Here is a 144,179-nt window from a genome sequence, read left to right as displayed (position 1 = left end):
CAAGATGGGCAGGCACTCTGATGGGGTAATTCATCTTTACCATTTGCCAGTCTTTGATGGATTGTTTCAGAAAGGCTTTCCTTTCTGGGAACAGGAGGCAGACAGGAGCGCCCAGGAATCCCATAGTCTGCTGAAGATCAGCCCTCCGTTTGCAAGCTGCCGGTGCCTTGCATCCCAGTGCAAATATTTCAGTTTTACACTACTGGTTTTGTGTGTGTTCCCTCCCCCTTTCTTGTGTACTAACACAGTGCTCAGTGAAGAAACAGGCAGAGAGATGGTTTTCCTCCAGGTTGTATGTGCCCTTTCTCCTGTGAACCAATCTACTTAACAATTAAATTGTTTAGTTTGAACTTCATGTATAGTTTTTGCTTTTATTGCAGTCAACATTAAAGCTCGAATTCACCTACATGGGTTGTGAAGGCTTCTATGAAATGTGTGCAGAGTGATTTGGAAAGATAATTGCTCTCTTGGTTAAAGCTTGTGCTGCAGGACCATGCTCCAGGTAGGCAGCATTTGTTCTCGCTCCTCTTTAGCGAAAAGAAAGATAAGGAAAATCTGGCAGGTTTTGTCAGCTCTCGTGGAATAAAGCCATGGAGTGACGGTTGTCGTCTTGCCTACGCTGTTGTGCTGTCATATCCATTTCCCTGACCTTTTATCTCAGCCTTTTTCAACAGGAAAGCATTTTGAACCATGAGAAACCTTACAGTTGTGGGAAACCCATGAAGCTTTGCCAATAAATTATAATAGATGGTAGTTGGATCTTTTCAGTATTTTTAAATGCCGTGTTCATTTCTTGATTAGTGATTCAGAGCTGCATTCCAGTGTTCTTCATCCTGACGTGTGCTCATTTGTATTACTTTTCTTAGGTTGGCACTCTTGTCCTTCTCGTCTGCGTGGATGCTGGAGCAGCATTCAGACACCTTCCAACAGCATCGTTAAGCTCCTGGTTAAGTCAGAGCTCGTTTCAAAGCTGGGAGCGCAATGAATAAATATTTTAGAAATCTGAACGTGCACCTTCAGCAGTAGTTTATTTTCTTCAAATTTATATTGCCATCAGAGGGCACTTATCTGTAAAGTGATTTTGGATTTTTGCCATCAGTTGGATTGTTTGGGGCTTGGTCAGAATGGCCTTTGTTTACTGAGGGAGTGTTCCTTTGGGCTTGGAAATTGAATGGGAGTTACTGGCCCTTCTAAGTGGGTGGTGTTGCAAGGGTAAGATTTAACCGAAGGCCAGCCATTTTACATAATCTGGGCCCTTTCACCCTAAAATGACAGTCCTGCCAGCCCTGGTCCCCCGGGGAGCACGGCAGGGGTACCCCCATGTGGCGCTGGGCACCCAGCTGCAGCCTGTGCCAGGCGCCCTGCACTGAGCTGGCCCTGCCTCAGGGAAGCTGCTTTGCCCTTTCCCTGCTCTCTGCTATTAAAAATAATCATTTCTAATCGTGAAGATTTTACTCAAGTGACATTTTACCCTGACAAGATCCTCTTGAGAGATGAACTTAGCGTCTTTGGATCAGCAGATGAGGGGGAAAGTGAACCAAAATCAGCAGTGTAATATTTAAGCATACTTTAAATGTCATTTGTGGACTAATATAATTTACTAGTACAATTAAGATATCTGTAGCATTTGTAATAATGGTCTTCTTACAAACTTAAGTATTTGTTAATGTAAAGCATTTAAACAACTTGAAGAATAATCCTCAGCTGTCACAAGCATCTCTGCAAGACTTTATTGATTTTGATAATTGACAACAATACTTCTAGTTTAATGGTTTTAAAAAATATTCTTCCAAGTTTTGATAGAAGGAGACTTTCTCATGGGGAAAGTGAAATGCCACAAAACCCATTTTATTAAGTCCTCTGAGTAAATGAATTTAATTTCACTTGTTGCATTTGTTAAATGCAGCCATGCAAAGCAATTAATCTTCCTACTCACACATACAGTATTTATTTTAGTTGATGAATCTCCAAGGAAGAGGTCAGAGACATGTCCGCATCTTCTGTGGCTTTGTGAAAGCAAAATACATAAAGTTAAAAAGAATTACAGAAGGGAGGACATCAACAACGGTGTCCTTCATCTTTCTGTGTGAAAAGCACACTGACAGAGAAACTCTTCTTTAGGGGAAAGACTGTGATAATCAGCCCAAGGATGATATTTAAGCTTCTTTGAATATTCCTATTCACTTTCCTCTCAAGCTAAGTGGATGTGTCTTATCTGCCGTACAGTCGCAATTAATGAGAAACCTATAGCCCTGTTCAGCACATCTGAGCATTTTTCACTGCTTTTAATTGACTTATCCAGCATCTAGTGTGACTTGATGGACTTGGATGATTTCCTTCAGTCCCTGCCCTTTGAACATTTCTTTTTCTGCTAACATTTCACATTTGAGGTTTAATCTCTTGAAACTTTATTAGGAAGAAATTAGCTTCCACAAGAACTGAGCTGAGGAAAATGGATATTTGGATCTCATCCTAATTCGGGAGAACATTGTTGTTGCGGCTGACGCTTTGGAGTGTGGGTCTCATTAATATACCCCGCACAGCACGGATCACGAGAGCATCCTCCTCCTGTAGAAGATCCATCTATCAGCTGCAGGGAGTGCAGACAGAACAGGCTGATGGTTTTACTCTAAACTGTATATTCTGTTTTTATCCCAAACATTATAATACCCCAAACATATATTGCTGTCCTCTGTCCCAGACTTACAGTGCAACACAGTGGTCCAGGCAGCAGCAGGGACTCCTCTCTTTGACTTCCTTTGCTGTCTTTTACTAAGTTATGCTGCTCCCTCACTTTCCTTAAACTGTAGAGAGCAATTCTCTATAGGTCGCACCCCTTCCACATGCCGTACTGCCTCCAGTATGCACCCAAGATATTGTGGACCTGGCTGAGGGAGAATGCTGATCTCTCAGTGACCCTTGTAGGTTCCACAGATCTCTGGGATCACAACTTCCATCTAAGGTCCCGATTTCTTTAATGCACTGTATCTTACAATTTTAGTCTGTAATACAGAAGAGTCGTTTACTGTCAGTCATCTTTTCCCCATTTTTATTGCATTCTAATTTTGATCAAGTCTCTGGAAAGATTCCTTGTTGATAAGATGAACAGTCTTTTCTACTAGAAAGCTTATTTCCAGTCCCTTGATTAGTCTCCTGTCAATTCTCTGAACATCATTCATGTTTTCAATGTTTTCTTTAATTGTGGGCACAAAACCCAGAGCTAATAGAACCTCTGTATTCCAATAGAGTGTTGCCTTATTTACATTTCTAAAGATTGCAGTAGTTCATTTTACCATGTTATTGCACTGTGATTTTCTGTAACTCCAGCCTGTTCTCCCAGAGCTGTTAAAACTCACATTTTTCCATGCTGGAGCCCTTTACTCTGACAGATCCAGTTGGATACTGGTATTTTTTTGCCCACCGATAGGACAATGTTTGGCTATGGTGTAGCATATGCTGTTTGCTTATTCCCTCTTGTCCAACCAAGGACAGTCACCTGCTCTCTTAGTTATTTTCAGCTCAGCTATTTTTAATCCACTTGCACAGTAATGATTTCACATCTTAAGTCACCGGAGAAGAGGTGAAGTGACAAAAGGCCAAAACCTGGGACCTGGACTGAACACAGCCTCCTCCTCTGCTGGTTCTCCATTTACAATTAGTCTTCTTTTCTAAAGTTTTCTTTTGTCACTTTCATGTCATTTAGAGTAATATACTGATTTTATAACATTCTGACATAGTCAAAACTCGTACAGTAGCAAATCCAATGCCTGCTGAGCTGTTTTGCATTACCACTGGTTAACCCCCACACCTGTAATCCCATCAGAATAAATTTGCCGTGCTAGGTTGACACTGCATTTTTTATACACACATGTACTGGCATTTACTTTACTTTATTAAGCGTCTGTACTTTATAAATAATGTTACATATTGCTTATTCCATTGCATTGTGCAGGATCGGTGTCAGGCTGGCAGACCTGTAACTATCCAGATTATCTCATTTTCTCTATTACTCATTTGATACAGTAGTTGTCTGGTTCATTCTGATTCTTCTTGCCAAGGACTTGCAGTATGTCACAAAAAAAAGATTATTGTAATTATATCTTTAAAACTCAGCAGTAAAGGAAGGGTTAATATCTATTAAACTATCATTTTATTCTTAATACTTTGGTTGCTAGTATATTTTTCAGGGAAATGTTACAGCAAAATGTATTTTTTCTGAATATGAACTGCTGTATAGTGAAATGTTTTTTTTGGCTGGTTCTATACTCTGGCCTTGTACTGCAGGGAAATTTGTACCTTCTCAGTTTATGTTTATGGCTCCCTTTCTTATCTAGTAAGCCATTGCCAGATTTGCAAAATAAGAAAATCTATTTTAAGAACGGAAGAGAAGTCCCCATGGCTCTTTAGAGACTATGAAAATACCTTCCAGCTACTGCTAGACTGCGTCGAGGTGTTCTTGATTCACAGGGCAAGATCTTCCCTGTCTTCTTCCGATGTTTGGTGAAATTGAGAAGGAAAATGATGCAAAGTTGATGCTCTGGGTTGGTCTACTGGAATAATTTAATTTTGGATTCCTCTCTCATGCCACCTGCTTTGGTTCCAAAAAGCCTTTCAGGCAGCAGGAGACTATCTTAACAAAGAACTGTGTTATTTAGGAATGAGGCTGGAGTTCAGCAAAGCTGTCCTCCCAGCTCTCTGACCTCTGTGGTAGAAATGTCCCAGCCCTCTGACTGCACCACCGGCTCAGAAAATGCATCTGCATGGAGGTCCTTCTGCGTGCTGTGCTGGAGAAGGCTTTGTGGCTGCCTTACAGCTCTAGGTTATGTATCTGCAGACTCTTCCATCGTGCATACAAACCTTGCCAGGTCTGAATGCTGGTGTGAGAGCTGCAATGTGGCTTGTTCTGAGCAGCTATGAGGTAGTCTGGTGGTGGGTGTAGGTTGTGCGGGCTGGCAGCTCGCGGTGCACCACGTCTCTGCTGCAGCCTCCGGCTGGAAGGACTTGCAGTGCTGTGCCTCTGCTCACAGCTTGCACGCGGCCATGTAGTATCACTGCGGTGCAGGCTTGATAAATGGGATGCTTCCCAAAGAACGATGCCTCTCAACAGACGTTTGATGAAGGATGAACTATTTAAACTTTAAAAAGCTGGTGGAGTAGGGACTAGTGCAGGGAAAGTGGAGGTAGAGAAATAACTAAATTCTAGAGCTGTCATCTACAGCTGTCATCACAGGTGAAGTCGTGAGGGACTAGAGATTAGAAGTTTATGAAACTGTGTTTGAGGGTTCTCACTGCTTGTTTCTGTAGTGCTCTGAGAATGCTCTACTGCTGAGGGTGGCAAGAACACAATTTAAGCCACAGAAAACTTCGGTAGTTAAAGAATATGATAGAAATGTAATTTCAGAGAAGCTCTAGGGGAAGAGGATGTGTGTGTATGGTTTTTTGTTTGTCTGTTTGTTTGTTTTTTAACCTTTGCATTTTGTAACTGTACTGCTGAGAGGAAGGGAAAGGGGAAGAAACTCAATTTCAGACATCACACGAGAAAAACAGTCAGTTATTGCCATCCTCTTTGCAAGCAAAAGCTCATTGCTGGCGTTCCTGTAAGATAAAAGAGGGAAGAGATTCCTAGCAGAAGCTAAGTAAGAGAAAAAAAAAATATTTATATATATATAAATATATATATAAAATATAGTATATATATATAAAATATATATAGATATATATAAGAAGTGTAATTTCAGAACACCCTCAGAATGCCCTGCAAGTTACACAGCCCTGGGGCTAAGGGCTGGGTCTTTGGTTTCCAGGTCCCCAGAGGTGATTAATTGGAATAATTAAGAATAAATATTTTGGCTACATACAATCTATATGGCCATTTTGTCTGGGTTATTTTTATCTTTTCATCCTTTGTTTCAGGTTTTGCTTTTCACCTTTGCTTAAATAAACAGTAGTCAAGCTGAATGTGAATGAAGTTTTAAGTGGAATTATGATTTATTGAACATATCTGGGATACTCAGACCCTGTTTTTGTGCCAGGCACTTTGAGGTGTAAGGATGAACTGGTGAGTCGTTACCTCATTTCTGGGTGTCCTGATTACCATAACCACGCAATAGCTTTCATTTAAAAGACCCAATACCTATTCCCAACTTTTTAGTACTTTTAGTACTTTTTCCTGCTTGTAGGGAAATGTCCCCCAAAATCCACGCTCACAAAGCGTGTGCTCAGCAGCAGTCCCCTGTCTGCTGGGAGGAGAGGGGCAGGTTTTCTCCACACCTGTAACTGCTGCATTTTGAGTTCTTCTCAGAGTGCAGGTTCCTCCTCAAGAAGAGCTTAGAGTGCTAGTTTTGTGTCTGGCTTGCAGTCTGTTTCCCTTTCTGCCAGACGGCGTGTAAACCACAAGCCTCAGGAGTCCTGTAGCGTTCCTGTCTGCACTAGTATTTACACAGGTACCACCCAGCGCAAGTTAATTCACCATAAACAACTTTATATTTAAAAATGCAGCAACCTCTCTGTGCAGCAGGGAGAGAACCAAGGCGGCACGGTGACCAGGGTGATTTGGAGCTGCCGTAGGCCTCTGGTGCCGAGGATAGTGGCCGTGCCAGGTGCCTGGAGTGTGGCAGCTCCGCAGTGCCAGGCTGGCAGCCTGGGCTTTCTCCACAGGGCCTGGAGAGCTCGGAGAGCTCTGCCTGCAGCAGCGGCTCAGACATGCAGGCCAGCGCTGCCTGCCTCGGGGCTGCGGACAACACGCTCTCTAGGAACCGTGTCTGAGGCTGGAAGGCTGAGACGAGCTCTTTCGAAGAAGTCCTGGTTCTTCAGACCAGCCCCACACTGGTCACCCCTCCTTCCCTATGTCTTTTGCACGGGCTGTCCTCCTCGTGCTGTACCAGGAGCATCCTCTGCAGATCCAGTGAGTGCTTAATTATTGCTAGCAGCCATGAATGTTAAATAACACTAGAAAGCATATGCGTCTGAGAGAGCACAGAAATCCGAGTGGTAAAGTAATTCCTTTTTTGGATCCGGCCCAAACATTCTAGCTGGTGCCTTGTGATGTGCATAAGGAGAATGTCAATAAGTTGGAGCAAAATCGGTTGTGACAGATACACATGCACATTACAGCCTTAGCGTGTTTAAAGTTGTGGAGGGCTCTGAAACAATCTTGAACTGCCGCTTTTTAGCTGTTCTGTAATGGAAACAAAATGAATCATTAATATTTAACGTAGAACCTGATTTTATTTTTTATTTTTTGGACTGTCAGTTGGAATTTAACACAAATGTTACATTTTTGTTTTATTGCCAGTTGGAGAATACTGGCCAACGCTTTTGTAATGAAGAAAAAGTATTTGCAGTTTTTCAGTTTTGTGAACTGTCACTGGGATGGAAGGAGAAAGGAGAAACCAAGGATGAGCACTTCCAGACTGAACGTGCCATTATTCTGTGTTGGAGGAGTGCCTGAATGAAGCCGATGAGCCGAAGCAGCGATGCAGACATGCGTAGCCATAGGCAGTTACTAACGTTCAGCTGGTATTTTACATCAGTGAATAAAAATGGACTGTGCCAAGTGATATAATACTCAGTAACTTCCTTTTGAAATTTGGACTATGCCACAGCATGTATAACATCTCTCTAGTGTTTGTCTTGGGGGTGACTTGCTCAGCCGGTTGAACTGACCATACTGTACAGCTCGCTTCTGTGAAATCTTGCCTTAAGGTGCTGGGCTGGAGGAGAGAAAATGAGAGCTGACAGTGTCACTCACGAGGGGAGAGGTGGGGACATACTGCAACATCTCAGGTCTCTGCTTATGGCTGTCGATCATGACATACGTTTGTAATGTAATTTAAATAGATGACAAGCGAATGGCATATTGAATGGGCTCTCTGGTGTCTCTCTGTGGTTTCCTGCGTGACAGAAAAAAGCCACAGTAGTTTTCTGAAATACTTTGTGTGGTACATTGCAATGCTGTTAAGCCTCATCATTCATTTCATTTTGCCTTGCATGTGATTGATACACCACAAAGCGTTTGTCCAGCTGGAGTGGTGCAGGTAGAACTGTGAACCTTGGCACAAGCAGCCAAACCCTCAGCTGCTGTGAATTGGAGGAGCTCTGTCTAACCCAAAGGAGTAACCTCACCCACACCAAGTAACGTGTGACCTTGAATACAAAAGATGTTTGGCTCTGACTTTCCTTTCCCTGCATTTTGTAAAATACAGATCTTCTTTTTAATGTGAGCTATTATCCACAGGTCTCCCCAGGGGCTAAAAACCACCGAGTAAACCCAAAGGTTTTAAAGCTAAAAGGTTCATTCTGTTGTTTAAAAACGGCTCATAGGATTCCCATTACTGTCACTTGGAGTTAGGTATAAAGAATGCACAGGAAAAAAAAATCTAGAGTGTAATAACATTTTTAATGTCAAAATGAATGTAAAGTTATTGATGTCTTTTAATTCTTAAGCAACAGATATTGCATGTAGTTACAGAAATTATTTTTGTTTTCTCCAGTGTTTCTTCAGTTTCAATGTGAAATCCTTTAGGTCTTTATGTATAAATATAAATACGTAAGTATATAAGCACACAATATATAAGTGTATAAATAGCTAAATTTATGAATATAAATGCATAAATATAAACTCAGAAATATATAGACATCTAAACATTCAAACATAAATATAAAAAAATATAAATGAGGACATAAAAGCATGCAAACATGCAAGACATAAATATAGGTCTTTTGCTTATATTATGTAGGGAGCTTTCATTCCAAGTACTTGCCTAGTGTCTGATACCGTGATGCATGCAGATCTCTTGGTACACTGGAAACACGGGGTAGAGATGATGGACAAATGGAGCTCTGCAGTTCCAACTGACCTGAAAAATAAACTTCTGTGGTCACTATTGACTGCAGATAGTCCGAGAAGGGCAGAGGGCTGTTGCAGCAGCGTGGTCCGGGTGTGACACAGTCATGGTGCCTCCAAAGAGACCTCTTTCCAAGGGAATTAGCTGCACAAAGCTGGAATAGAATTCCACCACCATGGTGCGTTTTATTTTATAGCATTTCCTGAAGCACTGCTTGCAGCTTGCCTAGTTCCTGCGCTAGGACACCGTGGGCTGGCTTACGGATGTGTCACGTCGTCGGTGGTGAGAGGCTCTGTCCTTCCTGACAGCTCTGGTGCTGCTGCCTGCATGCAAACTCGCATGGCGTGGGCCCCAGTGGGAAACTTGCGTGGCGTGGGCCCGGTGTGCGAAACTTGCACGGTGTGGCCCCGACTTACATCAGGCTTGACTAAAAAAGAATGCAAACCTCATTTCTTCCGTCAGCATTTTTAAAGCAATTTGTTGTGTTTTAGTAGATGTGACTCATGACTTTTTTTTTTTTTTAAGCTCACTTTTTAGAGTTTAATGTAATTTATTTATTTATATAGGTTTATTTTTATATATTTTATAGTCTGACTATCTAGAACTCCTCCCAATGGCATGAGAAGAGCTCTCCATGAAACTAAAACACATTGTTTGGAAATTATTGAAATCCAAGTCATTGTGAGGGTGAAATTAGGCTTCTGTTTGCCCCCTTGTTATGATGGCTGATGCCAAAAAGTGCCGGTGAAGTACTGCGAGTGTTACCTGGGACGTAGGAGCTGCTGCCTGTCCCAGATTTTGTGCCGACGGGGCTGTGTCCCACTGGCTGCCACAGGGCTCCTCCAGCCCGGTGGGGCAGGTGGCTCATGGTTTTTGCAACCTCTGTGCTGATCTGCTGCTGTTTTGATTTCATAAAATGGAAAACTGCTCATCAAAATTAGATTTTTTTTTCTAAGAATATCCATATATGATAGTGTTCAGTCACACTGATAGCCCTAGCTGTTAATGAGTAGTATGCACTGAATTACAAGTCAATTTCAGTTCATTTTTTAATTAAATAGAAGCCAAATATAAATTCTGATAATCAGTTAATATGCAGTTTGATTAATAACTGGTAACACGCAGCATCAGAAATTAATTTTAAAAGTTTGGAATTTCAGGTGGGAAGAAATTGGTGGGAAGAGGCTGGGGAGGGTGGTTATCTTGCTTGTAAAGCACTTTCGTTTCTGTGGAAAGGGGAGTCCTGGAGGTCAGACCCAGAGGCTCAGCAAAGAGTTGTCTGAGAGTCCTTGTGGTCATGCAAGTCCTGTCTCCCTGGGCTTCTCACTCTCAGCACCTTAGTTATTTGCCAGTAATTTTAGCATGGAGTTGTTCCGGGCACCGAGGCAATACAGAAGTATTTCAGTGAAGGACATTCACCTGGTAAAGCTGCAAAACCTGCAGCGAGGGTGGGCCCACGCTCAGCACCCTGCGGCTGAAGCAGTGCAGCTGCAGCCAGGAGCACTTGTAAGAGAAAATGAGCAGCCCAAGGAGTACCTGGAAAGCAGCTATCCCCTACAGCTGGTGCAGAAGCTGGCAGCCTGCAGGTGGATCTTTATGCCAGTAGGGGAGGCGTCTGCACTCTAAGAATGTGTAGCTTATAGCTAAGATTTATAGCTTATTGCTTAGATTTAATGCATTTCGTTCATGCCCAGCCTGGCCCCAGAGATGTCCTATCTTCTTAGGCTGCATGGTGGTGCTTGCACGCCACTACGAGGTGCCAGCTGCTGACCATGGCTGTAATGGAAAGCCAAGTGTTGGGGTGATCTCTGCTGGCTTTCACTGTCTTGAAGTGTTTTTTCTGTACCAAAAATCAGTACAGGGCAAACCAAGCCAGCATGTTTCCAAAAGCCACATACCATGCAAAAAATGAAATAAATACCTGTCAGATTACCTAGTGGTAAAATTTTAATACAAATAGTGAAATTGAATCATGGATGAGCCTGGCTGTGTGCTCACATTAGTATTTCTGTGATGTGATGTAAAGGCATAGGGATCAAACCCCGAATTTTTTTTGTTTGGCAGTTCTCTGTGGTCAGATTGCCATGCGACCTGAGCCAGCCCAGAACTAACGAGGCTGTGAGTCGTTAAGGCAACAACATGCACCAATGTGCAGCTGCACTGGTGTACAAAGAGCAGCCCAAGCTCATGGAGAAACCCTTTGTGGGTGCTGGCAATGTGGGGTGCTGTGTGCTGTGCTGGGAGCACCAGCTGCCCGTCGTGCATCGTGTGCTGCAGCGCCAAGATGTGATGCAGATCTCCCAGTGCTCTGCTAGGTGCTTTAGCATGAGATAGTGTTTCCTTTCCTAATCTGATTTAAGCTATTCAGGTATGTTTTGCTTCAATAAATAACCTCTTAATATAAAAGGATTGCTACTTTGTCATTGTGTCAGGGATGAAAAGGGTCAGAAGATAATTCTACATGTGGGGAAAAAAAGGAAAAAAGGTAAAAAGGTAAGGGTGACTGTGTGATTATAAAGATAGGTGGTGTGTGTATTCTGCTAAAAACGTTTTACCTCTGAACTTCTGATAAAAAGGAAAGTATGGGCAGATTGTTTTAGTTATTCTACAGCAAAAATTTATTCTGACAGCTCTATACAACAAATTAACTGTATCATCCTGATCTGTGATCTTCTGACATGATCATATCAGCCCTCAGGCATCCCACCCAAGCCTTCGGGGTGCCCTTACTGGCATTTGCATGGCTGAAGGCAGGAGGCTGGTGGAAGGCTTTGGCGTAGAAGTCCTTCTCAGCAGTGTACAACTGCTGAAAAGACTGGGCTTCTACAACTCCTTTTGTCTTCTAGTCTGACTGGGTTTGTGAGGGAAGCGTGTGGCCAGATACATGCATGTATGCAATCCTATAAACACTGCAATCTCAGCAACCACTTTCACCTTGGGATGGGCATATTGTATCTAAGCATAAGGCTGTTCCATTGCTGGGCCCTACATTTATTCCCGAGCGAAGCCAGTAGGGGCATTGGCATTTCCAGTGAAGGAAACATTGGAGTCAAAACCTAATGGGCTGAACTGGAGGAATAAATCTGTACTTGGTTGGCTTCCAGCACAGAGACCCACAGGGCTTATTTGAATGTGTGAATATGACTGCCTGAACGTGTCTGCTTGTATGTCTGTATTTTTGTTCTAAATTGCTGTTTTATTCTGAGGAGAGAAAGAGCATCTGGTGCCTCAGAAGGACAGTGCTACGTGGAGCTTTAGTGCTGTAGGCTGTGAAGCAATGGATTGTGTGCTGAAAGGGTGAGTTGGGCCCTCCCTGTGGGAGCCCACAGGTTGATCCTCCCTTGCTGGGGAACCCTGAGTTGCAGACCCATGTTTTTCACCTTGCCACCAGACAGGACTAATGGCCTGGCCCTGGAATAAGAGTGCAAGCAAATTCCAGAGCCTCTCATGGGAAAGTCACAAAAGCACCGTTTATTCATTGTTTTTATGGGCAGTACCATATTATATTTAGGGTTAAAACAAAGAGCCCAGTGATTTCATGTACCTAAAGAACAGTTGGTAAATCAGTCAATTCCGTTTGAGCTAGTTACCCCCATTTTTGGACACAAGAAAGGAAGATTTTTATTTAATATCTTTTTTTAGTCTACTCTCTATGCTTTTTAAACCTAACTGTAAGTTTTAGCTGGATACACTAGTGGTTTCATAAGGTTTCATTATCACATAGGAGGGCTGGGTGGCAGGAACAATGAAGCGCTGTTAATCTTGGGGTGATATATTGCCTGTGTCGTTATGAACATCTGTACAGTGGGGAAAAAAATGTATGCGCGTTGGAAATGGAAGCTAATGAAGCGAAATTACCAGGATGAAACATGAGCGACTGCCCTGCATTCCAGCGAGAGCCACATCCATCGGAGCAGTGATGGATGCCTCCCCAGCAGGGTGAGCGCAAACCACGGCGGAGCGGCCGCGTGGTGCTCGCTGCTGCTGCTGTGGGTGGGACATTCACTGGGGAGCTGCTGAGTTTTTGTCTTGGGAGCAGCGCTTGAGGAATGAAAGCAAGCAGGCTGGTCATAGCAGAGGTGCATGTTTCTTTAGCTACAAACCCTTCATTGCTTTCTAGCAAATTTAAAAAAAAAAAAAAAAAAAAAAAAGTAAAGGAGTCACTGTCTAGTAATCACTCGTGCTCTGTATTTTCCCTTTCCTTTAACGTAGGGATATTTGCTGTTATAATTTTCTACAGACAATACAACTTTGAAGGTTTTTTCAATTAAGTTACCTAACAGGCCTGAGAGTATCTTGAGGTGAAGACAAAGAGAAATGTAGCATAGTGATATACCAACATAAAATAACTAAAATGCAAATACTACATTAATTTGGGGTTCTTCTAATATTATATGTACTTATTCTTTTCTTTTTATTCACTCCATACATAAAATAAAAAACCTAACTGGATATAGAATAAAAAGGCCAATTAGAGCTCCTTGTCCTCTTCCTGCCCTCACCCAGTCCCAGGTAGGAGCCACCGTGTGTGTATATGTATATACACACACTCAGGATGAAAAGTGTGCTGCCTTGCAATATGTATTCTTAACACATTCACATTTACCTTCATTGCAGCAGCCACAATCTTAATTTATTTCACTTGTAAAGATTAAAAAAAAAAAGTATTAAAAATTCTTTTTAAAGTATTTCTGTAACATAAAGTATTTTTAAAGTATTCCTTAACATAAAGCTGAAGACATAATTATGTTTGAAACTCCCACAAAACACAGCTTATTGTGGTGTTCTGCCTGGCCGAGTTTTGCAGGAAGCTCTTAGGGCATTCTTTTCTCTTGCCACACTGCTGGATCTTGAACCTCATTTCTTTAGCAGAAAGTTTGAACATGCAAGGCAGGCCAAGTGCCATTTTATTATAGGAACATAAAATTTTTCAGATTAACTTTGATGTAGTTGACAATGCCACAGCATTTATTTAAGGGGCTATTTACGCTTTAAAATAACTGGACATTGCTTCTTTGTTTTTACATCATTGTCCTTATACATCATCATCTGTTAGACAAAACATTTTATTTCCATCTTGTATTATTTTCAGTAAATATCCCAATATAACTTTCAGTGACTTCCCCATGTTCTAAAATTTATTGATGAATGTTATGACATCATGAAGGTGGCAAGATGGTTTTAAATATTTTTTTTGTCAATAATCATGAAATATATTTTTCTAATTCTGTGCTTTGCCTTTAATCACTGTTCAGATATGCAGGCACGATATTTTTTCCTTTCATTCATACGTATTTCCTTTGTCATGCCTTTATTATCAGACTTGAGAAATCAATTTTCATCTGGAAAAAATCACTGATTAATTTTTCTCAATACGTATTTCTCTAAGTTCTCTAATTTTCCACAGTAAGAGCCTGTCCTAGAGACTTAGGTTTGTTTTTTTTTTTCATCATCTCTCCTGTCTCCTTTTAATGTGGAGTGAATCATTATTGGATAGCATCTCTTCCACCTCAGCTTTTTGCAGTAATTTTCTCTCATGTTAGAGTTGTGCTTAACTGTTAATTTTTGGAAGAAGCTTTTTTCTTCATTTTTGATTTCCCTCATTACCACTAAAGAAAAATGCGGTGTTCCACCTCCCTTTTCGCATTCCTTGACCCTCTTTTGCTCTTTCTTTGTGATTTTTTTGTTTGTTTTTTTGATTATTTTTTTTCTTTTATGGCTGATTTCCAACTCTTTTTGAGTCAACTCTTGCTGCTACTGTATTCTCCTCCTTCCTGCAAGTTGATGGGAAGTGAAATAGAAGAAAACTTTGTCCAGTCACATATAGAAGGAATTTTACATCCTGGCAGTAAAGATGCCTATGTGGGTACATAGAGGCGGGCCTGCAGTATGTTTTACAAGAAGTTTATTTCTTTCTCAAATGAGCAAAGGCTCAGGAATATGTTCTGCAGAGTTGGCTGCAGTCTCTGTGAGGCAGTACTGCAGGGACAACAGAAAGAGCCGCCCTCCCTTCCTCAAAGCAAATAATTTGTTTTATGATGTTGCTTATCTCTACTCTCCAGGCACTTATCTATCTCTTTTTACTCTTATTATTTTCATCTGTATGGTGGGCAGTTCTCCCAGGGTCATTTTTAGCTTTTTTTCCTAGCTTTCACATGCACTACAGTTTTGTTTCATAAGGTCTTTTGTCTCTTTTATAGTCTTACACATAGGAAGTATTTGCTCCGGTTTCTACTTGGATTTAGTGTCCCCTAGTCATTTGCTTCTCTCATAGACATTTGTATGTACTCACACATTTCTATGCTGACTCAGGAACGTTTTTTCTTTTTAAATCTCAATTTACCTTCTTTTGTCCTGTCCGTGCAGTTCCATGAAGGATTCTACTAAATATACTTTTATAACCTATTAAAACATACTTCTTAAAATGTATCTTTCTACCTTTGCTTGTTGCAATTATCTTATTTGTTTGTTTGTTAATATTATTATTTAGCTGTTACTTTTGAGGACCCGAGTCTTCAGATGTTTAATATTAGACTAGTATTAGCTAAAGGCTGTTCCTCCTGTGAGTGCTTTGCAGAGGATATTTGCAGCACAGGGCTCTGGTGACCTCATCCTGTAGCGTGTTTCTTGCATTCTTTATGAGTAGACCTCGGTAGCTGTACAAAACTGCATTGATTTCAGTAGAACTCACATCTATCACATAAACGAGGTAATGGATTGTAACTAACATCACCGTTAGGAAAATATGAGCGGTGAAATCTACCTTGCTAAAGGGCGAGGCAGGAAACCAAGTAAGGGCAAATACATCTGAGCCTTTCCTCGGTGGGCGCTGCTGCTGCTCGGTGCAGGGCATGTCTGTGGCAAAGCAGGAGGCTGCAGGTGGCAGCAACCACGAGGGAACATGCATGGAGGGATATCCTCCTAAAACCAAGAAGTTTTATGGCAGCTCTCAGGGAAGCTTTGTCTCTGTTGTACGAACAGTACAAGTAAGTCATTTCCTACCAGGACTTCTGATATTTCTCAGACTTCCCCTTTTCCTGACGTCCTTGCACAGCGGGTACTGTTTGCCTGGGCCTCAGCAAGGCCTTGGATGCTGTCCCCACAGGTTGTGTCCTGGAGGTGGTGCTGAGGCTCTGCTCCTGGTGGCCCTGCTGGAGCCAAGGTTGGAGCAGGTGGGCTCAGAGGCACCTCCAGCCTCAGCCGTGCCCTGGCTCTGTGTCCTGCCATTTTTCTGAAGAGGTCTGATGGCAGTGTGGTGTGTGGTTGGTAGGTTGCAGGTAAGCTGCTCATGGCAGGGAGAAGTAGAGACCTTCACTGAGGCATTCAAGAGCCTAGTATTATACACATACAATGCTTACAGAAATACTGCATGAGATCATCCTTCCCTGGCACACACTCCTATTAATGTGCAGCCCCTCAAGGACTTCCTGAATCAAACATTTTATCTGTATTATTTGTTTTTAGATTTTTTTTTTTCCCTTATGCATGTCTGAATGCTTTTTAAAATCCATTTAAAATTTTGGCTTGTATACCATTCTGTTACAAGCTGCTAAGGAGAAATTACTCATCTTGATTTCTTTCCCGTGCTGCCCTTATGCACAGGATAAAATCAGTGTGTTATCTTTGTAGGGGTTTTGAGCACTTGACATTAGCTGCACTGAAAAATAGATCTTTGAATGAGATACTAAATTATAGAAACCACACTTGGTGACACTTTGACTAATATCTATTATTAAAGATGTAACCATCTTTAACCATTACACTTTATTATTAGTCATAGATTTGGCTTTATTGAAGTTCTAAAAGGATAGCATGCAAGCATTTTTCTCACATATCCAACATTTGTGGATAGAATGTTCTTAAATGTATGGGAATATGGGAGTATTTACTGTATTTGACAGTAAATACTGTGTCAATGAACTACACAACATGCAAATCCTTTTTTTTTTTCTTTTTGAGTTCCTTTTATGAGATGTGCCACAATATAATTAGAATGATATAGAGCACAATTGCATTCACACTCACTAAAATTGTTTTCCCAAATGGAATCAAAACTATTTTAAGTGTTATCTTTACAGTGCACATAAACATGCCTCTCCTGCTAGCAGAGCTCTCCCATCGTTGCTGGGAGCCGAGGCCAGCTTGCCGGGAGCGGTGCCTGCTGCTGCAGCCTGACTGCAGCGTGCTGATGTTCCACGCTTGCTTGCAAAGGCAGAGGTGTGATGCACCTCACTGAGCATCCAGAGGGAGCCTCTGACATTGTATGAGTACGTGTGTGCACTTCTCCAAGTTTTTAGCAGCTTGGTAGTTACTGAATAGACACCAAGGGACATATTTTGAAACTGGGCTTTAACCTCTGTCTATAAAAAGCACATTTACTTCTACTGAAAGACACGTTTATGTGCAAGTTGGGTAATTAAGAATTTAATCACCCTTTCTGAAGTGAAAATAGTGCTTTCTGCACAGAAACAGAAGCGAAGTCTAGAGGCTTTATTCCAGAGAATTATTTGTAACCTCCATACAGAGTCTGAAATGACTTGTTTGTCTTAAAAATAACCGCATGGAAAATCCTTTAAAAATACATTTTGCCAAGTGTCTGGAAGAAAAGGAGCCAAGCCAGAGTAGATCACTGACCTGCAGAAATGACCTTGCTTTATCCACTAGTGCATACAGAACTGTCTAGCATTTGATGGGCATGTCTCAGCTAATCTGGTTTTTATTTCTGTGGAAATTATGTGCTGTTTTTAAGCTCTCAAAAACATAATTGAATTATTTCAGTTGCTGGAAGCATCAGTGGTATTAACTCCCCATTTTCTGATCTTGCTGGTGGAAGACTTGCTTGGTTTTGGGTGAATGGGAGTAATTCCAGAACTTAAACAACGGGCTGTGTCTCTGGGCACTTGTGAGCAACTTAGTTTCCTGATAGCTCATTGCAGTATTAATCATCTGAAAATATAGATGACACTGATTTGTGTTGAATCATTGTTCATTATTTCCAAACAATGGTATATGGGGCCTTGAAAGAGGTTGAAAGTTTTGCCTAAAAAGTGACAGCATTGTTTGGTTTGTAAGATTGCACATAAAACTTACAGGGACCTGATACTTGAAAAAGATCAGTCTAAATCATGTAACTTCATCATGCCTCAGGTTGCAGAAATACGTCCACTGGATAAAGACAGACATGCTAGGCTATGAACAGAAAGGTGCCAGTTTTCAATTATCCATCACCTTTCCTGCAGAGTTCCTGTGACCAGCTAAGACAATAGGATAAGCTTCATTTTCATCTAAAATATATTCCAGCCCTGGGATATATAATGTGTTTCTTTTTGTACATGTGCTGTTAAGAGTTTCCCTAGTCTCTAAACATGTCATTACATTCACCCAACTGTTGGTCCTATGCTTGGCTGCCCTTAAAGACAGTGGCTCCTGCATTTAAGGAAACCTTTATTCCTTTTTGTCAGCACAAAGATAATTTTGAAAGCCAGCTGAAAAAATGGAACGTGTACTGCTACGGAAGAAGTGTGCCCTGGAGGATTTTCCTATTGAAAAGAAAGGCTGCAAGAGTCAGTTGAGTTAGCTCTCAAGCTGATTTACAGTGTAGTGGATGACAGAATATAGCTCAGAATTATGCATATATCATTCATGTTTCATTCATTTTTTTCAAAACTGCTGTCTGTGACTTCAGAAGATGATGGATATTGCCATGTGCTTATATAACTCAGACTTCTGTGAAAATTAATTTAGAATTATGGTCTGACATTTCAGACCACTGTGTTATTACAAATGCTTGTTTTCTTTAATTTTGTTGGTGCTCACATGTAAGTCAGTACACCAACATATATTGCTATTATTTGCCTTAATTAAGAAGGGTCTAAAATTTTGTGGACTTTCATGTTTCTGGGTTTGCAGTTCTTTTGTTTTTGTTTATAAACACTTTTATTGCATGAGAAAATCTACCAAAAGCATGGCATAGGCAAGGTGTGGAGGAGCAGGAAAATCAGTACTTCTTCCATGCTTGCTACTTCAACCAAATGCACAGCTAATGCTGCAGAAGGTGCCAGCCCGGGTTCCTTCGCATGAAACTTGAGCTCCTGGTAGTAGTGAATGAGACAGGCTAGATGAGCTGGCTTCCAGTCCTCTTTTTATGGATATATAGTACTTGTTTGCATTTGCTTGAAATAAAATCATGCTGGTATGATTCATTTGAAATATACAGATAAATCGATTACTTACCATGATTCTGATTTTCCAGTGCTAATTGCCATGGATTCCTCTCAGGAAGAAATGCTCCTGAGCCTACTGTCCGAGGGCTGTAGCAAAGGCTATCTGAGGCTTCTGAAATCCACCCCCAGACATGGCACTGGCTCAGTTGTGTGTTTTTGCCCGGCTCCTCTGAGCGAGCTCAGGGCCTGGAGCTCTCCCTGGTGCTGTTGGTGGTGGCCTGGCTCCGGTGCTTGTGGGGTCACAGCTCTCCTCACAACAGCACCGCACATCGGCATCGGTGCCTCAGGATGGCAAACCTTAGTTGGCCTTAAGTTCTTGGAGCTGTGCACTGCACGTGTGTGTATTTCACTCTGTCCTTCTCTGTTAACTTTTGATCGTGTTGATTGATTTCAGCAAACTGGATAGAGTTACCCAGTGCAATTAAATATTGACACATTTGGGGACGGGAGAAAAAAAATTAAGTGGCCTCACAGGTGTCCCACCTAAGGACAAAGGTTGCTGAATAAACTCACACAGGAGGGAACCACAAAACAAAGAAAATTTGTAAATATCCCCATTGCAGAAAAAAAAGCTTCAATTGACTAGAAGGGGATTTAACAAAAAGCATATTTCTGTAGGAAAGCAGGCTTTGCTACTGCTGAGTGTCACAGAACTTGGTTTTCTGAGTCTGAATCCAGTGAAGAATGGGACATGCACAATGACAGGAAACTTGGTTTCACTTGCTCATTATACTTTGTATTTTCCTTAGTTGGCAGCTCCCATTTGAAATTTTTGAAAAGAATGACTATTTTCAGACTTCTTTTTTTTTAATGTGACAAGGAAAGCTGTTCATCTGAAAAAAGCTGTTCATCTGGGTTGGTTCTGCTGAAGTGTGTTATTACTTGATTGTTTTCAGATAAATTTCATTCTCTGTGTGTGACATAATTAGTTTCCAAACTCATTGTGTAAAAACCTGTAAGTAAACCTTCTGATAATGGAAGATAGCCCTTCAAATCAGAAGTTGCTAAGTTAGGTGTTCTCCCAGGCTAGAATCCTCATTAGGATACACTTCATAGATGCATCTGATTTTTCATCTTTGAGGTTAAACACTATATTAAACAAATTTATTCTCTTATAGACCAAATAGTAATGTTTGGTAGTGCTTCATTCTGTATTTATTGTTTGAGGGAAATTACACATTTCTCTCAAAATGTCTTGGAATTTTCATATCTGAAATGTAATATATCTATCCTGAGAATAGCTTCCCAATAGCTTGTATTTGGTTTGTTAGGAAACCCAAGGCTAGCAGTACCAGACTATTTTTTTGAACTCCATTATATTACATTATATACAATTTTCTGTCTCCTGATGGAAAGTCGTAACACCTAAAATAGAGCATTCATTAACTGATGCTTATAGGAAATAACGTTCTGTTCCTCTGCAAGATGGGCTGTCCTTGATAGTTTCTTTCCTAAAACAGCAGTGAAAGAATGAAAAATGGGTTTGCTGCTTCCTAAAACCATATTCAACTTTCCTTACTTTCTGAACACGTGTGGAAATATTATTGTAATTATTGTAATGCATTGATAAGTACAAATTCCTGGTTCCAGAGGGCAATTGTCATCAAGTTAGTTTTCTAAATGGGAGATGGGATGGGGGAAAAAAAAGAGGGACACTGTTGATAGCAAAAATATTCAAGGAGAGAGAAGAGAAACATTAAATACTGTACATGTAGAAGTCAGATTATTGTCTGATCTAAGACAACTTGAGTCTGGTGAGCTCCAGTATCTGGGGCATCCAGACCCTTCCCTAGTTTAGACAGGAATGTTTTGACAGCTTTCCTGATTAGAGATAACACTGATGCTGTGAAAGTGGAGCTCCCTGCACTGCACCTGGGACAGGGCATAGGCACTCACAGCTCATCAGGTACAAGCTTTTCCTCTGTGCTGCCTGCCTGTTCTATACAGGAGTGTGCCAAACACTGGTTTTGGCTGGAGCTTTGCTAGTCAGCCTGGTGGGTCGTGAGGGGCTGTCTCCACCAGTGCCAAATCCATGTTCTGAGTGCTTAGGGCAACAATCCTTGTGTTTCCTTACTGTACTTACATGGTCCTTGCTGTACTGCTGCTCCACGGGATTTACAAGCTGTGAGTAAACTGGATCATGAAGTGAGAAAAAAGTATTTCACATCTTTTAATAATCCAATTATATGTCGCAAGTACTTGACTATGAAAGGATGAAACCCTGCCACATTTACAAATCTGATATAATTTATGATGCTCTCAAGTGATACCCATCTGTATTTATCACTTAAGCTTAGGAGATGTTTTTGCAGCATAAAACATGTAAGTGCATCGGAAATCTTTGCATTTATAACAGTGATGTGCAAACAGAGCTGTTCTTATTCCATCCAGTCTGGGAAGGGCACAGCATCATCAGAAAATAATTGCTCTCATGCTCACAGTCTGGATCACTTCTCATTGTAAGGGCTGTAAATCAATGCTAGATACTAAAAAGCAAACAATTTATTCTGGAGGAAAAAATGGTTTTAAGTGGCTAAAGAATTTGTCCCTTTGGAATGGCATATTGAACAAATACCTGCTTTCTGTAAGACACTGACTGTTGGGTTCTGTGTTTCCAGGTTGTACATGCCTCCAGGTGTTGTGTGTTCTGAAGAAAATAAAACACTAGAAATATTTTCTCCAGATAAATGTTTATGATATCCAGAGGATGGATTCTATCTAAACAATGCAGGCCTAGTTCATCTCTGCCCAAAGTTTCTACGTGTAAATCAGTGAAGTACTCGTGTGAGCCAGGCACAGGCTGAGCTGGTAAGAGGAATAAGAAGCTGCATATTGGGAAAGCAGCAGTGGTGTGTCTTTGGCCATATTCAGGCATGTTTATAGCTGAGAATAGCTAGAAAGCAGGCTTTTATGTTGAGATATTCTTGCTACCTGCAGAAACAATTTCTCAGTCATGTATCCCACTATATCACTTCAGTGGACAAATTTATTAGACTTTTAATGTTTTCTTGTTTCTTATTGTTTTGCTCATTGAAATTTAATGAAAAAATAAATACAAAAGCAAGTTACAGTTATATTAGTCATATACAGTGGTGCTTCCTTTCTGGAGGCTGAATATCCAAGGCTAGATCTGTTCCTCTGATTTACAGACAGAACAGTGTCGCTGTGTGTAACTAAGCAGGCTGAGTATTGCCAGGTTAGTCACACCATCTAAGTTGCGTATATATTGGCTAGATGAAGCATTTTATTGACATTTTCCAGACTTGTTTCTGTCCTCTTTTCCTTTTTTTTTTTTTTTTTAAAAAAAAAAAAAAAAAAAGTTTTAATAACTATCAGAGAAGCTTCTGAGGACCAATGAAGGATAGCTTACTTTCTGATCTTAAAAATTATTGTAGGAGTTTTGAACATTCTGCTGCAGAATGTAGAAATTTGGCAGTGAGTAATTCTGAAATGAAATTATTCCTCTTTCCATGCTTATGAAAAGCAATTCAGAACTGTGTGACATACAGATCCTTGGCATTCTTGGTGGAGTTTATTACACGTTTGCTTTGATTTTCACAGTATTTTTGCCTCAAACAGAGCCCAAACCACATTGATCATACCATACAATTGAGGACTGTAGACATAAAAATGGGGTAAAATTAAGGTTCTAAGGGCAACCTATTTTAGGCATTTCTTAACTTTGAAGTGCCTGATTTTCCAGCTTATTTTGAAATAGTTTTTTTGTGGGAAACCTGAAAGAAGGTCATTATGCTATGCACAAAGGGAAAATAATGAAGGAGACTAGCCAAGTGCAATAAGGCTGGTTTTCAAAGGCTTTGAAATATTATTGTTACTGGGCCTATAAATATTGTTTAAAAGCCTTTCAGAAGACAGTTTCCCCCTAGGGGTGCTGTACAAAGCAACAGTGTTCTCCGCTAGAATGTCCTTAATACAAGGCTTTTAGGTATTGTTACTTTCGTTAACGTCTTTATTCTAAAAATACTGAATAAAAACATTTCTGATGTGTCCTCTTCTTCCCCTCTGAGATGTTTTCTTGTCCTGGATCATGCCTAGCGCTGGATGTGGGTGACTGGAGCTGGCTGGCTGTACCATGCACAAGCAATAAGATTAAATTGTGCTAGACAATAAATGAACAGGCTTCATTATTTACTGACTGGCTTAGTTTGATAGGGAGATTTCTGTATTTTCTTTCAATTCCATCTGTATGTTCAGTGTCAGAGCTGTCCAAAATCTCCCTGTGGCTGCTCAAGACACCTTCCCATTCCCATATGCCTCTTTTTTCTCCAAACAAGTGTGCTAAGTACACTGCATTTCTCTGGGGAAGTTGTGTTCAAGCCACAGCCTGCTTTAAGCATCCTCCTTCAGAGAGGGATTTGGTTGCCTGGAAACTGCAGCTGGTCAAACTGGGGGATTTCAGTTCCAGAGGATCTTTTTTTCCTTTTGGGTTGAAACAAAGACTACAGAACTTCTTCCAAAATCACTGTTTAAAAAATGGTCAGTTGAGCCTTTCATTCTGTTATAATCCAAAAGTTCGATTTTGAGTTTGTTAGAGGATAGAAAACATTTAAATTGAAAGTTATTTTGGTACTCTGCTCCAGAAAGTTTAAATTGGATCATCTTGAGTTCATCAGAACACTTTTGCAGCTTCTGTTTGGAAAACAAAGCTCTTGTAGGAACGTATTTGCACGACAAGTTTTGGTTTTGACAAAAGATTATTCTCAATTCAAAAATGTTAATTTGGAAATTTTTGCAGGGGGTGTACTTGTTTCTCTAAGTTTGAATTTGGGGTTTCTCTTCACGACAGTGACTTTTTAGTCCCTACCTATTATTTATTCAGCTTAGGAGCACTGCTGTATTTATTCTCTCTGTCTTTAAGGCCTGGCTGTGTTACCCAGCTTGGGGTAGTGTCCGGGTGGGCTGTTGGTGAGCGGCTGTGTGTGAGCATGTCTCCTTTCTGAACGGCTGGTCACGAGCATGCACAGGTGCAGCCCCTTTAGTCTGGGGTTACAGATGCTGTAGTTGTACACTTTTAATTCAACAGTCATTGGATCAAAGCAAGGAGCTGGATTAAAGAAAATAAAGTTGTGCTTTACTGAGCTCAAGGTGAAGCTGATGTAAGAGAGATTCTTTTTATATAATCTTTTTTTTTTTTTTTTCCTTGAGCTTCGTGATCTCCTTCTTTCCTACCTGCTTACAAGCCCGAGTGAAGAGGAAGTAGTGTGATGTTTGGCACTTCTTTGATATTCTGCTGGTACTGATATTAAATAATGCTGGAGCGTATAGATGGTAGTTTCTGTAAATACACAGAGTTTCTGTAAATTAACTGCTGGAGAACTTTCCATAAGATACAGGATGATTCCTCTTCTTCCCTTTACTCAGTCAGGTAGTTTCATTCTAAATTGTCCCATTGGTGCATTTGTTTATAGCAAGTTTTTTTTTTTTTTTTTTCTTTGTATTTCTATTACACCACTAAAAGGTTATCAATAAAATTTACCTTTCAGTCTCAAATGTCCATTATAATGACTTCTATCCATTGTGATTCATGGCAAGTGCCAAGATATCAGGATAGGTCTAGTATAAATTTGATTTTATGAGATTGTCAAACTTTCATAAAATGGTATGATCGTGTTAGCTGATTGACAGCAGGAAACTCACATTTTGGAGACATAACTTTGCTCTTCTTTTCATTTTTAAGTTATTTTCATTTCACTTTGGGCATTTTAAAGTTAACTGGTTTGGCTGGGCCTATGTTAAGAGTAGAATGTGTAAATTAAAAAGTAGGCAGCTTGGAGCACAAGCATTACTGTAATGACTTCATTCAAAGCAGTCTTTTCAAAGGAAGTGCTGACCTACTTGCTTTTAATGGGGCCTCTTTAATCATACATAATTAAAAATTCTTCTTCTTTTTTTTTATAGGAACTCACCACGTGAAAACTGTTGTGAATCAAAATGGTCACTACCTAGAAGTTACAAGAAGTTACGCAGCTACAAGAATAAATAGCAAGTAGATACTCCCTTTTTTCCTTAATAAATATTAATATTCTTGTAATCAGGGCTGTTTAATTGATGCACATGCATAGACTTCATTCTGAAAGGGTGCTAAGCAGCAGTCACTAGATTTTCATTCTAATGTCTAAACAAAAAAGAGGAAAAGAATCATTTGAATGAATTAACTGACAATGCACTACTTAGTAGTGTACAGTGTGTGTCTAGTCTGGAGAGTGCTAAATTGCAAGTTCTTTTAACGCTTACCCATTCATTTTAAAACAAATGTTGCTTTTAGAGTATTCCAGCTGAAATCTACCGAAATAAATGACTGTATTACAGATTTACACAAGTACAGCGGAGAGTAGGTTCCAGCTACACTGTGATTATCATCTGAGGGCTCAGATATTAGGGTATGCTCTCTTCATGAGAAAGAAATACAAGTGTCTTTATGGCCACCAGTCTACTGGGTCAGCTTTAAATTGTAAATGAAAACTTACTTTTCACTGAATTGTTTCCATCTTGAAATTGAACGTTTTGTCTTGTTTAATAAGCTTTCAATCTACTTGAAAAGGTTACGTTGCAATTAATTAAAATGCAAGTAAACAATGAACAGCAATCTAAATATGTCAGAAGGGTTTGCTGTATTTTTATTGTTATGTGAAGTAAAAGATTATTTGCAAAGTGGGCATTCAAATAAAAGTGATGTAGGAAGATACAAAATGAAAAATAAGCAGTATGCAGCACTATTGGAACAACCTCTCTAAAGTCTCTGTTGCTTACTTCTGGTAAGATTAGTGGGATTTTTAATGTAACTTCCTTCTTTAAAAATGTAACCTATTTACTGCTTATATATTAGTAAAATGTGGAGCCTCTCTTTGATATTTTTTTTTTAACCCCATTAAAAAGATTTTTTATTTTCCTAAGTTTTTACTATTTGTGAAAGTCAACCCAAATGTATTTGGTAATGTCTGGTTCATCTCCCAATTGCTTGATGAAAGGGATGATCTGAAAAAAATCCAGTCCGATATTATACTCGTGTAAAAACTTGATAAAGAACCAGTAACAGATGTCAAAATATGTCAAGGCGAGTGCAGTGGGAGTATCACTTGGAACACTGTGAACTTCTGCCTGTGCTTTGGTATGTGAGCAATGAATAAACGAAAATATCGTAACCAAAAGCAGACCTGGAATCTCTGTTAACAACGTTACATTGGCCATTGGGAATATGTAGTTGATTTTCCTCAAATTTTTCCTGAAGATTCAAGAACTGTTTCCTGAGATACATACGTGATATTCTTTGTAAAAATAAATCTAACAGCATAGATGTGTGTAAATATGTATATATTAAAGTAGCACACCAGATTCTCCAGAAGTGGAAATTAACGTCACCTTCAGTTAGGAATGTTTGCTTATTTACAGAAGAGAATAAACTTGTGTTATGTTCAAGAGATGTAATTAAGGCTGAGGCACATTATGTAGTATTTTAAAAGTAAAAAAGGTTTAGGCTGCCATGGTTGGATTTTTTTTTTTTTTTTTTTTTTTTTTTTTTTTTTGTGAATCATGCTGAGGAAGCAGATTTTTGCAATAGGTAGGGTGGGATATAAAAACCAATCTTCTCTGAGAGCAAGTCTGTTGTATTAATCAGGTTTTTTCTTAATCCTGCTTCCATGTTAGGAGGAATTCAGAGGCAAAACTGCTTGAATTTAGCAAAAGTAGGATTTCATCAACATCATGGATCTCACTTAAAATGTGTCAACATATTTTTTTGTAACAGTGCTTTTTGTTCTTCTACCAGCTCTCCTGAATTCAGAAAGATGAATGAATGCTAATCCTGGTGTACTTGTCTTGAAGTGAGAAGGGAATCTGGCCGTGCTGTGCACTGGCACGGGCTTTATGCTAATCTCAGATAGGGCTGGGCTTTTAGAGCGACATCATGGCAGGAAGCACATTGCCCCCTGTCCTGTGTCAGGTGCTTGATAGAGTAGTAAAAAATACTTTACCTATATGTACTTTATCACATGATGCTGTGATACCAGAACATCTGTCAAGGTGATCTGGACTGTAGAAGTTTTGGTATGAACTATTATATTATGCATACATTTCATTAGAAATATTATATTTGAAATCAAAATCAAATTGCATCAATATATTAAACATTTAACTGTATGTCCATGATTACTTTTCACAGTGCAGAATATAGTTTAATTGGTTTCAGTTAACTCATTTGTAATTTGGAAAACAAAAATGGGAGAAATTGCGTTGCAAAGTACAAAACACCTGTTCCAGAACTATTAAGGATTCTCTGTCCCAAAATCTTGTTTTATAATTATGAGGAAAGTGAACTGAAAATCGAGAGATTTTTTTAGCAGCTACCTCTTAGCTTCAATGATGCTACTTAATTAGTATAAACTTTTACCACTGGATATATAACACTCATCTTTACTGAGAATGTTTTCATGTTTACTCCTTCCAACTCAGTGGTTGCCTTTACTGCTGTCAAATTATGGAGCCATTATCTATCTAAATAGATCTGAATCCGCCCTGAAATCAATATAATGATGCCAATTTAGGCCAGCTAAGAGCCCTCTTATTCGTACTGCTTAGACACTGGCTGAATGCAGACACTGGTGCGTGTCTGGTGGAGGGCCACTGAATGATTAAGTGCCTGGAGCATCCTTCCTAGGAGGAGAGGCTGAGCAAGCTGAGCCTGGAGAAGGACAGGCTCAGGAGGGATACAAATAAATGTGCAGATACCTGAGGGCAGGGAGTGAAGAAGCTGGAGACAGACCCTTCTCAGTTGTGCCCAGAGAGGGGACAAGAGGTGATGAGCACAAACTGAAATGTGAAATCCGATCTGAACATAAGAAAACACATTTTTACTGTGAGGGTAATGAAACACTGGAACGGTCTGCCCAGAGAGATGTTGAAGTCTCATCTGCAAAGCCACACAAACCTGACTGCACCTGGTCTTGAGCAGCCTTCTCCAGCTGTCTCTGCTTGGTGCCATGCAGGGGTTGGACCAGGTCATCTTGGATGTCCCTTCCAGCCACAGCCATTCACTGACTCTGACTTCTGACATATTTTTCCTTCCTTGCAATTTGGCTACAAGGAATGAGTTCTACTTTCCTAACTTAAAAATGTGTAGGAAAGTTAGCTATAGTCAGGAGACATGAAACTGCTGAGGAATAAGATAGTATTCTGGCATGAGCTGCCACTGGCAGTATAACTCCAAGAGCTTCTATGTGAGTCAGTTTGAAAAATAGTCTAACAGCATTGCAGAGCTGATGCCATTTTAAAGGCAGCCCTCTCTGCTCATCTTATCTGATTTTCACAACTCTAGATATAAAAAAAAAGAAAAAAGTTCTATATTATTTAGGAGATTAGTCACAGATTCAAATTATATTTCTGATGTGGATTCATGTAGATTATCTGTCTCCATATAACTGATAATGCCTTCTAAGTAGTGGCATTAACTAAGTGATTTTGAGATGTTTCCTCAAACATCTGATAAGCAGTTCTCTCTCCAAGGAGCATTGTCTGTGTCTCATGCAACACATTCAGAAGAAAAAGCACAGAACTTTATTATTCATTTGCCATAGACCATGCTGGAAAACTAAAAACTTGGTGTTTGTGGCCTTTCAATAGCTAGAGCATTTTGAATTGAATCTGAGTGGTGGAGCTGACCACTGCTAGCACACTGAGTGATCACTGTTGGAAGATCCATAGTTAACATGCTGATGCTAACAAACCACACATTTGCTGGTTCATCCTTGTGATGAAATAATGTGTAAAGGCAGTAAAGAGCAAGGACATCATCTTTGGGTATGTTGTGCTTAATTTCATGGTTCTGCTAAGTTAAGGTATACCCTCGTTTAGGTTCCAGCTGCTTTATTCTCTCTGTTATAGACACAAGAAAGTCTTGCTAGGACAGGAAGGATTTGTCATCATAGAAATTAATGTGCAGGTGCTTAGGATTATGAAACATGTCAGTCAGGACTGTTTAAAAATACTCATATGTCTTTTTAGAAAATGTGAAGTGATTTCAGTTCTCTGCCTTTAGATCAGCATGCACAAACCCCATCTCCTGAAACGTTAGTTAGTAAGGGCAATTCCACCACAGGAAAGTGAATAATCAAACCCACTTTTCCTGCCTCACAGTTAGCAGTACTTTGATCCCTTCCTGACCAGGAACTTTCAGTCTGTTTCAAAGAGAAGAGTTCCATACATGCTTTCGAGGAAATTTTTGAAGCTGTCAAAATCTGAAGTTGGACAGCTAATTCTGAAATGCAAGTAATTTACCTAAATTATTTGGAAAATGTCAGATTTAAATTTTTTAAAATAGCTGTGAAATATATTAATTTTTGTTTCAATTACTTGGTTATTTGTCACTAAAAGTTCAAAATAACATTTGATGTCATTTGAGATTATTTGACATGGCATATGGATGTTATATACATGAAAGTCAAAATATTGTCTTTGTTTCATTTTATTTTATTTTTAAACCACTACAAACTGCTACATTTTGCCTTATTTTCTTGGTCAAAGTTTCTCTTGTTTGTGTTATAATGGAACATCTTGACAGTTTGAATCAGAAAATATTAGACACCTTGTGAGTAAATTGGAGGAGCAGCTATTTTCAGTAGTCTAGAAATGTTATCACAGTCTAACACATGGGTGTTAAAAACAGCTGCTCCTCTAATTAGTTCAGAGTGTTTCATTTTTCTACATGACTTGAAATGATAAGTCATGCCATACTGTGCACTGTTACAATTGGTACAACATGAATTAATATAAAATTTACTAAATACATTCTTAAACAAAAGCTTGTCTCCAAAGTTGGTCTTGAAACTTTGAAAATTGATTTTGAATCAGAAACACTGAGTTTCAGTGACCTCACGCAATGTCTTCGCAGAATTCAGACAAGAAATTTTGAATGGGGATAAATCTCATTCTGTGAGCTGACTTTCATGAAACTTAATGGCGTCAGGGATGCTAATTAATGCTCAGTCTGGATTTTTGGAGTATGGTATTCACATCTTACTTTTGCCTGTGTATGGGAACACAGACACTTGCACAGCAGTATTTTCTGTAATACACAAAGTTTGTAACACCATTGTTGAAATATTAATCGAATTTGGATTGGATAATGGAAAGCTTTACTTTTTGTTCTTCTTAATAATAAAAGATCAATTGCATTTAACCAGAAATGGAGCCAGCAGCGCCGGGGAGCTTTGTCTCAGACTCTTCTTTCCTTTTCCTCATGAAAGAAAGACTCGTGTTTTGTGTGACTTCTCACTTCTATCTCTTCAAAGATGAGGGAGCTTCTATGTACCCTTTCCATTTCCACTGGAAATCCACATGTCCAGGTTTAACTAGAAAATTTCATGGAACTGTAGGATCACAGAAGGGTGGAGGTTTGCAGCAGCCTCCTGGTAGTGTCTGGCCCAACCCGCTGCCAAAGCAGTCACCTAGGGCAGGCTGCAAAGCAACATGTCCCACAGTTTTTGCATAGCCCCACAGGTGGAGACTCCACAACCTCTCTGGGAACCAACACCAGTGCTCAGCTACCCTCATGTTAAAATAGCACTTTCATACGTTCAGGTGGAATTTCATGCCCAGTGTGTCAGGTGCTCTGGTCCGTTAATCATCGTAGTGGCCCTTCGCTGGGCTCGCTCCAGCAGGGCTGTGCCTGACTTGTGCTGGGCTGCTCAGGGCTGGGCACAGCACTCCGGGGGTGGCCTCGTAGTGCTGGGAGGGGGAATCGCCCCTCCTGACACGTGAAAAAGTTGTGAATTACTGACAATACAGATAAGGGTAGCAAACAATTTAAACATGACTAAACAAGAGAAAAACACATTTTTATGTAGAATGTTTGCATTTTAATGTTTATGGATGCATATTAGTATTAAAATGTACATTCAGAAGTATATGTTTATGCACTTCTGAAAGGAAATGTTTACATGCAAAATTCAAACCTTGATTTCATCTGAGAGTTAGGAGCTGAGATTTTGGTTGTGAGTCATCTTTAGTCATAGCAGAGTCTGACATTTCTATTTGTAAAGGGCAAATACTGTACACTTAGGCGGAGGAGTTTGGCCAATTTAAATTTTCTATTGACTGATGTAATGTTTCAGAAGTGGAGGAGAGGAAGAAGTGAACATCCTCTGTTTACCTACTCCTTTATTTTTGTTTAATATCATGAAATCATGAAGTAATATACAATGCCAGTCTGGTATGCTTTTTCTAGAATTAACTTCCCTTGTAAAACATGCACTTTGTATTTCAATGGGCCACTTGTATACATATGCAATATCTTTCAGGATCATAAAAGTGTGGGTTAGAATTTAGCTGCTGCCAATGTGCATGAAGTAGGAAAAATATTTGGTATGCTTTTCGCCATGAAAATGCCAGGGAGCCATGCTATATTAGTTATACCGTACTTCAGAATATTTTTCAACAAGCTTTCTAATTTCAGATGTGCGTCTGTAAGCTGATGGTTCTTCTTAGGAAAACTCCCTTCAAGAGAAAAAGTAACTCAAGAAAATTTTAAGAAACAACTTGTTCTAAACCAGAATGAACTTCTTTCTCAATCAGACTGACATCTATGATAATCATCTTCTAAATCCAGAAGACAGGTTCTTTGTCTGCTAAATAATATCTTCTTTCTATCATAGAAGATGACAACATGAAATCATTTTATTATAAAGGATTCTGTTATAAATTGATGCTCACAAATCTCAGTGCTAGTTCAGCAACTTCCATCCTGATCTCTCTAGAATTTTTCAAACTTTACAGGTTTCTCTGTTACTTGGGTACGTGCTTACATGTATATATTCTTGATTCAGCTTGCAACTAATCTGAACTGGAAATAGAGAGTAAGCCCCAAATAAGAAGGGAACAGCCCAGATTCACCACTGTGCTGCTCTGCTACCTGCTGACGGGCTTCCATCCTCTCAGTAGGGCTGGCAGAGCACAGGAGGAGAGTTGGCAGCTTCCTCTGGCTCATGAGCACGTTTCCCTCCATTCAGCGAGTGAATGGGGAGCAGCGGTGTTTAAAATACTGTGGGAAAGGAGCTCAAGTGAGATTTCACTTTACAGTGTCTGTCCCCCAACTTTTACTTAAGTGCTGTCACCCATGCTTATAGGCTAGCAACTTACACAGAATATTTTCTACGTATTGGTTTGTAAAACTGTTTTCACAGCATTTTTCCTCAAAATACCTTTCAGGCTCTTGTATTCAGAGTAAATAACCAATTACATGTGACTTCTCTGGTTTAAATAACTAAGGCAGTTATTTGTAAACCTTCCATACTGTTTGCCTAACGCCAGGAAGTGGACAGGTATGTAATGGGTTGTAGATTTTTGCTAATGAAAATAAATGTACCAGCATGTTACCAGAATACCTTGTTTCTACCAGCCCTGTCATTTCTGTTTCGTTTGTTTGTTTGCCCGTGCTGTGAAATCAGGTTGCAAAGTTTTTGGAATGGGGACTAAGCTCCATCGTTTTTGACTAGTCCAATTTGACTGCAGCCTCTGAGTGTTATGCAGAAGTACAGGGCACTTATAATAGATATGAGAAGTTTGATACTTGTCTTGTTCCTGAATGTTTGAACATCTGGACATAAAGTTAGGGAATTAATTAGTTTGTCTCTGTTTCCATCAGAAATTGATGTTACAACTGCAAACTTTCTCCTGTTATTTTTGTTATTTTTTTTAGATATCTCTATTTACATCAAACAAGTCAGTAAAAAAAAAAATCCTTTTAATTTTTTATGATACAGAAATAAGGCCAGGTGCATAAGCAGAAACGTCTATTTGTGAGAATTTAGCAATAGATTTCATCATATTAGAATGAACACTGTAACACTTGCTCTTTCATTTGTAATTGCCAATTTAAGGTAACCTAAGAGACTATTTGGAATTGGTCCTATGATACACTGAACATTTAGATCTGGATGTTGTCAACGTACAAGAGAGATAACAAAGGGAAAGACTTGTTGAAATTTATGTTGATCTGCAGCTTCATCACAGTAGTTAGTTTCAACCTGAAAACAGGACTAATTTTTGATTTGTGTCTGTTTTGACAGGATTAAAACAAATGAATAAATATGTTAGAGATTACTTGGAGCAAAAAGAGGCAAGACTGTAATTAAAAAATGTCAAAATTTCAGTTTTATTTAAATGTAAGCAATTTAATAGATTTCATCAAAACATCTCTCTACTGATAAGAAATGGTTATGCTGAGAACAGAGTAGAATGTGCATTTGAACACATTTAGCATAAATGGTATTTGGTGAAGACATTTAATGAAGTGAATGTCATTAAATATGTAGGAGAGGCACACATCTCAGATTCACATTTTCTTACTTAATTAAGGTTTTGTGAACTGAACAATATCAGCATACTTACCAATTATATTTCCTATTTTCAAAAGATTTTTAACATTGAAAAAGTTTTAAATTTAAAGTAATTTAAAGTAATTCCTGCATGCTTTTGGTAGCTGTCAATAACCAACTGTTTGAATCTCAAAACATTGTCTTAAAAAGTTAACAAGCAGATGAGCAGGCTGGAAGTTGTAAGCATCCAAACCACAAAATAGGAGCAATTTTAGGGAGTAAATTTCATAACTAGGAAGGAATTAATTGTAAAATATGTGTACAGTGTTTGGGGTTTTTAAGTTAAATTTGAAGAGTAAAGGGAGCAATTACACAATACGTTGTAAATAGCTATTTACAAATAAGATGTAAACCAACCAAACATTTAAAATTGCTAAGGTAGAGGTTTTCTGTCATTGAACAGGCAGCAAGCATGTTTAGGAGTATAGTTTATGTCTATTTACTATTCTACAAGACTCCATAACCATAGTTGCGAATGCCTTTTTTTTTTTTTTTTTTTTTTTTTTTTTTTTTTTTTGAGGATCATAACAATGCAGATATCTTAGAAGAAGCAGGATATGTTTCATCTCCACAAAATCTTTTCCCAGGCTTCTGCATTATGTAATGAAAGAGGACACCTGATAAAAAGGAGAGCTTTAAATGTCCTTTGTCTAAATTCTTTTCCCTAGTCTCATATACATGTATTTTCAGTGTACGAGTTGAACTTACCAAATCGTAGAACCTTAGAGTTACTGAAATTGAGAAGCAAAGAGTCTCTGGTCCGACTCCTTACTCAAAACAAGGCCAGCTTTGATGTTAAATTAGGCTGCTCATCCTCTTGAGTATCTTCAGAGACGAAGTTTCCTCAGACTCTGGCCCACCCATTGTAGTGCCATGCATTTGTTACGGAGACCTTTTTCCTTTATTTAGTCAAAATTTCCTGTTCTATTAATTGCATCTATTACCACTTGGCCTTTTCTTGTGCACCTCTGAAAAGAGCCTAGGTCTGTCCCCTCTGTTATCCCCCTGCCTGTAGTATGTAGAAGGCAGCGATTAAACTACCTTGCCCCTTCTGCTCTGGGGGCAGAGCATCCCCACCTCTCTCAGCTTCTCTGCTTATGCTGTGCTCCAGACACCTGGCCACACTGCTGTGCTAGGCTGGGGGAGCCCATGACAGCTATACGTGACTTCGTTTTGCTGATAGAGAAGCCATTTCATGCATTATTTTTTATTGCTGTATTTATGTTTTTATTATGGTAAAGGAAAAAAAATAAAGTCAGTTTAAATTACAGTGCTTTAGAAAATTTGTTTTATGCCTTAGATCATCAGATAATGTCAAAAAAAGATTCTGCAAGGATGAATGTTTTTGATGACTTCATAAGTTTCTTTTGCTTCTTCTGAATTTCCTTCTTCCGTTAGATCTGTGTCTATTCTATAAAGTTCATACCTATAAATGAGCCTCTTGGCAAAGGAGTAAGTAGGTATAAATAGCCTCTGAATAATTTTAGGTCAGTTATTAATGGGAGTATGAATCTTAGAAAAAATGAAGGTCTACAAGAACATTCCAGTAGGGCTCAGCAGGAGCAAGAAACCATTTGACTGGAGATGGAGTTGAAGAATTTAGGTAACAGATTAAAAGATAAGGTTGTAAGCCATAGTAGGATGTCATAATTCACCAGGAAAGTTCTTTTTATCCTATACTTCTCTGCCTCTCTGTTTTTATTCGTTAAGAACAGTAGCATGGACTGTTAGGATGTTGTTCATATTTCTGATGCCATCTGTTTTCCTTGGTGGGAGGGAGAAACGGGATTCATTCCAAGCTGTTCCAAATGTTTTTTCCTCATTCAGGCTGAAATTCAGATGTTCATGTTCAGTTTCTAATGCGGTTCAGTGGCACTTACAGTACTGTACTCTGGGCAGTCTTGATCCATATGTCACTTGACCCAGCAAAGCTGTAATCACCTCTTTATAGAGATAAAAAGGTCTGTGGCAGTTGCTATGAGATCAAAGTACAGTGGTTCATCAGTAAAGCTATCATTGCATCCCTTTGCTGGATTTGCAATTTACTCTTTCTTGTGTATTGACTAAATGCTTTCCTTCAGCCACATGTTCGGCTTTTGTTCCCATTCTCCACTACCTCTACCTGTTCCTGCTTGTCTTCTCTCTAATCATCGTGACTGCTGGTGATTTTTCATGCATTTCCAGATTCTTTCATGTCCCTCTCCAAATACTCTTATTTTCTCCCGCATTAAAATAATGGATACTGTCCCGATCTTGTTCTTGCAGCCATCATTTTGCCTGTCCTCATTTTCAGATCAATGTATTTTTTCCGACAGGTAGCTGACACTGAGCAGAGCGATACTCTTTTTCTATGATTTCAGTCTGCAGTTACGTGCCTTCAAATCAATGAACCTCTGAAGAGGCTGAGAAGCTGGCTCTAAAGCTTATGCCTTAAAGGTGCTCCCCAGTACTTTCTGCTGGCTTTTGCAATGTCTTCTGCAGAAGGGTTTTCTGCAAGTCCCTCTCTTGCATGACAACATGGTGTGAAACTGTCAAAACCAGCATAGCTGAGAGCTGGAAATAGTGGGTATACTGGAAGACCTGGAAGGTGGCAATTAGAGTTAAATGTTGTTCTTTATGTGTGTAGCCTCTCAAGCCATGAGCAGTAATGATTCTGTTGGTGGTGTCTTGTAGTCCATATCTTCTGCTATCGGTTAAAAGATAACCTTCCTTACCACTCAATAGATGGAGTTAAATACCTTGATAGTTATGAACATTATTTTAAGTCAATTCCTGAGGGAAATATTTTTTATTTTGGTATTATGAAACCCAAAGAAGAAATGTGCGTCATTGATCTTAGCAAAATCACCTCCAAGTTACAAGAGCTGATTACCTGTAGTATATTAGTAAATGCATGCTCTCTAACTTCTTTTCTTTATGTGCAGTGTTGTTCAGTGATCACTTAGAGCTAAGGACTGCACTTTCAGTGTATGGGTTGTTTATTTTTCATGTGGACATCTGTATCCATACAGCAGCCCTTTCTGTTGCCTTCCCTGAGTCACATAAAAATAAGCCATATAGAGACTGAAAAGCGATTAAGCATCTTTCAATTTGTGTGTATTACAAGCATGTTATAAATCTCTCAGTATAATTTAGCATTAAAGTCTTTCGGTGGGTCAGGCAATAGTAAAGAAAAATTGTCAAATACGAAAGGACACTTGAGTAGGTATTGTGGACCATGTCCTGCTGTGCTGTTCATGTAGAGAAAGTTATCAATTCAGGATTTTCAGTTACCAATAGAAGGCTGCAAGAATAACTTAACTTGGAATAAACTGCTGAAATCATGAACTGCCTAGATTAAATTTATAAAACTTTCAAGATAATCCTTGATTCTTTTGCTTACATTGTAAGAATGACAAATAGGGTTTATTCGGTTTGATTATGGAAACAGGCAAATCAAATACTACATTGACGCAGTTCAGGAGAACTTGCTAAATCCTCATAAAATGCAACTGCTTGAGCGTTGCATTGTGAAGTAGATTAAATGATATTATTGACTGCTTCTGTAGGAATTTAAAGAATTTAAAATGTTCCCGAACATTTAAAAATGTGATTAGGAGTATATTTGAACATCTCTGCAAATAGTGGTATGAATATTATGGCATCACTGTAAGTCAGTCAGGTCTGGGCATATCTTTTCAGTGCTGATTGGTGTTAACCTAGTACCTGCTTCAGTGGAGCTTTTGCCCTGGCTTCTAGTTGTCCAAATGATTTTACTAGCAGGTACCTAGTACAGAAAACATGCCCATTAAAATACCATAGTGTTGCTAATTCAGTCAAGGACAACAAATTCTGTGTTTCACTTTTCTCTAGCTTAAAGCCTCTAGGCCGTGTTTGTTCTCCTTTTTTTTTTTTTTTTTTTGTAGCCAGAGCAGATTGTACAATGGAAGTTGTATGGCTATTTATAAATTGCTGCCAAAAGGCCATCACTGTTTATATACAGCTAAGACTTAGTTGAGCAGGTAGGTGGATGCTAAAATTTTGCTTAGTGCTTTGTCCATATTTATTTTATCTTATTTCAGGCTGTGAGAAATTAATTTGGGCTTTTAGTATTCATTGTGTTTGCTCAGGGGAGGTATCTTAGCCCTTGAAGAGCGTCTGCTAAACTAAATGAGCTGAGACAAGGAGAGACCTTATGTTTTGTAAGAATGAATACTTAACAATTTAATTATGACCACCAGACAAAAGCATGAATAAGCAAGGGAAATACTAAGGAAAAAGCAAAACAAAACACAACACCACAAAACAAAGAAAATCATTGTTACTGCATGGAGAGAATGGGCCAAAGAGCTTGACTCTTCCGTTGGTATATTCACACCTCTAATTTCTGATGAAATCTGATGAACCCCTCCATTAATAATCAAGCCTCTGTATTCCTTGAGTGAAACAGTTTGGCACAGTTCTGATTGATGGTCCCAGTTTACAGTAAAAGCAATAAAATTCTCTTCAGAAAGTTATTGCTAAGATTGCATAATTGGGCATTAAACTTCTGATTATACTTTACAAACTCCAGGACTTTGTTAAAAACCTGACATTCCAATGTACTGAATTTCAGTGTTTGACAGCTCAGCTGTGAGAATTTTTTAGAGAACATTTGTACCATAAGAACAGCATGTTAATTGACTAAAAAAAACTGGGACAGATTAATCATGGGAGGGAGCACTATACCTAAGAGAATGTAGTTCTAGAGCCCTCTGCTGATGAAAACCTTTAGAAATACATTTATTTTTTTTCAAATGCCCTGTTTTGAATAGTCTGCATTATTTTTCCCATGGGTTGCCAGCCACTAACTTGAGGTGGAATAAATTTGCACACTAAGGTGCTGACCAGGAAGCGAGCCTATGGGACTAGCTTGCTCCAGACCCTGAACTTTCACATGGCAAAAGATGAGAGGAGGTGACCGCTTCTTGTTAGCAGGGGTGTCTCCTGGTGTAGCATTAGCATGTGGATTTGGCAAGGATGTCTGATTCAACAGTGGGCATGATGGTAATGGAAGTTGGGTATTCTGCAAAAAAAATAACCGGCAAATGGCTGGGTAAAATTGATTTGTCTGTTGGAAGAGTAGAGAGAATAGACATAAGCCAGAAAATTAGCTAACAGAATGTAAGCAGACAGTCCGTATCTGCCCCGAACGGCCTGCCCTCCTGTTCTGCTGGGCTCCCGAGGTCCCAGGTAGCAGCAGCCCCGCAGCTGGAGGCGGTGGTGTGGGGCAGGGCAATAGCATGGGTCCTGCAGGGGGCAGGAGCACAGGGACAGCCCCACACTGCCCAAAAAGAAGACATGAATTTGATGTGGCACAGGGTGCTTTTCTGAATTCAGTTCTGGATGATGGGGCAGTGGACAGTGGCAAAGCATGTATAAACAACAAACGGAGAAAACTGCAAAATGCATTCATGTGTCAAAAACTGGTCTGCAGAAAGTGAGAATGTGCCACCCACGGCTGTCCTTAGGAAAGTGAAAGCAAATTGTAAGAAAACATTTACCAGAAATTATTAATTCCAATTACTTGTGGTGTCTTTTCCTAGTCTTAAATATTCTTGGTGTGTGTTCAATGAACTGTGATACTTACTCATGAAATACCAGTAAATAAGTTTGCTCGTTTGCCATGGCATCATTAACTTTGTCCAAGAGTCATAAACCATTTTTGCATCAGTCTGCATCTTCTCTTCTCTTGTGGTGTTTCTTGTTAAGCCTTCCTTTAGGGTAGCTTCCCAAGATTCCTTCCTGCCACAGAATTTGAACTTTGCAAGATTTTAATGAGAAATCAGTATGGTTGGGCAGAAAAAGAATGCTCTGCGGAGATACTTCCAATGTATGCATTCATCTAAAAAAGTCATAATTCTGTAATTACATAATATAATATAGTCCTTACTGAAATAAAAGGAACTTTTCCTAGTATAAATATATTTTAAGCTCTGAAGATGAAATAAGCAATCCCCAAGTTCTGGAGGCCTTTATTTGAGGGTGTTTATACTTAGTACGTCACTGTTCAAGGGTAATGATGGGACTAATTAGTGTTGAAAGTTCAGATTTAATTACTTGATTCTACCTAAAATTATGCAAGAGGGAATTGTGGCAGCTACTATACACACTGAAATACAAAGGAGATGTACTCAGGTATTGGTAGGTAGTGAGGTATTTGTAGAGATGAATGCCTGTTTAGATGACAAATTGCACTCTTGTATTGGAGTAACCAATTTTCATGGGTAGTTTTGAGATTGCACTCGTGCTGGCATTTTGGTATACAGGCTTTTGCATTTTGATAATCCAATTTACGAACATACATATAAGCATATTACAGCATTAGTGGATATGGTGAAAGAAATGGGGAGCAATGAAAAAAAAAATTAATCTGTAGCTGGGAAGGGGGATAGAATGATGAAGGAAAGATAAACTGATGGCAGTGATGGATTTAATTTTTTTTTCTTCTCAAAATATGAGGTCTGTAGAGAGAAGGGGGAGAATAAGCAGAGGATGAGGTTTTAGTTGCATATGACCAATGGTAGAAAGGTATGTGGGAAACTGTCTCAAGGTGGTGCTTCAGTGATGGAGAAGGCTGGCAAAAAAAGGCTTGCACTTTTCTTTTTATGATTGACAATTTTCTATTTTTCAGAAAGCAAAAGTTTGTTTGTTTGTTTGTTTTTTTAAAAAAAGTTTGTAGACACATGTTGAACACTTACTATGGTGATCGAGCAACATGTATTTTCTGGGCAGTTGGTTACATGTTTTTCAAATGTATCCATGTTTTGGACATGTCAAAAATCAGCTTAATCTCCTTGTATTTTGGACTTTGGTAGTATCTGCTGCAATGTGATTGTATCTTACACTGAGCACGGTGGCAGTGAGGGGGAAGAAAGACAGCCCTTGTCCCAGCACACCTCTGCCTGGGCTCTTTCAGATCAGCTTTCGTTGTGAGTCATAGTTGGCCCTGTTAATTAAAACTTTCTTTTTCTAACTGCAGTTTGGAGTTGCACGTTATTACCTCTGGAACTTTCATTCTGCAAGCTCAGCAAAACGAATACAGTTTTCCTGTAGTAAGCTCCTGCTAAGCTGATTAATATGTCACAAATAATGCAGACAGATTGTGATGTAAAGCACTGGAAAGTAATTGGGTATTCTGTACGATCCCTTTCCTCTATGAGGAAGAAAACCAGACTTAATGAAAGTCATATTTAAATAGCAATTTGTTTAGTTAATGTATTTAGCAGGTAAATTATGTTTTCTATACTATTCCTTTGGATAGCAGTTCTGGCCTTGATATTGGCAGCAAAAACCATAAGGCAAGAAATAAAGCATATTTCATAATAAATTACATACCAAATCATCTTTTAAACTAAAGGATTACTTCAAGTAAAAGCTGAAATAAATCAAAGATCTAAGCTTAAATGTAAATTTCCCAGATTCCAGAAAGCACACTTCATAAATAAGGTTATTTCTCTTCTTAGCTTATTGGCATTTGCTCCTGCTTAAGTATCTGAACAGTGGGCCATCAAACTATTTGTAGTTTCTAGCAATTAAAAGCATTATTATTATTTTTCAACATTTGCTACTAGCATGCAATGAATTACTGAAATTCTGACAGTTCTTGTGTAATAGCAAACTGAACAAAACTGGAATTTTCCATAAGGTAATGGAAAAACTGTTTTTAAGGGGAATAGGATACAGTTTTGAAATGTAAAAAGAAACAAACAAACAAACAAACAAAAACTTTTTTGATTTCACTAAACTGTCTCTTCTAGGTGTCATCAGTGCCTAAGGTTAAGTGCTTCCATAAATATTTCCTCAGAAAAACTTGCTTAGGAATTTCAAGGCAAGACCAATAGTAAACTTTCACTGATACCAATGAATATCTTGGTAGAAAAGGTAAAGATTTGATCCTTTGTCACAGAGGGTTAAAGTTCTGGTTATTCAAATATTATTCATTGAAATTTTGCTAAATTCTGCCTTGATTTTTTTTTTTTTTTTTTTTTTTTTTTTTTAAATCTCCCAAATATCATCATGGTCAGTCAGAAATGAGGTCCCAGGCCTTGAAAGACTCCCTGCTTTGATTCTCGAATACTGTGTGACCTCCAGCCTTCAGGGTCAATGCAGGCACACTTGGTGTTGTGTGAGCACCTTCGAGACGTGCGTGGGTCTCCTCTGCTGGGACATCTGGAGGGCACTCACGGGAGGCTGGGAAGGAGCAGTGTGCCTACTGGGTGCCACTGGAGCACCCCAGCATGAATTTTGGATGAAACTCATGCTGAGTTTCCTACAAGACAAAGCTCAGATGTCTTACAGGTCTTTTCCATCCTGGATGGTTCTGTGGTTCTATGATGTGAACATAATAGAAGGGTGAGCAGCAGAGTTAAACACTAAGAGCTGAATGAAGAGGGCACAGCTTGTACACACAGATATAATCTTTCTGCAGTTTTTAAGAGATCTAAATTATTCATAGTGCTGTTTTTATAAATGAAAACTTGTACTGCAAATTAAGAGGACTATGAGTGCTTTGAAGTTCCCTAATTATTTCAATGATTTGGATTGAAAATGGACACAATGTAAATCCCCTACACAGCGCACATAATTAATTAAAGGAGAGAAGAGAAAAGTGAATGTCTGGCCGGTGCTAGAGGTGTTAGAGGAATATCAGTACGGAAAGGCTGAAGAAAAAGATATTTTTTTTAATTCCAACCATATTCTCAGCTTTGTTCCATTTCATATTCCTAGTCCCTATTATCAAATCTGTTTCAGCACAGAAAATATAACATGAAATTCTGACCTGTATGAATGGGAAAACTCCCAACAACCCCCTGGGGCCAGAGGAGTGCCTTCCGTACTGTCTGTGCCTTCAGCAGCTGTAGAATCAGAAATCAGGCTAAACACTTCTGTTTAGCAAAACAACTACTTTATGGGATTTGAAGAGAAAAGCAGTACTACCATCTGCTAGGCATGGTTGAAAGGAGGGAATGGCACCGGGAAAACAAATAGTGGCTGAGGAGTTTGGGCTCCAGCCTCCCCTTGCAATCAGCCAGCTGTGCTGTCAGGGTTTAAGCTGGCACTGTGAAGGTGAGGGGTGCAGGGGTGGTCCTCAATGGGTGGCCCCTGTGGGGTCGCAGGGGGGCTTGGCTCCCTGCCTTGGTAGCCCAGGTGGGATGGGGGTGCAGGGCTCCATGGGTATCGCAAGGAATTGTGCTCTGCTTCCATCTCCTCTGGTGGTGGTGACTTCTCGGAGAGCTAGAAGGGGGTGATGGAGACGGGGCCTGGTACAGGGGTTGACATATTTGTGATTTCTAAGCTTGACAGTGTAACGCACTGCAGAGAACCAACATATTAGCATATTACTGTTGTTGATTATGCTGATAATAAGGGAAAGAAAAGGAACAGAAAAATCATCACTTATCTGTGATGTATGACAAAGAATGCAGTGAAGCGAATTGTCTGCTGTTTGAATATAATTAATATTTTCTGAACCCTCTGGCAAATGTTACCGTTATTACTCATTTCAGCCTTGTAATGCTCTCATTCACACTTTTGTGTTCTTTATTCTCGGGATCTCTCGGTAACTTTCCAGCACTACCAGATTACTTACACTCTGCAATTTCTTGCGGAGTTTTCTGAATGAAATTTTAACAGCAGAGATAATTTTATGTTGATACCTTGTCAGGTAATGTGGGCTGGTCCTACAGTCCTTATTATCCAATGTTTTTCTTTTTGTTTGAATGTGGACTCGGATCACAGATCATGGCAGCACATTGGGAACTGAGACTTTCCTGTGAAAAGAAATACATGGAGGGAGTGTTACATCAAACACTTGTTTGGAAGTAAAATAAATTCATCCCCAATCTATATTGGAAAACACAAAAACAAAAATTGGCTTATACAACCAGTTATAGAGGCAAGTTCTGGAGTTCTTAACAGTAACACTTTACAACTTCTTTTTTCATATATCTACTTGAGGCTTTTGAAAAAGATATTAGGGAACGATTGTTTGCTTCTGAAAATTTAAATTTCCTTCAATGCTTTAAAATTATTCTTATTCATGAAGATGTTCAAGAGCTTGAAGAACCTGTGTGTGTGGAGCAGATGCCCTGCAGCAGCAGTGGTACTAACACACAGCAGTCCTGGGGAACTTGCTCTAGAAGAGCTGGCTTAAGGCTGGGTGAAGAGAATCAGTGCTGGCTGATATCAGGCAAACCTGTGAATCCCACAGCTTTTTAAAATTGTCCTACCAGTACTTTCTACCCTGTGTTTTTTTGTTTGTTTGTTTTAACATGCAAATAAATTTGAAGTTTTGTAGGTCTGTGATGATCAAGAAAGCGATCTTTATAATTGCAGTCAAATCTTTCAAATACTGAATTTGTATATTCTTGGCTTAAATGGACTATTAACAAGAGATCTGGTGGCTTCCAAAGGCAATTTGAAACTAGTTTTCACATTACAAGTCTTTCAAATTGCTTGCCCAGTAATTGCCACTGGCAAGGTTTTTTAATGCTGTTAATGGTGAAGTAAAACATATTGATGATACCATTTCGCACCACGTAGTGTATAACTAAACCAACTAGGTAAGAATATGTTCAGAGAAATTACTTTTACTTGATGTTTTTTTTTTTGTTTTTTTTTTTTGTTTTTTTTTTTTAAATGAACTTTGAATTGCTTTTTGAGCAAAAAAGGAAAAAGGCTGCATCTGAAGGTGTGTAGGCCCACTGTAGCAGGAAAGGTTTCTGAGGTGACGAACAAAATTCTTCTATACTGTATCTTGTGAAAAATTACTCTCTCTCCTACTCTTTCAAGAGAACTGAAGTTTTGTTGAGACAGTTTTTTCCATCTTTAAATCAAAGTTTTTTGAGCCATACAACAATTTTCTTTGTCTAAATAGGTAAGGAGAACTTTTCTCATGATTATCAAGAAACAGGGATTAGTGGGTTTACTGCACAAAAGATCCATTAATTAATAAGAGATTAGATTTTATTCTAATTAATTTCCATAAAATTTCTACTTTCCTTAGATTAGGAATTCGCTTTGTAAGAGAATAAAATGAAGAAAACGATAATGAGATGCTTGCTTAAGCTGATAAATAGCAGTTTATATTTATGCTTATTTCATAGTTTCTTTAATCTAATTCTAGAAAGGACGTATTTAAAAAAAAAAAAAAAAGTTTTTAGAAAATAGGCCAAAACATTTTTAAGCTTTTGTGGGGAAAAAAATGTTTGCTTTTTATTTTGTTATTCTGAAATGTTGAGTAATTGTGCATTATATTTTGTTATGTATGCAGTTGTTTAGAAATATTTATTAATTAAGAAGATAATGAATTTCCTTAAGCAGAATTCCAAATAAAAAAATAAAAATAAAAGATGTACATGTTATCCTAGTTCTGCTTTTGAAAAAAAATCCACCTGCTTGTACTGCCTTTGCAGAACAGACTTCATAGCTTTCCAAGTTGCTGAGGGTATCTACGTGCGGTCTGTTGAATATTTAGTTTTCTTACGTGTGCAACTGAATAGACGGCCTCATCTCTGAAATTCCTTGACTTTTGACTGTGATATAAATCTTCGATATTGTATATATATAATATATATTAATATATAGCATGTGACTCATGCTGAGGAATGACCTGTAATACTCAGCTATTGAGTATCACATTTTTTTCACTGGTTTAAATGGGGATAAGTACTAAGGACTAGTATTTCTATAAGGAAGTAGGAAGACTTTCTTTATCACTTACAAGCATTAGGTAATTTTATGAAGCAGCAGTATGTATGGTGGCAACCTCCCCAAACCAGGAGTTTGGCATCCTGTTGACTCTTCTAGACTTGGGTTGGGTTTCCAAAGACCTGAATAAGCAATCCTCTTGTAGTAACTATCGGAACAAAAAAAAAGCTTTGTGAAAATTATGAAGAACTAAAATGTAGGTAAGAAAAGTATAATTACCAAAGCTGGAATTAGTCTGGGGTAGAAATTAATGAAGGGTTTAAAAGCCATTAGTCCACAGGGCATGAAATTTTTCTTCTTTCAATTGTATCACAGGTCTTGTAATTCTATACTGATGCTTTCTGAAATGTCTGCAAAGAACAGTGTGAAAAGGACTTCCCAGGGGACTTTTAACAGGGTTTTCCAGCATTATTGTTTGTTCTAATTGCAGAGGGTATATAAAGGAGCAGACTATGGACACATGCAAAATCACTTCTCACCAAAATATATTAAATTTCATGATTTCCTATGGTCATTCTTCCAAAAAGTGTTCTATAAGCACAGGTTTCTTCAGTAAAGTAACTTTACACTAATTTTTGCAAGAAATTCTTAGCAATGCACTGTAATTCTGCTTCAAGTACCTTCCTTATTCTATTATTGATCTTTTCTTAAACAGTGATTACTAGAGATTGCTGGTCTATCCAAATAGCATTCTGTTTGTTTGTTTTCTGAAGATGACAGTTCCAACAGATAACCAAATAATCCCAACAAATTACTTTGACATAAAAACCATGTCTTATCCTAGCCTTTGAGGAAGACAGTGTAATTAAATCACTTGTTTATCCTTTGCATTTTTTTCCTAATTTTTAAAAACAATTTTCTATTGAATGAGAAATTACAGGTATTTTTATGTACTATAGGAATAGAAGTACTTTTGTTTGTATAAGCAAAAAAAAATATTTTTTTAATGTTTTTGCTGTTGTAATTGCTATTCTTAGTGCAGTTCTATCACTTCATCGCTATTTGTACATTTTCTAGCTGTTCCATTACACTGTTATTGTTCTGGGTTTCTATTAAAATGGAATGTGAGGTTTGTTTTATGCGTTTGCCTACAGTAGAGGAGAATAATGCAAAGCTAAGTGCTTTGTAATGCCTATGGGAAGAATGTTTTTCTGAATAGTTTTTGAAGTACATGTCACTGTTCAATTGTTCATTATCTTCGAATGCCTTGAAAAGCTACAAATAATTTGATATTCCAAGGGCATCTATTTGTATTGTGTCATGGTCTGAAATATGCAGTTGCAAATGCTGCTTCCTATGCTTGAATACAAAGAGGCTGTGCAGCTTGCTAGCTAATTTCTTTTTTCTTGTGAAAGACTTATTCTGTGGCCAATGCTTTTACAATTTTCATCTGTTTTGATCTTGTAATCTCAAGTGAGCCATTTGGGATGATTTCTGGAACTGAAGACACGTTGCTAATTGGTGTCAGTGGTCAAGCTGCATACCCTCTGTGGCCTGGCATGGATGCTGGCCATATGGCAAGGTGGAGAAGGTGGGAAGCTGTGAGGCCTCAGCGCTGCCTTCCCTGCATCCGTGACATCTGCCTGGTGCACAGAAATTGGTGAAAGCCCTGATCTGAGAGGGAACTGGGTTTGAGGGACAAGGGAGAGGGCAGGCACAACATGGGTGCCACCACTTGGGTGCAGCGTGTGTGCTGCCTCTCCCTCCTGGGAGCACTTCTGGGGTGGTGGGCTTTCTCCTCTGGGACTGGGTCTGGAGCAGGGATCTGGGAATTTTCCTCCCCAGTGTGTTTGAAATCACCCAACAGAGTTTAAGCTGAAATGGCAAATTAGGGGGAATACTAAAATAATTTATCACAGGAAATTATAAGTGCCAACCAAGAAACAGGATGTGCACGAAATGTGATAGGGGATCCAGTGTTCCTGGTGTGAGAAATTTAAATGAGGAATGTTTACAATTGAGGTTCACAGATAAAGTAAATTTGAGTGCCATGTTACATCCCCAGATTTTCACTGCGGTGGTGTTTGTGTTCTGCAATGGACTATCCCACTGCTAGAACTCAAATAAAAATTAATGATGATGTCATTTATTAGCTTGAAAATGAATAGCTTCTTTTTATGTTCCTATGAGTCTTCTACTTTTATTTTTTCAGAAGTTTATGTATGCTTTATTATGAAAATGTTTTAATTGCATCAGCTGACTGTAATTAAGCTAAGTTTTATGTTATACAAGCAAACCTGGCATCAGGTCAAGCTAAATTACAAAATTACCTTTTTCTGTGTTTAAAGCTTTACCCTTAAGCCAAAATCAGCCAGCAGAAACGTGTTGGCACTGCCCAGTGAATAACCAGCTGCACTCTGATTTCACTGCTGTTCTTCCAGCATCTTGGTCTCCTTGAGAACATGAAAAAACAGTATTTTTTCTGGCAGTATTTGTATGCCTATCTCCTTGGGATTGCTAGAGGCAGATTAAGAGCTAATAAAATTTAAACAAGGAAATATAACATTTGATTGTTTTACTTACCTCTGAAATAACAACATATTACACGGTATAAAATTCCTGCAGAACCACAAAAGGGGCATTATTTGACCAATGCTTTTTTTTCATGTTACATATCAGACAAATAATGGCTTAAGAAACAACATGAAGTATCTATACTTACTCATATACAAATACAGCTCAGCTCAGTGAACAAGGAGTGGTCCAGGATCAGAAATGACTTGTTTCCCTTCAGTTATACTTAAATGAAACTGGATTTCTTGCATTTGAGGAGCTGCTGTTCCTTGTAATGGATGAGAAGACAAAGGAGAGCACAAATTGACACTACGTGCTATAATTTGTGCTGTTTTAGCAAGAAATGTTGCATGACTGCATTGTTTATCTCTATGGATTATTATTTTTTTTTTTTTCATGAATACATGGTTGCTTTTTCACTGGCATTCCATGAAAGAGGATCCCGATGAGTTTTGCTTTGCTTGGACTGATTTTGTACATTCTTCTCATAAATGTAACTCAAAACCTTGTAAGTGGTTTAAAAAATAGAAGATGAGGGTTTAGACCTTCTTGGCTCTATGGTGATATGTTTCAGAACAGCCTGATTTATTTATAAACTGGTTAACATTACATCTCAAACAGATATTGACATTTTTAGAAGTTGAGACTGCTTGATGTGTAGAAAATCTACTTATTGAGTCTTCTCTCAATTCAAAAGAAGTTAGTTTTTTTTTTGTTTGTTTGTTTTTTGTTGTTTTTTTTTTAGCAAAATATTATAAGCTGAAACTTACTCATAAGAATTAGATGTGCTTGTATAAATTGTTTGTGCAAGGAAAATCTGTAGAACTGACATCTAGATTTGAAGTTAGGGAACAGACTGAGGTGAAATATCCCAGCAGTGTATTCTGCTGCAGAAAAATTAATGGGATTTCTGCTAAGTCACTTCCCTCAGTTTCCACAGCCTAAGATAGCAGGAGAGAAGCAGGAATGACAGGTAAACAAACTGTTGGCTTTCTGTTATTGTAGTTTCATAACCAATTAAGTTTCCATATTCTTTTCTTTATTTGTATGGTCAAAAAGACAAGGAATACATTCCACCAATAACTGTGGAAAGCCAAGGAATTCTGTTGATTTCAGAGAAATGAGGTACAATTGTGCATTTGTCACAGAGAATCAGAACCCAAACAACTATGACTGATTCACTTCACTGACTCATGGTCAAACCGAGCAAAGGATAAAAACACAGAGTGTGAAAGATGTCACTTTGTACTCTGTCTGGTGAATGTGATCACACGTGTAGCATTTCCACAGTTAATTTCCATCATTAAGGAAAGCAAGAATTGTGGATGGTCTTGACATCTTTTCTTCTATCCCAGTGTAGGGGAATAGACAAGATACTGAGATTGCTTCTTGTGGTTGCACTGACAAATCTCACTTTTCCGTGTTTTGTGGAAAAGTAGATTAAGACATGCAAATTACAGATACCCCTCAGGAAAATAAATAAATTAATTAATTAGACTCTTGATCTTGATAAAGAGGGAGTTCCAAACATGTTGATAGTTTCAGAAAAGTGTTTTTCCCCTTTCTTTTCAGTGCCCTGCTTGGAGATGACAACCAAAAGGAAAATTATTGGCCGCTTGGTGCCATGCCGGTGTTTTCGCGGTGAAGAGGAGATTGTTTCAGTGTTGGATTACTCTCACTGTGGCTTACAGCAGGTGCCAAAGGAGGTTTTTAACTTTGAACGGACGTTAGAGGAGCTTTATCTAGATGCCAATCAAATTGAAGAGCTACCCAAGGTAATCCGTGTTCTTCCTGTAATACAGATGTTAAAAGTTATGTTCTTGAATGCATATTCAACATGTGCTTCAACTCTCAAATAGTTCTTGTTCATGGACTGATTACCTGTTGCCATGGGCAGAGTCAGGGCTATTAACTCTAGAGATTCAGTCACATTTTTTACATTTTTTCTGCCCTCTCTGAAGAGTCCAAACCACTGTGACACCGTTCTTGCAGATGATGCTGCATGGAGAGGAGCAGAACCGCCTGCTTCTCTTTGCTTCATGAAATAATAACAGCTGGAAGCCAATGAAGTTTTAAACTGGGAAACTGATAGTCATTTAGAAGAGTTTCTCACACAACAAATAATGAATATGACATTTGGTACCTTGGGAGACCAAGATTACACTAATATATGGGGCAGATGGTCTCACATTTGGATCATCGGTAGTGCTGCTTTTAAAAGCAAACTCTTCGTCAGGATAAGCTGTTTATCCTTGTGGGAGAAAGGCTAGCACTTTCTGCCTAATATTTTTGTAACTGTAAATGAGGCCCTGCAATGAGGTTACTTCAGTTATCCTTTCTGTGTAGAACTTCTCTTACAGAATCTTTAAATTTGGTCTTCTATCGATTAATATTTACTGTAAGGAATTAAAAGTTAGTGTAACTTAAGTGTTCTGGAAACAAAAGAGGGCAAGGTAGTGGAAAAACCAATTAATAGTAGGTGCTAGCTACATAATGAAGCATGAAGTAATGTAATCCATTCCTTAATTGAATTTTTCTCAACAATAATGAAAGATGCTTACAAGTCTTTTAATTAAACATTGTTCCAATGTAATCCATTCTTCATCATCTCCCAACATGTTTCTTACTTACACTGCATAGAGATTTTATATAAATTCTATTTACAAATGTAGAAAATGTTCTTTTTCCATTACACAGAGTTCCTGTATTCAGATATGATAGTTCATTACTGAAGATTACTCAGTCAGTCAAGAAATTATTTAAAGATGATAAGGCAGGGTAGCTCCAATCTTCAGCTGTCACAGAAAAATGGTATGGAGAACTGCTTTATCTCTCCTCCTACTAGAAAAGACAACAGAGAAACAGATATTTTTTCTGTCCCCATAAATATAAAATGGTTGTGGTTGAGATCGTTTCACTGTTACTGAATACCGTCAAGGCTATTTTTCTCTTAATAAAAACATATGGTTAATCTTGTATATTTTAATTATGCTACTGAAGAATCATACTGAAGAATATTTAAAGTCTCTAATTTAGCCAGGGATTTTTGATATATTTGTCTTGGGTTTCTTGAAAGTATGCATCACCATGGTATTTAAAGAAAATTGCAGTGCAGAATGCAAGACAAATATATCAGGACATATAAAAAGAGCTATATGTCGTAATTGTATACGAATAAACTGAGGCCAAAGGTAAAGGGTCCAAAATCATGAAATTGGATTGAAGGTGGTAGTGTCAATCAGAGCTGAAATGCGCATGCTAATGAAACCTTTACATTGCATTGTGGTATCATCTATTCTGTATGTGTTATTTGTGAAACAAAACAGCAGATAAATACATACTTTGGAGAGATTTAAATGAATAGGACTCTATTTTTGCACCTCTTTTGTTTAAATTTTCTTTGTTTTTTAAATAATAACTTGAAGCAAATACCAGGTATTGAAAAAAATCCTTTTGATCAGCCTGGAGCTTGGGTAAATACATCATTAACAGTCTTGGTCTTGTACAAATATTAGAATATAAATGGGAGCATTAGTTTGCTTGCTTAATACCATTCACAATTTTTGTCTTAAGCCTTTATTAATCATTACCATAAATTAAACAGTCGAAATAATTTCTTTCTCAAATTTTGTGCTTCAAATACTTTTTGCAATGTATTTAAGCTCTTTCCACTGCTCAATTAATATTCTAGGTGACAAAATGCCATTTTTTTTTCTTAAAATGCCTCTATATTACCTAACATTAGTTTTTGTATTATATACTGTGATCTACTGTAACAGAACTTTCCTCTCCCTGTAAACGTGAATTCAAAAAACTGCTTCCAGGGAAAATTTACCTTGTCAGTTTTTTGTTATTTACCAAATGTTATATACCTCTGAAGTTACTCGCAGTGTACTTTTCAAGTTTTCTGTCATCAGAACACTTAATCTTGTTTAAAAGTTTCTTGAAATAAGCACAGGTAAAAACCCTATTAAATCGTTATATACCTTAGTTTACTTTCACTGTTACCTGATACTCTAGAAACCAATAAAAACAATAAATTCTTTAGCATTAAACACATGTATCAAAATAATTCTGGCTATCATTTTTTTGAAATTTTACCTTATGTTTTGTGCATTATAATTATGCTCGTTTTTCTTTTTTTTTTTCTTTTTTTTTTTTTTTTTTGCTATCCACTATAACTGGATTTCCAGCTCCTATTTTCTCTCTTCCTCTCTTCTCCTCTTTTTTTTTTTTTTTTTTTTCCTTCATGATTTGTTGTATTGTTCTGTAATCTTAATCTCTATTTTTCCCTAAACCTAGCTAAGACTTTTATTTTACTTCACTTTGACTTCATTATCATGAGCTGCTGCTGCAAGTGTGTCCCTATTTGCATGAGTCAAATGAATCAATGACTAATAAAAAAAAAACTGATTTTGATGCAGGTGGAGTCACTGGCATTCAGTATACAGAAAAGCACAAATTATATGAAAATTCTTCCCTGCATCTTTTCCCTATAGATATAAAGCAAAATCTTTACTAGCATTTAATGGACAAAATTAATGTAATTAAAATAAATGTAATGTGTTGGTAAAATAGGTATTAGTAATGCCGAATATGCTACTGAAGTTAGAGGCTGCAATTTGACGCTTAATTGTCTCACTGAGAACTTGAGATATGCAGGGTAATAGCCCATTGTTATAACTCAAATCACAGCAGTGTTAACACCGCTTGGTTTCCAGTCTAAAAGGAATAAAAAGTAGAACATGGGCATACAGTCTAATGATTACATCAAGCTATCCTGATGGCATGGCAAGGCCATAAAGCACTAGAAATTGACAAGGACATCTTTTGAATATCCACTAAAAAAAAAAAAAGTGAGGAACTGTGGGTCTGCATACCTGTATTCACACCCTTGTATTATTGCTGATACAATAGCACACCACCGAATTTCTCCAGAGGGAATATTTTTTTCCTAATGGAAACGAGTTTTATTGGATGTCTTTATTCACCTGTTCAAAAGCCTTGTGTCGGTTCAGTTATTGTCAAGTTCCAAGCCTTCCTTGTCTTTTAAGATAAGACTCCAGCACAATGGCTGGGATGGGCGCCGGGCATTTCATTCTGCAGGCCTAACAGCGCAGTGCTGTCTGTGTGTGTTCCCAAATTCGGCAGGTCCTCTGTGCTGCACATTGCTGGGGTCTACAGCAGTTCTAGTGCAGCAATCTGGCTAGAAACATCAAGAGCAAGCACTAGAGCCTACTGCTCACCCTACTTTTCAGTCCAAAATGCTTAAAGAAAGCTTAAAGAAAAAAATAGGTACTCTCAGATGTGCTGCAGAGGAACTCCTCATCCTCTAGCGGGAGGTTTCTCTTCATCAAGGCTGTCTGCAGGCAGCAATGTGTCACCCCGTTTTGCCTCCCAGGTGTGCAGTAATTGCTCAGGCTGCTCTGGCACATCAGATTGGGCAGCATGGAAGCGTGGAAGTGTTCCCCAGCGTAGAGGTAGCTCTCGTGTCGCCCCTCGGGGCTGTCACTGTGCGCTGCGTGGCCTGCTGCTGGCCCCAGCTGCGGGGCTGCAGGGAGCTGCAGCGCGGTTTCAGGAACAAACAAATGCATTTCGTGTGAGAAATCGTGGTTCTCACACGGATTTCGTGGGATCAGAAAAGCAGGACTGTCAATAAAAAGGCATGCCAAAGGTGCTATTCAGTCCAAAGGCCCTTTCATGCCCGGTGCCTGGTGGTGGTGGTTCTGGTGTTAGACTTCCTTTTGTGTGCATTAATTGTTCTCTTGGTTCCCCTTCATGTGGTTGCCCCTCGAATTTCTGAGAATAGATGGTCTTGAAGAAAAAGCAGGGCCTTTTCTTTTTAAAGGATTGCAATAGAAAGTTACTGCAGAAAAAAAGATGCCATTTCAAAATGATTTAGTATTTACTTAGAGTGAAGTACCAGGCTGGCATTTGCACACCATTTGTGTGTTAATTTTCTCCCCTCCAGATACTTGGCTGAGCCATATCTAGGTAATCAAATTGCTATACGTTCTCAGATAGCCTGTAGATGAGTACTTAGGATTTATTCTGATACAGAAGTCTGGAGGAAAGACTAAATCTCTTACAAACATAGCACTGCCATTTGAAGAACACTTCTGAGATGCCCGTTGGTGAGCTCGTCACCTCAGCGTGTCCTGGAGGAGTGCTGAGGAACTCAGCAGAGGCCGCTCCTGCAGCCGGCAGGCACGGAGAGGGCTCATTTGGCACCTCCTTGTGCAGCCCAGCCCGGAGTTTATTTCTGCTTCATCTAAAAAATACACCTTGCCCATTCCTTGTCTAAGACAGCAATAACCTTGAGGTGCGAAGCACCTAAATGTGAAATAGTTTTTCATGACTACTTTCACTTCATATGAGTTTTATTAATTTGTGCAAGTGTGTTATGCTGTGTGATAGTTTTTGAAGAAAGCAGATACGTTAAATAGGTGCTTTCAACACAACTTACTAATTACTTCAGGTTGAAAGGAAGATTTTTTTTGTCATAGTGGAAATTCTGACACTTTATAAAAATTGAATTAGCAATTAGCATTAAAAATCAGGATCATATCCTCAATTTGGGGTGGAGGCATGGGGATTTGCAGATTTACAGAACGTATTTTGATAATGACATTTTTTTTTCTTGAAGCTAGCAAATTTAGTCTGTGTGCACTCAAAATATTTTAAAATGTATCATGCAATTGTTTTTAAAACAAAACAAAACAAAACAACAATTTAGCACAAGCCACAAAAAAAAAAATATATATATATATATATCTTATTTTTTATCACACCTATGAAATAACATTTTCCTTCAAAATGTTAATTGCAATGACTGAACAGTTTTTTACAAAAAACTTCACAGGTTTTGAATATTTCTGCTTCCAAATACTATTCTGGTGATTCTTTTCAACCATGTGTAAGCTGTGTTTGTGATACTAAACAGTCTTTGGAATGTCTTCTCAAATAATTGCTTTTCAAAATATAATTACATTTTTGAATTCTTATGTAATAAAAGCAATTTTGTGATATTTGTTACTTTAGTATTTAAATATTGTTCCCAAGCTGATTTTTTTCATGAAACCCTGTAAAGTATCTTTTTATGTTACAGCAACTGTTCAACTGTCAAGCTTTACGCAAACTGAGTATACCTGACAATGACCTTTCCAGTCTGCCAACCACTATTGCTAGCTTAGTTAATCTCAGAGAACTTGATATCAGTAAAAATGGTAAGAGATCAACAAGATAAGTATTTTAAAGATTTGTAATGAATAAACAAACAACAATAAGGAAATTTCAGTTCCTATCAGCTTGTGTTCTAGAAAACTTGCTCTTTTTCTGGATCATGTTTTGTGTTCTTATCTGGCACTTGACAAGACCAGGCAGATATCTACCTTGTTTATTTTCCTTTAAAAAAAAAATAGAGGTCTCTCTGGAATAGTAAACCACAACAAGTTGTGACTGATAAGCATTAAAAATAGGAGTGTAGGACCATTTTCACTGCACTTAGGAACCATTCCACTTTCCAAAGTGGCTTGGTATTTAATGAACTCTTGTGGACCAGGTTTGCTAGTGTAAGTAAGCATATAAGGCTGCAGATGAACAACTGGATTTACATAGCCAGACCAATTTGCTGACATGCATTTCCAAAATAGATATTTACATATTTACACGGTTAAAACATTTGCATGTCTGAACTTAAGTGTTTTTGTTTTGAAAATTAGACTTAGGCACTCTTGGAAATTTTGTAGCGTTTATTATCAATATAATCCTAGAGACTCTCAGAATTATATACGTAGAGAAGGGGGGTAGGGTGGGGGGGAGAGCAAAAAAGGAAAAGATGAGCAGCTGGGACACAAATGGAAGGCACAAATATCAGCACAAATGATGTCACTCTAACTCCAGAAGATTACATAAACCAAGTATTAACAGACTATTTTTAGTACATGGTATATTGGCTGTTGCAGTACACTTATTTATAGCTTAAATATCTTTTAGAGTGTAATACTAGAAAATTTATTTTCCTGTTATAGCTTATGTCTGATTTGAAAATGTCAAATGAACTCATTTATGAAACAGTTTTCATGTGTGTATAATCATACTTTCAATATTTTTTTAGGAATTCAAGACTTTCCAGAAAATATTAAATGTTGTAAGTGTTTAACAATTATTGAAGCCAGTGTCAATCCAGTATCTAAGTGAGTATCAGTAGCTTGTGTTTGTATACTGCAAGTGCAGAAAATGTATGCAAAGTGAACTGAAATTTAAAGACCAGTATCAAGTTTATTTGCAAGATTAATCTACATTTCTTTTTAACTGTTTAAAATCCAAGATGATGTACCTATGAAAAGATCTCTGTGTTCTGTAACAAACATGGTGTTCCTCCACACGGTGGAGAAAGAAAAGCATTGGCAAAGCAGTCTGTTTAGTGCAGCCTTTAGACATGGGGCTGGCAATTGATGTGTTTGGGAAGCAAGCCGTGCTGCATCCTCGCTTCCCATAATTTCTTGGTTGGGACTTTAGCAATCCTTTTTCTTGCTGTATGTGATAGTAACCACCATCAATCTCTTTTGTAATCTCATGACTTACAAAATGGAGTGAAGGAAGTGAAAGGATGAAACTTTAAATATTTTAAAAAGCGAGAAAGAAAGAAAACACCTTTGTCTTAAAAGCCTCACCTAGGGATGTAGAAGAAGCTGATATAACTTGAATGTGCAAAGTATTTGAATTTGATGTGGTTATAGCAATGTGGAAAAGATGAGAACAGTCAAAAATGTCTGTAAAAAGTTGTTCAGTAAGTCCTTGATAATTTAGGTAGAAAAAGAAGGTGAGAGAGAAAGTCATCTTTCTCTTTCTAAATATATATTGTTATTGTTTCCATAGCAACTTCAGTGTGAGCACTAAGCTTCTAACTGTTTTTTAGGCTGCCAGATGGCTTTACACAACTTCTAAATTTGACCCAGCTCTATCTAAATGATGCCTTTTTGGAGTTTCTTCCTGCTAACTTTGGAAGGTAAGAATTAGTCATCAAAGCACATTGCTCTTTCATGAACTCACTTGAGGCTGATAGCATTTTAAAACTGTATTTATTTTATTTTTATTTTTATTTTTATTTTTTAAACAGCAGAAGGTATAGATTTTTGCTCTTCAGCCCTATTTTGATGAATGATTGTTGTTGGAGAAAATTTTATGTCAGCAAGAATTTTATGATGAAGTGAAGCACTTTGCTGGTTTAGGGAAAAAGTAGAGAGAAATAGAAATTGGAGAAAAGGCCTGTCCTTGATCAAATGTGTTATTAAATTGCGGGGAGGGCAGAAAATAACAATATGGTCTATACCTACTGAAAAATGAACAGAAAGAATGTCGTGAGTCAGAAAGGTAGATAAGGAATGACCGAGCATGGTGGAGCAAGCAGAGCAAAAATATTAAAGGAAGAACAAGGGAGAAGGTTCAAAAGACAGCAGAGCAGAAGGAATATGGAATGAGAGTAAAAATAAATACAGGAGAAACTGAGTCAAAAAGTGTTAGAAAAGGATGAAGCAAAGGGCAGAAAAAGCAAAGTTAAGACAATTTGTCCATTTAAAAGTGGATCCTTCCACTGCTCGAGTCTGGATGAAGCATGAAGTTTGACCCTCCTCTGTTACACTGCTAAGGGAACAGGAATGGGCAGCCTTTCTGCCCTCTGGCTGTCCAGCTGGGTAATGAAACTTCCAGTTTGGTAGACTACATGTATATTGTCCAGAAGACAGGATTAAGGGACAAAATATATATGTTTTAACAGAATTCATGCAGTATTAGTTTTTTCCTGGTCCACCTAGCTACCCACGTGTATTTCACTGTTCCCCTGGGAATATCATCACAGCACTCCAAAATTAACACTGAAGTGACGTATTTTGTCTTGTAAACAACATTGGTATGCTCAGGTGCTGGCCAATGGAATGTGCTACTTTATTGGCATTTGCTTGGTGAACCCATCACTGACCCAGGGCTCAGGCTAGGTGTTATACTGAGCAGAAAATGCCCAGCTGAAGATGAGTATTTGGAATATCAGAGTAAATCTGAAGACTGCTTTTGCAGTTCACAATCATACAACATGTACAAATGTCAAGGAAAAATAAATGCATGAAACACCCCTGCAATTTATCAGCTGTGCAGTGATTCTGTTCATGGTAAATTTATATTCATTATTCTCTTCTGAAGCTTTGCTGGTACTTTGTCTAGTAATCGTTGATGCTTAAGGACATTTCTAGTATTCTAAATCTCCTAGCACTTTTTTTTTACAAATGCAGATTTTATCTAAATGAAATGACGCTAGTTCCAGGTGTGGTTGTTACTCCATTATGATTATGCTGCTCCTATATCATTTTTCGGTATCCTGCCTTTACAAATCCTTGTCGTATTTCTGAAGCTTCCAACATTAGTGTACAGAAATTGCACTGTTTAGTTTTAGTTTTTGTTTTTAATAACCACATGTGGCTCTTTAACTGTATCTCTCTTATTGCTCTTCTCCAGATTTTAGTGCTTTCTTTATCTCTTCTGCTACAGAAAAAGTCAGTTAATCTCCTATAATCTCATTTAGCTATGTGAATAAAGTCAGGAATGGAGCCTTCCTGAGCATCACATAAACATCTCTCCACATTTCTCATTTAAAAGCATTCCCTTAAGCCCTGGTTAAGTGCAAATGTAGGATTGAGCGGGTGCAGAGAAGGGCGACGAAGCTGGTGAGGGGCCTGGAGAACAAGTCCTACGAGGAGCGGCTGAGGGAGCTGGGCTTGTTCAGCCTGGAGAAGAGGAGGCTCAGGGGTGACCTTATCGCTCTTTTTAGGTACCTCAAGGGAGGCTGTAGCGAGGTGGGGGTTGGCCTGTTCTCCCACGTGCCTGGTGACAGGACGAGGGGGAATGGGCTTAAGTTGAGCCAGGGGAGTTTTAGGTTAGATGTTAGGAAGAACTTCTTCACTGAAAGGGTTGTGAGGCACTGGAACAGGCTGCCCAGGGAAGTGGTGGAGTCACCATCCCTGGAAGTCTTCAAAAGACGTTTAGATGTAGAGCTTAGGGATATGGTTTAGTGGGGACTGTTAGTGTTAGGTCAGAGGTTGGACTCGATGACCTTGAGGTCTCTTCCAACCTAGAAAATTCTGTGATTCTGTGATTCTGTGATTTAAAAGTGTTTTCTGCTTTGTTTGGAAGGAAAAAGGGAAAATCATAGCTTTCTAGAAAAGCATATTATTGGGAAGACTGGGGTTTAAGAAAGAGAAAACCGGTATTGTGCTCGACAGAGAACTATTTAAGGCTTTGTTGTATTTTTTTTTTTTTTTTTAACTTTCCTCACATACAAATATATACTTATAGAAATGATGTTATGAGCCTAAAATCGTACATGGTGTGACTCTGATGTGACGTCTCTGTTTAAAAATGACACAGTTACAGACTAGTTTTGCAGAAGCAGTTGATTTCACACAGCTTAAATAATGCCAGTTAGAGTTTGCAAAATGACATGGGATTGTGAAGTACTGTTGTATATAGGTTCTAATTCATGCCAACACTTAGGCGTATGTCCTGCTTCTGCATAAAGTACAGTAAGTTAAATGGAGATCTGTTCTGTAGTATTAGTCTGCCTGTGTGGAGGTATAGAAGTCAAAGCTAAAAATGCATAAGACAGTTGTGAACTCAATAGCAGGTTTTTATCCTTTCACAGATTTGGAAGTGTTTGAGAGTAATTAACTTTTCCTCTGTTTGCCTCATTTGAATTGTTAGTAAAAATAGTTTAGAGTTGTTATGAAAAACTGAGGTATGTCAGTTTTTCAGAACAGTCCAGATAAGGACATAAAAGAAAAATTATGTACATATGAAGCTATTTGTTTCTGAATGCATTTTATTCGATATTCAATCCATCAATAGCTAGACGTCTTATTGTTATACATTAAGCAGATTCATTTTTTTGTTACTGTTGAAATGAGTAGTTTCAAATCATTCTTATGGATTTCTGAACTAATTCATAAAATGAACTAATTATTTTCTCTTATGTTCCTAGACTTGTCAAATTGAGAATTTTGGAGTTAAGGGAGAATCACTTGAAAACTCTACCAAAGTAAGTGATTGAATATTTAAGTAACTTTCAGTTGAAATTTCCAAAAGTGCAAAATAATTTCATTTGTAGCAATACAACTGTGCTGTTTGTGTTCAGTTATTTTTTTCTACTGTTAAAAGAAATTCTGCTGAAGGTTTTTAGCAAAAAGTAAGCATATAATGGAAGATGGACCCTGGCACAGTAGCTGACTGTAACTCCTTACCCCAAATCTACAGTGTAATGTTTAAAATATTAAATGTAAATAGAATTGAGAAACAAAACATGGGATAACCCTGGCCAGTGATTATGTGATAGTATTTTCCTCATCAAGAAGTAATCTGATGTGTTGGAAACATCTTCAGTATAACCTCAGTAGAACAATCTCCCCATATGATCCATGCAGATGTTAAGTGTATTTGGTCATTTACAATGCTATTTAGAAATTTGTATCATCAGAATATTGAAGAAATGTCCAGTTTGGCACCATTTCTTGAATTATTCACAAAAAAGAAAAAAAGGATTTACTGTCATTTGACCAACACTTAAATGGTATTTTGAAAAGGAAACAATAAAGAAATGAAAAATAAAATCTAGGGTTCCCACTCTGAATATAGGAACTACCACTGCATAAAGCAGGGAGTACATTTTTACAGTCAGACCAATATTATATAAATGTTTTATGTGACAGGGATCCTTACCAATGAAAAAATGTCCATGGATATGGGAATTGTTCTAAATGGAGGTCGTATGTCCCCATTATAAGTGAGAGTTATAATGATGGTGAATTGACTGTATTTATGCAACTTTGCTGATACAAAATTATTTGTTATTTAGTTTGTTTAAAAAGGGTACTTTGTTCAGCAACCATGTGTTTACTAAAATCTGATGTACAGGCATTTTACACCTATATGGGATATAATGATGTTTTCACTACTTCCTGTGGGCATTTACCTAAAGGCAAAACACTTTTATTTTTTATATGACAGCTATTTTTTAAGTTAAAAGGATATATTCCTGATATCATTGGAAACCCCCTTTTTTTTTTTTTTTTTTTTTTTTTTTTTCCCATCTGTGAAGCCCCTTCAGTCTGCTCCCAAAGGGTGTAGCTGCATTTAAAAATAAAACCTGCGGGGAGGGCACATCTGTAGACTTTGAGGCCTTTAACATCTGAAATGCCATTCATATGCTGCAGCGTGTGCATTTAATGGAGGCCAGCTCTTAAATATCGGTCTCTTTTAGAAGGGAAGTCTCTGCACGCAGAAGGTGCTTGTCAGAATAAATGGATTGTGTGTGCTAGCATTGAAGAATTGGAATTCCACAATAATTTTAATCAAATGGAATATTTTGATACTTCTGGTCTAATGGTAATCCCACTGAAGGTGATACATTTTTCACTGAGGTCAGTGGCAGCAAGGTTAGACTTGTGTGCCCTCGTTACTAATAAAAATGATCAGTGCTCTGTTACTGCTGTGATACATGGTGCTTACCAGGCAATTGTCAAGTTTGGCATGTGTTTGGAAGACCTCCTACCTAAGGGTAGCTTCTGGTTTTAGCAGCACTAGGTTTTCTAAAGTGGCCAAGCGTGACTTTTCCCCATGTGTAATTCTGACAATAAGGAAATTCTGTGACTCCAGTAACCAGGGGAAACGTTATTTGCAGGTGTTTGTTCTCTGCTCCATGCTGTGGCAGAAGGCGTTGCTGTATACTACTGAGAGTGGAAATAAAAGCTTTTGTGTGTGCAAATGCTGTCCTTAAAACTATTGGTAAAATAGCTGTATTAAAAAATAAAGTAAAAGTAAGAGGGAAGAAAGATGGCAAGGTCATTTTTGCATGAGATGAGACAAAAATGAGAGATCTATGTATTTCTGGACTTTTTTGTCCTCTGGAGCAGTTTTCTCTGCAAGAAAAAAAAAAAAAAAGGCTGAGTGCAAAGCCCTTCAGCAGCAGGCAGAGCTGGCACACCAGTGCCGATGTTTGGGCTGTATGGGGAAACCAGGAAGGCTTCCGAGTAATTGTGACCAGAGCTCTGTGCCTGTGAGAGAACAACCTGCCGTTAGGAACACAAATGCAGTGACGTAAATCAGAATGCATTTTTCACTCTAGTGATAAAACAGGTGATGGAGGTCTTTCAGCTAGGCGCTTAAAGGCTTTCATTCTTACCCTAAAGTTTATTTGATGTATTGTGGATAAGGTAACCTGATTATGCTGGTAGTTTGTTCAGTAATTCTGATGTAAGAGTAGACGTGAAAAGGAAGTTAAATAAAAATTTTAATACTGTACTTTGGCTTTTAAATAGTTTTGAAATGTACTGTAAGACCATTTCAAGTAACTTCTGCTCAGTACTGCTACCGTGCTCAGTGCAACTTAGAAGATGTGGAACAAAAAGTTATCAAAAAGCAGATCGTGCTCTTTCACCTGTTCTGTGCTGTCAAGATAGATGCATATAAAGAATTTTTGAAGGAAACATTTTGCATTTTGGCATAAATAGCAATTAAATGTGCTTCGTGTTTACCATAGCTCTATTTTTGCTTCTCAGTCAACAGGTCAAGACTGTTGTAAAATGTACCCATAGTAACCGAATGCAAAATGTTCAAAAATTATTTACAAAATCATCAGATTAAGCAAATACTAATGATCAGTGGCTGAAAGGTAGCTCTCTAACCAGAGCTTAGATCTCAAAAATGTCCCTCTTTAATACATCTTTTATTAAAAAATGAGAGCTCTCCTTTGACTGCTGAATTTGTCAACATAATTTTCCAGCACTTAAAACTGATCTAAACATATCGCTGTATTCCCCAGCAGTTCCCTGATAGGAAATTAGTGACGCATGGTTCATGAAGCGTTTTGAAGAGTTTTCTGATTTCTTCTGACAAGCATACCAAACATTTAAAACAACATTTCTTGCTGTACCGTCGTGGTCTGGAGATGTACCTTAGTTTTCAGATGAACATGCTGCAGGATGTTGCTGTTTTCTCTCAGCAGTACTTTCTCTTCAGAAAATCCTCTTAGGTTTACTGCTACTTTTGTATACTGAAAATAGTTTGATTAAAGATTGTTACAGATACCTATTTCCAAGAGCTTTGGGGAAATTAGAAATATTTGGAAATCTCTATCCAATATTACAAATGTTTTATTAAGCATTAATTTGTGCAACAAAACCAGAAAAATGTGTTTTCTTCTCTGTAATTTCTGTTAACTTTCTGGAGCATTTGTGAGATTCTGACTACGTTTCTTAAGCCTGAAATATGTTACTACCTTGATCACAAGGCCCTCTTTGGCTTGAAGAATCAAGCAATATAATTTATATTATTCTGTTTGGATAAAAGTGTACTTGATCTTTAGTCACTGCAGTGACATGTAATATCACTGTAATAGCTCAGGGCGATGTTTAATAGTCCGCAGCTCCCAATAGCTGTGTAGCATTCTGTTCTGGAATGCTACCCTACTGAATATGTATTTGGAGCTAGAGGCAAGGCTTTCAATTGCCAGTGATGTTTTCAGGCATTTTGCACCCAAACTGAAGCAATTATATTCAGTGGAGAGATTCCTGTTAGCTTCAATGGGTTTTGAATGAGGCAATTTGTGCTTCAGTGTTTAATTATTCTGTGTTTGAGTTATTTCTCAGAGTGGAGGGATGTAATTCCCAGTTTTCTATCCTGCTGAATAATGCTCTGGTCCAACCTGGATGGGAAGATACAGGAGAACAGGAGGCTGCCAAGGGAGAGCCACTTGGAGAACTGCAGTAGGAGACCTCCAGAGTCCCACAGGTGCCTACAAGGACCTGTCTTGCCCTCAGTCCTATCTGTGGCAGTGGTTGACCCTCACCTGGCAAGGCCTGAAAAACTTGATTTCTGAAAACCTCTTTTCATTAACATCCTTTCCAAGTCATTTACAAACAACTTGAGCAGCATGTGCCCCAGCCCAGAGCCTCCTCCTACACCCACTCATTTATTTATTTAGTTAGTTCCAATCTGCTGCCATTTATTTACCTACACAAAGACCTTCTCTCATCACAGAGATGCTTAGGTTAAGAATTTCCAGTTTGGTAGACTATATTGTCCAGATCTCTTGTACTCTTGACTCTTTCAAGTGGCTCCAGGAGGTTTCTGAGTCACCCCTTCTCATCAGAAAAACTGTAGATTTTTTTCCCAGTGTGTCATATTTATCTTTACTTTGTTATTTCCCTTACGTTATTGTTTAGAAGAGTTTCTGTTAATTTGTCTGGTACAGATGCCAGTCAGTGACATGTGGCTTCCTAGACTTATCCTGGAGTAATTTAAAAGCTGTTGTGCCAGTAGTTATACACTTCCCAGTCATCTAGCACTGAAGCACCGTTTGAGAGTCTTTGTGTGTCATACGTGCACATTGTTAGAGCTCTTTACCTGAGTACCATTTCATCTCAGCAATTTTGCGCTGTTCATTTGGTTTGCTTTATTGAGACTTCTGCTTAAGACAAATCCCCCAGTTGATTCTCTGTGGGTAAGCACTGCAGCATGGGAGCCTGCCCAAGCTCTGAATACAAATGTAGAAAATTAATTTAGTTTTTCTGCTATGACCTTCTTTTCTTTTTTCCTGAGCATTCCTTTTATATCCTTTCCATAGGCTCTGGCAGGTTTCCTGCTCCTGAGGTGCTTGAAGAAAGATTTATTATTACTTTTTATGCCTTTTTTTCAAATATTTCTGAAGATAGTTTCTAGCCTTTTATAGCTAACCATTCTGTTCTATTTTCCTTATTTGGATGTGTTTTCATCTCTTTGAAGGATGTCTTCTAAGTTTTTTTAGCAATGTTTGCTTTGGATTTTCTCAGGTCCTTTTCACAGGTAGTTTTGTATTGCTTTAATTCTTGCACATGTTGATCTTCTCACAGCAGCAATTTAGCTTCTTAGCTGGTAGGAAGGACTTCTTGCTGTGATTATTTTCCTCTTACCTGCCCAGAGCCATCCTGAAAAAAGCTGGTGCCAATTCCCCCAGAGGCCAGACATGGCTTGTGAAGGGCTGCTCATGTGGGGCCTGACCCTGCTAATGCAGGGAGGGATGTGTGCCTGCATCTCTGGGCCTCAGAGGTGCAAGTATATCTTGTTGTTTTAAAATCATGATGGTGAACCAGGAATTAATGAGTCTTTCTGACAAATGTGAAGTGTGTGAGTCTGTGAGCACTCCTGACTTGGTGACAGTGAAATAGATGCTCACGTTGCTGTTGCAATATTCCCATTTCAGTCCAGATAAACAGCTTTCACACCTCTGTTACCCTCTTATCTATTTCCTACTCTTAATTGCAGATTCAGCTTAGATGGCTTTGTCTCACCTCTGATACAAACAAATTGGAGTGTAGTTTTTCTGTATGAGTGCACAATGAGGCTTTTTCTAACCTAGTGGTTAAAAAATTATTAGGCTAGCAGTGTTTGTGTTGATGTTTTTGAAGCCATTTGCCAAATAAATTTTGTGTTGGGACTGTGAACTCTAAGGCCTGTACTTCATTCTGAGGCTGTTGGAATGGCTCTGAGTATTGGACGTTCCTGTAAGAACCACAGAATGGGTTGACAGTAACTAAGCTGTGTGATTAATCCAACCACTCTGGTGCTCAGTGTATTTAATAATTTTATTTGAGGATTTGTGTAAATGATAAAAAGTACCTCTATGTTTTCTCGGTGCTTGGTAAGTGGATTTTACTGATGTCTGTGAGTTTCAGCTGCAGAGCACTTCTGTTTGTGTTAGCACACATTGTTAGAAAGTACACCTCTTCCAACCAATTAGTTGTTTCTGAGAAGTTCCCTCGAACTAGTTGAATGAAAATTCCCAGTGGATACAAATACTGAAGTCGTGTTTGTGCTGCCCACACTGTAGGAAACAATTTCTGTGTTACATGAGTCAACCTTAAATCATGCGGCAGGAGCTGGGTTCTGCAGGTGGCCTGTGGGTATGATTGCTTCATTTCTGACCACAGTTTGAGGCCTGGTGCCTACTTTCTGGATGTTTAGTTCCAATAAATGTACTATTGGGCAGTAGACCTTCCAAATACAGACTGATATTCTCCCTAAAAGAGTAAAAATCAAAAGCTTCTGTGTTCAAACTAGATTTAAATCTAGATTATTGAGAAGAATATATTGGTATTGCCCTACTACCAATGGGCATCTGGTTAAACCCTGGCATTATTTTCCTAGTTTTTTGTTTTGTTGTTTTATTGTTGTTGGTGGTGGTTTTTGTTTTGTTTTGTTTTCTTAAAAGTGGTAAAGTAGATCTGTTATCTAGACTTTACATGTCTACCACAGGCAGTATTTTTATATCCATCTTGACTTTTTTTTCGAGGAGTTTGCGTATAGCTTGGTTTGTGCATTAAAAATTAAGGTTATCTTTTATAACTTAAACCAAAGATCCTTTCAAATGCATTGGAGCTCAAAGGAACCAGTGTACTCAGGCTGATGAAAGTACCCACTTAGGATGGAAGAGTAAATCGTAAAACCTAAAATCTCATATAACATAACTACACCACCATGTTTAAAAAGCAGAGATATGTGGAAGCTGTATATAAATATGCCTTTGGTGTGTTGGTGTGCACATTTATGCAGTTAGATAAAATATATGTGTACGTGTTTATATATACATATCCACGCATATATGCTATATAAACATATATGCATGTGTTGTCTCTTTCTCTCTCATCAAATGGTTAACAGCAACTAACCTGGCATAATAAAAACACAAACTAGCTAATCCAGAAATTAACCCTATTCCAAATCTAAATTTTTAGCCAAGTGTTTTAGGAACAGTGGTACATACACAAAACTCAGATGGTTCCCCTCCCTCATGTTCATCACTTTGCTTGCTTGCCTGCTGAGGATGCCTGGTTGTTTCAGGATAGTGCTGAGTTATTACATTGATTGAAGTAAATCTCCCTCTGTTCTTCAAAGCCGGTACATGAATTTACAGCTTAGTTGGAAAGAAATGTTCTGAGCACATTTCTGTAACAACAAAATTTTTTAAGTTGTCTAACAGTCCCATTGAAACCTGGTCTGGTTACCACTTTTACAGAAGCTCATTAATTTGCATTTAAATTTATATTTTCTGAAATTAGGCTCTGTCATAAATATTCATCGCTCTTCATAGCAGACTTGACACTCCTAAACTGAAAGTTTGGGGACATTAATATCCTGTTGAATTCCTGAGAGGAGTCCAGGGTACTTCATATCTCAGGAAGGAACCTGGAAACAGTACCTGCACCGAGCAGCAAGGCAGCCTGCCTGTGGTTTTTCAAAAACCTTTGAATAAATTGAAGTAGTTAGCATGGTCTTTGCTTTTAGAGCTGTTTGAGCTCAGGAAAACACCTTCTCAGGGTTTTGTAGGATATCCTTCAGTAGAAACTGGTGAAATTGAAAAACTGTAGAAACTGCAATTGTAAATGGTGAGTCACTAGGGTCTGAGAAAGTGTAGGCGCTGGTAATTGATGAGAAAATACTTGTATTTGCTGCACTCATCTTAATGACTCACCATTTCCCACCTGAAGCTGTGGCTTCTCATCTCTTTGATTTTCTTGACAATGGATATTAGAGCTATTAGGGTTTTGTTGTTGTTTACAATACCATGCTTCTAGGAAATAACATACAATGAAGACATTACCAAGGGGATGGGTCCTTGGCAGCTAATGTTTGGAAAAAACAACAGGTCTTGTCTTCGCCTTCAGCTAGTGCTCAGAATTAATTTGCTGTGTGAAGAGTAAAAGTTTTAGATCAAATTCTCAAGAACAGCCTCTAAAATTGGAAGAACTGTGGAATTCTGAAGATGAGCAATTAAAACTGGGTGATATTTAATAATACGGTGTGCAAGGTCATGTACTGAGGGACTAATATGAAATTATGCTATGAATTAGGGGTTCTTCAGTCAGAAATCACACTGAAGAAAAGAAGACATTATTGTATTAGTGGGATGTAAAATGTCTATGAGTCATCAACCTAGCAGAGTCCTGACAAAGCCAAATGTTCTTTGACAAAGTTTTTCCACTGGAGATACAGAAGTGTTTGTGGCACTGTACAGAAAATAAGGGAGACCTCATTAGGAAAGATTCCAAATGCAACAAGTACGAGGAAGAGCTAAAGAAGGTCCAAATCCTTTGGGAAAAATAATGATTGCAAAATGTGTCATAAGACAAGGCTCTAGAAATAGCATATTGCTGTGAAAACAGAAGGTGAGGGGAGATAGGTTAGTGTTTGTCTCTACACACAGTCAGGTGAGGCAACTTGGAAGAGAAAATTATCTTCAGCCTGGACAGGTTCATCTGTTTGACAGAGGAGCGGATGAGAATAAGCTGGCCATAGGAACGAGAACTCTGAGTGCATAGCCATCCCCACCTCCAGGGTCTCTATTATTTAAGATTGACACACACCCCTTTGTGTTTTGCTGGAAGACAAAAACAACGCTTGTGGCTTGGGAATCTCTCTCCCTTGTAAGACCAGTAGATGCCAAAGGTGGGAAGAGGCAGGGTGGTCCCTGCCCCACTGCTGGAACTGGTCCCGGGCGTTCCCAATGGGCTCAAGGGCCAGGATGCAGCCTGCCCTCATGGCCACTCTGGCCTTCCTGTCAGAAACTTCATTCTCACATGACAGTTGTGGGACGATTAAACTCTGGTGGCATCTGTTGCGGTCCTGCCGGTTTGAACTTGGTGCATTGCTGTGTGAAATCTGCTCCCCGTGCAAAGCAAAGTTTGTTGATTATTAAGCACAGTGTCTGAAATCAACCAGAAACAGTAAGTTTTAATCACAAGTGATACTGTTGATTAGCAACTTTATATTCCTTCGAAGAAGTCAACATGCATTATTCTATTACTCCTTAGTTGTTGTTTTAAATTACATTAAAGTACATTTAAGTACATTACATTAGAGTACCTTTCTGAAAGAGATTTATTTTTTAAATACCTGTGCCATCAGTTTGCAGTTGTTTTAGTGCAACCTCCATATCTTTCATACCTGTCAGCTTGAGCCAGGAATAGCATGACTTTAGGGAAGTGATGATGGTGAAGGGTATTTTTTTTCCTGTTGTTATAATTAACCTTTTTGCATTCATGTGTTTTCAGTTTTAAAATGTAAACTTGATGTTTTCTAGTGTCAACTGCACAGCTTTAGGTTTTAATTGTAATAAAATGTAACTATGGAAAAATACTGGCAGTATGTTTTAGCCACAAGGTCATATTTCTGAGGATTGAGGCTAATAAGTATATTTTCTGTCGGAATTCACATTTCACTTGTAAAATTATTGTTTAGACACACCTATTGTAGGCAATGTGATATAAAGCTGGTACTCTTCTGTTTTGATTTCTTTTCTGCAAATGTCCCAAGTTCTAAAGGGAATCTCTGGGTTTTTACTGCCACTTTTTGCATTACAACAGTACTTCTGTGCATTCTAGTTCTACAATTGAGCAGTTCTCAAAAATTCTGAGAAAAATACAAATTTCTATTTTTGCATAATATTTTATTATGGATGTTTGAAATTCTTACGTGATTAAGGGCAAAGGGTCTGTTTTCTTCCACCTGTTTAAAAGCACAGAAGGTCACTATCATCTGAAATTTTCCATGAAAGGTATTTCAAACAGAAGCAAAAAGGATGCCATCCATTAACTTTTTCCTTCTGGGTAATGAATGGAATGGTGAAACCAATCAACCAATCTTTTTGTGCATATGTAGTGTATCTGTTGTGTCTTCAAAGATGAAAATACATTATCACAAAATGTACAGGGGAGAAGAATCACGTTTTTCACCCAGAAGAGTTCAGTCTAACTATGAAATTAAATTTAATGGATTTTTCTATCTTTTGAATTTCTAGTGTAGGGATTTTTTTTCCATAAATATAATGTGAAAATTTGATATTTCTCTTCCTTCCCTCCTTCCCTCCTTCCTGTTGCTCATTTCTTAGGAGTGAGACTGTGTATAAGGAGACTCAAAAGATCAAGGTTTCTAAGCAGCATCTTAAGAAATTTATAAAAAACACACAGTAACTTGGTAAGGCAACAATGTAAGGTGTTGTAGACTAGACTCTGCCTTGGCAGAACATATCTATAATAATGACAGGTATTTTGCAGAGGTTATTTACAAATTTGAATTATCTACCTGTAGAGAGTTAAAGGTCTTATGACTTGCTGTAGCTAAGACTTTGTTTTGAATTGAAAAAATAAAGAGAATAATGTAGTCAGGTCTTGTATAAATACATTGTATGTGTTGAATGCTGGCATTCCTCTATACATAATCATTTTAGTATAGAAACTGTCATATATCTTTCATGAGCATCTTTGGTGATTTATAGAAACATAGTTTTGAAACACTGTCAGATAAAGTTATTTTGCTCTTGTTCCCTATTTCAATACCATTTTGCTTTGACTTTAAGATAAGCACAAACATTTCTAGCTTTTGCCACGTTGAAAGACTGCAGATTTGGTGTTGCTTGGAGTGAGCCAATAAAAGATTCTGAAAGATATTCAGGCATCTAAAACATCACAATCCATTTTGTTTTTTCAGGTATTAAATTTGATGAATAAAACTTATAATTATTATTTCCATTAATCCTGAAGATGGAGTTGTTGGAAGTATTCTTGTGACTTAAGAACATGAGTTCCATTCACTTAGATAACATTTATAATCCTGAAATCCTTACCACCTCCAAAATTCTGTTTTAGGAAGTAGATTTGCAAAAAACACAGTTTGTGTGAAGTGTGTTGAAGTCAATGGAATCAATTATTCATATCAGTTGAGAGTATGTCCAGGAACATTTAAATATAGATTTAAAAGCGTAACTTCAGACTGCTATTTTTTGAAATGCTGTTCCACTTTTTTCCTGGTTCATTATAAAGATGTAAACTGTTTCTTGCACTTTGAGATTACAAATGTTTTCATCTTTCATGATGACCTGTTTTCTTTAATGGTAACTCTGGCTGAGTTTAATAAATCGTATTCTAAATGACTTAGTACTTTGGCATTACATTATTAAAATATTGCTGGTATTTTAATAAGTAGTTGAGAAACTACTACTACATAACTTCCCATTAGGCTGTTTTAAATTAAATATATTTGCTGCTCAGAGAAGATGCAGAAAAATGCATTTTATTGCTTTCCTGTTACAAGAGTGTTTTTCCAACATCAATAGTGGGTCAAGCTTATCTGAAAAATTGCCATAATTATTCTTTCCTAAAGGTAATAGTGGCAATTTTTTGCCATATCTCCAGTAAGTGACAGTCTGAGAGGTGATACAGCCAGAACTTATAGTTCATTAAAAATATACCAGTACTTTTTCTGTCATCTAGGATAATCTTGACATTACTTTAGCTTATGAACTAATGGTTCTAATGAATTATCTTATGAATTAGTGGTTCTTATCTGGGAGTGTTTGTGTTGTGTGCAATTTTAGTGTTTCAAATGGATGAAGGAAAGACACAGAGGAACTTAGAGTTTTGTATGCAGGCTTGTTTCATATACCAAATATTTTTGTATTTATTTATTACTTATTTGTCTAAAAACTTCCACTTAACAGATATGAAATTGATTTATATTTTCTATCTGACTAGTAGGGTTAAATTTCAGATAGAGAGTTCACAGTACAAAGAGGCGGGAGGGGAGAACATTTTTAACCATGGAGAATCACCGTGGTCCACCTTACACTCATTTTGTTCTCAGTTATACCAGAACCCTGAGCTCCTCCCAGGACATTGAAGCTAAAGACATGAAGAGTTCAAGCTGACTGTTATTAATGAGATATTAATTTGTGTGCCCAGCTTTCTCGGGTATGGTTGTTTTATGGTATGCAAGGAAATTGCTCAGTATACTCAGGGCACCTTAAGTCAGTGTTAATTCTACGTGATTGAAAAACATCTGCAGAGTAAAGACACCTGTGTACGGTTGATATGACAACAGGAATTTAAATTTAGAGATGACTACGGAGTGCATTGAGAATAGGATGGCGTTTTTACCTGCCATGGCCATTGCAGACTTTGTCTTTCTCCCAGCTGGAACAGGAGACCACTAGGCACATATTACCACCTCGGAGCGTCCGTGTGCCCTGCGCTGTGTTAGCTCTCGTGTCAGCTTTGAGAAACACCCCAGCCTGATGCCCTGGGACAGCGTGTCTGCCATTCCATAGATCGTCAGATTAAGGATTGATGGTTCTGAGATAAACACCTGTAAAAAGACATCATCAGTTGTTGCCATCCATCGCTTTATCAAATTGTAGAAACTGTACGTGTGGACGCTGTGGGCTGTGAACTCCAGCAGCATCCCATTTCCCATGAGAGGGGTGGGACAGCCTCGGAAGGGCATTGCGGCAGTGTCACCAAGGCCACCAAGCAGACAGCACTTAACCTGTGATCAACTCGGGGTACGCGACACATTACCTGGTATGATCATTTCCCTCAAGCCCTGAAAAATTCACTGTACCATGAGGCATTCTATTTATGTAATCAGAAAAATAAAAAACAATCATGAAAAATGTGATGTCTCTCAGCTGCTTGTATTTCTGAATGTATGACAAGTGGTTGACTTCCTTTTGAAAAACTGTAGAGTGTGTGTGTGTGAATAGATTGCAGTGGTTGTTATTCTTATATCACAGTTATTTTCTGTAGCTGGTCAGTGAGTTATAAACTATTTATATTTGTATTTCCCACCGAAATATATTTGTACAAATATACAAAAGATACCAGTTATGCCCAGCATTTATGCCTTGCAGCTGACTTTTTAGCACATGTGGCTGCTCTGTGCTTCTCCCATTTCGGTGTCCCCAATGGACTGGTTTGGTTCAAGCTCACAAGCTCTGTGTTGCAGCTTGCTTCCTGTCATTGGACTATGAAACAGGTCTTGCACGTTTGCCATACTTCCAAATGGAATATTATCTTTTTGTCTACCTCCAACAGTCCTCGAATAACTGAATAGGAAGATCACATTTTGGCCCTGTATTCGCTTGTTTTTTTCTTTTTAAGCATGGTTCTTGGATAGAAGTCGTGGCCAAGTCTCTGGCACCTGCTCCCAAGTGCTGTGTATATCAGACGGCATTAGTTTTCTTGTGATGTTCGCCATAGCCCTGCTGGCAATCAGCCAGTGCAGCCAAAAGCATTGCTTAGTGAGTGGCAACATAACTAATGTGGAGAGCTCATCAGTAAAGATCTACCAGATCATAAAAATGATACACCCAGTTATAACTCCACCGGGGATTACAGAAGACATCAGCCATTTTACTGAGAATCCTTAACTGTAATGCGCGTATTTTATATCCAGATATTTCATGTGCTATACAGCAGGGGTTGTCCTTCTGCTTTCACATTTTCTCACGTGCTCCTTGCCATCTCTGACTCCTTCATCCTTCTTCCTTGATTAACATGTAGATTGTTATTGTGTCCCATCAGTTTTCATCTCCAATTCATCCTTGTCTATTTCTAGCACATTCCCCTTTCATTTCTCTGGCTTTAGCTGTAGAAATATTCTTGGTTTTTATATGTGTTGTTGCTGTCTTCAGGCTATATTTAAGTAGAAATAGGAATCAAAAGGACTACTAAATAAGAAATGCATTGAGGATAAATTTATTTGGCTCTTGTTTTTTGGGTTAGCTGACTCAGTTAATTTTTACTCCTCAGGTATTCATTAATGCCCTTTGAACTTGGTTCCTCCTGATTGATTATTCAGCACCTTAAGTTAGGTCTTCGTCCTGCTCTCTGGCAAAGTAAATGGGAAAGCAGGGCAAAAACTGCATCTTCAGTCTTGCATGTCAAAAGTAGGTCTGTCTGTAACTTATATTCATTCATTCCATGCAAAACTAGCACATAGGGGTATAAATCAAGTGCTGAATGCTTTAGAGATTTGAATAATATGTTTTATATCCTGATGAAATATAGGAAATTTTTATTCATCATTTAGTAATAGGAAACCTGGAGCCTGCTTCTCATCTGTCTTCAAAATTTTGGAGACCCAGATCCCGAATACGACTGTGATTTTATATATAAAAACTTGACTAAAATTATTAAAATGTTCAAGTTGATCAGTACTGTAGTGTTTACAAATCTGCTCTTTACTTTTCAATGTATTATTACACTGTCAACAAAATATGAGTTGCCAAGTATATCACTTACCAGATATCCAGCCTTTTAAGCAGAAATGTGGAGGTGACCTTTCTGGCAGTGACTGATGCAGTCAATCTTGCTCTGTTTCAATGGCTTTGAATTCAAATGTCCACAATGGATCCTGAGTTCATAATTATTAAAAACAGGTGTATTTGTTATCAAGCATTTTTTATTGTCATTATGTCACCTATGCTATGTATATGTTATGTGAAAATTATGATTGCTTCTTTGTCTAAATGCAGACATCATAGACAGCTGAATTAAATCATTGATGTCATCAGCACCACAGAGTTTAGTGGATGTAAATTTGGCACCGAGGTTTAGTGTTGTATTTACCCTGTAACTCAAACGTTCCAAACCTCACACTTATCTCCAGGAATATAAATTCTGAAATTCACAGACAGAGTAACTGTATGTTTGTTGTTACTTGTATTTTGAATGTTTTTAACTATATATACATAGAAATTTTGCAAATATGAATTTTGTATGATCAAGTTTTTCATTGCAATCAGCATTTCAAGGTTAAGAAACAGATTACTTTCTGGAAGAGGAGCAATAGTTTAGCTGAGGCCATTTAATCCCACAAGTGGGGATATATGGATATATTTTCTTTTATGTTCTGAAGTGTTCCTCCAGATTTCTCTGAGATAAAGAGCATGGCATAGAAAATATAAAATGTGAAAGAAAATTTTTCAATTTTCTGTACCAAAGGACAGTAGTGATTTAAGTAGTGATTCATAAGCAAAATGGGGTATTTCAGGATCACACTGTGAATTGATGTGTCAGGGATTATTTGGCTCCAATGTGGAGGAAAATAGGCCTGTAATATATTGTTCAGATACCTTCAAAAATATGATAAGGATGATGTAAACTTTGTTAATAACTGTGTAACATGGTTGGTTTGTTAAGGCTCCTAGTAATGCAGTTGAATAATGAATTTGGATGACTACTGGTCATGGGATAAATTTAATTTTTAATGGTGATGCAAGAGACATCTGATGTCATTGGCTTCACCAGACAACTTTGGCATTACTAAAATTCTGCTCAGGCTGCAGAGGGGCTTTGCTGCACGCAAGGGCACCCCTGGCATCCACAGACACACAGGAACACCTTATGCACCAGATGAGGCTGACTCAACTAATTCAGTCCAGAAAGTGGAAACATTCATTAACCCTGGTTTTAACCACGCAAAGCCTGTTTAAGGAAGAAGGTAGAAGAATCCAGGAAGCAGATGCAAACTGATAAGAGAAAAAAGGATGGTAAAGAAAAAAAAAAAAAAAAAGTATAAAAATTTATTTGCAAAGCCTTGATATTGCTAGGAGCTTTGCAATGGGTAATAAGGTTACTCTGTGTTCTGTTTATTTATACAATCAGGTAAGCAGAAGCAGATCTGAATTGAAATTTAGAATACTCTTTCCCAATAGTCTTATAAGCTGCATTGGGAAAGAATTTTGTGTGGGAACAAGGATCAAAATTGTGAAGATTTCACCTTTCTCTGCAATCAGTCAAGCATATCTTCCCAGTTATAGTGTGATTCAACACTTGGTCCTGAAATGAGAGATTGATTTTAGAGATCTGATCCATATATACCATAAACAAAATTGATTGGAAATTTGTTTCCTATACATTAAGTCAGAAGTGTCTTTCTAAAATGCTTACATATTGCAAACAAATATTTTTTCCTGAAATGTTTTCCTATGTGTTTTTATTCTGACTGAATCACAAAAGAGCTTGATTTCCAGTTTCTATATGTAGGACTTCTGTTATTGTCATGCTTTTTATTTTAACCCTTTGATAGAATTAGATAAAGTCACCCAAGTCTCCAGTGCCATAGATGAGTGGGTTGTGTTTAGACACCTTCTGCACTAGCAGTTCCATCTTTTGGGCATTGAAATTGATTTTTCTCATCTTAGCATCTGAAGATGGAGAGTGTGCCCTTGCCCATCGCCTGAGTGTGTACAGTGGCATGAACAGCAGAGGATGTGGAGTCAGCAGATTTTCGGGCACCAGAAATGGCAGCGTCAGGAGCATCAGCACGAGTAGACTGTGTTGAGGTAGTTCTCCCAAACTATACTATGCAACCAAACAGTTCTGGTATATAAAGGCTGATGAAGGCTGCCTCTTAGTCCAGAATGTTTAATGCAGATTAATATGCTGTCTGCTTTTCTCATATATTTAACTCATGTGTTAATTTTGAGCACATTGCTGCCTTTTGCAGTAGTATTTCTGAGAGCCATGCAGCCAAGGTGACAGCATGCTTTGTGGACTAGCTGCTCCTAACTGTGTTAATGATGAGACCATATGAAAGCAACAAAGCAACACAGTGCCACTTGTGATCAGGGGTTTCTGGGGTTATTTGTTCTTCATGGTCTCTGCTACATTCTCTGATTTGTGGATTGATGTTAAAGATTGCAAAAATGTAAGTTCTTATATATGATTTATAACTTTAGTTGAAATAAAGGCTATTTTTGATAGTAACCTCATAAATATATACATATTACAGTCTATGTATAACAATATTTGGTAACCTCCAAATAAGTTTTTAATTGAACATATCCTGTCATTATAAAGTCTGGATAAAATGTAGATTAAATGGTTTATGACACATTAATTTATACTTGTAGTTCTTTGCTTTCCATGCCACATGTGTTATATTCAATAAATGATATGCATTGTCTTAAGATTCACTGAAAACTAATAGTGAGATTTCTTTGTAATCCATTAAATGCTGTAGAAGTAAATAGTTCTCTGTGGTTGTATCATGTAGTATTGTAGTTCTGGTTAAAATTTAACTGTTCTGCAACGGGTAGACTCTCAACATTAGGTACTAATTTTACAGTGCAACTTCTAAACTGAATAATTAACGAATTGAAAGTTATATTGTAAGTTTTAAAACAGCAGAAATGGAAGGGACTCCTGAATGTGACATTTTTAACAACTTTGCAATAAAGGTTACTGTGTACAACAAAAGTGTGAGAAAATATTATTTGAAATTAATACAGCAGTTATTGCAGTAACGACAACATATTTCCTTTTAGGTGCTTTTTATTTCTTCAGAAAATAAGGGTATCCATTTGTCAGAAAATTGCATAAACATAATCCTTTATGTTGCTCCACAAGGAAATAGATCATGTAACTGTTATAACTTTATCAGTCCTATCTTAGTAGAATTATGACAGAAAAGAACTATGCATTCATTATATAGCAGTATTGTACTGCATCTTTGATCGTATTTATCGTTATGTAAATCTAACCTTGTCTCTGACACAACTCCTTTTCACTCATGCCTTTTTACCTACTCGAGATACTTTTATTAATGAGTACAATTCTTTGTATGTAGAAAAAAATCAGAAATGTGTAAAAGTTTGTGATTGAAGGTTTGAATAAACCTTCACTTAATCACCATTTCATCTCTGTCAGACCAGGATTTTGGTGGTAACACTGTGGTTTCTTTAAAATAAGTTGTGGTAGTTGAGTCTTTTCTTTCTTTCTTTATTTATTATGAAACTGTTAATGCAAGATAATTTCCTGGTTATTTGAAGTGTTAACAATCTGTAGAAATGTAACTTCTAAATAAGGCAACTTAAGCAAACATGCAAGAACATAAGCAAGATATGTTAGATAGTGTATGTAATTACCGTGAATTATAATTGATACCACTGAATTTTGTAGTGTGAGTTACAGTTGATGGATTATGAATGCTATTAAAACTATTATAAGCAATGTTGATTTTCCACCAAGTATTCAGTAATCTGTCTGAGCTACTCTTTACACTGGTTTTCACACATTTGTTTTTTGAGAACTACAGTCCATTATTGTGTGTAGAACTAAAAAAATGCACCTGATTCTGAACCTACTGTGAGGTCCACTTCAACAGCTGAGAATTAGATCTCCTGCATATAGCTCCTGCAGTTGGTTATGAGTGGAAGAATGGATCCAAATGTGATATGGATAAAGATTTATGTGAAAATTTTGGCTGCAAGTTTTATTATCACATTAATTAAATTACATTACATCATTTAAGCAATGAATATTTAACTGAGCATTACTCATAATTGCACCTTTCCTTTTCAACCTTTATAAAATGACCCCACATAAAAAAATATATAATGGATCTTGCAGAAGAAAAATATAAGTAGTTACATTAAAGAGACAAAAATATCACAAGATAATGGAAAATCTCATATGATGTTCCCTTGGGTACATTTGGCAGTGTGCTTTATCTTTTAATACAGCATCAGCTGAATGAAATTAATCTGTCTCCATACAAATGTTGCAGTTTCTGAAACTATTTATTTGACCGTCTTGAGAAATTATGCAGTCATGATTCAAAGCTGTATTTAGAAGATGTTTTCTATAATGAACTTACAGTATTGCAAACAAACCCTTTAAAGCAGAATTTTTGTTCAAAGGTAGAAGACAGTATGAAATGCACAAGTTTTCCCAAACCTGTTTGTAATTTAAAATTACCCTTCATTTCATTGTTGATGAATTTCAGAGTTTTACATTTCAAGACACATAATTCCATGCGTGTATAAACAGTAATTATATATGTAAATACCAGAGAAAAGCTGCTGTTCAGCTTCCAGTTCCAGTTAGCAGGTAATTGCAGCCTTGTGGCTGATTATTCTTGGAGCATATTGTTAACATGGGCATGGGGAAACATAATCACTAGAAGCTTTTATTAACTTTAATGCAGAACGGTAAAGCCACAAGTAATACTGCCTTTGAGAGAAAAGTTTTCACTAGAACTGTCTGTTGTAAACATATGTCGCGTTTCCTCATTTTAGCTGTAAAGCCAATGTACTAAGTGATACTTGTGAATGTGCATGCAGTGAATGCTGTAACTGGAAAACTTTTAATGTCTGCAAGTGTAAATAACAATAAACTTGCAATGCTCACTTGACATGCTGAGATGTTTCCTAGGGTATAAACCCTTTGTATGGTACTTAGGAGTGAAACCTGTAGTCAAGATTTGTAATATTTAATTGTTTTTCACAACCTAATCATTCAGGCTGAAAGTGTGGGTACTACCTGACTGCTGAACAAATGGCTGGTCTTCAGAAGGGTCAGATTGATTTGTTTCAGGCAGAAATACTTTGATTTCCAAAACGGCAACTGGTAAATTGTAGTTGAGTAATTGTAATCATTTTTCATAAGCTGAGTCCAGTCTTGTAAGCACATACTGCCAGGGGTTGCACACATTAGTGTAAAGAATCCTCATAAAGTTAATGAGATTCTTTATGGTAATAAGACTGTCCTTAGTCATCAAGTGTTTGCAATTACCAGTGTAATTACTTTTTCCATTAACTTGACTTAATCTAAAAATTTATATAGAAATTTACAACTTGTATCTAAGTGCCAGAAGTCTAAACTAGGCTAATATTAAATCAATTAAGACACAATGGTGAAAGTTTTAGAAGAAGCAAGTTAGACCAAATGTAAACATTTTCTGGGATTTATGTGTTATTTAAAGAGAAAGGGAGTGTAAATGAGCTGATGAGTATGTTGCAGCTTTGTTTTAAAAAATTAGCTTTTGTCTGGCTTTGTAAAATTTCTCTTGGTCTTGCAAGATATTTCCAAAGAGAATCATGGTGCAGTTGGAGGACCAGAGGAGTTAAAACATATTTTTGCTAGAATTTTAATGGAGAGCATAATATAAAACAGAATTCTCTGGGGAAAGGAGTGAAAAATATTCACATTGTCCAGGTGACATCATTATCTTTAGTGTCCTCATCTGTTGTACCAGTGCAGTGCTTATTGCTTCGTGAATGGCTTCTTGTCTTCCAGATACTTCAACATGTTGAACAGTTACTGTTGAAAGATAAAATATTTTCATTATTCCGTCTGGCTTTATAACAATAATAATTCAAAGTAATAAATACTTTAAGTGCAAAAAGGCAGTAAGAAGCAGATTGGGAATTGGGAAGCATGAATCAAGAGTTATATTACTAACTTAAAAGGGGACTCAGTATAGAGTATATAAAAAGTCATTTCTGTTTAATAATCTGTGTGCTCAGTCTTGATTAATCATAGTTCTGTTGATAAGTATCATTTTGGAACAATGTCAGATTTAACCACTCCATGCTTCAGGCTTAAGCTACACCATCTTGTTTTGCACCTTGTAGTCAAAAAATTGCTGTAACTTTTCCATTCAATTTAGGTGCTAACCCCTTCAGAACTGTGCAGGCAACTACCTCTCATTCTAGCAAACAAAACCAAAAGGTCTCTCTTGCTTTCCTGTCTCAAAGATATCTGTGATTATTGATCAGATAGATGGAAGATGTGGGACAGAAAGAAGAAAATATAAAGAAACTACCTAGAACAGTGAGCTCGAGTGAGTACTAAATAAATGAACTATCAGAAGACATTAAAAAGATGTTATCGTGAATTAATCTGCACTAGGGTGACTTCAGCATGAAAGATTTTGAAAGTAATCTGTGACTGTTTTGAGGTATTTCCAAAACACTGTGTGATCAGCAGAAATAAGCTAGTTGCTGAGTCTCAAAGACTTGGCAAGAAGCAGAGATTGTGCAGAACTGGACAAAAAAAAAAAAAAAAAAAAAAAGACCAGTAATAAACACATATAAGAATATTTTAGAAAAGAACAAAGAAAGTACTGAAGAAATCAATAACATAGGAGTGTGACCTGCAGTAGTTTCACAGTACTGATGACATCACCTGCAAAGGATTTGGCATTGCATTTCCCCAAACCATTGTGTAAATGTACTGGCTTTTATACATTATGTTGCTTAAATTTTCTGTGTTTGAAAATACTGGAAATTATGTTACATGAACAATAACGAGCTAGATACAGGAGCTCCTGTCCAAAGGAATTACTTGATTGGTGCAGCAGTGAGCGATTTGCCTAAGAGTCCTAGATGTCTCCTAACAACTTTTCTTTGCAGATCATTAGTTTCTATAAAGTACAGAAGCACATGTGGCACTTGATCTTAAGTTATGACCCTAACATTCATTCCTTGAAGTTAAGCTGAAAGATGGAGAAATGCAGTAGGTCAAAGAGTCTGTTTAATTAAAGAAATCTAATAAAATATATAAATTCTTAAACTTGAGGGCTAAATATTTATCTACCAACTTTTTCATTTGAATAATATATGTCTAGCAGAAAATACTTCACTGTACTATTGAAAAATGGTAGGGCTTAAAGAGAAGTCCTACAGCAGTGATACTATCCTGTCCCAGTTTTGTTCATGGAAATAGAGGCAGTAATTAATTTATTAAATTTGAACATTTTCCAGAACAGGGCAGCCACATTGCCTGCCTTTTGGAAGCGGTTCTGGCCAGGCTGTCTCCCAGATATGTCCAGGAATTGCTTGGTTAGAGCTAACCCATAGGAGCCAAAGCTGGGCGAGGAAGCACTCGTGCTGAGGCAGCAGAAGGGAAGCTGTGAGCCAGCACCCGAGGGCACTCCCTGGCATCTTGCACCACTTGCACAGCAGCAGCTCGTGCGGCCCTGGAAGACTTAATGTCTGAAATGCCTTGTTTAGTGCAGAATTTTCATTAGCAGGCCTTGAGGAATATGATCTCATTATTCCATTTTATTTTCAAAATGAATAAAATCTGTGTGTAATATTTATAAAGCTATTTGGTTTAAATTTAATAACCTCTTTAAATATAAAGCATTGAGTGCACTATTTGAAATCATTTACTTACTTTAAAAGTCAACCATCGTAAACCATGAAGATCAATATATTCAAATGAGGACACTGCTCTTACTCTCTAATGTCATAGTAATTTTGAATGCAACTTCCTAATCTTAACTTCATAAAACTATGAGATTCTAACAGTTTGGGAAGGTGTGAGGTAGCAATAGTTCATATCTATCAGCGTATAAATCAGCCTTAGTATTTATTTATTTATTTATTTATTTATTTATTTATTTGTCCAGTATGAGCAAAGTTGTACGTTACATTACAGCAGAACATCCATTCCAATGGAAGAAATCACCGTACTGCCACCCTTCTGGCATGTTCAGTCCTTCAACTCGTGTTAAGAAGTTGCTCAGCAATTTTCCTTCCATTTTGAAAATATCTTTGCTGCTTTGGGATTACTTCTTTGAGTCAGTGCCCATGACACATTCTCAGTAGTTTTTAAAAGTTCCGTGTATTTTTAAAAGCTTACCTATATTCAAAACTGGTACATTAAATACTTTTCAGAGTCAGTCCACATATGGTGTGACATGTGCCTTTATAGGTCTAAGCTATACTAGAAATAACCTTTTTTTCCTCACAGGACAAATCCGGAGGTAAACTTGGGAGATTTATTCCATTTAGTTCAATAAATCAGGAATTTCATCAAATCGCTTTTAGTCATTTTTCATTTTTCCTCTTATTTCACTGTTTGAGTCACCTGAGCCCAGACAATGAAAGTGCCTTTGTGGCTGTTACGTGGTGATCAGCTGCAGACATAAATCCCAATTATTCATCATTTAAAGCCCTTTACTCCATCATGCATATTTGATACTTACTTTTGGTTCAGTTTCACATGATGCATTCTTACTTGTCTCTCCTTCCTAATGCTGTGAAGAGGATAAGCTGCTTTGGTTGATGTTGCTGTCACCCTGGCTTTTGCAGCCGTGGCTGCGTGGAGCCTGTCTCGCCCCAGTGGGGTCCCATGCAGCACCATGCTGCACGGCCACGGACTGCACAGAGAAATCCTTGCCTAGGTGTGCCTTGCAGCATGTTAGAGGCTTGAATCTTAAACTGATTGTTTAATTAGAAAACTCTTTTCTATTTTTCATCCACTTACAATGCTATTTTTTTCCTAAGCTACTGGAAGACAGTGAGTGTCACTAAATGCCACTGAGTACCATTGCTTGTTGGTGTGAGTTAGTTTCCTCATGACCAAAACAGAAGCCCTGTTTCAGGTCACCCATACAGCAGCCCCAAGAGGAGAGGACCCCATGGGCTCAGGGCAGTCTGTTAAGCCAACACAAGGACCGCAAACAGCCTTAGCTGAGCTCCAGCTGTGTAGCATGCAGCCTTTGTGCTTCTCCTTGTCACAAAAATGCTTTCATATCATGGCTGAAGTTAGATGCAGTTTCAGGGATGTAACAGGCATCCTTTGTACTTTTGCTGTAAAGAGACTAAATACTTTTTAGTAGTTTATGAAGAAGTTGATCATAAATTTACAAATGTAGATGTCATGATTTATATTATTTTCAATTGCTTATAAATGAGTCATTTTCCTTGAGCAATTATGCAAAATTATAGTGAGATTGTATGTTCATTTTTATATTAAAATATTTGTTGCTATCTTAGCAGTTCTAGAACTTTAGCTAATGTCAGGAAGCTGAAGCGCATTGTTCTCTTCTGCAATAATGTCCAGCTGATGTAACTCTTCTTACAACACCAATATCATCTGAGCTTTTTTCTTCCCTAAGTAAAATTTGACTGACTGCTCCCAAGGAAAAATTTCATCTTAGAAATTTCCTAATCTGTTACAGGTCAATGCATAAACTGACTCAACTGGAGAGACTTGATCTGGGCAATAATGAATTCTCTGAGCTGGTAAGAAATACCTTTTCTTAGTAGCATGCCACTGTGTTTTGGATGCTCTGTGCTTGGGAGATTAAACTTTTACTTGAAAGGCATTACGGTATTATGGCCACACGTTATGGTCACATTTACCTGTAAAATAGATTTGTTGTCTTCCATGAGGTCAGCATTGATAATGCAGTACACTACATCTGCATCAAGCTTCTGCAGCTCAGATCAAAGCGATTCTCACTCTCAGCCGGTTGCCACTGTTGGACTACTTCAGTGTGAGATGAATTGGTGATCTTACTGTAAATACCCATGTTAATTACATATCCTTAAAATCTAGCATTAAATCCCAAATATATTAGAAATTACTTTTAGCAGAAGTAATTTTTTTTTTTTTTTTTTTTTTTTTTTCACCAAAAGCAGTTTCTGTCCCTAACTAAACTCTAAGAGGTAACTCAGGTTCCCTGGGAAAGAATGGCTTTCAGGAATTTTCCCCAGTCTTAGTATAGAAAATAATCAAGTTGTTGTTCCCTTCAGGGAAGTTTTCACAATGTCTATAGGAACTGACACGTCTCAGAAACAGTATGAGGTCAGTATGAGGTCCTAGGATGTTAGACAGATACATTTTTTCTAGCTATGTTTAATAATTCTGGTGAAATAGTACTACAGGCTTTTCACATGCTAGACTCTGGTTCGTTCTGAATCAAGTATTTTATCAGTTTCTGGCAGACTTTGAAAAAAACTCTAACTTTACAGAGTTAAGGCAAATTGAAAGTCTTGTTTTACCTGTGAAAATTGTGTTTCATCAAAAAGAAAAATACTGGTTAGGCTGAAACATGGAAATGTTGGTGACCTGATAATTCTTGATTTTCAAAGCTGTAATGAATGAGAAATGATTTGGGGGAATTGCCCTTTTCTGTTTCTCTCACTGACATCTATAATGTTGAAAAAAATAGAACATCCGATTAAAGCTTAATATTACTGTAATTTTAAGGTTTGATCATTGTATGCTGCTGTTTTAACTACTGAATATGACAATTACAGACATTAAATAGTTCATAAATGTGGTATATTCAGGAAAGCGTTCAGGAATCAGCCTTTGTTAAGCTATTTTTGAGACCATAAATTATGTAAAAGGCAGAGTTTAACATGTGCTGCAAGATGAGATTTGGTCTTTCTTCTCAGCAGATTGTTTCTAAAACTCCACATTTCTCACTTCGCTTATTTGCTTTGTTCATAAATTGCATACTGCCAATAAACTGCTTAGAACAAGAGCTTCTAAGGAGTTCTTTGTATTCATTTCATTTCCAAAGGTTTCTTACATTTCTTACAAGTTTTTAAAAAGAGCAATAACATGTAAAGTCAGTTCATTTAATATACTGTTTGTTTCATTATCTATCTGAGAGTGTGATGGGTGTTTAAAAAAAAAAAAAAAAAAAGGAAGATGGAGGGAATCTTTCTGTAAGAAAATACTGATTTATTTAACTAAAAATAACCAACAGGTTTATGTAACTGTCCATAATACTATCTATTCTTTTCCTCAGCCTGAGGTTCTCGAACAAATACAAAATCTAAAGGAATTGTGGATGGACAATAATTCTTTGCAAATACTACCTGGGGTATGAAATTTTATTTCATGTAATCAAATCTGTTAAGCTAATAATTAACTATTTACCCTGCAGTAAATGAATGTATGTGCATTTCTTGAATGGGTGCATATTCCTAGTTAAAGTTAATTAATTAAAGTGAATTAGTTATTATCAAAAAAATAATATAGTAGCCATACCCTAAAAGCAGACATAAATATGAAGACCTTTTAAATGTTGTGTTATTGCGTGATAGTGTCTAAATGGGAATGTGCCTGTTTTATTTAAGCCTCGTGTAGTTTTCATTGTGAAGGGAAATTGTTTACTGTTGTCTTCTCAGACACCATACATTAACTAGCAGTTTTATAAAACCCTACTTGACTTTTAAGAAGGAAGAGGAAATATTAAGTAATCTAAATAAAATTAAAGAAAACAGGTAGTATGTACATGTTCAACTATACTAGAAGTGACTGAGACAGTGGAATGAAGATAGCACTCTAAAAGCATTCCATTTAGAAAAAGAACAAGAGCTATTTAAAAATCTAGCCATTAGGGTCATGGGTCTGTATTAGTAATGTTTCTGAGTTCTTGCTACCCCATGACAGAACTTGGATTTGTTTTTTTTTTTTTCAGTATTTATTGACATAAATAATTTGATATTAATAAACAATGACTGGGGAAAGAGATCCCAGTCATTAACCTTTTTCCACACAGGTAGCAGATCTTGTGTTTCACATAATGATGCTCCACTGGTGCAGAGAACTTTTAGAAATAGATCTAGCATAAAAACGTTTAGGTGTTGTAAGGAGAAGTGGTATGTCCTCTTTCAGCTTTGAACATTTATTAATCAAAATTCAATTTTCTTCATTGAACAAGGACTCTTTAATCTAAAATAATTTAGGATCATTTTTCATTTTGTGTTAAGCAGGATGTCTCCACAGAAAATGGTCATTTTCAGACACTGTACATATGTCCACTTTTTGAAAACTTTGTTAGTGGAAAAAAATAAAATAAGATTTAAAAAGGGCTGATTTTGAAACCATTTGTTGATTCTGATACCAACTGGAGATCAAAAACAGACATGTTACAGTATTATTGCTGCAGTGTAACTGAGTAGAAGAAGTCACCTATACAAGAGGATGTGGGCATAAATATTATAACCATTATTCTATTTCTTTTCTGATGACAACGAAATTGGTTAATATATCCAGTGCTAAAATGTGTTCCAGACACAGTCCTGCTGAGCTATCATAAACCCTAGAGAGGGTGTTCAGAGCTGAAGGTGTTCTGTAGATCTTGGAACTGAGTCCCAAGAAACTTAATTATTTTCAGGGAATAATTTATGTCTACTAAATCTGATTCTAGTAAGACCCAATGTTTTATGAAAACATTCTCCAAGACAGGCTGTTTAAAACAGTTAATACTAGCCTTAAATTTTGACTTCTGAAATTAGAAAGGAATTACTAACTGGTAATTGATTTGAAGATTTAGAGATTTGTCAGGTTTCCAGTGTTGATAATTTGGTTTTAAAAAAATAGTAGTCTGTGCTAGAAACAAAGATTATATTCAACCGTTAGAATGGCAAAGATTGGGTTGAAAGGGAGATTTTTCCCTTTTTACAACTCAGATCTGAATAATGATAATAGGAAACTGCCTACTTAGAAGCAGAGAGCAGGTGTCAGCAAGGTAAGAGGTGAAAGCAAACTACATTCATATTGTTTGACAAATAAAGCTGTCTAAAATTATTAACCTTTTTCATACGTACAGTGGATAACCACTAAAAGTATAAGTAAATAATTTAAAAAACAAACAAACAAACAAACAAAAACAACACTTTTGTAGAATCCATACAATTTCATAGGCAATTGCCATGGTCTACCCAAAGCTATAAAGTTCTCTTATAGACCATAAATGTTCATTCATGTGTTTTGAAATGTAATTTTGATATTGCTCATTTTACTTTGTAGCAAGTCTGTACTTTCTGTGGAAAACAAGTAATTCACATTAACACTTTGTTTTTAACACAAAACATTCACATTTAACACAAAGTGTTAATGTGAATGCAAGGCACTGCAAGCAGATGGCAATTTCTAGTAATGGTATTGTGCTGCCTTATCTCACTCCTCCTTTGCAATCATATCTGTGCCATTTGGTTGTAGATCCAGCTCATTCACTGTAAACCCAGAAGTGATATCTCTGTGCTGTTCCACTTGTAGGCTTTAGTATAGGAAAAACAACAGCACCTTCTTTTGTTGATTTTTTTGGGGTGAAATTTCATGTCTAGAATGAAGTGACCATCTTGTGGTAATGAATCAAGAAGCAAATTACTTCTATAGTTTCAAACTTTTGCATGATAAACAGATTATCAAAGAAATTAGGGAAGAGTTTCTGTCATGTTACTCATTGATGTTATAGCAGCGATTAAACACTGCATTCACAAAGTATACTGCTGGGATTAACCTCTTATAATTGAGCTATGAATATCTGAAGTCTAATTTTAGATTTTATCAAATGTAGACAATCAGTATGATACAGAAAAGCATTGCCTGCATATCTAGCCCCAGTGGCCTGCTGGTACAAGTAGACGTGAATTGCAAGTAAATGTCTCTTGGCTCTGTGTCCAAGTGAAGAATTAATACAGCTGGATGACTTGGAGAACTCAAACTTTCAGCAGATTTAATGCCTCTGGAACACATGAATTAGTGTGGCATGTGTCACTTACGTACAGCTGACTTACAGAATTAAAGGCTAGTTTAACCACAATGGATAGCATCTTAATAGGCCTTAGAATTTTCACCTGATCTCTTTAAAAGTCACAGAGAAACTAATTTTCAGCTCTGTCCCATAGTTAAGCCTTTGTTTTTGCAGCTTCCTGAACCGTGAGGCTATTAGACCACTACTGATGCTGCTTTGGTGAAATAAATAAAAAAGCATGTTGTGAGAACTAAATATAAATCCATATTACAGTTGTTTGTCTTTAAATTTAGAGGTGGGCAAGCAGTTTCTATCTGTTCAAGTAACACTTTGTAACATGCTATTAAGTCTATAGGGAAGTTAAAACAGCTCGTGTACCTGGATATGTCAAAAAACAGGATAGAAACTGTTGATTTGGACATATCAGGATGTGAAGGACTTGAAGATCTCCTGTTGTCATCAAATATGTTGCAGCAACTGCCAGACTCCATAGGTGAGAACTCCATAGCTCATGTTTTTATAGTTGAGGATTTTATTTTATTTTTTGGTTGTTGTGAGACTTCATGATAATTCATAGACAACTAGAAATACTGCACTTCCTAGACAGATAGGATACTATTCCTATTTTTTTTCTTTTCATTTCTTTTCAAGACTTCAGAAATATACCTAATATTTCACTTGTTGCCATCCAGTTCAACATTTAATCTGTGCTTCATTTTGATGAAACATATTTTCAATGGGACAAGAATGTGTTTGTATACTGTATTTTTTCTAAAATCTAGACCTAAATTATTTAGTGTTAGACATCATTGCTTATTTAAGAATATTGGAGAAAGTGAAAAAAGGTGAGATATTTTTCTATTACTCCCTTCTTTTCTGTTTTGTAGGACTGTTGAAAAGGCTGACAACTTTAAAAGTAGACGACAATCAGCTTACAATTCTGCCAAATGCAATCGGAAAGTGAGTATAAGTCTCAAGTTTTTCAACATTAAGAAAAATTTGTTTTCCCTTCTGTTTGTGGAATGTATTTTTCCTGAAATCAAAGTAAGACAGAGAAGATGTACTGAATTACAAAGTAATTTCAAAATGTGTGCCTAACATGCAGCTTGTAACATTTACACTTGGAGCAACACCATTACTGTTGTGGACTTACTCTGGCATAAGTGACGGGAAGGTGAAGTATATCATATTTTTCAAGACAAAGAACGAAGAGTTATCTTCTGTATGAATCACTTGCAATTTGGATGATTAGAGCAACAAAAGTATAAGAAATATAAGTATTTGGGGCAATATGTCTGTTTCTATAGCAACAGCTAGGACTTGATGCTGGAAAGAAAATGGCTGTAAACCTCATGTGTATGAAGATATCTGAAAATATTGAAGTAACATAAATGGAAAAGTCATGACAATTTCAGAGGTGTATACATCAAAAAGTTAAAGTATTCTATAAGTAAACCTAAAGTTTACTTAAATTCAGCCTAAAAAATGATTGTCTGTCTGATGTGATTGAACACATGGCTATACCAATCCCGTGCTGTCAGCACAGAACATGGGGAAAGGGGCAGGCAATGTCTCTGGCATCTGTTCACGGAATTGCACTGAGGCTCTTTGCCTGTTCTTACAGTCCAAAAACTATTCTCTCTTCAGTGAGTTCTAGCTCAACAAACCCCTTCATTGGGAGTATTTTTCTTAAGCCAGTGCTGTTGTGAGCCTTCCAAAATTAAAGCCTGGAAAGCTTTTGGAACTTGTTCAAAAATATGATAGGACAGTGAGGTCTCTAGAATAGAAATGAGCTCTAACCTCAAAAAAAAAATCGAAAATCCAAAAAAAATCCAAAAATCCAAATTTGTGAACTATGAAAACTGTAACATCTGAAAGCCGAAGTTTGGCTTGCTATGCTCTACTTCTTGCAGTGCCTTTAGAGTTATGTGATATTAATGATGTGTAGTAAAAATTGGTTAAATGAATGACAAAAAGAAGATCTTATTGTGTAGCAATAACTTCTGACTGTGAAAGCTCATAAGGCTCAAAGTTATATGCAAAAAGGTTGATATAATGTCGGACATTATCTTTAATAATTTTGAGAATCATTTTTATAACCTGTCATGACAATGCTTTCTTATTGATTGTTCAGATTAATTCAGATTGAAGAGGATTCCCTCTTTTTTTTTCTTTTTTTTTTCTTTTTTTTTTTTTTAATATCTGTTCAGAATTGTTTGTTGTGGATCCATAATTATATTTGAAGAGTTGCTTACTGCTGCTCTAAAAGGTGTATTTGTAGAACACTAGGTTAATCATCTAATATTATCACATTATTTTTGAATGATTGGTTGTTTCTTTTAAATGAAGTACTTTCCCTCATTTAATGAGGACAGTGTCTCCCACATCAAAATGAACTTCCTTTCTCTGACTCATCCATTTGGATAGTTTCCTACTGGGTCTCTTTCTCCTGAATGATAGTCATAGTACCCACTGCAGAGTATATTATTGTCACACAAAGATTAGTGATGTGGAGGAGGGAATTCTCCCTCCAGGGACCAATTTCATGATGAGACACAGAGCACTTCAGCACTGCCTGAGTCAATGTTGTTAGCAGTGAGCCACCACCCTCATTTTTGGCAGTCTTGTTCAAAGGGCAAGCCTGTAAGTGGCATTTAGAGTTGGACCCTACAGTATACTATGCACAGTAGACCTAGCTTAATAAAATGTTTAAGCATGTGCTTATCAGAGGATTTATATCGATTATGTACTTTACAAATCAGACCCAGGGACTGGAGATTGTATGTACAGGACCTGAGCAAATGCCCATTCTCCCACTTTCTGTGTAGGAAGGTCATGAGGAAGGTTGTGCCCCATACATAGGTAATGGTGCAGTAACTCAGGAGCCAGCATATTGTGTCAGATGAGTGTTTCGTATATGTTTCTAGTCAACACCATATCTGACAGTATCAGATGCTGCAAAGGAAAGTGCAAATTTCTGTTCCTGGATCTACAGAATTCCTTCTGTTTGCTGTTGAACAGATAACAGTGGGTGTGTCTAATACCTGGGATTTAGGCTGCTGTGGCTGTCGAGATAAAAAGTCTGTGACTGTACAAAATGGGGCTGAGACAGGCTGGAACTACTCTTCTATTCATGGCAGACTTCATTCTCCATGAATGTCTCCTTACTAATCTGCCTAAAAATATTCTTCATCTACCTTAGGACACTGCTGAGAACTACCCCATTTTAATGGGTGCCAAACGGAGTGGCAGGTTCATATCTGATTATTGGCTGTTCTTCTTTAAATCTATAGAGAACAATCTGAATTTAGCCCAAGAAGACATTAAAGTTAATGACATTTTAGCTAAATTAGCATGATTGTAATTATAGCTGTTATTCTCAACATACTGTTCATCAAGTCATGGTGAATGAAAAATCACTTTCTGAACTACGTATTATTTAACAATGGTAGTTACAGAGATAAATTATAGTTTCATGGGGACTTTGTTGTTTTTATTGTGGCCATCTTCAATTGTCTACTGATGATGTCACCGGGGAGAAAAGAGGCTGAGAATGTCTGTGCCAGACAATATCTTTCAAATAAAACTCTATTGTCTGATAAAGTCATTCTTTGCTGTCACAGAAACTTGCACAGTTACAGTTCAGAGAATCAGAGCTTCCGATTTCCATTGGAAACGTAGTTGTTCAAAATTAGTTTATCTATTTTCAAGCTTTTCTGATAGTGTTATCATCAGTAAAAGGAAGAATGTGCACATCTTTCAATTTAACAAGTTTTCAAGTTGGACTTCCATCTGTCAAAGCACGTATTCCGTATGAAGTAGTTAAACATGTCTGGATTATGCCTTTACTGAAATTGGTTTGTAACTAGTTTGAAATAAATTAGGTAGATGCAAAGTTTATATTAAAGAAAAGCTAAAACCTAGCAGGGCTTCTGGATATATTCCATGCATCTCTTGCACTAATCGCTGTATGACTCACTTTGGCTTTTCAGTCTACTGAAACACAGCAATTATAGGAAAGTTCTGAGAATTCCTTGTAAAGAGTATCTATTTCTGGTTTCACATTTGATAAAATCTGAAGGTTAAAAGACCTTTTTTTTTTTTTTTTTGAGTTAAGAAAATGGGATAAAGGTAAGTTAGACATACAGTGAAGGCAAATTCTGCATCTTTTTTTTTTTTTTCCTTTTTGCTCACCACTGATATTTCTTTAGCTGTTTTATGTCTTTGTATGTTAAGACTATAAATTTTTTGTTTGGCTCTTCAGTTTAGTATGAATTGCCCTGATCGTTGTGAATTTGGAATACCTGGAATACATCCTCACTTCAAAAAATAAGAATGATAATATGGGAAACTGAGAGGTTTTTCTTAAACTGTCCTACCACTTATGACTGAAAAATAGTGTTCCTAGTAGTTCATAAAGTTGTATTATTATAGACTTCTAGGGAAATTTGCAATGAAGTTTCCATCTTCAGGGAATGGCATCTGTAGAAGTGTGATGGTTTTAAACTTTCAAAGGTTTTAGATTGTTATTTTTTATTACCTAACCCTTGTACAGCATCTAACGACTACATTTACAATTTCAGTTTATCTTTATTAGAAGAATTTGACTGCAGCTGTAATGAGTTGGAGTCCTTACCTTCAACAATCGGTTACCTTCACAACCTGAGGACGTTGGCTGTGGATGAGAATTTCCTTCCTGAACTGCCCAGAGAAGTGAGAAGCTGATCCTGTTTTTAAATTAGATTTAAATGGTTTTTGGTAGGCCTAAGACTTCATCCATACTATGATAAAATATCGCTTAAAGCGGTTATTTCTGCATAGTGTTGAATATCAAATCTTTCTTACATACTCAATAGTAAAATAATAAAAACTAAACTAGTAAACTCATGTAAAGATGAGAATATCACTCAGAAACAGAAGTTCAAGTAATGTAGTGCATTTCCCTGAGATTTCTGACAAAGAATAATAATATTTTCTGACTTTGGATACTGTATTTTCTGTTCTTTGTTGTTTATAGGGGAAAAAAATGGCCACGCTCTGACATAAAATTAGTGATAATAAATTTTATCAAAATCCTAACATTTTTTTTATCTTTTTTTCCATTCCCATAGATTGGAAGCTGTAAAAACGTAACAGTGATGTCTCTGCGCTCCAACAAGCTGGAATTTCTTCCTGATGAAATAGGTCAGATGCAGAAGCTAAGAGTGTTAAATCTGAGTGATAACAGGTATAGTTCACATAATTTTCCTAACTCACGTCACAAGAATTTGTTTTAAAAGAATAGATAATTCTCTCTAGGTATTGTTAAAATACATTTATCTAAAATATATGAAAGTATATGAAATACATAGAAATGATATTTATGAATACTTTAAGTATTTAAACTATATGGAAAAATTCTTTTTTTTTTTTAATCTTTATGGTTTGGTTTTAATTGCATAATATCCAAAGAAAAATTTGAATGTGGTGAGCATCTGGGTCTCGGTGTGCTTTCAGAGATGAGAGACTGTTTACTTATATTATCACCTGTAATTTCCACGTGAAAGCGTGATATTTGGTTTTAAAATTGTATATAACTTTATAATATTTAGTGTTGTGCCCTGCTCAAAAAATTGTGACAAGCTGTTATATAGGAGATCAGTAAGTGCAAACATACTACATGTTACCCTGACCCCACAGAAATCAAAAGAAAATGTTCTGTTTCCTTCAGCAGGGCAAAAGTGTTGTCAAACAAAAACACAAACCAAACACCAGATTCTGTGTTCTCACACACTTCACTGTTCCTCTGAGAAACTGAATGCTTGAAACAAGACTTTCTTGGTACTTATGCTGTGCTCCCATAGGCATCAGAAATGACTGACCTTTCCATGGAATTTAAAGAAACATATGTTCCAAGAATATGTTAATTTCAGTACAACCACAGAAATACAAATTTGCCTAATAATGCAAAAAATAAAAAGAAAAAGGGTGTGAACACCATTCTGTTCCAAGTAGCTATCATCTGTGCTCAGTAAATGTCAGGGGAAGAATTTTGCACATCTGTGTCTGATTTCCTGTCACCAGTTTCATTGTTGAAATTAAGGTTGATCATAAACTATAAAATCAAGATATCCCTGTAATATATTTATTCAAATTTGTTTACTTACTTCTATTAGATCATTTTCCTCACTGTAATTGTGTATTATGAAGTGCATTATGTATGGACCAGAATGTAAAGCTAAACTGATCTCCAATCCATGCAGAAACCGTCCAAGTCCCAGAATCAAATCTTTTTGGGTTTCACATTCCAGTGCTTTCACAGGGACGTGGGAGGACTCTCCCATCAGCATGTCACCACAGTAGTGGAGGTTTGTGGTCTTATCTGTGGAGCTACAGACTGGAGCTGTGTTTTAACTTTAAACTCCCTCAGGCTGGCACATCCAGGTGTATGGTGATCCTGAATACATAAGCAATTCAGATGAAAGCAGCAAATGTCAGAAACATGGTGAATTTTCAGGTGGACATTTTGGGTGGCTGCTCCATCGTGTTGCTGCCCAGCCAGCTCTAGAGGGCACAGGGTGTGCACGGGGCTGGGGAGGCAACAGGACAGCACTGGCTGAAGGCATCTTAGGGACTCCAAGGAGCTGCAGCTGTAGAGTGCCCTCACCGGCACATTAAACCAATCTGAGCTGGGTCACTCTGACCCCTTTTCAAACCTGTAATCATGCCATGAGTGTGTGTTGAGGAAGCAGAAATTAGTCTTTTTTTTCTTCTTCTTTTCTTTCCTTTTGCCAAGTAACTTTTCAGCCAGATCAGCTGCGTATTTCAGGCTTGTGACTACATGTGTAATTACTGCTTATGAGTGCTATTGCTGGGGCGAGAGGGAGGAGGTGGCTCACTGCTGGCAGAAGGCAGCAGAGGTGGTCAGAGTATGCAAGGCTTCTTGACCAAGCTGACCTGATGGCTGCAACTGAAACAGCAGTCCTGCCCACTTGCCTTTTTCCCTGGCTGCCCAGAGATAAAAGAGCACTTGGGATTTCCATTGTGGGGTAAATGGTGGGACCAGCATCCCAGCAATGTGATGTTCCTCAGTCTGGAACACACCAGTCACTGTCCTGCCCACTCCCTTTTTGTGCTGGCTGGTAGCCCTGCATCTATCTGCCTTGGGCTTACTCAGGGCTCATTGGTCAAATGACTGCAATGACTTAATTCACTGAAACTTCACGTATTGATCTTTTTTCTTACTGTGTTTGCTTTCTGATGCTCCCCATGTGTCCAATTTGCTCGCAGTGGAGTCTTGCAAGCATCAAAGCCAGCTGAAGGTAAACAGTGGCTGCGCACCAAATGGGAAAGTATGAGGAGGGCAGGAGAACAGGGCCTTTGCCCATTGGCATGGGAAGCTGTTCTCTCAACTTGATATAAAAAACTGTACAGTGAGTTACAGACATTCTAGAGCTAGCTGAAGAGCAGAGTCTAGACTAGGAGACAGAGGAACTGGTTGAATTATCTCATAATTTTCTTGAGCAGTTCTTGAGGATCATGTTTTCCTACTTTGTTGACATCAATTCCATCTGAGGTTAAATACTGCCCTGCTGAGACTGGGCTACTCAAGTGTTTATTGTGAGATGCCCTTTTGCCACCAAAAATGTTAATTCTGAATATGTTCCTCATGGCATGGGGAGTGCATCCCAGCTCCAGGCATGCAGAGTGCAGAGATGCTGGTGGCTTTGAATTTGCCTTGCTCAAATGCGTGGAAAATTTACTGTCTGCTCTCCAAATGGTCATGCATACAAGGAGTGATGGACAACCTAACTGTGAAGTAGCATGTAACAAGTTAAAAAAAAAGCCCTCTCTTGTGTTATCTGTAGCCTGTCTGAGTATGAATGTCAAAAATCTACATTTTCCACATCCTCCAGTATCATAAGTGGCAGATTTGGTTTAAAGTCCTCCTTGGGTATCTTTCAGGAAGGAGACAAACCAGACATAGACTTCTTTGCCACTTAGGTTAACAAGAATCTCAAATTTTTGTGAGTTGACACATTTTGCTCAAAGGTGGGTCAGTATTTGGATTCTCTCCCTTGTGCATTTTTAATACTATGGTTTCAGCTACTGCAGGCTTTCGCTCTTGTTGTATGTCTTCTGAAGGCCCTCATCATTGAGAGATGAACCTTGCTTATCTTAATTGACCAGAAGCTATTTTGGTTCCAGGATTTTCTACAGACATTCATGTTAGAACTCCATTTTAACAAGGGAATTAGACTCCAGCTTTTCCTTCCCAAGCCTTACACTCTAAGACTGTATCTATAATTCTCATCTCCATAGTTGGGAGTCCTCTTTCCTTTTATCTTTACAGGTCCAAACCTTTTCAACCCTGTTACAGACTCTACACCACTGGAAAATACAGTATTTGTTTGTCGCTACACAATAAAAGGCAATGGTGGGCTGAATCCTGACTTGCTATCACATTGCTAAAGTGGAGTCTAATGAGGGTTAGTGTGCACCTGACAAGAGCTTAGGTGGCTTCACCCTGTGCATTCTGGAAAGTTTTGATTCCAGATACCTGCAATGCAGCTACCTGGAGATTCATCCTTGCCTTTGCCAGGCATAACACTATCTCCAGTGCTTCAAGAACCAATGCAGCATTTGATAAAGTAGTTGTGCAGCTACCACTTGCGTGAAAGGTACTGAGATCTCCATCACACTGGGGTAGCTGCTTGGATACACTCACTGCTAAGACTGCACATGGGATTCATTCAAAGAAAAAAAAGATGTCTTACCAGTAACCGGTGTTCTTCACAATGTGTAGTCCACCTATACATTTGTCTTCCATCTGCTTCTCCTCTCTCCTCAGAGTCCTTCCAGGTATGAGTCCTGTGATTGAGAGGTAGAATTGTTAGAATGTACATTTGGGCTACACTTCTCAAAGAGCATCGGTTACTGGTAAGTAACCTTTCTTCTAGTTTTAGATTGTTCTTACAGAAGAGCTGAAAAAGTCATTACCTTTCTGTATTTGCACTGCTTCTGCTTCTGTCCTGGGGTCAGACTCAATTACTACTCTGAATCTCACGAACAGAAGTTAGATAAAAAAAGATCCCCAGATTACGTGATCCATTCCAAAACAAAGGACTGTTCCCTGGTGTATCTTTTCTGTTCAATTATTTAATTGTACAATATTGCTTATTGCCAAAGAGATAATTATTCCTTTCTGTTATTATCCACAGGCATTCATGTGAACAGTATATTGAAGAGTTAATGTGAATTATGTTCTTTTAAACTTTCACACTCCCAAAACCCTGTTGTTGTCAGTTTGCTGAGTGTAACTGTAGAGAACTGTCACAAGTATCAACTGTCTCTGGGCTTGACTGACTGGCTAGTCTACTCTAAATTAACCTAAAGTCCTCATTCCAGCCTGGTGTAACAGTGACATATAGTTTCTTTGAGGTTGTGGGGTCATAGGGTGCTAATGGTTTTAATGTTTAAGGATGTCATTTCAAAAGGTGTGCTGTTGTTGCTTTAGTTTTTGGTTTTACTCACCTAAGGGAATTCACAGGATGTTTTTTTTTTTTTCTTTTTTTTTTTTTCTTTTTTTTTTCCTCCTAGGAAAACATTTTATGTGTGAAAATTAAATACAATAAAGAACATATGTGTTTCTTATTTTTCTGAACTATTACTGAGGAGAGTTACTTTGCTGAAAAATCAGTATTTCGGTGTTTTCCTTTTAAGAAATAATTCTATTAATAACCTTTAAACTTTTACATTTACCAAAGGCATACATGATTTTATATATATTTTAACATAACTAATATAAATACAGAAAATGTCTGTAGCACTAAAAGATTTCCTTATTTTGTTATTGCATGTTTAGCTCTTTTTACAATTAAGTTTAAGAGACTGCAAAACAAAGTTAGTGATTTAAAACTTGTACAGGAATGCAACTGTTGTTTATGCAAGCAAGCATGTGCAACAGATGGCTGCCAAGTGTCAGAAGCAGTGTAGTTGTTCTGAAGATTCAGAGATCCTGCCTTCCCACAGAACTCAAGCCTCTGAATGCCCTTCACCTGGTGCCTGATGGGTGCAGGAGCTATGGCTCTGTTTCTATTAGCAAGTTCCCAGTCCTGACTTCTGGATTTTGGCTGCTCTGAAGCAGTCCTACTGCTTCAGTAAGGAAAAGTCCTTACTGAAGAAAGTCCTACTGTACCAGTAAGGAAATGGCCTCATGCAAAGGTTATTTACTCAGGCTGAGCAGAGTTTCAGCCATAGTAAGAATAAGTTATTTTGGTACAGCAGAATATGCCTTTTCATTGTAAATTGATTAATTTGGACATCTTCTTAATATAATTAATAATTGATTTTTCTTAATAATTAAGAAGATGCACTTATTAAAGTTTCATCTAGCATTGTGAATATATTTTCCTTAGATTTACAAAAACAATTATGCATGTAATTTTCCATGCTGTCTAGTGAGATGCTTCAGCATCTAAGCATAACAGAAAAGTTATTTGTTGAATAGCATATTCATGGACATTTCATTTCTTTGTGTTAATATCTGATTGCAGCCATATATTAGATAAATGGAAGCAGTTCAAACTAATTACTTTTTTTTATATTATTGAAGGACAATTTTCTCCTTGGAGGAGGCCAAATCTTTAACTGAGAATGCTGTGAGTTAGTTCTTTGAAATCAGTAAAGTTATGTTGATTTATACCAAAATTCCTAATCTGTAGAAAGTAATCAAGCTACAGCTATGCATAAGTAACATTTGAGGTGCTTTGTAGCTATATCATAACCTTATATTGGCAGATGAAGCTATAAAAACATTTATGTATTTACCTTTCATGGTTAAACTAATGTAGTGTAAATGACAAGTATAACAGGCCTTGTTGTGAAAATGGGTAAAACACAAAATGACTTGGTAATTCAGTTGTTCATGAAAGTCAGAATGCTTGCATTTGCATTTTTAGTGAACATAAGGAGAAATGTTCATAAACTTCATAAAATTTAAAAAGCAGTCTTAAAATTGTCAAAAGAAATTGCAGTTAGAAAAAGAGAATGAGTCTTGTCCCAGTGGAAATTTTTCAAAAAATGGTACTGATTTTGGGTGCCTCCACTCTTTGATCTCTAATTTGAGATTTTTTCTTATTGGACTCCTTAAAATCAGTCCTCTTCAGATGTTTAAAGCTAGGTGTCCAGGCTTACGTGCAAAAAAGAATGAACAATGAAGTGTTTGGTGTTTTATTTGAATATGGAAATGGAAAACCAGCTTGGAGATCCACTTGCCACACATCATTTCTGAAGAGTGCTTACCAATTTTGCTTCTCTCTCTGATATACACTTCTCAGCTTGAGTGAGTTGGAAACTTCACCAGTAGTGCTCTGCAGACAAAAGTTCCTATGCAGTTCTGAAACTCATCCTACGGAATCCTAAAGTGTAAAGAAATAAGGGCATCACTTGAAAACCCAAAGTACATATCTTTTTATACAGAAAAAAAAAAAAGAAAAAAGAAAAAAGAAAAAAGAAAAGCACCCTGAATAAAACATCCAGATAAACACTATTTAACAATCTTTATGTTAACTATCTATTAAAGGTTAATCTTGTAACCTTAATTTATAAAGAATATCTTACTCTGCACTATTCCAGAGAAAAGTGAAAATTTACATTTAAACACACTGCAGTATGAATTTTTTGATAAAATAGGAATGAAAGCTAAATATCAGGAAGTTTAGGAACTCTTTCCTTTCTTGTGGCATCAATTACAGGCTTAAACATGCACACATATGTAAAGATACTCTAATCTGTACAAGCATTTAATTGGAGATTATCTCCCAACACACTGTATTTGTATATATTCACGTCAATTTATTTCTTTTCTGTAGTTAAGTCATCTTTAGTATAAGATATTCTTATTAAAATCACAGTCTTTAAAATGTGTTACTTGCAGTAAGTAGACACTGCTTTCAAAAAATAACACAATATTTAATGGTAGTATCTTTGTGGCAAAAAATGCATCCAAAGTAATTCCACAGTGGATGCACTTTCAAAACGCTGCATAGAGGCAATGGTACAAAAGCTTGTGAGTTACATATCTCCCAGATTTTTAATGTGAAGAAGATTGTAGGAATATTATCAGTTATTTAATGATAGAGGGACAAAGGATTCTCCTGATGATGCTGGGCAGGTGCAGTCCCTTAGAGTAGAATGCCTGTCTTTATTTGAGGTGCAAATGAACATACTTGTCAGTCCTCTTCACAATATCAGCCTGTCTGACTCTCTCAGAGAAGGGCTTTTCCTCTCTTCTTTCTGTTAAATCACATTTAGATTTCGTCTTTGTAGTCACTCCTTTGGCTGGTCCATTTCTTTCGACAGTCCTCCAGCTCTTTAATCTTCTGTATCACAAAGATGGGAGGATATCAGGATGTGAGTAGGACATCCCTCTCTGGCTTAGTACAGGCTGCAAAGTAAAAATAATGTTTTCATAATGAGTTACTTACTGGGAAAAACATGAATGATGTTTCCACAAGTATCTAGTCATGTTTTCCCTGTTCCCACATACAGATTATTTTAGGAGATGTGTTCATGCATATAATTAAAATGTTGTTTTTTGTTTTTTTGTTTTAATTTGATTTTAATTTCATTCCTAACATTTCTGCAAAAATGAATTTTCAGTTATCTTAGAGTAATTTGTGTTCAGAAATTTAACTGATAAATAAAAGGGTTTGTGTTAACTACACTGAAAACTGTAAGGACTTTGCTATAAGTCTCACTGGGACCAAGATTTTTTCTGTGTTATAAGCTGTAACTTGTGTTGGTTATAAGTTATAAAGCTGGTTATGTTACAGCCATGGCAAGATGGCAAGACATTGGTATCTCCTTAGTACCTCTAGGCAATGAAATCAGTAGTTTTAGAATCCAAAAATCTCTCTTAATGTGGAAGCAATTTAAGGGGAATCCCCTTAGTAACTTACTGTATTTTAATAAAATGCAAGAGAAAATAAAGATATGACAGCAATTTCTGTAGGATTGAGCCAAAATGTGCTGCATGTAGATTAAAAAGAAACTATTGTGGAAATGAAGTATTCATGTTGTTCCATTATCATTTACAGACTGAAGAACTTACCATTCACTTTTACTAAACTTAAAGAACTTGCAGCTTTGTGGCTTTCTGACAACCAGGTAATGGCTTTCAATATTCATAATTTCTTTAGTAAAGTAGTAGGGTTCTTAGCAAGGGCCATAAATGAAGCCTATAATTTAATACATGACTGTAGTAGAATTTTAGAAGTGTTTAGTCTCAGTCGAGCTTGCTACTTTCATACCAAGGTGTAGATTCTCCTGGCTGTCATTTATTACCTCTTGCTTCTAACTAACCTTCTATATCCTGACAAAAGTAGTAACATATAGTAGAAAATAAAGTCCAGAATTATCAAGAAAATGTTTTTTTAAATAGAAATTCAAGAGGTAAGATTTTTCATTGGACTTGTTCTTTGTTTGTCCCACTCCATATTCCATCTATGCCTACATTTTTGTCTTCTGCCTTTTCCTGTCCATGCTTCTATTCCTGCATATTTTAAACTCCATTAAAGTCAATGGGAGTTTAAAAATGTAGAAGACGAACAAGTACTCTTAATCTTGTTTTGGAGAAAATTCTTGTTTAAGTTCCTTTTACATTTAAATATGCCTTTCTTAGTTTATATATCTTTCTTGGTTTATATATCACTACTATATATTCTTTAGGATTCTATTTTTAAACAAATTTTGTAACACGAACACAGGGAAATGCAACAGTTAGCCAGCATCTGTGCACTAAAATAAGTCCCCCATCAATCTTTGCCAGTATTGGTGAATAAAATAATTTTGCAGTTCCAGAATGTGACTTTAAGTGGAGAAAAACTCAATTAATAACATGCTAGAAATGTTCAACATACCTAACAGTTTTTAATAATTGCAATAAATTCTCATAATCTCTTCTTTCTCACCTTACAATAACACCCGACATCAGATATTATATCTCCTTAACTGAAGTTGATTGGGGTAATTATCATACTACTGGAAATTAATCCATCCTTTTATCTGGATGAAGAAGCCACAGGGACTCTGGTCCTGCTGTTGTTCGTTTGCAGACCAGGCGCATCTGCCCATGCTGAGCATGGCTGAGGGCAGAACCGTGCAGAGCAGCACAAACAGGGTTGTATCTTTGTAGTGGTACCAGACAAACCTCCGGGCTCCTGCCCAGCACGTAGCACTCAGCTGGGCCCCCAAACAAGGCCAAGTGTACTGCAGTCAATAGATTTACATCAGCACTTGCTCATTGCATCTCTCCTTAAATTTACTTTTAGCTTGTATAGCTAATCAAAGAATTGCAAAGCTGAAGGGAGGGGAGACTAACTGGGAGAGATAATAGAAACTGATGAGTAAATTTTAAAGTGCTAAATTAGGATTCTCCTTCTGTTCACTCTTATTTCCATCAAAAAACTAACATTGCATGACACCTCCACTCAGCCAGAGAACATATATTTCTTTTTAAATTTACTATATTTTTTCAGCATTTTGACTTTCCAGTGATGCATTTTAGATCAACTTCTCTTCTGTGAACTGTAACAGTCACTCCTACATTAGAGCAAGGCAATAAAAATAATCAATTAAAGTAAAACCTAATAGTTAAATCTGAATATTCAAGGTGCTTCCATGTAGCTTGCACCAGGTTTACGCTCAGCTGAACCAATAGCTATCATGAACTCATCTGTCATTAACCTTGACTTAAAACAACTCGCAGCCATAATGTGGGTGTTCTCCTGTGCAGTTGCAGCTCTGTTCTTCTGATCCTTTAGCTTCCCCACCGGTGCAGTTCTGAACACGCAGTCAGTATTTCCAACGTTTAGTGTTCTTCAGGTGGCCCTGGTGGGAATCACATGTAGACTAGAAGTGAGGAATGGGACAGTAAGAATTTCCATCAAACTAACACTGGTTTTAGTCCATGGAGAGGATTATTTTCACACAGAATTTTAGTTTTTCCTGTATTATCTATTTATCACGTACTAAAATCCTGTTTCAATTAACACACATGCTCTGAGTGACCAGTCCTTTGTTTTGCCTCTCCTATACAGTCCAAGGCTCTCATTCCACTGCAAACGGAGGCTCACCCAGAAACAAAGCAGAGAGTGCTGACTAACTACATGTTTCCCCAGCAACCCCGCAGTGATGAAGGTAAAACATCGTCAGCAGTTCCTACACAGGCAGGAGCAGTGCTTGTTCAGGTAGTGGAGATAAAAGAGAGGGAGGGGTTTCAGATGTGGTTCTTTGTATGAGTGTCTCTCTTCTGACACGTAAAGTCAGCAGTGCACACGTAACAGCCCATATCTTGTCACACACAAAGGGCTCCTGTCCATTATTCTCAGGATTTACATTTTCTTTTACATTTTCAGAAGAATGGCCTCGTATAAATGATTTCAACCTGGGCATGAAGTGTGTGTGGGGCAGAAACCGAGGGTCTAGCTGGAGCTGAGCAGGGACTGCTCGGCCTGCCTGAGGGAGCTGGGGTGGGGGCACCTCCGAGACGTGCGGGTGCGGAGCTCTGGGCTCAGCACATCTGGGAATTTGGCTCCTGACATACCCCTGTTACACTGGAATCCCCGTACCCCACTCCCCTCTGTCCTGAAACCCTCTTGCTTTCCACCATTCTTCCGATTTTAGCATTGAAATTTGTTTGTAGTGGTTTGTCAGTTAATACTTTCATTACCCCCCACAACAGTTTTAAGGCAGTCACCCAAGATTATAGGATCCACTAAGAACTTGTCTTTTTAGGTCATTTCCAATCATTTGCTGAGTGCACTAATCCTTTGTTCTGTTGCATTGCTGTTTGCAATTTAACTGTAGATTTCCAGTCAGACAGTGATAGTTTTAATCCTACTTTATGGGAGGAGCAGAGACAGCAACGTATGACTGTTGCCTTCGAATTCGAAGACAAAAAGGAAGAGGAGGAAAATGCAGGGAAAGTTAAGGTAAGCTCTGTTTGATTTTTTCTGGTACTCACATGTTATGGACAGAGTCCAATATACCGATCTTGTATTGAACTATTTCTGTTTTATAAATAAGCAGAAAATACTTGAAACCATGTTTCAAGTATAGCAGTTAAGAAAGAAGAACATACCTGCTCTCCCTGAAGTACATGGTACCAGGTAGTCTGCTGTTGCCTAGACAGCAAAACTTCAAATTAGGAACCCTAGTGTTGGGTTCCTAATGTGACAGGTGTTTTATCACTAAGCAAAAATTAACAACAAATGTTTAGGGACTTAGAATTACCCTCCAGCCACCTAATTCTTTAGAAATATTTAGACCCTATATTCCATATTCCTCTCACTGTGGAAGTTGATGAGCACTTTGAAACTTATTGGAGTTGCACAGGAATGTGCACCAGAGGGGTTATCTTTCATCAATTTTGTAACCTATCAAAAATTGAAAATGTCAATGTCTATCTTTTGAATAATATAAAGGAATTACCCCAGATCAAACACTTTACAATGCACATTTTGAACTGCAGTAGAATACCCAACAAGTGTTGCCAGAGACAAAAATCATATGAGGATATTAAAATCATATTTTAATTTTTAAAAGAGCAATACTATTAGCAATAAATATTTAACATCTGGTTTAGATCTGTTTGGAAAATTTTGATTTTTTATTCTATTTTCCCTAATTAGGAATTTTCATCAAAGTCTTGCAACTAGAGATAATTCACTCTACTGCAAAACAGAACTTACTTAGCAAAGTAAAAAACTACTTCACAAAACAGAAAAATGAAATCATAAAGCAATCTTTGACTCGCGATAAATAGATTAAACTGAAATTTTACCCCAGGTGAACTGCAGATTTATGGCTCACATATGGAAAGCAGAGAATCAGGGAGATTCTTACGTTGTTCCACTACTTCTTATCATAATTTTAACTGTTAACAATATGGATGTCCAAATGTGTAAAATATGCAAAATAACTGAAATATTAACAGGGAAATAGATATAAGTTTCTAAGATCACAGAAGAATTTAACTGTATTATATGCTAGTTGCAAGCATTATTCTCAATATCTAAATGCAATAGAATGTCACTTAGCCATTTTGGTTTTAATATATATCTGAACTCTATGAATGACTGAAACAAGTGTTTCCTTCGAGTAAGATGTTTTTGTAGAAAAATGATATCCTTCATCCACTAAATGGTGTTCTTGTACTTGAGTTCCAATGCTGCCATCTGCTGTATGGAAAATGGGGAGGCAAACACAGCCAAGACTCATTACCACATTTTCAGGTTTCTTAGAAACAGCATTTAGTGAAGACAGGAGCTGGCCTGTGCCGTGCGGTGAGCAGCTGCCATGGCGTGGTGTGACGCCAGGCCTGGGCACACAGCACCAGAGCTGCTCAGGATGCTGTGGATGCTGCGATTGCAGTGCTTCCTTCCCGGGCTGCCTGCTCACGGCTGGCACGAGGAGGCAGCTGTGGCATGGCCGGTCGTGGAGGAGCAGTTTGTGCCATGTGGGTGACCCATGGCCCCCGGGGCTGCAGGTCTCCCTACTGCTTTGTCTTGGCCTGATGAAGGTCAAGACAGTTGTCATCCTTTGTGTCAGTGTGGGGGGAAGAGTCCAACACTAAAATATATTTTCTGGAGTTGCTACTTACCTCTTCTCCCTCTCATCCATAGAGAGTGGATATACCACCGCTGTAATATACAAGTCCATTTCTGCATGAGATTTCTCTATGTAGTTTGGGTTGGAAGGGGCCTTAAAGACCATCTGGTTCCAACCCCCTGCCATGGGCAGGGACCCCTCCCACCAGCCCAGGCTGCCCAAATCCCCCCCAGCCTGGCGTTGGGCACTGCCAGGGATGGGGCAGCCACAGCTCCTCTGGGCAGCCAGGGCCTCACTGCTTGCGTGATGAATAATTTCTTGCTAATGTCTAATCTAAATGTACCCTCTTTAAGTTTAAAACCATTACTCCTTGTCCTGTCACTATACCCCCTGACAAACAGTCCCTCCCCTACTTTCCTGTAGCCCCCTTTAGGTACTGGAAAGCCTCTATGAACCTTATTTTCTCCAGGCTGAACAAACCCATCTCCCTCAGCCTGTCTTCGAAGGAGAGGTGCTCCAATCCAATGTTCCTCTCCTCCATAATGATCCTAGTATCTCTTCATCAAAGCAAACCGTTACGTTTTGCAGCAGATGCCATAGTCGTTGCTTATACAGAGAAGAGATATTAAATGAAAAGTTAAGCAAGGAGCTAGGAGCTGCTCAGATACTTCCTCCCATCTGTGTTTCTTAAAGAAAACATCTTTCCTTTCTTATATCTCACTGTGTGTACACTAAATACCAATAAATCCCGTAAGTTTGTAAAAATGGAAAGTGTGTAAATAACATTGCTCAAAACAAGAAAATCTTACCAGACTTTGAAAGGAAAAGATTACCCACTGTAGGTATGTGGGTGATGGAAAACACCCGTAAAACACCCTTTCTTCCCAAGCTATTAAAAAAAAATAAATCTCAAGTTTAATTAATAGGGTAGAAACACTTACTTGCATCCTTCTGATACGTCTGTGCTCTTTTCCAGAATGGCTAATTCATCTGCATATATGAATGACCCTAGAAGTGCCATAAAGAGTTGTTTGATTCAACTGTTCACAAGCATTCATTTAAATGCATGCACATGAGCTAAAAGCTAATTTCTGGAACGTTTTGTGAACTTAATGTGTGTCAGTCCATCCATGTGTTGCAATTGGTTGTAGGGACTATTTTGTATTTGCAGTTTTAGCAGTTTCATCAGACCTTTTTGGGATGAATTCAAAGATTAACCAATTAACAATAGGTGGTAATCAGAAACAGTGTTAGCATTTTATAAAAGTGTAAATGTTTTTTCCTTTCTATATTTCACAGTTAAAACTGAATTCTCAGCCAAACTATATAACATTAATTTGATTATTTTAATTATTCAATAAATTCTTCCATAAAGAATTTTGAACTTTGAAAATTCTCTTTTCAGGGTCATGGTACTTTTGGTGTAGCATTAAAACATTAATGAATTGCATCGACAGGGAGTGCAGATTTCCACTGTAATAATAATAATAAATCAGTGATGAAAATGCCTGCTTTCTGCTGGATATCACCCACCACAACTGCCAGTACTTTCATTGTGTAATAGTTATGCGCATAGCGATATAAGACTCTTACTGAAATCCCTGTCTGACTTGCCTATTGCATGAAAGTCTTTCAGTTAATTTTTCCTTGACTAGTACTTATTGAGGATTTGCTCTATGACTTGAGTTCTAGCTATGTTTGTCTGTACAACCTGCATTTAAATCATGGCTCGGATTTTGTGAAAAAGCTATTGCCTAATTAGGCCACATCCAAATACGATTTCTTTCAACCGCAAATCAACCACAGCTTTAGTAATGCTTTACAGACTTAATTTCTTTTTTCTGTTGAAATTCTTTATTAACATATGACATCATAGTCATACATTTTAACGTTTTATGTTAAGGTCATGTCAGAATCTATTATCTGTAATGTTTATTCTATTGTGGTTCAGACTTATAAGCTAGTATTTCATATAGTTTCATTTTCCAAATTGATCATGCTCTTGCTTCTAAAATATTCCCATCAACAGACCATATTCATTTGAATCCAAAATTACCTTTTACCTACTCATTAGGGGTGTAAAATTCAGTGGCTGTATAGTGAGCTATTAAAAGCAACCTCCCTTTGCTTACTTCACATACACAACCAGGTAAAAGCAGCTTTGTGGTAAATGCTTCTAAATACTTACTTATCACATGGCAAATGTAGAGTAATTTCAAAGTTCACAGTTATCCTGACACACAGAGCTTGCCCTGGGAGCTGTAATTTTCCTTCACTGAAGGATTTTATTGCATTTCCACCCCAAGCCCAGGCCCAAAGAGAGTGGCAGACTCAGGCGGCACTTTTTCTATTTCAGTTGGCCATGCTTGGGGGCCATTACTCCTGCCTGACAGCAGACAGACCACTCTGCAGACCTTTTCTGTTTTACCACATGAGCCACGGAGCTGGTGCTTGACCCTCAACCATCAGTCCCAGCAGTGCAGATAGCACAGGTCTGCAGTGGGAAGGACAGAGCAGGGAGGGCAGGAGCTGCTCCATGGAGGACAGAGCCATGCGCTGAGTGGGGGCCTCTGCCATGCGCTGGCTGCAAGGGACAAACCTACCAAATGCCCACTCTGCACAGCCCAAGCAGCCTTACTGAGGTCATGCTTTGTTTGAACATGCTCTTCTGGTTCCTCAGCATCTCTTCTCGTGATGGGGTGCAATGTACAGCAGACAAAATATGTCTGTAACACGATGGGGAGGTCAGCACCATGTATGTCTTCTTTCCTGCTCAGATCCCTCCTGACATGGTAATCTACAGCACCGTCTCCTCTGAGCAATTTGCTGATAGCGTCATGTCATGTCCCTCTTCCCCTTTCACTCAACCCTGAGATTCTGTAAAATTGTCTTAAAATTAGGGTTGGTTTGGACTTGGGTGAATACTTTGTTTCTTTACTTCTGAGTGATAAAAAAATATAAGCTTAAGATGTTGATCATTGTAACAAAACAGTAGCTCTTTCAGTCAAAGGAATATTCAGTGTGATTTTGGGTGACTTTTCTGTAGTGGTTTGAGTCTGTTTTCCTGCATTTTCTGTATACTTAAGAGTATTCATATACTTGAGTGTATGTATGTACATTATCCATCTCAAAGAGCAAATAGCTCCCAGTAGATCAGATTCTGTTCTCAGTTGTTATAGATAATTCAGATTAATTCAGTACACTGAACATGGCTAAATTAATTCTTCATTTACACCAGTATCGTTTTGGAAAAGTGTGATTTAATATGTTAGTACTCTCAAGTCAAGTGTAGAATTAAAATACAATATTCTCACAGGGTGAAAGATAAGCTTATAGGGAAGCATTCCCATCCATTATTTTATGTCACTGAATTTCCATTATAGGTTTCCATAATGTAACTGAATGCAAATTTCAGTCCAAGAACTTAAAAATCCATGAAGGTAGCTATATGTAACAAATTGCCTCAAATAGATTAACTCAAAATTTGAGGAATTTGCACTTAGGCATAGTACTGTAACCATGGTTTTAGTTTGCATGCTGTTTTCATTTTGTATTTGTGCTTTAATTCTTTTTATGAATGTTCAGGTTGAAATAAATCTAAAACGTTATCCCACTCCATACCCGGAGGATTTAAAGAATATGGTAAAATCAGTTCAAAATCTGGTGGGCAAAACAAGCCATGGAGTACGGCCTGAGAACACAGCACCAACTGCGAACAGTGAACAAACTGTGAAAGAAAAGTATGAGCACAAGTGGCCCATGGCACCAAAGGAGATTTCAGTGGAGGTAATGTAAAAGGATCGTTGTTCCTTTCAATAGTTCAAGATGGGGTTTTAACATAACTCCCTCAAATTATATGCTACATCTGCTGTGAACTTCATACCTAAGAGTTTCTAGTTTAATTCTGTAAAGTAAGTCTAGTTTTATATTGAGTTGCTCTTTTTCTCAATACAACTAAGATTATCAGATTGAATTTTGGGTTTTAAATCTAGCTAAATCTGAATTTTTGTATTGATATATACCCGCACTCTCCTACATTTTAATGATACGAGAGACTTGCATATTAGTGGGAGATTAGACCACATCAGGCTTACGTAAGTTTATCTCTGCACCAAATATGTAAATGACAAATCAGTTTGTTCTGTCTCACAATACTATGCCATTAGGCTCTGCTTCTTCTATCCCATTAAACGTAATACATAATACATCACAGAATCTCAGAACGTTAGGGAGTGGAAGGGACCTTGAAATATCATCTAGTCCAATCCTCCTTAGCCAATAAACCTTGCCAAATGTTAATGAAGCCAACAGAAGTGATTCTTTGACTGCAGGGAACTTAAAAATCAGTTGCCCCTGAACAGTACTTTTCAATGAGTTGCACAATCTAGCCCTTAATACTTTGGCCAAAAGTGGATCAGTATGCATAGCGACAAAGTTTTCTATTCTGACATAAATATAGTTAGTAAAAGATCAGTTCCAAAGTACTGCACAGTCCTGTGCAAAGCTGTTTTTATTAGCTGAAGTTTGATCTCAGAGGATGTCTACTCATTAATACATTCATACTAATGACTTACTTTGTGTAGCCACACCTTATAAATAGCAGAAACCTCTTACTCTGGCAGTATTTCTTGATAGTTTGTAAAATGCTTGGACAGGTCTACAGGAATACCTCCATTCTTACAAATCTTTATGAAGTCCTAATACTCAAAAAAAAAAAAAAAAGAGAAAAAAAAATCAAATTATCTTTTCACCCCTTTGTTATTTAAATATTATGATAAGTTCACTGTCTTTGAAATATCCCTGGCTGGTTGGGTGTGGATGACTTTTTCTTCCTCAATTTTCTGTATCCTTAACACAGATTGGCTGTTCACACTTATACAGCAGTCACTGTAGCTGCACTGTCAGTACTGTGTATTTTATTTAAAGATAAACCTTTTCATTTATTAAAAGAATATCTATTTTTGACTTAGGATGGCTTCAGAAAACTTTCTTCAAATCTCAAATTAAGTTAAATCATTCATGTTTTATCTAAAGGTGAAATCTTAAATTCTACCATTATTCTTTTTTACCAATTATTCTCTATCTCACTGTGTAAATTTGGCCTTTTAACCAACTTATGTCTTGTGGCATGAGTATTTACGTGTTCTGATTTGTTGCTGAATACAATTTATTGTGCATCAACTAACTTTGAACTTAAGTATTCTTAATAGGTTTCTGATGTTTTTAATGAACCATACTGAGACCACATACATACTATCTGGAATCAGTATTGTCTGATAAAGCCATTGGGTGTTAGGTCTCGTGTCTCTGGGTCTGGAAACACAGGGCTTCAGGTACAGGTGGCGGTACTGGTTCTGCTGCTGTCACCCAAGAGGAGCCCCTTAGCAGGGAGTAATGTCCCAGCTAACAGCCATGGCAGAGTTCTGAGAGTATCCAAAGCCTAGCAAAGCCTCCGTTATTCGCCAGTATGTAGAATGCATACTGAATTTTAATACAGAAGAAGATAAAGACAGATTTCTTGCATTTTATTCTTTGATAAAAATGCATTCACTTTTGCAACGGGAAAATAATCATATCTAGTTTTCCTGTGAATGTACATGAACTGTTTAATCCAAGAGTATCAAAATATATGTTTTATAAAAATAGTTGAATTGCTAAAGACCCTGCAGTAATTCCTGAAGTGCAATTAAATTGTGTGATTGCAATTTCCTAGTTGATTTTCTACCACAAGCAACTGATGTGAGTCCATGAGCTATTTCCATCATATCAATAGAAACATATTTTTCATCTTCCTTTATTACAAGGGTGAAGATGGTAGACTTTTTCCAGATTTTAGATTCCCTAGTGCTTATTCGAGACTAGTAGCACAGCTATCTCATCAAATAAAGAAAACAAAACAAAAAAAGCATTCCTGTCATTCAGGCAAATAACATTGCTGGGAAGCTTTTATGGCAATAAAACAAGATCATGTACACATTTTCCTCTTTGGCTTCCTGCATAAAGATAAAGAAGAGGTATGAGAAACTGTAGAAAAATTATGAATTATTTGTGAATAACATTAGCATGATTTCAGTTGTAACACATTAAATAAAACATAATTAAGCTCCATTTGCTTTTCAGATAATTAGGAGACATGATCTCAAGCCTCAAGTTAAAATACAGTTTGAAAATGCAGGTGTGTTCTGCTATAGATTTAGACTGAAGACAGTTTTCTTATAACAAGGTAATTTAATTTCAGATGCAGTGCTCACTTTTTCGTCTTCAGAAGCCAGATAAGCTGGTTTCTTTTCTGATCTCTCTTGGGTTCTCTTGCAATTAATTCACACGTGTGTCTTCACAGAATTGCTCCTAAATAATTAAAAGGAGAATCTGAAATGAGTAATAAGCTACATTTCAAAACCCCTGTATTATCCTCCACCTTTGGTAATAATAAACAATTTCTTAATTAATCACCATTTAAAATAAACCTTTTTGTTGTCCTATGTCATTGCGAAAGATGTGCATTTTAGACAAAAAGAAGGTTGGGATAACTTAGTGCATTTTGTACCCTTTCCATGAGCATCACTGAGAAATACCACAAATAGGCAATTGAGATCTTTAGTTAATATTCTTGATATGTATGGACTGAGAAAATCATCTGAAAGAGTTCTGTATAACTGTCAGCTTTGTGTTTAAATAAATAAATAAATAAATAAAAAGCATTTTCTAGTCCAGCATGCAACATTCCATCCTTCGTGTTAATTCCTAGCAGGTTCATTAGTACTGTGTAAAAAGGAGAGATTGTTGTCTTCTGAGTAATCTGCTCCAGATGCTGGTGCTGGTACTAGTGCTAACAGACAGAAAAATACTGCCTCAGCTGCATTGGCTCTTCTGAGACCTTTATCTCATCTCAATCAAAATAAGACTGTAATCCTTTTAACTTCTTAGTTCATTACTTGCATGGGTTTGGGTTGTTTTGGAGGAATGGGGGCTGAGAGGGAGAAAGGTGTTCTTTTTGTTCTGTTTTTAGTGAAAGTTTTAGAGACTGTCTAAAAGATCATCTTGCCTTTCCAAGAGAATTTGCACACTTTTGTTTTCCCCAGGTTGCCTGGCTTCAATTGATTCAATTGATGTGTCTCTTTTGGGAACCGTTTTCCCTTAATGAGATGCACAACGGCAGTCTCTCTTGACTGGGAGGGAAATATGTCCTAAAGATTTTCAGTCTGTGTCTGCTTTAAGGCCATAGCACGATAAGCTCTTTGCAAGAGAATTACCTATATTTAATAAGGAGGCAGAAACATCTTCATCATAGAGTTTTGCCATATGGTTTCTCCATAGTACAAAGGATGTTTATTGAGGTTATGACCTTAGTGACTTCTTGTCAAAGGAGAAGGGAAGTAATGCTTTCCTGTTCTGGACATTCGGCTTACAAGAGACTTTTCTCCACATAAGATGTCAAATGTCTTAAAGTCCGTTTTGAGTTACTTTGACTTCTGCCTGACCTTATCTTTGTGTCTGGATTGGAGAGGCATTATTCAGAACTGTCTCCAAGATAAAGCCCACCTTCCATAAAATCAGTCCAAGGTATCAGCGGACCCACTGAGGCTGCTGCTCTGCCTGGCCCCACTTGAGTGAGGACCTGGGAGATGCAGTATCACACGTCTGGACGTGGCACCCTGTACAAGCTCATATACGAAGGGCATGTAGGCCTGGATTATGTCTGATGGGCCATAAAAAGTCTCTTTTTCAAGAGACCTGAGAATGTCTCTGTTCACCCCAGTGAAATATATGCAATTGGGTACATATCCATCTAGACCAAGCGTGGCAGAAGCTCTTTTCCTCCAGAGATGGGAGAGCACAGGGAGTGCAATTCGGATATTAGGGTGTTGTAACTCATAGCAGTACTGGGCCTTCTGTCCTCAAACTGAAGACTACATACAGAACTGGGCAAGACCATCTCCGTGGGTTATAACTTAGGATGACGTTACAGGGTTTCCCATCCTCTGCAGTACATGACAAACAACTGCTTGGATAAGAATCTGCAGCTTATCTTTCCAGAGTTCTGACCATGTCAGCAAACAAGCTTAGCCATTTGAAATAAAGCTATTGGAAATTGAAGTTTTCACAATAAATGCATCTCTGTAGACTTTGACTTCTTAGGTGGTAGCAAATTCTGGTCAGTGCCTGGGTGCATCTGATGGGCTGTACTTCTGATCACCTAACAGGCAAGGTTAAAGTGTGCATTCCTCTAAGTGCTTGCCAGTTCCCAGGACTGCAAAGCAGAAAGACATGGCAGAAACAGCCCTACCTGCCCAGAACAAATTATTTTCCAGGATCCACTCCGTCTTTCTGTGTGGAGCCCAGACACTATCCCAGTCTGTTCCTCAAGTACTTGTGTCACCAAATCAGCAAGTTTGTGTCTCCTTTTAAAGCCATGCTGTATGTCTGGGAATGCCTGCTGGAGCTAAAAAGGGGAGAGCTCACTGCGTCAATGCTCTAACAGTGTGCTGGCTGCTGTACCCCCCAGCAGGCGGGACGTGTTTCGGGGTTCCTTCATTCTCCCACCTTCAGATTCCAGATCCACATTCAGAAGTTCTCATCCCACAAGTTCAGTTCTTTAGTAGGACTTATACCTCGTCTTTACACCCTGTACACACAGGACAGCCTTCAGAACTAATGGCTACTGAAATGGCCTTCCTGGAAGCAGCCTCTGCAGGCAGAAGAGTGGGAGAGTTGTGGGAGCAGGAGGAAGATCCTGCACTCCACATTCTTCTGGGATAATCCCACGTTTTGGGTGACTCTCAGTGCATTTCTGGATTAGTGACTGAATTTTATTTAGGTCAATCTGGTCATTGCTATTTTAGCAACAGATTCAGAACTGTGACTGACTTTCACACGCAGCTTCAGGAAGTCTGCACTTTGTGATCTTATCAGGAGAAGACTTTTTAGTGGGACTTTGAAGCTGTCCACATGCAGGGCTGAGAGATAGAAGAACTGCCATTTTATGTGCAGAGTCTGTGACATGGCAAGTGGCTCAGCGAGGCTTTTTTCTAAGACTGCACTTCTAGACCTAACTGTGATTCTGGGGGAAAACATGTATGCTTCAGTTAGTCTCACTGTATCTAGAGATATTCTGATATCTATCTGGTTACATTTGTTGCTACATTTTCTGTGATCTTCTTTAGTCCCTCATTAAAATTTTAGTAAAATATGGACCAAGTAATATTAGCCTGAATCTGTTTATTTGTCTTTGCTTCTTGATTTCTTTATAGCCAGCTTGTCATTTTTCAGATTGCCCTCGCCTACTCCAGTTCAGAAGTGCTGCCAACCCTCTATGTATATTTAATTGTTCCTTTGGAATAGATCCATCCTTAATGGTCCTCCATGCCTTTGCAATATGCATGATGCATCTGCACGGAGCCTGGGTCTTTCTATTCTTTTTCTGTTCTTTGCAAACAGACTCTCAGAATTAGGTTATTTTGAAAATCACAGCTCTCTAGATTTTAATTTGATGTTTTTGTGTTGTCAGCATGAATAATCACCAATATTTCTCTTTCCCAGTTATTTTACTGGGGTTTACCATGTATTTTCTCTTGGAAAACAGCTCAACATATTTTCTTTCCTCTACCTGTATCTTTCTGTGGTTACTCTTCAGGAATAGGTTCTCAGAAAACACAATTACATCTATTTCTTTACTTTGCTCTTGGAAGCGGTCCTATTAATAATACTTTTTTTTTTTTTTTTTTTCTTTTAGTGCCCATTTTGTTCTTGGGCTTCTAAGAAAAAGGGTGTTGTTAAGCAGAGTAAAAGTAAATGGAATATGATTTTGTTTTTTTACATCGTTCACTTTTTCATGGTATGTTCAGAAATGCCAGACTAATTCTTTCAAAAGTGTATAGATTATTGTTGGAATAGCTAGACTAGAGGCTAACGTAAGTTAAAGAAAGAAGGAAAGAAAGAAAGAAGGAATAGCAGAAAACTTCATGAAATCATGCAACTAAAATAAAAACCTGTGCTCACCATTATGTCAAATACGGAACTGCTGGTTCTTCTTATCTTACAGCAAGTAGTTTTATTTTAAGCTTATAACTTTTAAAAGTTTCATGGCACAATATTGGGATTCTAGGTGCAAGATAGAGAAAGTAAAGAGTTCCATAAGAGTCACCTGTCTGATACAGACAACACTCATAAATCGACTCTGGAAATCCCAGACAGGAAGGAGAAAGAAGAGCATACAAAAAGCTCAGAGGTACAAACAAAACAAAACAAAAACATTTGAAGCATACACTATGCTTCAAAAGTGGGGAATTTCACGTTCTGTGAATGCTATGCACTTTGTTATTTTTCAAAAATGGTTTTGCACGATAAGTTTGCTACACTGCAGTAGAAATGATTGTGTTACACTGAAAAAATGCTATTGCACTATTGCTCACTTTAAGTTGTATGTACATCAATACCGTTATGTGAGAAATATCATACACCACAAGGGAGCTCTGGGTATCAAAGTGTTTTAAAGTCTTGAATATATTACATCATGTAAGAGTCAGCATGTGGCTGTGTTTACTTAAATGTTATCATTGGCAGGGTTAATTAAATGGGCTGTGAAGATGCCTGTTCTTTGCTATTTTGGTATGGTGCTACCTCCAGTAGTACACCAAAGGTAGAAGGATTAAAATATCTGTTTCTTAAATACAATTATGTTCTTCAAGGATAAATCACACGGCAAATGCTTTAACAAATATTTGTTTCCACTGTTATTTCAAAAGTAGTTAATGGGCTACACCTCACAAAGGTTTCACCCTATGAGTAAAATCAATAAAGTTTTAAAATGTATAATTTTACATTTTGATAATGCATTTTTGGTTTTGGTACTCCATTTTTAGTTGTTTCTCTAAATGTTTAATTCTTAATTGTTTCTCTTCCTTTATTGACTTCTCTCTGCAAAACCATATGACCCATAATCGTCGGAGTACCATTAACAACATAATGTCAGGGTACAGAAATCCTCATTTTGTTTCCATTAGGGAAAGTTTCTTCCTAAATATGTTTCCCCTAACTATTCCCTTCCTAATTTTTGCTACTAATTATGGATTTTCTCCTAGTACCTGTCTGACACATCCTCTTTTTTACCAGATACCCTCCTTCCCCAGCTTCCATTCTATTTACAAAATCACAGCTCATCCTCCTGCTTCCGAGACAATATGAGTTTCTCTTGCCCCTTCCCACAAGGATCTTCACTGGTGTTAGTTAGCACGACCATCCAGTCTTGCTGTGCCCATCTCCATCAGTTCTCTCTCCGGGATGTTCCCCTGAGCCCATGCACTAACACCCCCAGCATGCGTTTCCTGTGTTGCCCATCCTTCCTGAGAACTGGGTTACCTCTGTCATTCCTCCAGTTAGGGTCTTCCTCTACCCTGTCTCCTCATGTCACCTATCTTTGGGTGTAGCATCTCTCTTATTTCTGAACTTTTTTCCAGTGATGGCATAAGAAATGCTACAGATTGGTTATTTGTGTCTTTGTTCCCTTCTTCTAGCTATCCTATGAGCTCAATTTAAAAGCCTTAATTTAAAATGTCTCTTTCTAAGACTACTTTCTTTCCACTTTTCAACTCATGTTATTTTCAGTTTGTATCCTATTGCTGACTAGAACAGCAAAACAATTGTGCAGGAAGTCTGAGAATGTCAAGATTTCCTAAACTCTCTATGAGAAGTTTTTGAAATCTGAATTATTTTAATTTAGCAGAAAACTCTTTAGAGACAAAGTAATTGAATTAAATATAGCTATAAGGAGAGCTGAATCTGTGGAAAGACTTGTGCCATGAATGAATGAGGAACAGTTATTCCTGAAATAATAAGTAAATATTTATTCAAAATTTTTATTTATTTCTGCTGGCAGCTTGCATTTTTTGTGACCTTTGCCTGATCAAAAATGTTTACACGGCCTTGATGTATCTTACGAGCTCCATCTGTTTTGTACACATTTTCAGAATGAACACATCACCATAATTTTACAAGTATTTTTGTAGAACTAATTAGAAATTTCAGCTGACAAATCATCATAATTAGACAATCTCTGCCCGTATGGTGGGGTTTCGGTGTGTTGTCACATTGATGAAAAGAAGGCTTCGAAATGTTTGCTCGTTGCAGTTTGAAGTGGTTTCTGTTTCCTGTGTTTACTCTACATTATTGTATTCCTCAGGATGCCTTTGGACATCCTGCCAGTGAGATGAGGATAGGTGAACTTCGTCCTTCCATACCAGAGACTCCGTTGTACCCACCCAAGCTTGTTCTTCTGGGTAAAGAGAAGAAAGGTACTAACTTGACTTACAGCCTGCTAGATGGAAGCATATGTAATGCACATAGATAGATGTGTTATTTAACGTATTCTGCACTTCACTGATTTTAAAACATATTGTGTATGTATTTGTGCACACACACACATACATGTATATATGTATAGTATCTATTTGAAAATGCATTTTTCTGGAGTTTAGTTTCCAAACACCACCTCCTGAAAACATGTGCTGTGTTTTGTTTCAGAGTCGACAGATGAGTCTGAAGCAGATAAGATCCATTGTCTGAATAACAGCGTTTCCTCAGGCACTTACTCAGACTATTCCCCTTCCCAGGCTTCCTCAGGGTCCTCCAATGCGCATGTTAAAATGGGGTCCTTGCAGACAACAGCTAAAGATGCAGTGAATAACTCTTTGTGGGGAAACAGGTGTGATCCTCTTTCTCTAACACAGCTTCCAACTGCTTTTTGTCTTATGTTACCATACGCATTCAAAGTAATCATGTACTGTCTGTTAAGATATTCAGATCAAAATCATAACATTTTACCCCAATTATCCTGAGGTGTACATAGCCATACATGGCCCAGGCTGTGCAGCATTGGCCACCCATTCATACTCTATAAATGTCAGTAATTCTATAGCTGTTTTTTCAACCATGTGCTATAGCCATGCATTAAAAGCGCCTAGTAATCAAGCTGCAATTATTCTGTTCTGTGTGGTCCTGAGCTGCAGCTGGCTATAGTTTAGTGTAGCTAACAGAGTGCATGTGTCTCATATTCATGCTGTCCTGAGCATCACTGTGCCCTGGACCTCCAATTGCAATACAGTTCATTGAAAGCTGTAATCTGCACTGGCCATCAGCAACCTGAAAGCACCCTTGTACCATACATGGAACTCTCTGCCCTGTCTGTTCCTGCTGTAAGTCGCGTAAATGTAGCTCTGTCTTAAGAAATGTACAGGCTCTTCCCCATTAATAGAGGCTGGAGCCTGCTTACTGGCGATGCATAGCATCTTGGTGGTGAGAAGATGCACAAACTGCATCTGGCAGCTTTGTTTTTTAAAAAAATAAATAAATTGCAATTCATAGAAGGTTATTTTTACAGTAAAAAAATATGTTCAGCTGGATTTATATATGAACTTGGTGTTGAGCCATCCAGGACTTTTGACTCGCTTCTTATTTTCTCTGTGTGCATACTTGAAGCATCTGTGCTCCAGTGCAATGAACTGCTGCAGACACTCATGCCAGTTCAGTGACATAAGTGTCCATCACAAAGCCTGAATATGGACGGGAGAATATTAAATTGCTTTATAAATTTGTCTTTCTGCTGACTGTTTCTGTGCTCTAATAGAGAGCATTTTACCTTATTTAATTTTGTTTTATTTCAGCAGGCTGGTGCAGTCATTTCCACAGCCCCTTGAAACAAAGCCATTACTGAGCCAGCGGGAATCTGCTCCGGCAGGAAACCTGCCACAGCGCAACGACAGGCGTCCCCTGAGCGACACCTTCACCGACAGCTGGAATGATAGCTCACACTACGATAACACCGGCTTCGTTGCAGAGGAGAGCACGGTGGACAACCCGAGCGCTAACCCTCTCCTAAGCACGAAATCTAGAAGCACATCTGCGCATGGGCGCAGGCCGTTAATCAGACAAGACAGGATAGTTGGCATTCCTCTGGAGCTGGAGCAGCCGACGCTCAGAAACACACACGAATCTGAAGTGCCTCCTCCCAATCCTTGGCAAAATTGGACCAGAACCCCTAGTCCTTTTGAAGACAGGACAGCTTTTCCTTCCAAACTGGAAAACACCCCCACCACCAGCCCTTTGCCTGAGCGGAAAGATCATATCAAAGAGTCTCCTGAATTATCTAGCACTTTCACTCCAGGAATAGCATGGGAATATCACGATTCAAATGCTAACAGAAGTCTCACAAATGTCTTTTCACATATTCACTGTCGCCCAGACCCTTCTAAAAGTGTTATTTCGATCAGCAAGAGCACAGAAAGGCTGTCTCCAATGATGAGGGATTTAAAAACTAACAAATTTAAGAAGTCACAGAGTATCGATGAGATAGACATTGGAACGTACAAAGTTTATAATATACCTTTAGAAAACTATGCATCTGGTAATGATACTGTAGGAGCCCACGAGAGGGTGGACAAGCTCCTGGGCCCGGAGCACGGCATGCTGAGCATGTCCCGCAGCCAGTCGGTCCCCATGCTGGATGACGAGCTGCTGACCTACGGCAGCGTCAAGGTGCAGCCACAGCAGAAGTCGTCCGTGACAAAGAAGGTCTACCAGTTTGACCAAAGCTTCAACCCCCAGGGAGCAGTGGAGGTCACAGCCGAGAAGAGGTTACCACCACCTTTCCAGCTCAACCCCGAGTACATTCCCCAGCAGAGTAAAAATCTGCCCCAGGAGCTGGTCAGCCCGAGGGCATACCGCGGCTACCCCCCTGTGGAGCACATGTTCTCCTTCTCCCAGCCGTCGGTCAACGAGGAGGCCGTCAGTGCCCCCTTCGTGAGCCAGGGCTCTCGGCCGGGCTTCTTGAGGAGAGCGGATTCGTTGGCCAGTTCCACCGAGATGTCTATGTTCAGGAGGGTCAGTGAGCCCCATGAGCTGCCCCCAAGCGATAGGTATGGCAGGCCTCCGTACCGAGGAGCTGTGGAGCGCCAAAGCAGCATCTCGGTCTCCGAGTCTCAGTTCCTCAAGAGGAACGGCAGGTACGAAGACGAGCATCCTTCCTACCAAGAAGTGAAAGCCCAGACTGGCAGCTTTCCTGTTAAAAACCTTACACAAAGGAGGCCGTTGTCTGCAAGAAGCTACAGTACAGAGAGTTACGGTACCTCTCAAACCAGGCCAGTTTCAGCGAGGCCTACAATGGCAGCTCTGCTGGAAAAGATACCGTCAGACTATAACTTGGGTAACTATGGCGACAAGCCTTCCGATAACAGTGATATAAAGACAAGGCCTACCCCTGTGAAGGGAAATGAGAGCTGTGCTAAAATGCCTGCTGACTGGAGACAACAGCTACTTAGACATATAGAAGCTAGAAGGTTAGACAGGGTATGTTTGGCATTTCTCTGCAATTAATGCCTTTAGTTGTGTGTTTTGGTATTTCAAACTATTTGCACGTACAGTGGTAACCACCAGAATTCCCAGTAATGAAATTCCTGCATTGGTGTCAGAGGAACCGGCTTGCAAAGGTGTCTGTGGGTGCACAAAGCAGCTGGAGTGAGGCATTCCCGGGCAGAGGCTGGCACACGGCCTCCGCATGGGTATTGCACCATGGCACACGGTGCTTATTCAGTGCCTGTTGCAGCACTGTCTGAAGTCAAAAAAAAAAAAAAAAAAAAAAAAAAAAGTAAAAATCTCTCCTTATCAGCAGATGTGAACATGCTGCTGAAGTCCACCACTTCAGTAATGATTTGAGAGCATTAGAAGATGCTGGATACATCTTTGCAGAAAAACAAAATAAATGAAAAAGTCGCAGATAAAAAGGTTTTTTTAAAAAAGTGTTTTAGCTTTCGTATTATTGTTAGTGGAGGGGATCTAAAGCTCTTAACACTGAGAAATATTACTGGATATATATTGCCACTGTTTTTAACAAGGAATATGATTATTACTCCTTTTAGCAGTAGAAAGTTATGCTTATTTAACCTCAAAACATAAATACAAAACATAATACAAGTACTACAGTGCATGATTTCTATAATGATTTTGACTATTTAATGGCCTACTTCATGAATCTGGATTTACTTCATAATCTGAAGTGATTGTGAAAAGTTACCGTGGTCTAATGCGTAAGTTAGTTGCAAACTGTGTCCATATACGTATTTTATGCTAGATATTCATGCGTTTGGTGTGAATATATTTATAATACTTCCCAATTGCTCGACGTGATGCATACTAAAATAACATTAAGGATCAAATGGGTAAACTTTACAAATTGGCTTGAAGGCTGAAGCTTTTTCCTTACTTCAGCTAGTTTCCTTGAGTTATGTGAAACTGGTGGGAATATGCGTAATATCTAACCAAAATAGAGCAGACCAAGTAGAGAAGTTTCTGGTGGAAACACTTCCCAGATGTTTTGGAAACATCTTTACACGTAGTTTACAATGTGTATATGCCTAAGAAATATTTTAATTCGTGGAAAGCTGACACTGGTGGTTAAATCAAGTTCCCAGTGATCTCTGCAGAGGCAGAGAGCCGGCCTCCAGCTGTTTGCGGCACGGACCAGCAAAGCTCCACAAAGTTGGGCTAACTGGTGTGGGGGCTATCCAGGGAATGAATGAATGCCCAGGCTCTGCCTTGCACAAGCCTCATGCTGCTGTGCCATGCCACGCCTGGGGGCTTGCCCCAGAGGACCTGGGAGCTCCCACAGAATGTTCACAGGGATGTAGGGTCTTGGTGCAGAGGGTTTGTTCTCTGACATTGATACTCCTTTACTAGATATGTTTTCTGGCCCTTCTGTGGTTGTGCAGGCATACCAAAATTTGGCCATATTTGCAAAATAAAGACTTGTACCATGTTATATGCTGCAGTTTTCAGAATACAGATAACAACATATTTCATCTGCTGTCAGCGTTGAAGTCTTTTATGGTATCCATTTTATGTATAACTAGCAATGTATTTGCTTCCGTGTGACTCAGTGCATGCATCAAAAAGCTATTTATTTCTTGGTACTGTTTGTTTGCTTAAACTAAAACTTTGTGAAATTAACCATATATGTGTGATACTTGATTCAAGGAGCATGTGTGTTCATATCCTGTCACGTGGTTGTTTCCTCTACTCAGACCGCTGCTTACAAACACAACACAGTTAGCCTTGGCATGCTGCACTCTGGAGGGTTTTCAGCAATGCATGCCGGCAGAAGCATGACTTTAAACTTGCAGACTAAATCTAAATTTGAAAACCAAATGCTTCAAGAGCTACCTCTACCGAAAGTAAGTATGGGATAGCCAGCATATACCAGCATTACGAAATAAATTAATAATACTCCTTGCTTTTTCCTGGTTTAGCTTTTGCCTATAGTTCATGCTTATACTATACACAATCCAAAAAGCAAAGATGATAGTAACACAGTTTTCCTGGAATCTTTTAAGAATCTTGCTTTTTGGATTAAGTAGCTCACATGGCTGTCATTACTGCTTTCTGCTCTTGTGTTAGATTGATGCAATCATTATATTTTGTAAATGAGTTAATCTGTGCATAGAAATGAAGAACATGTTTTGTTTTTTTACTGTTTTATCTTAAAAAAAAAAAAAAAGGAAAAAGAAAAATTGATGTAGAGATGTTTGACATGCAGTTAAATAGTCTCCAGGAGATGGACATTTTAACATTTGAACATTGAGTATGCTGTAATAGCTGATACATTACGAGTAGGTGCCTAGCATACTTAAATTAATGTTAAACTTTTGTTTGGAAGACTGCCCATAGAAATATTTTTCTTCATCATTTTTTTTTCTATTTGTGAGCGATGGATGATTTATTGTTGATTAGCACATATATACACGATTATACAAAAGCAAATGTTTGGTAGGAAAAGCACACACAGCAGGCCAGAGAGGGACACTGCTGAAGTATCTGCATATCAGGGAGGAGATGCTGAGCCCATACTCCCTGTTGTGTGTGGCCATGCTGGAGTCGCAGCATCAGCCAGGTGCCATGCGTGTGCTGTGGGGTCAGTGCTTAAGGCCAGTGGCACCACAGCAGTGCTAGAAGCAGCACAGCGAGCACCACTCTGTGCCTTACTGCATTAGCAGCGGTAGCTGTTGGTACAAATTAGCTGCATCTCTGTAAGTAATTAAATGGTCACAGAGCATGGATCCAGGCACTGAAATGCCATCATCTGTGCTGCTAATTGTCGGGCTGGCCGCAGGCACGTTTGGCCTGAGCCAGCTGGTGCTGTGCCAGGCACTGCCTGGCCAGGGTGAGTTCCCAAAGGAGGTTTCAGTGCCCAGTGTAAGAGTTGAGATCTAACCCCGCATACAAGCGTAAGAGAATTTAGGGGCAGCAGCACGACCAGATTGCGCTTGCTGTTCGGAGGGCAGGCAGCAGTATTTCTGAGCTAATGCAGGTATACACAGCGCACTGGATTTATTTTCAACAAAATTGTGATAGTTTAACAATGTGCACACACACTACACATAGATCACTGTTGGGTTTCTCCTGCTGTAACTTTCCATACTCTGTTATCTTCATTTGCAGCTCCCATTCAGCTGTCCCTGGACTGAAGTCCAAGTGTTAGTGTGTGCTTCTCCGTTGTTGTTCAGTTAATGACATCCAGGTCAAATCTTAGCTGTAGCTGTGTGTTTGTTTGGATGTAGACAGCTTCCCAGTGTTGGTCATGTTGTTTTTTTCTTTCAAAGAATTTGTTTGTCTATTTGGGTGTATAGGAATTCTTGTCACAAGTCCTTGAAAGGTGTTAATTTGACAGTAGCTCCAAATGTTGGGAGTATTTTTGTACACACATTTAAGAATAAGATCTTACATACTTGACAATTTTAAAGTATAAATTAATATGGATATATGAGGAACTTAATGAAAATGGTTAGGGCATGAAACTTCATAAAACTGGACATGTTTTGGTGTGGCCTTATGTGAATTATTCTGCTTTATATTTCACCGGCATTTCATTGCTACATATCCATACAAAATATGGTGCCGAAATGCATGAAGGGGGTGTATTCTCTTACTGTACTGTTTGGGAAGTGGGGTAAAACTATTGCTGAACTTTGAATGTTCATTGTTGATCAGTTTTATTCCTTCACATGTTCTAAAACATTTTGCATTTCTCAATGAATCCAGGCCACAGCAGCTTCAAATTTACCTTTTCTTCCTCTTTCTTGTGGCCTCGATTCAGGAGAGTAATGAGTGGGGTCTAGTTGTCCAGTGGAAGATCAGGAAATCAAGTATATGAATTGCCTAAACTGGGAAAGTTTATTACATTGAGTCTATTGCATGTATAAAATGTTAAACTGCTGCTTTTCTTTATTTACCTAGACATAAAAAGCACAGAGTTTTTACTGGTTTGCAGTCCATCCAAGCTCTGTAAATGAGTGATATTGCAAGTAAATGAATTTGTTTTACTGCAGAAAATGAAAATGAAAACTTATCACAGAATTTTCCTTTTTCTTCAGAAAGCATCCTCTATATTTTTTCCTTTTTGAGTGTTAACTCACCTCTGCAGATTAGTCAGTCGCTTATCAAAAATACGCAGCATTGTCTGCAGTAACAAAAGAACCACTTTCCAGAAGATTGCTTTGAATTGTTGGCATCTGTGTCACAATTCTTTTAAAAGTTTGCGGTTTGGTGCATTTCAGTCTCAGAAGTGTACGGCACCCCCTCCCTTCAGGAATAATCAGCGTATTCCCATACATCACTTAGGAGAAAAACCACAAGTGCCAGTAGGAAGCTGCCTCCGCACAATCCCTCGGTGGCTGTGTGGCTGCGGGCATCAATTCTTCATCAATTCTTCTCACAGGGAGGTGACCACATTTCCAGCCCAGCCTTGGGCATCTCGCTGTGTGGTGGGTCTGGAAGGCTGACTCATGGCACACAGATGATGTCCTTTCTTTTTCCTTTCTTTTCCTTTGTTTTTTGTTACTCCTCCAAGCACGGATTTTTGCAATAGTACCTCTTCGTTCTAGAACTTTGCTGCCTGGCTCTCAGCTGATGTGTCCCCTTTGGGTGAGGACACAGGGGCGAGCAGCAAACAGGGCAGAGAGGCTGATCCAGGGCTTTATGTAGGCACCAAGTCCCTCCCTGGCCCCTGCTCAGGCAGCCCTTCTTTCAAATGCATTTGTCCCTATGTTGCCGAGCTCTGGGCCCACATTAGCCAACATTAAAGGAGATTTGTGCTGCCAGAGAGCGGCAGCACTGCAGTGTCAGGCACTAGGACAGGGTCTGCTGAGCTGTGAGGGGTCACCAGTGGAAAAAGTGCTGAGGTTGGTCTCATTTTTCCCTTTTTAGTATGTGCAAAGAGAGCTCTAAGGGGAGGTCTTGTGCTTTCAGCAGGGGAAATGTTTGCAGCATTTTAATACGAGGAAAATCACATCTTTCCTGATTTTTTTCTGGAGGACTTCTTGAATGATGAGAGAATTATGATGTCAGATTTCTTGTCTTTTTAAATAATGATTAAAATCAAGGGTGATTTTTTTGTAATATAAATAATAATGTAGATAATAATATTAATGTAATAATGTATAATGTAATATGCTGTCGGTGGTAAAATAATGTTGGTATTTTGGAAGGTCTGACACAAAAAGTCATACCCATGGTAGGAAAATTTCCAGCTATTGTGAAGAAATAGACACAGATAAGATAAAAGCTGGATGGGACAGCAAAGGTATACATGCCCTGAAAAGTACTGAAAGCAGGAGCACAGTAAGGAGTGAGAAAGTGATGAGAACCATGACTGAAGGAGAGAAAAGTGGAAAAGAAAAAAGTATTGAGATCATTTAGGAAACTTTGCATGTGTGTTATGTCCATTCATATTCAGGAAGAGTTTAATTACTGGTTGTCGTGCGTGTGATGTCCTGCTAACCTAAAACAAAGCCAGCACATCCTAGAGAGGTCTGTGAGCAGTGTACAACAGGCGGAGTTACACAGAGCTCCCTCTGCCTGAGGCACGGTACTCACAGGTCCAATATTGCCGCTATGGGGAATATTTTTTAAAGAAAATACGAGCATATAATTTAATCTTCGTGGCAAGTACTCAGTAAAATGTTATTGATACTTGAATGACCTGTTAGAAACTTTTCATTCAAAAAATTAATGGCAGACTGCAATTTAAATACGTGGCTTCACCAAAATTTGCTTTCCTGAAATAAGGAACTACGTTAAATGATTTTTCTCTTTTCTCTCATCATTCATCATGCTCATTATTTCCACTGTATGTCTCTCGAGATCTCTAACTTGCAGAGTCCCACTGCACTGTGATTACGTGTTAATGAAATGCCGTAGGAACTGGAGGCTTTCCATTTAGCAATAGTGCGCGGCAGTTTAACTGGGTTGATGACTGAAATAAGCATGAGGAGAGAATTTTTGCCAGTGACTAAAGGCTGCCCTACCGTTTCTGCAACAGACCCCGTCGCAGCAGAGCAGCATCCTGGACAACGGGCAGGACGAGGTGCCTGTGAGTGGCCAGTGGAACCCCTACCCGCTGGGGCGGCGGGACGTGCCCCCCGACACCGTCACCAAGAAGGTAGGTGGCACGAGCAGAGCGGCTGCACGGCTGCGGTTCCCTTCCCTTCCTGGGGAATCCATGGAAGGAGGAGCACGGGGCAACGGGGACAGGTTTGGGGGACGCTTGGTTTTGTCTCAAAGTTTGAAGGAACAATTGCTATGAATTAAGGATGTTTTCATTCCTGCTACCTGCTTTTTTTGTTTATTTATGCAGATGGTAGTAGTATGTCTCTAGTGCATGAAGCAGGCACACTGGTTCAGCAGGAGTATTCCTGCATGTAGCAGACAGCTATCAGCCCCCTCTTGTCCTCTAAATATGCCATTTAAATTCTTTGTTTGAATTAAATTCTTGAGTTCATGGGAAAAAAGAAAGAAAAAAAAAAAAAAAAGTGTTGAGATGGGGAGCAGCTCACTGTCCAGATTGTTACAGACATTTCAGCAGAGACATCCTGAGCACACACCGTTTGCTGATAAACTAGAAAGGTGTCTAATTCCTAGTACCTCGTGGCAGTAAATGGCACAGTGTTGGGATCCGGCCAGTTCCTGTGAAAGCACTGGCTGCTGTCTCCCAGCTCGACTTGGCTCTGTTCATTGGCTGAGAAACTGCCTTTTTTAGATATTATCATCATAAAGCTGCAGAATAAAGGATCTTGACAAAGTGAACTGTTTGCAGTCAGCTTTAGAAGGTGGAGCTGCATGTGTAAGCAATGATAATTCCACTGATTGTTAACTGTATGGAGATGGGTCCTGCTCATTGACAAGTAAAGTCTTATGAGTCATAATGTGCACATTGATCATTTCTGCAGTGTAATTAACTGTCAGCACTGATGAAGCAAATATTTCCCTACTGGCTTCACATCTATTTATCCAAGACAGTTTCAGCAGCACTAGCCCTTGCCTTTACAAAAAAAAAAATAGTGACGAGATAGTTTGCACACATGCAGGAGGGTTGCTTAAAGATGGGAGCTGTGAGCTGTTACACCTAGAGCAGCCCAGAGGCTCCACCCGAGGTGCAGGAGGGTAAAGAGGACGGTGCCTTGGCATTGTTCACTGGAATTGTCTCTGACAGCCAAGATGTTCAAAGGGTTTCTTTATCCTCTAGTATGCAAGAAACGCAGATAAGATATTTAAGAGGAGTTACTCCTTATCTTCATGAACATATTGGGATAAAGCCTGCACGTATCCATTCACACAATCTAATACAAGTCCATGTCTTTCATTTGTGCATCAGTGGTACTATAATAAGAAACTGCAGGTTCTGTTTCATTCTGAATATTTCAGAGTCTTGCTGCTCAGATGTGGTAAGTACAAACATTGCATAACTGTCCTGAAATCTGCTTAACTCAGTGGAGCAATCCATTGTTACATCCGCTGTCAGCTACTTTAATTATACTGTAAATATTGGACACTGAGCTGAAAATAATTAACTTTTGTGGTGGATGTTAAATAAAGTACAGAATACAAATGATATCAGGGGGAACAGTCTGCATAGTAAAGTTTCTTTCTGCAGAATAAATAATTGCCATTTCTAAGAAAAGGGTTTGTTTTCAGCTTATCCACCTCCAGCAAGAGCCACAGTATGAATACACACCAAATCACAATATGATCTCTTCAAACAAAGTCTATTAACAGGAATGAGAAAATGAATTCTGAAAATTGTTTACCCACCATCCTCAGGAGGTGGTTTGCAGTGTGTTGGTACAACGATGCTAATGTCTTTTTCAATAAAGTCACCTGGAGTGTCCTGGTTTACCAGCGTCTGGGGATTAATATCCTGCAATTATTTGAAGTCAGACTTGGAAAATCTATCGAAATAAAGTTCAACATAAGGAACAATTAAATGATGTAAATATAAATAGTAGTGTATGTTGTGGTTTTCCAGGAACACAGTAGTACCAGTGTGAATGGGCTTGTGCAGAGCAGGGTCAGCCCATGGTAGAGCTGTACTTGGGAAATCACTGGAAGAAAAATTGGGACTTGTTATTCCAAGGGAAAGAGCATGTACAATAGACGGACAGGCTGTGTACCTAGGCTAATGTGGTACGCATATACTACTCATGTATGTTAGGTAGGCTGGGAATACTACGCAGTAGTCACTACATTATATATTATGTGAGTGCTTGTTTCTGTCCTCTTTGCTGTTCAGACTAGAGATTAAATGCCAGTTTTATTTTAATTTAACTATGATCATTTATGTAATCAGCCCATAATTTATGAGATGTCTCTCCTATGGAGAAGTTGGATATTTTAATCTTTAAATTGAATAATCCACTGACTTATTAAAAGACTACAGTATTTATACTTCCTGGAAGACCCAATTTTTCTGCCAGCTCAATGAGACAGAAGTCAGCTGCATTCTGAGTTATGTGCTTCTCTGAAGAAAGGGAAGGGATAGAAGTGTGGCAGGGGGAACCACCAAAAGGGAACCTGGAAGTCACTCCTTATGAAAAAGAGTAGTCGAAGTGAGAGAATGAAGATGGAAAATGAATGGCCATCAGTTCAGCCGACCTGGGTGCATGCTGATGGGCATGGAAGACGACGAGCTATGCAGGTCTGGGATGGGTGTTTGGATCATGGGAGTTGGGCTCTTCTGCAGGTACTGCGGGATGGCAGCAGATCACACAGAGGCTGAGGCCACACAAACTCCTGGAGGTCCCTGCACAGGCTCCAACAGGCTCGGTGGCTGTGAAAGAAGTGTGTGCTATGGAACTGGAGCACAGAAGTGGCCAGGTCACCATTGCTCACCCTTTCAGACTTGGGAGTATATCTGTTAGCCAGAACTGAGAACATGGGGCATCTTTCTGTTTCATTTCCAGCAGCTGTTGTTCAACCTACGGGTCTTTTAAGCTGGTAAAGAAGATTGGAGGATTTTCAGTGAAAAAGCACAGTTTTATTTGTATTTGAAATAGATGTCTTCCTCTGAGGCAGAATGTACCTGCTGTGTATGCTGTGGTGGATACGCTGGGATTATATCTGAGTCGAACAGTGAAATTTATGAGATTCTGCTTTTTGGATCCTGTTGCGATGGCAACCTGGCACAAGATGAAGCACAGAGCCCTGCTGCATGCGGGCACCTGCTTGGCGTGGGTCTGCACAGCTCAGGGTGACACAGACTCAGTGACCTGCTGCAGGCATGGCCTGGTGCTGCTGGGGAGTTAATGAGCAGCAAAAAAAAGTCTGTCCTGGGCATTTTTCTTCCCTTCTGATCTTGGAAGAATAGTAGATCTTTCTGACCTGTGAAGTGGGCTATTCACAGCACAGGCTGACTTCACCAGGCTTTTCCAGGAGTAAGTTGGTCAACGTCTGTTAGCACAGAGGAGTTTGGGCATTGAAGATTTGGGTACAGGATGTAACAGCTTCCTCTGCCGTTACTCACTTTGAGACTATCCCCCTCATGTAATAAGATACAGACCTTCCAGAAAAGTGGTCTAGTTGTTCTGGCTCATTCCTTTGTCAAAATATCGTCAGCAAAAAAGCACGTCAGAGCAGATCAGTTTTGCCTGCAGTCACCGCAGAAACTGTGTGTCTTTCTAGGATTTTGTGTTCGGTGACTCAAGTAGCTCCATCTGCACCTGTATTAATGATGTATTCCGCAGACAAACCTTGAAAAGCCATTCAGATGTATTTTTGCTATGACAACATGCAATCAATTCTATGGCCCTGGCTGCCATAACTTGCAAGGACAGGTGAATGTCCAGTGGGTAAGACTTGTTTTGATCTTTTGCTGTATTAACTTTAATTGTGTCTAAAATACAGTCTCACCACCGGTGATTCTTCCACCAGGATCGTAAAGGTTCCATGGTAATGAGGACTAGACTTTGATGAGGAGATGTGGTTGTGCCCTTGGCTGGTGTTAACTCAATGTGAAGCACTGTTTAAGTAGCTCCATTCATCCAAAGCCACTTGTAGGTACTGAGATGTGCAGTCATAATGCTCGTTCACGTTCAGGCTCTTCAAATAAAACTGCTGGTTGATGAGTGCCTGTAATCTGAAAACAATGCGATGGAGTGATAATTCATGGAGGCAGTAATATTTGGTCATACAGTGGAGCAGGAATTTTGCTCATTCCCTTACAGCTAAGTTGTGTGCAATTATTTAAAAGCAACATCTCAATCTTGTATACGGCGAAGGTGTAAAATTGTCTTGACCTATTTTCATTTGCAAAGATTTGTCTCAAATGTTTCTGTAATTCACGTGCCTAAATAGACAACGTGTATTGAAGATTAAGCAAGTAGGCGACTTTACTATGTCAGGAATAGAACACAAAGCACAAACCGCACCTGCTAGATCACTGCTGAAAACATGGAAGGCAGTGGGGCAGAGGGGATAGAAGGATGGCAGTAATTGCCCTTTTATAAATGAAAATATCAACATGTCAAGCCAATGTAAATTCAATATTTCACTTACATTTACAAAATATTAGAGTTTCAGTTTGGTAGAAATTATCATAGAAATTGGTAATTTGATTAATTAAATTTTGTAAGGACCACATTTGTTCCTAGGACAAGACTAATTCAATTAATCACGCTTTCTGTACGCAGCACACTGCAATGGACAATATCTGTATTTGTGGCATAAATCCTACTCCAAACTAGCTTCAGAAAACAAACAAACAAAACATTCCAATGTCTGTAGCATGCACTCTGTTTCAATTTATTGTATTTTTTCAGTTCAAGTAATATTTGGAGCAGAATCATGTATTATGACATGAGGAAACAACTATTTCCTGTTCATAAAGCAAGCTCTATCTGCCTAATTTCCCTTTATTCTCCCAGGGCTGCCAAATGCACTGTACATATCCTCGCTGCTTTTAATCACAGTTGCTTCCAGTCGTGGTCAAAAGACAAACCTCTGATGTGATATAAGAGGTTTGCTTTGACCTGACTCTGTAAGTTGTAATAATTGCTTCTTTGCAGCTTCCTGACTTTCGGGCCTAACGGGTTGCGTTACCCACAGGCAGGTAGCCATATCCAGACCTTAATGGGATCGCAAAGCCTGCAGCACCGGAGCCGCGAGCAGCAGTACGAAGGAAACATGAACAAGGTGACCATCCAACAGTTTCAGCCACCACTGCCTATCCAGATCCCCTCCTCGCAGAGCTCCCGAGCACCTCAGACGGGGCGGTGTCTCATCCAGACCAAGGGGCAGAGAAGTACGGACGCCTATCAGGAGCAGGTAGGAAAGTGTGAGCATAAGCTAACACTGACAAAAGCTTCATTTTTTTTCCCTCTCTTGTGCATAGCAGTAAGAGGGAGCCTGGGGCAGTAAGGGCAGATGTGCCATACCATGTGAGGCACACAGAGGGGGGGTGAGCAGCTCTGTCCTTCCCAGCACCAGGCTCTGACACCATTCTTGCTTGGCTTGACCAAGCAACACAGCCTGGCACCGAGGTTTTTGACCCATCACTGAGTCATGCTGAATTTCTACCAATTCCCCATAACCTAGCTCAGAGCTAACAGTACAGCATATTTGGCAAGGTGCTGATCTGCTCAGCTTTGTACAGGCTGCAGCAGCCAAGTGCCCAGAAAGGCCAGCGGCAGCTCCACTCCCCGAGCTGCACGTAGCGGGTGCTGACGAGCTTCTGCACTAAGTGGTCCTATCCCTGTTAAATTTGGCCTTAATGGTTTCAACAACTGTATGAGGCACCTGACTTTAAGAATAAGGCTCCAAATCATTAGTAAACCTTTCTCTTGGGTAAAACATTGGGCAATCCATGTAAGGAGCAGCCTGTATTAAGTCTCTGAGTATACCACTGAGATTTGGAAACAATTGCTTGCGTGGCTTGTGGTACGTGTTCAGACTGGCTCAATGAGTAGTCATTAAGCTGCACTGAAGTCATTTTCATTTTATATTAAGTTAGCCAATGCCATTTAAATTCACCCTGACTAAAAGATAAGATTCAGCATTTTTTTTTTTGTAGTAAGGCACTTGCAAAACCCATTGGTGCTCAGAGCTACTGGGGCCCTGGCCCTAAAACTGGCAATGATTTGAAGATCTTCAGGTTACTTACTGCTTGCGTTTGTCACCTGCATAGCACCCAGGGGTGCTGCCTGTGCGACACCTTCTGGAACAACACAAGTGCACAAGAAGTCTATGTACGGGCAGATTCCCTTCTCACTGGCATACACCCAAAGTTCAAGTGAGAGCAAAAAATTTGGCCAACGTAAACTGTCTTTTCAAGAGTCCCTTTTTTCTCTCCTTGAAAATAATTTTTTTATATATGCAAAAATAGACACAGTGCTGTGAATATTATAGTACCGCTGCATCATGTTAAAACAATTAGAATACTTTCATTTTGTAACAGCATTCTGCTGGCTTTTACTGTGTTGTGCTAAACAGCTTTTGAGAGGGTCAGCTCAGCTCAGTAATGGTAAACGGGACTGTATGAGAAGAAGATGCCATTGTTTAGATAGCCTTTAGTGTTGGCATTGACTTATCTTGCCGTATCTTTTTAACCTAGTTTTGTGTGAGAATAGAGAAGAATCCTGGCCTTGGTTTTAGTATCAGTGGTGGAATAAGTGGACAAGGCAATCCATTCAAACCTTCTGATAAGGTAAGTAATAAATTGCTCACTAAATAGGCTTTATTTTAGAGTGCCATATAGAGGAAACATAGATACCATGAATGACATTTCTATGCACTTCTGTTGTGATAAATGAAAGAAGTTTTCCCGTGCCTGGCATTTTTCTGTTCAGGCAGCAGTGTTTGCTTTCTTTCTTTTGTGTTTAATGAAGACAAGAGAATCAAACCAGAAGTCACATGGGTGTCGGGCTTACAGCCCATGTGTAAGATAATTTTTCAGACTGTTTTCTGGAGTACCATCTCTTTCACTTTTTTTCTTTCAAGACTCGGTATAGGCCCTGATTAAATTGTCACTGGAGTCATTAGAGGGAATGCTAAAACAGCACTGTCTTCACTGGATAACTGAAATACCAGGGTCTATAGGAGGGTGTCAAATAAAATAGGCCTGGCCCACAAACTGGTCTGGAGATAAGCAGTGACGGCTTGCAAACACCGTGACAAGCAATCTCCTAGTTTGTAATGTTAATTAAAAAAATAACCATTATGGTACATGATGGCCAGGGACATTCAGTATTCATTCTGGGAATTACACATTTAAGAGGATGATAAATCTCTTTAGGCAGTGGAAGGATGACTAATAAGAATACAACATCTGGTGATTATCAGCTATACAGTGCTTTAGGATTAGAAAACTCTTTCTTAGACCTGTGAGTTCATCTGTCCTGTGCAATAAAACTGACAGGAGTTTGTTGGAAAATTAAGACTATGGGTACCTCTAAGTTAAATGTATTATTATAGTTTATATTGTTTGATAATCACAGAATCACAGAATTTTCTAGGTTGGAAGAGACCTCAAGATCATCGAGTCCAACCTCTGACCTAACGCTAACAGTCCCCACTAAACCATATCCCTAAGCTCTACATCTAAACGTCTTTTAAAGACTTCCAGGGATGGTGACTCCACCACTTCCCTGGGCAGCCTGTTCCAGTGCCTCACAACCCTGTTTCAGGAGGCAGTCATAATTTACAAAAACACTGAGAATGTTTGGCAAATGATGAAAATAATAATGAATCTTCATCTTGTATCACAAATTTGAGATCTGCATGCAAATTAAAAAAAAAATAATTTACCCACCACTCTCACACTACAAGAGATTCTAATAGGAAAAGTAAAATGCTCTTTAAAATACCAGTCTAACACAATCTTACTTTTTTTCAGTTTTATCATCTATAATCCCTGTTTTGAACCTATGGTTCACCTTAATGTACATGCCATCAGGCATTTTAACAGTTAGCCCTTAAAACGTGCTCATTTTTGGTGTCCTTTTTTGAGACTGCAGACTGGTATTACACTTTATAACATCATGTCCCTTTTTCAGTTTCATGTATGATGTTAGAATTAAGCTATACTTCTGTTGTCTATCATTTGCCTGGAATTATTAAGAGGAATCTCTGTCCAACTATGAATGTGCCTACATGGGTAACACGTTCAGTGCAGTAATAGCTGTAGATAGACTTAATTTTACTAGTAATAGAAATGCAAAATTATGTGTAAGGTACTGACGAGGTGGTTATATTGAAAGAATTAACAGTTAAAGTTTTATCTTATTACACTGAACCCTTGCTTCCCATACCGTTAAATCAGATTTACCATGTTTGGCATGTCACAGAAGCAGTGGGAGGGTGACCTCGTCTCTCATCATACATGCCAGTCATTCGTGATGGTTTTAAGTCATGCACATGGCACTGCTCTGTCTGCAAGATGAAGTCTGCAGGGATGGCAGCAAGCCCTCCTCTGCGCGGTGATGTGTCCCTGCCATGACTTGCTGACGGTGCTGTGAAAAGAGGGAAGGACAGGAAAAGCAGTAAAAAGCACAGGAGCAGTCATTTTGAATGGCAGACTTAAGTCACACATTAATGGTGTGTGGATGAAATGTAAGCATGATAAAATTCCATCCCTCTGCTCTGCAGAAGCTCAGCTTTCTGTGAGGTGAATAGAAATACTGGGCAGTACCTTGCTCTGGAAGGCTATAAAATCCCTCAAACTCATGATTTGCATGATGATAACGAGCAGGAAATTCCCCTGGTGTCTATGTGAGCAATGTAAGTGGCTAAAATGTGGCCTGTGCCCAGCTCTCCAGGCTGCTTATAGGAGCTCGCCATCAGCAGTAGGGTGAGGACAGCAGAGAGGGTGAGACCATGGGTGCAGATGTGCAGGACTGCATGAGCTGTATGGGTAACATTTCTAATGTGTTCATCATCCAGGAACTCAATCTTTGGTTTGGGGGTTTATTAACATATTTTACAGAAATTTGAAATCCAAATCTAAAATATTCTTCATTGTTTAATGCTTTATCCCTTTTCAAAGTCATTTCTTCCTCAGACAATGGGTTAAGAGAAGTTGCTACAGACCATTGCTCCATTTTAATTAACCTCCTGATAATCCTTTTACTCTTGTCTATGCCCAAAAACTATTCCAATTGCACATTATTTTGTGAAGCAGGATCTCAATTTCCAATGACCCACAATTATGTTTGTATTTGGCAGTAACTGCCTGAAGGTCACAGAGAGCTGCTGCAAGTCACTGCCATTGTTTGGTTACCTACAAATTAAAGAAGGAGTTTAGAGTTTAGAGCATTGTCAGAGTATACAGATCCCCCAGAGCAGCAGTTAGGGAGACACCTGTATTTTGGGAACTAGTTCTTGGTGATAGCATCCTAACCTCTGTTACTTCTGACTTATAGGGTATCTTTGTTACTAGGGTTCAGCCTGACGGACCAGCATCCAGCCTGCTCCAGCCTGGCGACAAGATCCTCCAGGTATGGCTGGACTTGACTGCTTTGTAACTGAAGTGATATAAAGCCAATCTTTGCATCTTACAGTAACACTATTTTCAGTACAACTACAGTTTTTGGTATTATGGCACTTGATTTATAATAGAGTGTTGTATTGTTGTCAGTACTCTTGAAAGCTGGTCTCGGAAGGAACAAAGCTGTTTGAAAACCAAATGAGTATGTGGGAAAGAGGCACTGGGGTGTGCTGGCTGACAAACCCCTAACTACTAGCTGGGAGCTGAATTAAACACAGAGAGCACATTAGGAACAGAGGGAGCATCACACAGCCAGGAGCCAGGCTGGCCTTTGTTTTGCTTGGCAGATTCTGCTCCCTCCCCAGGGATGCTGGATAAAGCACGTTCATGCCAGCACCAGCTTTCTGAGAGGAAATGGCACTGCAGAAAAGGGCTAATGATCACAGCCTGTCACAGGAAAAATCCAGGTAACACAATTTAAACTTGAAAATACAAATGTTCCTTACATCGTACCCAGCTTTTCAACATTAATAGTGCAAGATGCCGCAGGGAGGAAGGAGCTTTGCAAGCAGTTTCTCTAGCAGCAGGATATGACAAAGTAAGGTGTGTTTCTAGTTTTCACCTTTGCAGCTGATGTGATACTGGTGTAAGGAGCAAAGTAGTCACACCCTGGGAGGGATTTGTGGTTGGCATTGTTTTTGCCTCTCCTTTGCTTCCTCATTTTTGAATGTGCCTGCATGAAAAGCAGCCCTTCTGCTGGGTTCTGCACAACTTACAGAGAAACCTCAGCCTTTTGTTTTCTTTTACATTTCTGAAGCAAATATTTTCTGTATTCAAATGTACTTTTTTAAATAGAGGTCTCAGGTTTTAGAATAAAGGTGGGCTGTTACTTAAAATACCTTTCCAAAATTCCTCATTTGCAGAAAATGGTGGTTGTTGACACAGGAAAAATGTATTCTGCCACGTCCTGCAAGGTCGTTTGTTTGCTTTTAAGCCCAGAAAATGTATTACCACTGGCAGCAAATAGTATTACTTTTGACAAAATGAAGAGTCATTGGAGTTGTTTGAAAGGTTTATAACAGTTTTTAAAGCCATTTGGCCTGATCAAGGGTTAGAGGTTAACTGTGTTGTCATCACTTTATGAAGAAAATCAGCACACCAAGGACATGGTCAGGCATCTTTGGGAGCCTTCCTTCTTCTCCCCTCCTGCTTCCCTCTCCCCTTCACTGCCCCAGCCCCTCCTGTCTGGGCACTGCAGAACATCTGACATCTCTGTAACATCAGCTCTAACATCTGCAATTAATTGTTAGTATGTTCAAAAGCAGTGAAAAAAAAAAAGAAATTGGTATGCTAAATGAACTACAGGCAGTGGGGACATTCTTGACGGGTTCTGTGAGGGCTGTGTGGGAGCAGTTCTGAGAGGTGCATGCACCTGTCAGCTCTTCTGAGCTGTTTCTTTTATGGCTTTTGTTATGCCAAAGATTTTTTCCTGCTGTCATTAGCATGGGGCACCTAGCAGGCCCCTGCTTTAGCATTCAACCACCCTCACAGGGAAAACATTGCTCCTTACATCCAGGTGGGTTTTCAGCTTCTGTTCCTAACATAGGAGCATTTGCCTGTACTGACGTAATCATGTATAAGCTACTGCTGCATTTTTTCAGGTAGCAGATTTCCCTCTCCTAACTCTTTTTATCACGTATCTGATGGCGTTTGTTTGACTTGGTGCTCTCGGTCATTCTTGTAGGACCACAGATCAGTCTCAGCAGTTTCTCGTTTGTCACTGTCAGCACGTCATTTTAAATTCTCCAGCAGGAACATTTTCCTTTTACTTGGAATTCCTTTATGCAACCATAATACCTATTACCAGGTATTGATTTATATTGTGGCAAATAAAGGAAAGCCATTAATCTTGTGAAAGAATTAACAGGGGAAAAAAACATAGGTGTGAAAGGATGAAGGATATTTGACTTCTCCAATACAAGCAATGCCTTTAGCTAACAGGATCCAGTTCCCAAGGTTCTGTGAACTGAAATGTGTTAACACTCACTGGCATCACTCGATGCCCAGGAGCTGCTTTCACTGCTGCTTGCACGCGGCCTCTTCAGGGCACTCCGTGACTGCCTGCTGCCATCGCCTGAGGCAGGAAGGCTTCAGTAACCTACTCGTAAATGCTAGTTAAAATGTTAAAGAGTTTAAATGTATATCTTGTCACAGCACAGTAAGCTTATAGCATTACCCTAAGCTAGAGACCCGATTCCTCTCTCCCAGTGACCATCTTGGTCCGGCTGTGCTTGCACCCTGGGCACGGGTCAGTGACGGGGCTTCTGCCGGGGGCCCTGGAGGGAAGGGGAGCCCAGGGGCAGCCCAGCAGTCACCCTGCCTTGTGTGGGGTCAGCAGCACAGCCACGGCAGTCCTGGGATGTAACCTTGGCCCAAATTGTGAAGCTGTTGTGGGTGGCTAACTGGCAGGCGTGTGCAGCGAGCGCTGTCTTTGTTCGGTGCCTGGTGAAGGCCAAGCCTTGCTCTGTTTGTGGAGGTTCTACTTATCGATCCCATGCAGTAAGCTGTTGATAATTAGGTTAAAGTTTGACGATTTGAAATAGCATTTTAACAGCCAATTACAGAAAGATTTAATTAGCACTAAAGCAGAGCAGTTTGTTCAGTAATTTTTCACTCCCTATACATGCGGTGTCTGAGACCAAGGCTGTGCTGCTGCTGGCTCCTTTGGGCTCCAGAGTGTAGGAAACCCTTATGTTGCAGAGTTCTGGATTCTTAGGAAAATATCCTGAATATTGTAGAGTCAGAGAGAAACTTTGGCTGGAAGGGAGCCCCTGAGGTCACCTGGTCCCTCCCCTGCTGGAAGCTGCACTAATTCCCCAGGGGTGCTGAATCTCTCCGGTGCAGGAAGAGGGAAACGTGTTCTCTCAGCGGTACCGTTCGAACTCCTGCTTTCAGGAAAACACCATATGACTGTTGTTTATTTTAGGCTTGTTTTTCATTTCCATATATCCCTTTGCCCCCACAAAATGAAGATATTAAATAGGATCTCATTTGATTTTTCCTCTTGTTTTTGTGTTGCAGGCAAATGGACACAGTTTTGTACATATGGAACATGAGAAAGCTGTATTACTACTGAAGAGTTTCCAGAATACAGTAGACCTAGTTATTCAACGTGAGCTTACTGTCTAAATATTTTTTTATAAATAGTAAATATGTCTAGCCAGATCTAATGTTCAAACAGATTTATACATAGGAAACAAATTTTTGCCAATTGCTGGACCAATGGCAAACGGTAGTGCCAAATGTATAATACTCTATGTTAGTACCGATCATCTTGAAAAAAATATATTAACTATATAAATATATTGTTCATGTGGCTATGTATTAGTTTTAATTGTCAGCCTCTGGCTGTGCATTGGTGCGTTTTTTTAATCAAGTTACTTCTTAAAGTCAATTTCATATGATTTCAAAACACAGAAGCACATACAAATTCTTTAGGAATTCTGCTGTCCATCAGAAACACTGCCTCAAAGTTGTATATGCCTTTATAAAGATAAAATATATTAACCTGTACTTCCCATGAAATATTTCTATCATGTCACATACAAAAATATAGAGAAAAAATATTTTCATAAACACCTCAAAGAAAGTATATATTAAATTAAATTTAATAATGTTCATTTATTTTCAATGCAAAGATATTATATGCCTTATGAAAATACCTGTACATATGCAGTGTGTATAGCTGGCTCCATACTAATTAGTAAAAATGTCACTATACAGGGTGAGATACTTAATAAATGATACTGTCAACTCTGGGACCTAGATATAAATAACCTACATGGAGATTGGTTAACTTCCTTTTCTTTGGCACTTTCAGTCGATTCCATGTGAACACACTAAATGGACGAACAGTGAGGTTAGACAGATACGCTTCATAAATGGAAGACGTTTATGATGGGTGGCAGTAAAACTTCTTTTGTTGCTGCTAATTTTATTATTTTAACTTTTGAATTTAAAACTGTAGGCCCCTTCCTTGCATTGCCCATTCCCCCAGTCTTTGGTGTTCTGTATTCTTGCTCTGGTGCAGGCTGTTATCCCCTTCTCGATATGTTCATTATCAGTAAGGCTTTAACCTTTATACAACCCTTTATTTGTGTAACAGTCTCTTTAAAACGAGTGGGGATAGATTTAATCTGAGATATGACATATCACAGGGGGAGCAGAAGAACGGCGCTGAGAGAGCATGGGAAGAGCTTTCCCACTGAAGCACTCAGTTTGAAACCCTTAAGGTAAAAATCCTCGCGCTGTTCTCGACAGAGCGTACTGGCAGCAGAGAACTCTGCAAACCTGCTGCTGGTTCAGTAATTCAGGCCTACATCATGGGCGTAACTGACAGCAAGAAGGCGAAACAGAAGGAAACCTCCCACGAGGTGTTTCCGAGGGGTGCTGTTGCCATCGGCCTGGCAGCGGTGGTGGTGGGCTGCAGGGAGAGCCACAGCGCGGGCAGGGGGCTGCAGCCGGGCCCTGGTCAGGGTCACGGTGCTACAGCTCACGGGCATGGCAAAGGACCTGTCACTTTGCTGCTTACAAGAGCCTCTAGAAATTCTCAAACCTTTCTTCTCGTCCCATAAGCAAGCGCACAATGACTGAGGTAATTACACTTCGAATTAAACTAACATGACTTCCAGAGACAGTAGAGCCCTTACGTCTACTGCCCTGCCTGCTGTATGGACCTAGTCGTCCTGCTGTAGAGGTACAAATGCATTTTGTGAATTTTGCTGCAGTCTTGTTTATAGTAAGTGGAAGGACTGGAGCTATCAAAGGTGCTGGCATCATTCCTGATGTGTCCCTGGTGTTACTGAGACACCCCAGTGCTCAGCACTGCTGCACGTGCTGCTTGGTGTGCTGGGGGCTTACATCAAGTCCCTAAAACCCAATGAGTTCAGGAAGAGCAGTCTGCTGAGGTTATTACGTGCACAGCAATCACTTTGGCTGTGGGTGTTGGGAGAGGAACTGGGTAGAGAGAGGGACAGCCAGGCCAGGACCCCAAATCCTTGCTCTACTCAGTTATCATCTCTGTGCATTCACATCTGGCTGCTCTTAGAAACTGCCTACACAGCGAGGGGACCTGGGGCCTCATCCCATCCACCAGCCACAAAGGAAAATGCATAATCAGCCCCTCCTTCCCCCCCCCAGCCTGGCCATAACTGTCAAAGCAAGGTTTCCAAATGAACTCGGGCTTCCCAAAGCTGATGCAGTCATTCTTTGCCTCTCTCTGGAAGCTCCTGGGCCTTCAAAAAAAAATGACTTGTTACATTTGGGAAGGAAAGGGTCGTATAAAGACCACCTATGCACATGGGAAAGGAGAGAGAGGTACCCCATACATAATCGGTAGGAGCAGGAACTATCCTCTAACGTTATGGAGCAGCAGGATTTTTATTGTGTTTGCACTCTTTTTCCTTTTTTTTTTTTTACCTCTGTGGCGTCGATTGCAAAGTATGGTCAGGGCAGCCCCCGGCACTGTGCAGAGAAACACAGCCCACAGCCCTCACCTCAGCTCCCCACAGGAATTTGTTTAGCAGTGTAAGTTCCCTGTCCTATGGTCGTTGACACCTCCCCCTTTCTCTTTAATCAATAGGAGTGATTAGGTTTATTAATATAACCATTAATGAGCCATAAATTCCAAGCTGACTGAGCAGGTTCCCACACAATACGAGTTTTTACTTAACACATGCAAGCATTCACACTGCAAGAGCTTCTGCACCACCTGAGTGGCAGCACAGCAGCAGGTACCCCAGTGAGCCATAGTAATGCTAATCCTAAAATGTGCTATTTGAATACATGATTTGATTATGTCTAGAAAATAAATTTAAATAATGAATTCTTTTCAGTAAATTAAAACCTCGATGCTACCAGCCGAAGCTGCTTGCTGAATTCATATGATTTGGGTTTGAATTGTTATTTACCCCATTTTTTCAGCTTCCAGTTTTTTAGTCTCATAATGTCCCTTCAAACCACAGAGGCTCTGGCAGAACACATCTAAAACTTTCCTAACATGCATGGCATGTCAGAGGCCAACATTGCCATACTTAAGCCCATTGCCCTTTAGAGAAGTAAGGATTTTCTCATCATATGCTCAGAAAACTGCAGACACCTACATCATTTGTCATTAATTATACTGAATGGGAATTAGGGACATTAATAGGTACTTATGCACCCAGCTCCTCTTTGGAGCTACTTTTGCCTTTTCATGCAAAAAAAATCACTTAAGAACATGAGCACGCGTGCACATGGAGGTGCAGCGAACATCTGCACATCTGCTGCTACATGCCCGGGGGCAGTCCATGATAGCACAGCTCCCTAGCGCAGAAATTTTCCCCATGACTTCTCCTTCCAGCAGGAAAACGGAGTAAATTACTGCCGCAGCTTTGAATCCTGCTGTACCGCTGCCTGCTGCCATGGTGCAGGACTCGGTGCACACCCACCCAGCGCGTCCCCGCACACAGCTCCAAGGCAGAGATCTGCAGCCTGTGGCGGCTGCTCAGCAGCTCCAGGAACATGCTGGGGAGCTGCAGGTCTCAGAAGGGTGACAGGGGACCCAACCTGACACCTGTACCCAAGATAACATGCAGATGAAAAATGGGAAACCGAGAAAGGCAGAAGCAGTCTTCAGTGTTGGTTAATTCTGCGTTTTGTGCTCAGCTGGGTTTCTGCGTGCTGAGTTTCAGAGAGCTGAGGCGCAGCGGCACAATCAGCCAGGGCTGTGTGCAGAACTGTAGTTCAAGATTGCTGAGTGCTTTCATTAATGGATTATAATGAAAACGAAATTACAATAAAATTGAATTAGTGCAATGGAATGCCAAATTAACTTATCCAAAACTCCTGCTGACTCTAGAAGGGGGATTGCGGTGAATTTGGCCTCCCAGATGAAACAGAACAGCAGTGAACCTTTAACATCAACCTCCATTGTCCAAAATCACCACATATTTCCTTTTTGGCATTATTTTTATTCAGATTTGTAAAAATGATGTTTAGATAGGACTAATGCTATGAGCAACTAAACTGATTCAGTGAGCCTGATTAGAATTTGTACATTAGTCCTTCAAAATAACGTGCACCTTTTGTCTCTCCTGGAGTCCCCAGCAGCCTCACGTACATGGTTGTGTACAGCCCGGTGTGCAGGTGGGGAACCTGGCTATGTGCATGCCGTGCACATAGGTACGATATATGTGATATATATATACTGTTTATATATATATTTTTAAACTAAATGTGGTTATATGGCAAGTGCTGGTGGTAGGTGACAGTTTACCCAGAGGCGAGTTCCGTGTGTGGGTTAAGTTTCATGTGTGTGAAGGGATTTTGATCGAGGCAAGCAGGCTGGGAACTGCAGATGGTTTCCTTCCTTCGGGCTGTGCAGCTCTCCCAAGCACCCCATATGTTCTCCCACAGTAACTACACCGGCACTCACACGCTCTGTTTTTCTGAAGCTACTCGTGGCCATGCTAATACCGACTGAAACACGCCGGGTTAGAAACAGCACTGGAAGGTCCGGCGTGCTGCTGGCAGCTCTCCCCGGCAGGGCTGCCCCCGGTAGCTTTCAGCTGTGATGTTCCCATGGCAATGGCCCCGCTCGCGGTGAGCACGCAGCTCTGCTTTTCTGGATTTCCCATGCAATAAACAACAAATGATCCTCAGGGAAGGGCTAGATTGGAAAGGGACGCCTGCGCTGTAATTCCCTTAGCCTCCTTTAGCAGCAGGTTCTGGGGAGCTCGGTGGTCGCAGTCTGGGCTCATGCTGCCAGCAGTGCCCCGTCCCCCACAGCAGTGCCCCGTGGGCTGCTGTTAAGAAAAAAATGAATGGGGGGGGGAAAAAAGTTGCTCCCCAAATGCTTTTCTTATTTTGAGCAACATTTTAAGAGAAAACCCCAGGAAGCCCTGTGCAGACCCTTCAGTCCGGATAATTCATTCATTTTCCATTCACAGTTTGCAATTTTTTTCAGGGTGTTGGTGAGCTGTGATATTTAAAGGCTAGTCATTCGTAATAGCTATCTTCAAATCAGTGTTGGTGTTTTCCAAGATGTATTTTAACGTGTCCCTGTCTGCGTGTACCATCAGATACGGCGCTGTTGTGGGGTGGCCTTTTTCTGAGCAGTTGAAAG

At 38.7% G+C, this 144,179-nt stretch overlaps 1 protein-coding gene across 4 annotated transcripts; it reads left to right on the top strand.

Annotated features, from left to right (window-relative positions):
* Positions 1-49,280: 49,280 nt before the first annotated feature.
* On the top strand, positions 49,281-139,204 carry LRRC7 (leucine rich repeat containing 7; the record flags this gene model as incomplete). Of its 4 annotated transcripts, XM_084290904.1 has the most annotated exons (25): positions 49,281-49,475; positions 54,809-54,926; positions 55,817-55,895; positions 56,621-56,710; positions 59,729-59,785; positions 83,311-83,374; positions 84,895-84,969; positions 87,979-88,123; positions 88,518-88,590; positions 92,214-92,343; positions 92,742-92,857; positions 100,710-100,779; positions 102,711-102,810; positions 103,480-103,604; positions 108,808-109,008; positions 115,328-115,450; positions 117,401-117,512; positions 117,742-117,922; positions 118,881-120,561; positions 122,292-122,441; positions 126,584-126,703; positions 131,641-131,859; positions 133,145-133,237; positions 135,951-136,025; positions 139,097-139,204. In XM_084290904.1, exons 1-25 carry the CDS (start codon positions 49,287-49,289, stop codon positions 139,202-139,204), a joined length of 4,494 nt encoding a protein of 1,497 aa, XP_084147030.1. In that variant the 5' UTR covers positions 49,281-49,286. The 4 variants fall into 4 exon arrangements, with proteins under 4 accessions (XP_084147030.1, XP_084147031.1, XP_084147032.1 ...); XM_084290905.1 differs by lacking the exon at positions 115,328-115,450 and having other exon boundaries at positions 49,284-49,475; positions 118,884-120,561; XM_084290906.1 differs by lacking the exons at positions 115,328-115,450; positions 122,292-122,441 and having other exon boundaries at positions 49,284-49,475; positions 118,884-120,561.
* Between the last annotated feature and the right edge of the window lie 4,975 nt (positions 139,205-144,179).

Source organism: Netta rufina, assembly GCF_964035555.1.
Source record: "Netta rufina genome assembly, chromosome: 8".
Classification (NCBI taxonomy): Eukaryota; Metazoa; Chordata; class Aves; order Anseriformes; family Anatidae; genus Netta; species Netta rufina.
Note: the sequence above shows the minus strand (reverse complement) of the source record. Positions and strands in the feature narration are given on the sequence as shown.